This window comes from Rattus rattus, chromosome 8 (genome assembly GCF_011064425.1).
Source record: "Rattus rattus isolate New Zealand chromosome 8, Rrattus_CSIRO_v1, whole genome shotgun sequence".
Classification (NCBI taxonomy): domain Eukaryota; kingdom Metazoa; phylum Chordata; class Mammalia; order Rodentia; family Muridae; genus Rattus; species Rattus rattus.
This window is the reverse complement of record NC_046161.1, coordinates 30,942,209-31,086,387: the sequence shown is the minus strand read 5'-3', so window position 1 is coordinate 31,086,387 and position 144,179 is coordinate 30,942,209. Positions and strand designations below refer to the sequence as shown.

The 144,179-nt window shown below is 45.2% G+C and overlaps 3 protein-coding genes, 1 non-coding gene and 1 pseudogene across 4 annotated transcripts in view; 2 read left to right on the top strand and 3 right to left on the bottom strand.

Moving 5' to 3' along the window:
* Ddx25 (DEAD-box helicase 25) overlaps positions 1 to 5,646 on the top strand; it is a 16,574-nt gene extending 10,928 nt beyond the window's left edge. Inside the window, 4 exon segments of the mRNA XM_032910398.1 lie at positions 284 to 521; positions 1,734 to 1,896; positions 3,998 to 4,186; positions 5,437 to 5,646. Of these exon segments, the coding sequence (XP_032766289.1) occupies positions 284 to 521; positions 1,734 to 1,896; positions 3,998 to 4,186; positions 5,437 to 5,498 (652 nt within the window). The 3' untranslated portion in view covers positions 5,499 to 5,646.
* Positions 5,647 to 15,942: 10,296 nt separating this feature from the next.
* On the bottom strand, positions 15,943 to 17,096 carry LOC116907097 (annotated as a pseudogene).
* A 10,794-nt stretch (positions 17,097 to 27,890) lies between these two features.
* Positions 27,891 to 37,047, top strand: Vsig10l2 (V-set and immunoglobulin domain containing 10 like 2). The gene is made up of 12 exons (XM_032909385.1): positions 27,891 to 27,969; positions 28,994 to 29,344; positions 29,607 to 29,882; positions 31,427 to 31,702; positions 32,208 to 32,456; positions 33,004 to 33,264; positions 34,664 to 34,954; positions 35,282 to 35,578; positions 36,215 to 36,337; positions 36,585 to 36,609; positions 36,762 to 36,814; positions 36,950 to 37,047. The coding sequence occupies exons 1-12, from the start codon at positions 27,891 to 27,893 to the stop codon at positions 37,045 to 37,047; spliced, it is 2,379 nt and encodes a 792-aa protein (XP_032765276.1).
* Positions 37,048 to 38,367: 1,320 nt separating this feature from the next.
* On the bottom strand, positions 38,368 to 124,419 carry Cdon (cell adhesion associated, oncogene regulated). The gene is made up of 20 exons (XM_032909338.1): positions 124,144 to 124,419; positions 93,483 to 93,615; positions 92,756 to 93,028; positions 91,169 to 91,315; positions 89,854 to 89,997; positions 88,557 to 88,844; positions 87,729 to 87,998; positions 82,337 to 82,690; positions 76,525 to 76,814; positions 75,490 to 75,664; positions 73,150 to 73,281; positions 69,388 to 69,591; positions 68,489 to 68,670; positions 67,915 to 68,020; positions 63,447 to 63,569; positions 59,974 to 60,195; positions 57,777 to 58,057; positions 54,948 to 55,027; positions 42,531 to 42,790; positions 38,368 to 41,911 (listed from the first exon to the last, which is right to left on the bottom strand). Exons 2-20 carry the CDS (start codon positions 93,553 to 93,555, stop codon positions 41,748 to 41,750), a joined length of 3,768 nt encoding a protein of 1,255 aa, XP_032765229.1. The 5' UTR covers positions 93,556 to 93,615; positions 124,144 to 124,419; the 3' UTR covers positions 38,368 to 41,747.
* LOC116908381 lies at positions 71,717 to 71,884 on the bottom strand. The gene has a single exon (XR_004388928.1). It is a non-coding gene; the product is annotated as a U1 spliceosomal RNA (small nuclear RNA).
* Positions 124,420 to 144,179: the final 19,760 nt, after the last annotated feature.

Genomic DNA, 144,179 nt, shown 5'->3' with positions numbered 1-144,179 from the left:
TTGCATTCCATTTGGATGTATATCCAGGGTGAGATTGCTGAATCGCACAGTAGGAGGAGATTGACTTGAATGACTCCTGACTTTCCAGAATGTTTGCCTAAGCTTTGCTCTGAGGTTCACATTCAGGGTGGTTGACAGAACGTTTGACACTGTGCATGAACGTGGAGCTGATCGCAGCACACAGCCCTGCGTATCCACAAGTCTGCATAGAGCAGCTAATGGCAGTGGCCGAAGAGTGACTGTCTGGTAGCTGGTGACAGCCATCTTCCTTCCTCTCTTTCAGAGCTTTACCCTCTGAATGCCAGATGCTCCTCTTTTCAGCAACCTTTGAGGACTCTGTGTGGCAGTTTGCTGAACGAATCATTCCTGACCCCAATGTTATCAAGTTGCGAAAAGAGGAACTGACCCTGAACAACATCCGGCAGTATTACGTGTTGTGTGAGAACAGGAAAGACAAATACCAAGCCCTCTGTAATATCTACGGTGGCATCACCATTGGCCAAGCCATCATCTTCTGCCAGGTAAGCCTGCCGCAGACAAGTGGGGGTGTGAGACAGAACCTTAAACTGAAGCTCCTGCTCCTATCAAGGTTTCCTGGATGTTGCTTAATACTGACCTCCCACCATCTTTATTTTATGTGAGTTTGAGGGGTGCTGTTCTTTTTGGTGTCATGTCACATGCTAATATGTTTGGTTTTGTCCCTACGACGTGAACATGCCAAGCCTCATAAGCAGGATCTGGAGACATATTCCTGCACTAGACTGGCATCTGTTGGCATGTGGACAGAACGGAAATCCTTTGTAGCATAAAAACAAGGTCAGCTCTGCTCCCGGATAGCCATGTAAACTAGGAGAGATACTTAGCTTTAGAATTGTCTTCTTTTTTGTCCACTTAACAAAAATGAGGAGGAGGAGGAGAAGCAGGAGGAGGAGGAGGAGCAGGAGGAGGAGGAGGAGGAGGAGGAGCAGGAGGAGGAGGAGGAGGAGGAGAAGGAGGAGGAGGAGGAGGAGGAGGAGGAGGAGGAGGAGGAGGAGGAGCAGGAAGAGGAGCAGGAGGAGGAGGAAGGAGGAGGGGGAGAGCAGGAGCAGGAGGAGGAGGAAGGGAGGGAGGAGAAGGAGGGGGAGGAGGAGCAGGAGGAGGAGCAGGAGGAGAGGAGCAGGAGGAGGAGGGAAGAGGAGGGAGCAGGAGGGAGCAGGAGGAGGAGCAGGAGGAGGAAGAGGGAGGAGCAGGAGAAGGAACAGGAGGAGGAGCAGGAGGAGGAGGAGGAGGAGGAGGAGAGGAGGAGGAGCAGGAGGAGGAGGAGCAGGAGGAGAGGAGGAGGAGGAGGAAGAGGAGGAGGAGGAGAGGAGGAGCAGGAGGAGGAGGAAGAGGAGGAGGGCCAGGAGGAGGACCAGGAAGAGGAGCAGGAGGAGGAGCAGCAGGAGGAGCAGGAGCAGAAGCTGGAGGTTGAGTAGCTGTTTCATTGTGTACATAAAGATGTCAATCAGATGGCTCCTGCGAAGAACTCTTGCAGTGTTTGTTGGCTTGGTTTTGTCATCAGCTGTGGAAGAGAAGGCCAAAGCTTGTCCGGGTGTAAGAGAACATGACTCTGAGAAACACAGTCAGCGAATCCCGTGCAATGATCTGAGACTTCTTGGCAAGCTAAGGAAGGAAGCAAAATCCTTCCACAGCTCTACACCCATGGGCAGAACAGGAGTAGCCAGCTCTGACCACTGCCTGCCTCTCTCACACAGACGCGTCGGAATGCCAAGTGGCTGACAGTGGAGATGATGCAGGATGGCCACCAGGTGTCCCTGCTAAGTGGAGAACTCACGGTGGAGCAGCGGGCTTCCATCATTCAGAGGTTCCGAGATGGCAAAGAGAAGGTTCTCATAACAACCAATGTCTGTGCTCGAGGTATGTCAGAGTTAGGTGCAGCCATGAAACGTATGCACAGTGCCCTTTGGAGTTGACTGCCGTGCAGTCGTGTGACACCGCTGTAATCAGAGCCCTGCCGCCTCCCCCGCCTTGCCTTACCTTTCACACAGTGCACAGCCTGTGTGTCTGACTTCTTCACCTGACATGCTGCTGCCGAATTTCCCCAGCTTTGCTACATGGAACAGTTGTCTTTCCTTGGGATTCCATTGATAGTTCAGTCACTTACCAGTTGGCTGTTGGAGTTGCTACAGCAAGGGGCTAACTCTGAATGCATCTGTAGTGGAAACTCATGTGCAGGTCCTTGTGTCCACACGTTTTCACTTCTCTGGGGTGGATCCCAGCAGTGGGACGGCCTTCTAAGAAACTGCACAGCTCTTGACTGTGTCTCCGCCACTGTGCTCTCCCATAGCAGTCGTCCCACGTCCCTGGCACTCACTAAGCGCATCAGCTCCTTGTTTCGTCCATTCAGATGGACATGTATAGTATGTCCACGTGGTTTGATCTGCAGTTCACTGATAACGTCAACATTGTTAGTGTCTCAGGTATATCTCAGAGTTTCAAGTTCTAAATCTACAGCCATGGGACGGGGAGTGTTAAGAAAGGGGACTGGCTGTTTTCTTCATCCTTCCCATGTCCTTGGTTGGACCCTATACTCAAACCATGTTCTCTAGGTCACTGGGAGTTTAACAAGCAGAACGAAAGGCCTGCTGTATTCACAGCAGGTACAGCCTTTGTCTTCTGGAAGCATAGCCTGCCTGAAAAGGGGTGAAGCACATGGCCCTTGGCTGGACTTCTTGCCTGGGCTCTCCAGACAGACTCAGGGCTGTTTTTTTTATTAACTTGAGTATTTCATATACATTTTAAAGTGTTATGGTTTCCGCAAACATCCCCCCTCCTCCTTATTTATGGCTATTAACTTAGTATATCAGGGCTTCCCCCTTCCACTGGTGCTCTTACTTGGAATTCAACCATGAGTATGACCAGGGTCAGTCCAGAGGTAGGCTTAAAGGTCTGGTTGGTTGGCATTTTTTTCATATAGGGTCTTGAGCCTTCAAGCTCTTCCGAACTGGATTTTTTTAAGTTTGACTTATTTAAATGTGAATGGCCATATAAAGTTTCATGGTTTCCTTTCTGGACAGAACAATCTCAGACCCTGGGGTAAAAGCTGAGAGGAGAGAGGGCAGGATCTTTACGTGGGTAGCCTGTCAGTGGGGATGGGAGGCTCAGAGAGCAAGGAAGTCTCCTAGGCAGCACCAGATGGTATTGAAGGAAGGAAAACAGTCCAGGGGTTTTTGTTTGTTTGTTTGGGATTTGTTGTTTGATTGTTGTTTTGTTATTGTTGTTGTTGTTGTTGCTGTTGTTTGTTTTGGTTTTGGTTTCTGTTGGGGACCAAACCCAGGGCCTTGTGCTTGCTAGGTGGGCACTTGACCACAGATCCAACGTCCCTAGCCAGGAGAACAGTTCAATTGGTAGGAAAGTGACTAGCCCTTGTAACTGAAGAACATGAAGAAGTGAGCCCGGAGGTGGCTTGAGGAACTTGTAACCTAGGTCCTGAGCACAAGTGGCCTGGCCTTAGCTGTGGTGACCATCCCATGAGACATTTAGAGGAGTGGGAGAAGAGATAGTGGGGGAAACATTCTGGAAGTTGTAATGGTGGAGGCAAGAGATTTAAAATATAAATAAAAGACCTGATGAGAACCTAGCCATGGAAGAGAGGAGCCGTACCCTGTAATGGGTGAGAAGACCCTGGACCCATGGCTCAGCCCCGCTGAAGTAGGGAAGAGCTTGGCCTGTAGGCTTGATGAGGGGTCCCCTCTCTCTCCCCTGTCCCCGTTCATTTATACGTATAACGTGCTTTGTACCCATTTAGATTTCTGCAGAATTAGCCTTTATTAACAGTCTTACCAGCATCACAGACACTATAGTGTGTAAGCAAACTGACATATTTTATGTCATAAAACCAGTTTTGATTTCCAGGTTTTTTTTCCCACAAGCAAGAATTCCTTTGGCAAATCCAGTTCTTGGTGGATTTATCCTAAAGAAAATATGACAACACGTCACAGTGTCTTTCCTCCCCTAGGAATCGATGTGAAGCAGGTCACCATCGTTGTGAACTTTGACCTCCCTGTAAACCAGTCAGAAGAGCCAGACTATGAGACCTACCTCCACCGTATAGGGCGGACGGGACGCTTTGGGAAAAAAGGTCTCGCCTTCAACATGATTGAAGTGGATAAGCTGCCCCTGCTCATGAAAATACAAGACCACTTCAGTAAGTAGCAGGCTTGCACATTCCAGGAGGAGCTCAGAGGCTGTGCGGACAGTGAGGGAAACGCTGCTAATTCATAGGCTCAGAGCCATAGCACAGGCCGAGGGATTACATGATTCCTTTCTGCCTGTTAAATAGAAGGTAAGGGTCAAGTAGAATTCACAGAAGCTCATTCTGCAATCTGTAGAATTTTATGCCTGTAGAGTGAATGGTACTACAAAGTAGGATTTATTGTCTCCCAACTTCCTCTCATTTATAGTTCCCCTCCTCTTGTCTAACCCTCTCAGATAGGACAGGCCTGACTTCTGAGCTCTGCAACCCTTTTAAAGCCCCACACCTAAACAAGCAGGCTCAGCTGGCCTTCTGGGGCCCCAAACTGGCAGAATGCACACATGGGAGCCTCAAGGTTTTTACCACCCGATAGCTTGCCTCCTCCCCTGCACGTGCTTTCAAAAGCCAAGTGTAGTGGCACAGGCTTTTAGTGAGAGCACTCAAGAGCAGAGGCAGGAGTCTGTGAGTTCAAGGACAGGCAGAGCTACATAGTAAGACTCTGCATTGAAAGAAAACAAACAAAAAATTCCCCCAAGCCCAAGAGAGCACAGATGTAGGGTAGGAGCATGGCAAAGAGGCATTAGGTACCATCTTCTCAGATGGAACTCTGTTGGAAGCAGTGGAAATGCTCCCCAAGAAGTGGATTCACAGAGCATTTGGAATGGAATTTGTAAAGGTTTACAGGCCTGGGCACCATCTTAACCTACTTGGGGTGGCAGGGTGAGAAGTACCCGTGAAGGCCACTACTGTTATCTGAACCCTGGGAAGTGACTACAGCGAATAGGCCTAGTCCTCACTAGCTTTTTTCTCTGAGCCTGTCTTTTGTACAAGGTGTCTAGATATGTACATGCCGGACCCAGTCCATTTGATGCTGTTTTAGTTTATTAGGGTCAGCTATTTGGTGAGTGTCCCTTACTTATCTTGGGATGTCTATACAAAATTCACAGAAGCCTTTCCCCCCTTATACAAGATTTCTCTGTGTAGCCTAGGCTGTCCTGGAACCCACTCTGTGTAGACCAGAGATGAAACTCACAGAGATCCACCTCTGCCTCCTCAGTGCTGGGATTAGAGACGTGCACCACGGCACCCCGCTTAAGAACATGCATTTTCAAAGGTGCCCCTCTCTTCAGAGCTTACCACTGGCCAGAATGAACGGCCGGGAGCTAGGATGACACTGGTTTCCTTCTCTTTCATCCTTTCAGATAGCAGTATTAAGCAGCTGGACCCAGAAGACATGGATGAGATTGAAAAGATCGAATATTGAAGAGAGAGAGGCCTTTGTTGTTTGTGGGCTGTCCTAGTTGATGTGAGAATGTTTGAGCAGAGTTTGAAGATAATGGTCTGTGTTGAGGCTCTGTCACGTGAAACTGTCACAGATAACAAATAAATGCCATGGCTCTCCTCACCTCGGACTTGGGCCTCTTTGAAACTAAATTGATTTGCAGCATGGGATCCTTTTAAATGAGAGCACAAGAGTCCTTCCAACCTGTTTCTAGGTAACAGTGTTTCTGTTTCGTAGATCATTCCTATTTATAAATCTGGCCACGAGGGGGCAGTAGAATGCCACCAACTTTTAGACTTTAACCAGGCAGGCTAGATAGAAAAGCCATCCATTTCCAAGCCTTACTCACAGACCACCCTCTCTGCATCTCCATTTCCCCATTCCCCAGCTCCCCCACCCCCACCTCCACCCCACCCCCACCCCCACCCCGTGTTCTCAGATGAAAGCATACTTTAAAACATCTAGAGAAAGAGGGAGCATTTTGTCTTTTAATATTCCGGGTAACATCCAGAACTTCTAAATATTTCCCTCTTCTGCTTGTTACTAACTTCAGATTAAAAGAAGATCCATTTTGTCATGTTATCTTATAGTCTTTAAAAATGTGACTTTGTCCTAGATAGTTCCAAAAAGTGAGCAATGAAGGTTTTAAAAGCAGCAGGGCAGGACCTGGGGAGACGGCGCAGCGGTGGTGCGAGAATGAGTGTGCGAGTACATATCCCGAGCACACACGGAAAAGCCAGACCTAGCAGAACAGCACTGCACAGAGCTGGGAGCCAGAGACATAGATCCGGGGAGCTCACAGACCAAGTCAGTGTGTCCGATAGGGCAAGCTCCAGGTCCAGTGAGACACACTGTCCCAGAAAACAAGGTAAAGAGCGGTGACATCAGCCTCTGCCCTCCACGTCCCCACAGCATCTGCACACCTGCAGGCATGGACCACCCACCCGCAGGCATGCACACTCACATACATGCACACCTACATACATGCATGCATCACACAAATCCACCAAAAAATTAAGAGCACAACCAAAGGGAGTCAGAAGTTTGTGTATAAAAATCTTATGGTAGCAAGGCATGCTGAGGTGTGCCTGTAATCCCAGCATTTAGAAAGCCCAGTCAGGCAGACTCACACAAGTTTGAGGCCAGCAGAGTCAACACAGCAAGACCTGTCCCAAAATTTAAAAAAAAAACAAAAAAAAAGCTAGTTTCAAGGAAAATTTTAATCTTCCATGGACATATTTCTATGAGCAAAAATGTTCTTAGTTTTCACATTTGCTACTTAGAAATTAAATCATGAGCCTGAAAACATGAACGGCTAGATTCTCACAAAGCCACTTCACGTGTGCCAGAAACCTACAGGTCCACCGTACCCCAAACTGCCACCGTACCTCCACTGGGTGTCACTGCCACCCTCCTGGGATGGTCCACTCGGACATCGCTGTGCCTGAGTTAATCCCTAAGGTTCAGGCTCCTCATGAACACCTGGTATGTATCGTACAACCTTGTGCTAACCAGCATGGAAAGGGGAATGAGCAAGACAGAAGACACCAGAGCAGAGAGTGTGATGGCAGAGACCCAGTATAAGCCAGCATCAAAAAAGCTAAAGGGGAGGAGCATGTATCTGACGTCACAGCGATGGGTCCCTCAGGCCTCTAGGCCAGCTGTAGATAGACTAGACCAGGCCTCCCACAGAGGCGTGGGACATACTTAGTAATGTCAGTCTCCTACTATGGGTTTCCTGAGGCAATGTTCCAGACCAGCTCATCCTGGGAGTTACTGAGAGAGCCCAGGAAAACCCTACCAGTCCCTTGTCCTGGGTAAACAAAGCCGGATGCCGAGGACAGGAGCCGGAAGTGCTTAGGTAGAGAGCAGAAAGTTGGCAGAGCGATGGGTAGAAAGACCACTGTCTAACTTAAAGACGTGGAGTCAGAGAGCTTCTCAGAGGCAGGTTGCCAAGGGAACCATCATGGTTCGGGAACCCCCGCTCCACTATTTACACTGGATCTGCTTTCCTCTCTATGATTGGAAACTGTCATTCCTGTGAACTCAGTACCTCACGCAAGACGGTACCCACGATAGTAAATCCATGAGCATCACTCTCCTAGTAAGGAAACATTTTTCTTCTTTTGCCGTCTCCTCATTCAGTAGCATTTTTCCTAGTTTGAACCGCAACAGTAAGACATGATAAGCATGAGACACATAATATGGTATTTTTGTCTTAGGATTTGAGAAAGGAGTTGGGCTCTCCATCCTACTCAGCTCAGCCTTGGTGTATCCTGTATAAACCCCACATATACACTATTTCCAGTGTAGATCTCTGAGCAGGTCCCCATAACCACAAGAGCCTTTGGTAAGCTCAGCGGCATCACTTCCCACAGGGTCTGCAAACACTAGACAGTCTTCTGTCTTGCCCTTCGTCCCTCTCCTCCCACCCCTTGTCTCACCACCTAGGAGGCAACAAGGTCACAGCTCTGTTAAACTGCTGTCACGGTTTGGTGAGTCCACAATCCAGAGACTGTTTTTCAGGAGCGGCCCCTTGCTCAGAACAAGTAAACAGTTTTCTCACCACCCCAATGACATGGCCAAGGTCATCTCCCTGAATGCTGGCTGGAGGAAGGAATAAACGGAGAAGCAAGAAATAGCCAGATGGTCTTCAGGCATCTGTAAGCCGGCTTAATCAGCTGTGTGTTCCTTGGCACCAGAGACTGAACCAAACCCAGGAGGTTTATGTTGGCCAGCTCAATACTGTTAGCCTACAGAACTTGGTGATTACGTGTGGCAGGGTTGTGATTTGCCAGAGCATGGTGAGCCTGGGTTCTGCTGCCGAGATGTGAGGTGCAGGATCCAAGGCAGCTGTTAATTGGAGAGGTAAAAGAGCTGCCCATGGTCTGGTAGGGACAGCTCAAGGCACAGTATTATATTTAGGGAAAGTGTTGATCCTCCTCGGTGGAGCTTGGTCACCAGGAAAGCCACTGACAGTCTGCACGTATAAGCATTGATGGGAGGCCTTAGGGGATTGTGGGAGCGGGTTGGGAGTGGGAAAGTGAGCAGTTCCTTACAAGACACAGGAAAGCGCTGGTTGTACCAAACCTGCATTTGGTTCTTGGGCTTCTTAGTTCATGCAGGTACCTAGATTAGAAAGCGAACCCAAGCAGATAGCTCTGCTGCCGGGCTGAAAAGAGAAATTCAAGTGCGGACCTAGGGCCTCTCAGGCTGGGCCTGGTCCTCCTCCTGTCTGGCACCGTTAAACAGTCAGTTATGCACGCTAATCTCAGTGGGCCTCACGGAACTAGCACTGGGTGTCTATTAGTCTTCCAAGGGAGCTGCAGAAGGTTCTGTCCTCTTCAGTCCTGACCACTCCATCCCTCAGCCACTTCCAGGGAATAATCAGGAATAGCTGAGACCTGTGTCATTTTGCTCCACAGCCCATCAAATACAGCCTAGCTATATGCTTTGAGGAACGCTAACTTTTAAAATCCACACTGGGAGAATTATATATCACTCCGTCCCCTCGGCCTATCTGCTGGCTGCTTCTCCTCCTCTCCCCCTGCCCCTTGTGTCCTGGGATAATGTTTTTATACAGATCCTTCCTATTTGCCATGGGTACCTCAGATCAGTTGAGCCATGCTCTGGCCTGTTCATATAGTGTTGCCTGACCCACTATCTCTAGACACTGTTCTGACTTCTGTTGCTTTGCAAACTATTGCTTATAGGTGAGACTGAAGCATTATTCACACTTTTAGCTCATTTTCTACAATGATGTGGGAGGTGCCACGTGCATGCCACAACGCACATGTGGAGTTCAAAGGACAACGTTCAGAGTTGGTTCTCTCCTATCACCATGTCGGCTCTGACACAGAACTCAGGTTAGCAGGCTTGGTGGCAAGTGCCTTTGCTAGTGAGCCATCTCCCTGGGCCATAACCCCACCCCCTCCATGTTTGCAGGAGTGGTGTTGAGAAGGCTCTCGCTGTATGGCACTAGCTGGTCTGGAACGTGCTATTTACAGCAGACTGGCCCCAAACTCACAAACATCCATCCGCCTCTGCCTCCTGAGTAAGATTAAGCCATGGACTCCATTTTTGATGTATAGTTTCTGCTTCAGACAGAATTTAACACACTTCTGGTAAAAAAAAAAAAAAAAACAGGAAGTGCATGTGAAATGTCCTAGAACTTAGTGGGAATAACTGTCTAGCTGCCCCACGGAAGACCCCAGGGCCCAGCTCTAAGATCACAGCCCACATTGACTGGCGTCTCAGCCTTTCTCTTCTGGGGGAGTTGGAAACAAGCAGAAAGCTCTAATCCTAAAAGGAAGATGGGCTCTGGCGAGACTCTAAATGGTAACCCAAGGTCTTTATTGTTCTCCCTGATCAGAATAACTGTTTATTTCAGTCTTGAAATGTTTCTTCAAGGAATAGGGATGCTATCCTCTTTTGAACTTAATCTCCTAAGCTAAACTGAGTAAAGAGCCAATGGTGACTTGTACGGGATTGTAGAATCAGTGCAAATCTGGCATAAGATGATCTCTGAGGCTCGGCCCACTAAAACACCATGTGGCCACGATGCCACAAAGAAGCAATAGACATGAAGAATATATATATACATAATATATATAAGCCCTGGAGGCTTTGTGTAGACTTGCTCACAAATGGCAGGAGAGGGTGGGGATTAGCTTCTAATCCCACTGTCCTCCCTTCCCTTCCCTTCCGGATCCACTGGCTTTTTCCCCGCGTGACTGTGTCTTTACACCTTGCTCCATCGGCTTATGCAGAAGACAGGTTATTTTAGTTTACTATTCCTGTTATAAAAGCAATAAAACAGCAAGTGCTAGTAACAAACACGTCATAGAACACTCTCCTCAGACACAGCACATACTGACTGGATGTACTCTCTTCATCTCCATAGGAACAGAGTTCACCATAGCGCATGTCTGATAGCAAAATAACCAAGCGTGTTTCCCCTGCTGTTCCCAGTCATTGGGCTTATCATTTAATAGTTAGTTGGCTAGATTACCCTGTCCAGTAAATATGCACTAAATCTTTGTTGATGACCATGCGCTATCCAGCTTGCCAACATGATAAGTAATGCTGCACAATATTTCGGATTATTTCTTAGGATTAAAGATGTTGAGTGCCATATCAAAAAGCTATGACTATCAGTAGACTACTTCCTGAGACCCGAACTATGCCACCAGTCTGTCCTCACTCCCATCGCCGTCAGTCTGTCCTTTCTTTGCCATCAGATGATACTTTCACTGCAGGCTGCATGTTCTCTTGTTTGGATTCACATTTTTTTCCCATGCAATCAAGATCAACTCTTTGTATGTGATTCGTCATTTGAAAAACACCTGTAGTACCATTTGTCTTGTAAGACCATAATGTTATCCTCATCAAGTTGTGTGAAATACATGTGTGGGTTTTTTCCAGATGCAATAAAGATATTAACCTTTTTATTGAGAATATATTTTTCCATATACCTACCTTTTCAATTTTAGATTACAGACCCACATAAAATTATATTGCCCAGAGGTTAAGAACATAGACTACTCTTGCAAAAGACATGACTTTATTCTCAGCGCGTACACTAGGTAGCTCATAATTACCTATAATTTAAGTTCCAGGGGTTTTAATGCCTCTGAACCACCTTGGTACTTGAACTCAAGTATACAAATACTCTCTCTCTCTCTCTCTCTCTCTCTCTCTCTCTAAAAATATTTTTTAATTATTTAATCTTGTAATATGCTCATAATCTTTTGGTTTTGGGGTCTATTCTAAAATGTTAACAATACTCTAAAACCATTTTAATGTTATGCTAAGTTACTTTGTTATTTTAATATTACATTTATTTACTTAGCGTTTGTGTGTTCTCATGCCACGGTATGGGTGTGGAGGTCAGAGGATAATCTTCAGAATTCAGTTCTCTCCTTCAACCATATCAGGTCCAGGCACTGAACTAAGATAACCAGCCTGGCAGCCAGCGCCTTGGCTTTACTTCACTCCATCTGAAACACTGCAGTGTGAGGCATATCAAACTGATTCTACGTTTTCCTCTTAAAATACAGTTAACTATGAGGCTGCAGATTTAGCTCAGTGGGAGAGATTCAATATCCTGCAACACACTGGGGCAGGGTGGATTGGGGCAGAGCTCAGTTCTAATACTTCTAACACCTCCTTTAAGAAATCTGTTTTGCATTTTCTCTGGCTATCTCCTTTTTCGTATTGGTTTCTATATCCTAAGCTCAAAAGATTCTGGGGATCTATGAATTTGTTTTTTTTTTTTTCTTGTGCCAGTTTTTTGTTTGGTTGGTTTTGGTTTTGGTTTTAAGACTGATTTATCATGTATGTAGCGTTCTGTCTGCATGTACACCTGCAGCCCAGAAGAGGGCACCAGATCTCATTATAGAGGGTTATGCTTGGAAATAGTCCCTAACAGTAAGCTCTCGGCTTGATGAAGGCCCTTTACCTGCTGTGGCCTGTCTTCCAGGTCCTATGCAGCCCTGCAGTCCTTGACATTTGTGATGCCTCTGAGCCAGCAGCTTCAACCTCTGCTTCTTCCTCAGTCTGCAGACAGCAGAGCCTTGTCTACTGGATTTCTTTCTCTTACCAGTGCTGGGCACCTAACGTGTTCTGCAGACATGAGAAGAGAATGGAAAAAGGGAAAGCAGGTAGCCCCTGTGTACAGAAGAGGTTTGTGTGGGCCAGGACATGTTGCAGCACTGACTTTGGTGTGAAAACAGGGATCTCAGGGATCCTGTTAGCTTCTGGACCACACAATTCCAGGTTTACCCAGGTAAGACTGCAAAAGGAAGAAGGGGCTAACAATGCTGGTCACAGTCATACTTAAAGCCTTTACATGTATTTGGGTATAGACATTCTTGGAAACACAAAACCACTTGGCGCACTGTGGGAATTGTGTGGCCGTGGGTGATTTCCTACACGCTCGTTGCTGTCTACTGCAGAGATTAGAAACTTTGAAGGAAACTCTTCCCAAAGAGGAGAAAACGACAGATCCCATTCGAAGCCTTCATATCACAGCACTCATCAGCCTGGCTCTGAGCTGCTCTGTGCTCTTCAGGGGGATATTCTATCTAAGAAGAGTTTCTAAGTGTTTGTGAACAGCCTGCTTGACTTTTACTATAGTTTGGAAGCCTTAAGACTGTGATCACAGCTGGACATAGTAACATAAACCTTTAATTCCAGCACTCAGGAGGTAGAGGCAGGAGGATAGGGGTTCAAGGTCAAAGTGATCTAACTCAAAATGAGTTTTAGGGGGCTATATAGACCTTCTCTCAAAAAAATAAAGACTGCAATCAGCCCAGAGGTTTACATGTGACAAGCTGTCCTACCAGGACCCAAAAATCCTGAAGACAGAAGAAACAGTTAAATCAACCAGTGATACCTCAACACCTTTCAAGAGCATTATTTTAAAAACCAGAGTGCTGGACCAGTTCATGAAGGGCTATAATCCTAGCTACTCAAGAGCTTGAGGCAGGGGGCACACAAGTTCAACGCCAACCTGGGCAGTTAGACCTTGTCCCAAAGGGAGGGGGGAGGTAAAAAGAAATGAGCTCAGCGGTAGAGCCTACCATGTGTGAGAAGGGCCTAGCTTCAATTTCTAGGAGTGCACACTTGCACACATGTACTTGCACTCAAGCAACACATGTGCACACGCAGGCAGACACACACGCACGCTCGAATGCACACACACACACACACCTTAAGTTGAGCATGGTAGCATACACTTGTAATCCCAATACTCGGGATACCGAGACAGGAAGATGAGTTTGAAGCCAGTCTAGGCTACATGGGGAGACCTTGATAAAAAGAAAGAAGGGGGACCCTCTGAGGAATGAGTTTCGGTGATTGTGCATTAAATGTAAAGACCTGAGTTCGAACCCTAGCACCACAAGAAAAAAAGCCTTTTTCTTACTGGAAAAATTTCTATGAGACTAAAGTGTTGACAACTTGGTCATTCCCAGAACTTGCAGGCACAAGCCTCCTCCTCTCTCCCCACCCCCCTTGCCTTAGTTCTCTGGTACTTCTTTTTCTCCTCACTTTTACGGGGGAGGGAAAACTCTCTTGAGCAAGCAGAAAATTTTATCCAAGCTGTTTGGCAGGAATCTGGGTTCTAGGAAAGATTTATGTCTTGGTCTTTTGGCACTGCTTCCTGTTAGCTCACTTGAAATAACTGAGTAAATGAGTTCACTTTATCCTCTCGAAGTGGAGCCTAGGGCAGCTTGGTACCCAGCTGGGGTCTGTGGGGACTTGAGGCAATGTTCATGTCTCAGTCACTTACTCTGAGCTCAGCCCATTTTATGTCTATCTGAGATCATTAAATCGAGGTGGGCAGGGGACAGAGTCTAGGAATGAATGGTGTGATGGAAACTCCAGCGGGTGTCAAGGGACACCGCCAAAAGCGTGGATAAGGGGCTCAGAAGGCTGTCTACTCTACCCTCTCTCTCCCAGTCACCAGTCTTTGAGACAGGAGCAAGGCTGGTTGCTTTGAGTTTTAGCTTCAGGAGAGCTCTTCCAGAAAGTTCTCCCTAGCTGGGCACCGGGCACACATTTATAGTTAGAACACCTGACATGCAGCCGAGGCAGGGGGCTGCCACAAGTTCCAGGCTATATCTTGCCTTCTCTCCTGCTGACCTGTTACCATCTTAACACTAAACCCCTGAACAAGGTGGGTAGCCCCAGAAGAAAGGACATGAATTCTTCCTAGTTGGACTTTTGGGCCGGAGCAAGGCTATCACTCTCATATGGGTTAGCAAGATGGCTTGGAGGGAAAAGGTGCCTGCCACCCATTCTGGTGATCGGAACTCCTAAGAACTGCAAGGTAGGAGAGAAATGGTTCCTGCAAGCTATCCTCTGACCTTTACTTGCTGGCAATGGCACACATGCACACACAGACCCAATAAATAAATAAATAATAAATAAATAAATACATAAATACATAAATAGATAAATAAATAAATAAATAAATAAAACAAAAAAGGATTTGCCAGGCAGCTCTATTGTCATCTGAAGGAAGCAGGTCCAGAAAAGCACATAGAAGGTGCCTGGGAAATGAGTCAGCAGGGAAGAGTACTGGCTGCTCTTCCACGTGGTGGAAGACCCGGAGTGGGTTCCCATTACCCACGTGGTGGCTCACAACCATCTGTAAGTCTAGTTCCTGGGAGGTCCGATACCCTCCTCTGGCCTCTGAGAGCACAGGTGCACACACGGCTCACAGGTATCCACGCAGACAAGACACCCATGCACATTAAAAGAAAAAAGAAGAGCAAGCTACAGCCCAGGTTCTACACCTGCCCATCCAAGAACACTCCCATAAAACCCTCCAATCTTCCCCCATGCTGGGCCTAGTTCCCCCTCCCAGGATCCTCTCTGAAGACTGTGGAACTGCGACAGCTGTCTGCACCTAGATATCTAACTGACCTTGGGACATGTCTGTAAGGGACCTTAGGGAAAGAAGTGCGCCGTCTTAGAAGAAAATGAATGAGTTCCTGTGAGTTTACAAAGGCAGTTGAGGCAACCAGCGACCTCATGTAGACTGTGGCCTGCTCAGATCTCTCCTGAGTCAGCACCACCCAAACCTCAATAGACCCATGTTTCCTAAACTCAGGCGTCCTTTCTAGTAGTAGACTCCATCACATGTCTGGCCAGGGACCGGCTGTTTTCACCTTGCCCAGTGGGATGGAGTTCAGGGAAGTAAGCAAGAAAATGCTGGTTTCTAGTTGCTGGTTATCCTGGGAAGTCCTTTCCTTCTCGCCCAGGACTGTCTTCCCCAGCATCCCTGAAACTAGCAGACTAACTTGCTAGTTTGCAATCAGGGTAAAACAAAAGACACTTCCTATCTCGTTTGTTTGTTTGTTTGTTTGGTTGGTTGGTTGGTTGTTGCTTGAGATGTGGTCTTACTTCGGTAGCTCTGGCTGTCCCAGTACTCACTATGTAGGCAAGGCTGGGCCTTGAACTCACAGAGATCCGCTGACCTCTGCCTCCGGAGTGCTGGGATTACAGGTGTGCACCGCCATGCCTGGCTTCTACTTCTTTACTCGTCATTTACGCTGTAACCGCTGAGCATTAGAAATGAGCTGAGCATGACTACTACACCATTGGATCTTCTGTTTTCTTTGGGTTGGGGGGGGGGTTGGCTTTTATTTTTGCATGTAAACCATTGTGGGAGTCTTCACGGTGTGCACCCTAGAGATCACACTGGAGTTCTGAGGGCTCCAGACACTAGCTGAAAAGTCAGGTGACAGAAACAATGGTTCAGACCAATCACGTGATTACAAAGCTGGGGGCTCCAGCAGGGCTACAGGTGGTCAGGGATGGACGTCTAAGGTAGCAATGACATGGGAGGGGCAAGCACTGGGTCAGCCTTGAGCCACCTGGATGACATCAGGGACAGAGGACCTGGTGGCTCCAGGGATCCCCAGTCTATGCTTTACTTGACCAGGGAGTTCCTAAAGGACCTGCCAGCAAACTTGGCTTTGCTTCCCAGCTCTTCCTCAATTCTAAGGATCTTGTTCTACTTGGGCAGGCGCTCAGATCAGCAAGGGGCACCAGTCTTGACCTGCCCAGTGCAGAGCCCCACCACCAGGTCGGTCATGAAAGTGTCCTCAGTCTCCCCAGATCAATGGGACACCATGACACCCCAGCCTTTGGACTGGACCAGCTTACACACCTGCAGAGACTCAGTCACAGAGCCTATCTGGTTCACTTTGAGCAGGAGGCAGTTGCAGGACTTCTCTCCTGCAGCCTTGGCAATCCTCTTAGGGTTGGTCACTGAGAGGTCATCCCCCACCACCTGGATGCCTGCAGTAGCTGTGAGCTTCTGCCAAGCATCCCAGTCATCCTGGTCAAAGGGGTCTTCAATGGACACCACTGTGCAGTCCTGGATGAAGGACTTGTACAGGTCAGCCAGCTGCTTGGGTGTGTTGTACCGGCTGGCGTCATCTGGAGACTTGAAGTCCAGGTCATCCTTGCCAGTCCTGTAGAATTCGGAGGCAGCCACATCCATGCCGATGACAACCTGGTCAGTGTGTCCGGCCTTTGCCATTGCAGTCCTGAGCAGCTCCAGTGCTTCTTCCTTCTCCAGAACGTTAGGTGCGAATCCACCCTCATCACCCACATGGGTGGTGTCTTTCCCATACTTCTCCTTGATGACATTCTTCAGGTTGTGGTAAACCTCTGCTCCAATATCCATGGCTTCCAGGAAACAGGATGTCCCCACAGGCAGGATCATGAACTCTTGCATGGCCAGCTTGTTGCCAGCATGCTGTTGATCACATTGAAAGCCGGAACCAGTACGATGACTTCAGGGTTGCGGCCAAGTCAGCAGTGTGACGGTAAAGGGGCACCCGCTTTTCCAAGGCGCCAGCTTTGCAGACAGCCAGGGATGCCCCCAGGATGCATTTGCACCAAATTTAGATTTATTCTCAGTGCTGTCCATCTCACTCATCAGCTGGTCAATCTCCTCTTGCTCCACAACCCTCATTTCTTGCTAACCAGAGCAGGTGCGATAGTGTTATTGATGTGCTCACCAGCCTTTGAGACACCCTTCCTCATGAAGCGGCTTTTCTCATTGTCTCAGAGTTCTAGGGCCCCACAGACGCCAGTGGACGCACCACTACACCACTGGATCTTCCATTTTCATTTTAAATGGCAGTACCTGGAGAGGGACTACCGCACATCAACGGCATGGTATAGAATGTCCTTGAGTAAACTAGAGTGGCCTCTGCTTAGGTTACAGCCGCTTTGAGAGGCAGATGTCACATAGGACCCGTCTGAAGGAATGTATTGTTAGAATACAGTAGCTGCTTCAGGCTCAGGCCACAATACCTCGACAGCAGCCTTTCCCCTTTCACAGATACCAGGACGGACACCCTACCAAAACATCTTTGAATCTCTGGCTAACAGACATCCAGGCACCGGGGTTTCTCAGCTGGGGAAGTGAGTTTACACCAAAGGGAGGCAGTATTGGTGGCACATCTCCCCCTCCTGTTCCCCTGTTCCCACCTTCCCTGCTTCCTGCCTGGGGAATAGAGGGTTTGGCTGCAGACCTCTAATGTGAAGCGACCCCCATTTAGAGAAAGATATAAGAACACACACACACACACACACACACACACACACACACACACACACACACACACCCCTACCACATGGATCCTGATTTTCTCCCTTCTTTCTATTGTCTATCTGTCTCTCTGTGGCATTAATGACTCTTATAATGAACTCTATACTTCCAAGAATGTCCCAGTGTCCCTGTAAGCCCACATCCAGACCTTTATTGCCTAGGTTATTTTCAGTATTTGAGTGGAGTCATGGAAAGAACAAATAGAGAAACGTGTCCTTTCATACACACCCAAAAAGGGGTTCTGGCAGAGCATAAAGCTGAAGCGGTCATGGTTGTGTGGAAATAGAAGATGCTGCTGACATAGGAAATGCCTTTTGAAAGAGGTTAGGAGGCCAGTAATGGGAGATACAGCCAGAGAAGAGAAGCCACCAAACAGTGGCCCTTGAATTGCCTGAACCCCACCATGCCTTTCTCCCCTCAGATTGACAATGCCACCCTTCCTGAACTGGTTGCCTGGCACTCCCTTTGGGTTCTCCTCAGCTCCCCAGACTCCTGCCCCTCTCACCTCCTGGCTCAAAACAACCTCTTCTTTGATTGCCAGCTCCACCCACAGCTTGTCCAGGCATCTGGGCCTGAGGGATGATAAACGGGGCTTCTCATTTCAATAAAGTTTGTGTAGAATATTAGAAACAGCTGTGGGCCTCCACTGGCCCTGTAGAACCTGTGGGGGCCAGTGTAGAGGGAGGGGATTGACGTGCCAGACTATCAGGGCAAGGGTCTGTGTGAAAAGGTGCTTAGCCACCGAAGCAGACAGAGTTAGCAAGCTTTCACACCAACACCAGCTTCTGCCTGAAGCCTCAGGCTGGGGCAAAAGCAGAGAGCACTATGCAGTCAGAGGACACCTTCAAGACTGGTGGGTCTCCACTACCAGCCAGCATTGGCTTATCTTTATTGTCAGCTATCCTACAAATACCACATAGCTGGTTTTCTCACTTAACAAAAAGATCTCTTCAATTTGCGCATATATATATATACATATATATATATACATATATATACATATATATATATATATATGGTCATATGGTAATATAACTCATCGCTAAAATACTTCCCTCTTGCAAAACTGAAATTCTCTCTCAGTTAAACAATTCCCTACTGCCTCTTCTCAAATCCTGGCAAGCACCAGTCTATTTTCCATTTCTGTGATTGTGACTACTCTAGGGACTTCATATCAGTGAAATCATACAGGATTGGCCTTTCTGTGATTTATTGTTTTAATAATTGCATAATAGTATATTATGGGGGAAGATAGCTTAATAAAGTGCTTGCAGCACAAACATGAGAGCCTGAGTTTGATGCCCAGAATCCATGTAAAAAGCTGTACCTTTAATTTCACCTCTGGGGATGCAGACACAGACACAGATCCTTGGAACTCTGAGGCTGGCCAGTCTAGCCTCCTTAGTGAGCCCCACGCCAGTGGGAAGGTTGCTTCAAAAAGTAAGGTAGATGTCACTTGAGGTACTGGTACACATATCTGCATGCACATACATGTGCTATGTAATCATGCATATGCATACACACAAAATGTTACATTATATGGATATATATATCTGCCATTACTACATGAAATATATATACATGAGTACACTCCACATATAATTTCTTGCTTTTTTTCTCCTTATGGCTTAATTCCCAGACTTTATTTAAATTGGCTGAAGAAATTCCTATCTTTAGTGTTTATATGCCCTGATGGGCACCTTTCTCAAAAGGCTGAGGCACTGCCCATAACTACTAAGAGGGTCATTTCTGTTTCGACTTCCCCAGCATCAGGTGCGATCGTTCTGAAGTTTGAGTCTCCTGGTACATGCAAAGCATTATCACATTTTAAAATATGCATCTCATTGACTATTCATGAAGCACCTTTTCATAAATTCATTGGTCATTCAGTTTTCTTGTCTATAAATCATCTATTCATGTCTCTTGCCCCCTTTCTCCTAGGTTATAGTTCTTTCTTATGGATGGGTGGGGACTGCATTGTGTATTACAGATGTGAACCCTTTATTCGTGATATATATTGAAATATTTTCTCTGCTCTATTTATATCTGCTATCTTTCTTTTGCTCTGTAGAGTCCAGATTTTCTATTTTGTTAAGAAAAATCTCGGATTTTAGAGTGTATAGTCTCCTAACATTGTTTTCTCATGGAAATGTTTTAAATGTTACATTTAAATCTTGCATCTCTTTAAAATAAGAGGAAGTAGAAAGCTCAACCACTTTTTAAACTCAGACATAATTAATATATTATAGTTTTATTATAGTTAGTATATTATAGTTTTTTGTTTTGTCCTTTTTTTGTTTTTAAAGATTTATTTATTTATATATAAGTACACTGTAGCTGTCTTCAGACACACCAGAAGAGGACATCGGATCTCTTTACAGATGGTTGTGAGCCACCATGTGGTTGCTGGGATTTGAACTCAGGACCTGTGGAAGAGCAGTCAGTGCTCTTAACCACTGAGCCATCTCTCCAGCCCCAGTATATTATAGTTTAGTCCTCTAATTTTCACATGCCATGGTGCAGGTGTAACACACACACACACACACACACACACACACACACACACACACACTTACCATATATATGGGGTGTGGCCCAGCTGTTAAGTAAGAGCACTTCTTGCTCTTCCATAGAAGCCAAGTTCAGTTCCTAGCACCTATATCAGACAGTTCACAATTGTCTATATGTCCAGTTCCAGGGGAAGCTGACACTTCTAACCTTTGAGAGGCATTCATGTGTGTCACATGTGCATACATGCCTGCACACATGCGCACATACATATACACAAACGATTTAAAACAAACCCAAAAAAACGCTTTGAATAAATAAATGTAAAACCAGCTTAAATTCTTTCCAGCTATGAGAGCCTGAGAATGTCAGTAACCCTTCAAAACAAGCCAGATTCAGGCCATAAAGGTGTGACTGGGGAGGGGAGTGGGGGTACTGTCCATACCTACTAATGTGCTTTTTCCGGAATCAACACCTACTACGGAAAGCATTGTTCTTTCTATTAGCAACAAGGCTAGGAGTCCCAACTTTCCCGCCATTGGCAAATAGTTGGCTCTTGTTTCTCAGCCGGGATCATAGTCTCTACATTCAGCTTTGTAACACTTTGTAACACTTTGTAACTCTGTAACAGGCTTCAGCCGTGTAAACCTATTTCTGCTTTCCCAGCTGCTCCTTTTCGGTCTCAGCCACTAGATGGAGTGTGCATGCTGGAGTGGAAAGGCTAGACAAGCCTAGTGCTCCCAGCAAGCAGCACCCAAATGGTGCCTCCTTCCTCCCAGCAGTGGCAGGTCCATCCTGCAAGGTCAGGTGCATCGTTTGCAGCCTTCCGCATTTGTAACATCATCATCTACCCCACTACCCACAGCCATTTCTATACTCCTGCCCAAGAGACTCCAGAGGCCGCTGCGGGTGCTGGCTACTCAAAGGTCTGGGTACACAAGCCTTCCTTCTCACTCCAGGACCCTGCCACATACTGAGTGGTGTCCCCTCTTCAGAGGTCCCTTTCTTCTCTGCTTTCTCCAGCCCTGAGAGTGGAAGGTGACCTTGCAGGTGTAGGCTTCTCTCATTACCCTCCCCTTGCCTAATTAACCTTGGGCTTTGTCACCAATTCCTTATGTTAAATGTTCTTTTTCAGCTAATGCATGGTTTCTGTCTCCCAACAGGACCCAATTGGCACAAAAAATGAGGGACTGAGGTTTTTCAGGGGCTGGAAGCTGCTTCTCTTGGCTGCCCTGCACACAGCTCTGCTCCCTTCTCCATTCCCAGAATTATTTGGCTGCTAGTTGCCAAGGAGACGGCTGACAATTTCCAGTTGCCAAGCCTCCCCCTGAAGCCTATGGAGACATTCTGGGAACTCCCTACTCCTTCCTGAACCCTGGCCAGAAAACTTAGAACACCGGGCCAGGTTGGGGTGGAGGGCTTTGAAAGGAGGAGAGGGAAGCCAGCCAGTGCTGAAAGATGGGGAGAGAGAGAGACTGGAGGTTTCTGTGGACTCTGGTTTTCTCCACAGATCCCAGGTGCCTGGCCTGCAGTCAAAGGTTGAAGGCTGCTCTTGATGGATGCCCCCTCTGCTTTGCACACAGAGATACCTGTTGGATTTAGTTCAGGTGTAACCTGTGTCTTCTAGACAGGTCTTTTACCAGAAAGTTATGGTCCCCATACTGTAACCTCAGGCCTAAGAGAAGTCCCTGATGGTAGGATTTTCTAGGGAAAATCCAGGGAAGAACTTGGCAACTGAAGGCTGGCGAAGGAAACTTGGACATTTTGTTGGCACTGAGCAGCATTTAACAGCCAGTGAGACCTAATGTCACACAGCCCGTGCTCTGTTTGATAGTGACAAGAGCAGTGCCAATCACAACAGCGGTGACTCTTACTCTACAAACTCACGCGTGCAGAAATACACAGATCTTTATTTCATTAGAATCAGAGTTGGTCCCAGGGGCTTCCTCTCCCTTCCGATGTCCACCAGAATCAAGGAGGTTCATTTGTCCAAAAGTTACATGTTGCTGAGGCAACGTTAATTAGGGGATGGATTTTTAAAATGCAGTAAGGACTCCTTCGCTGGGAGGGTGATTGGTGTCCTTGGTGAAGAGAGCTCATTTGTTTTTTGCCTACCTGCCGCATTCGGACATGGTGTTTTCCCCCTCTAGAACAGAAGCATCAAGGCACAGTCTTAGAAACAGAAAGCAGTCCTAGCCCGTCAGCCTGGCCTTCCGGCAACTTGATCTTTTGTTTGTTTGGGTTTTGTTTGTTTGTTTCAGTATTTGGTTTTCCAGAACAGGATTTCTCTGTGTGTAGCCCTGGATGTTCTTGGAACTCTATAAACCAGGCTGGCCTCAAACTCAGAGCTCTGCCTGCTCTCCCTCCTAAGTGCTGGGATTAAAGTGCGAGCCGCCACCACCCAGCCAGCACCTTAGTCTAAAACAGCCCAGCCCCAGATTACATCTTTAAATTGCCATCTCTGTTCTTCTGTGCTAGCACACTAAGAAACTTGGGAGGCACAACAAAAATGGTGTTTGGGGGAGGTAATTAACCCCACCCCCACCTGCCCCACCTCCAGACTGCTGACAATTTCCTCCCTGCCTGGGGTGGGACCTGTGCGTTAAGGGTAGCATTCACTTCTCAGTCCCTGGGCCATGCCTGCCCTAGGGTTTTCCTCTGCTGGTGCCTCCTGACCTCTGAGGAAGAAAACGTCTCTGCTGTAACCACCCCCACAGGCCTTGCCCCTTAACTCTCCCCACCCCTACACACACCACACACACCTATTCCATAAATCCAGACTGTTAAATAAAAAAATAGGAAAATGTTAGCCTCTGTTCCTAATCCTTGTGGCAATGTAGAACTGGACACACGGCTGAAGCATCGCTGATTTTATCTTTGCATACGATTTTAAGGTACATAAATTATGTTATTATATTTCATCACTGAGTACTTTAACACTGGTTTTAAAAGAGGAGCATGGTGCATATTCCTGAAAGTATTACATCACACAATCAAAATAGCAATAATTTTCTGATATCATCTAATAAATGACTACACAGGAAAAATGAATAAGTGAAGTGTGTGTGTGTGTGTGTTTTACTCAGAATAGAACCTAAAACCTTACATAAGCTAAACATACTCTGTACTACTAAGTTGCCCACCAGCCCAGTAATCACATTTTAACCTTGCCTCTTTTTAACTTATGTGTGCAAAAATATACCTTTGTTTATCTTTAATGCAAGTTTTAGAAAAAGAGAGAAAGGGAAGGCTTTCCATAAATTGACCCAGGAAAGGCCTGGCGTGAAGAGGTCCCTGGAACAGCGAAGCGGTGGAAGGTTATTAATTTCCAGACACTTCTGGCACCACAAACCAGACCTTCTGTCCCACCGCCCCAGCAGGTGCGCTAGCTCCTGTCACGCCCTCGACAACGCTGTTCTTTCCTTTCTCTTTCCCCCCACCCCAGCCAGGGCCTCCTTCATTTCCTCTCTAGTCTCCAAGGTACAGTTTACAAAGTGGTTGATCGGTGACCCCAGCTGGTCCTCTGCCCTCTTTTCCTTCTCTCCATTTTGAGCATAGCGAGGGCGTGCTGACTGTGCACCCTCTGACCCGCATCTTCTCCGGCTCCCCAACTCATCTCCTGCTGGTGTCCCCAAGGGCCCATGTTGGCCTCCAGGAGGTGCACATGGATAAGCTATCAACGTCCAGAAGCATCTGCTTCCTCTGCTCCAGCTGTCCCCAGTCTTCCACACTCTGCCTCTAAAGCCCTGATACTGAAGAGTCAAGTTCCAAAATGGCTACACCAGGCCGGAGAGCTGGGTTAAGGCACACAGCACAAAAGGCTGAGTCTGCAGTTGTCTCTAAGAGGCGGGGAGGTGAGGATAAGACAAGAGGCCGAAGGGCGAGAGTTACCTGACCCAGAGTTTAACAAGCAGCCAGTGTAGCTTTTGCCTGTGGCAGCACAGAGGTGGGAATAGGGAGGCAGTAGTAGGAAACCTGAGTGTCTGTGTCATTCACACTGCTACATGGTCAAGAGACACAAGAAAATGCTTGAAGAACCATGTCCTTTTAGATGTAAGAAGGTCTTCCCAGTCCTCCTCATGAGTTGGTTAAGGGCTCAAGATTTAAGAGTGCAATCATTTCCTAATGGTCAACACACATGACCTAACAGGAACAATAAACACCCTCCCAATGCATATAGCTGGAGGATTTTGAGTATTCCTAGCAGAAGAGAATTAACTCAGAAATTCTGCAGACCCCTGACTGGGCAGAGTGACCCATGGTGCAAGAGCAGACAGAGACAAACTGGAAAATACCCAGGCCTGGAGAGCTATATGGCACACAGAAAACAAAGGTGGAGAGAATTTGAGCATGATTAGAAAATGTGCCTGGCAGACTTCCTCACAGAGTTGTTGAGACACCTACCCCATCCATCTCTTCCTACCTTCAGTCTCCCAGGGAAAAACTAGTTCCCTTGGGTACCACAGCTTATCCATGCAAAGAATCACACGAACAGAGTCTTTATAACAAATCTTGTCCTGAGGGGCTAGCACGTGCCTCAGTGGTGAACACTTACCTCGGATGTGGAAGGCCCTGTGCCATCCCCAGCACAACAGTTTATATTAAAATAAACACACACATTTTATTGGTCCTATTTCCTTGGAGGAAACTGATGAATATCCCTCTTTTCCCAACTTTCTTTCCTAGGGTGTCCCTTATTTTAAAAATAAAGTGTGAACTGAGAAACGCACCTGAATCTTCTGTGATCTTGCTGCCCCTAGATAACAGAGAGGAATTGGGACTAATTTTGCAGGCAGCATAGAGTAACTTCTAGGGCAGGACAAACCCTTCTTACAGGTAGGAGCTTCCTGTAAAAATTTCCTAATTCATACTTTCTCAGTTCTTTTCTTTTTCTTTTTTTTTAAATTCGATTTTTTTATTTACATTTCAAATGTTATCCCCTTTCCTGGTTTCCCATCCATAAACCCTCATCCTATCCCCCAACTCCCCTCTTTTATGAGGGTGTTCCCTGACCTATCCACCCACTCCTTCCCACCTCCCTGCCCTGACATTCCCCTACACTGGGGGATCCAGCCTTGGCAGGACCAAGGGCTTCTCCTCCCATTGATGCCAAACAAGGCCATCCTCCGCTACATATGCAGCTGGAGCCGTGGATCTGTCCATGTGTACTCTTTGGGTAGTGGTTTAGGTCCCTAGGAGCTCTGGTTGGTTGGTATTATTGTTCTTAAGGGGTTGTATACTCCTTCAGCTCTTTCATGCCTTTCTCTAACTCCTCGAATAGGGACTCCATTCTTGGTTCAATGGTTGGCTCCTCTGTATTTGTCATGCTCTGGCAAAGCCTCTCAGGAGACAGCTATATCAGGCTCCTGTTAGCATGTACTTCTTGGCATCAGCAATATTGTCTGGGTTTGGTGTGGGTATGTGGACTGGATCCCCAAATGGGGCAATCTCTGGATGGTCTTTCCTTCAGTCTCTGCTCCAAACTTTGTCTCCATATTTCCTCCTGTGAATATTTTTGTTCCCCCCTTTTAAGAAGGACTGAAGCACTCATTTTTGTCATCCTTCTACTTGAGCTTTATGAGGCTGTGGATTGGATCTTGGGTAATTCTAGCTTTTGGGATACTATCCACTTATCAGTGAGTGCATACCACGTGTGGTCTTTTTTGGTTTTTTTTGTTTGTTTTGTTTTGTTTTTGGGGTGTGTGTGTGTGTGTGTCTGTGTGTGTGTGTGTGTGTGTGTGTGAGAGAGAGAGAGAGAGAGAGAGAGAGAGAGAGAGAGAGAGAGAGATTGGGTTACCTCACTCAGGGTGATATTTTCTAGTCCCATCCATTTGCCTATGAATTTCATGAAGTCATTGTTTTTGATAGCTGAGTAGTACTCCATTGTGTAGATGGACCACATTTTCTGTATCCATTCCTCTGTTGAAGGATATCTGGGTTATTTCCAGCTTCTGGCTATTATAAACAAGACTGCTATGAACATAGTGAAGCATGTGTCCTTGTTATACATTGGAGACTGGCTCAGTTCCACATGAGACAGGCTACCGAATACCTTGAGTGGAAGGCAATACAAGGTCCTCCACTACTCATCCTCAAAGCTCATCTAATTGTTTTTCTTTCTCCATTTTAGTTGCATGTTTGTGTTTATGTTTGCATTTGAGGGAGCACACATAGAGGGGACAATGCCTGTGTATATGGAGGCCCGAGCCTAATGTTAGGAGTAAGCCTCAATCACTCTTCCCACTTATTCAATGAAGAAGAATCCCTGTCAAATTCTGAGCTCATCTCATTAGCCAGCTTGCTCTGGGGATCTCCTGTCTCTGCCTTCTGAGGTTGGAATTATAGGTGGGCCACCCTGCCTATATGACATTTGTGAATCCAAACTCCAGTCCTCAGACTTGCATGGCAAGTGCTTCACCACTAAGCCATCTCTTCACCATCTAAGGAGGTTCTGAACGGTCCAACTTTGAGAAACATGGAGATCAAAACGAATGATCCTTAGGATCCGTCCTCACTACGTAGTCAGAATCTGAGTCTCAAGGACAACCTTCTCTTCTGTTCTCCATCTGAGCTGATGGAATTGGGGGCTCAAGACTCCAAGAGGGCATGGGAGACCTTGGCCATGGGTTGGGGAAGAGGGAGATAGACTCTGTCCTCAGGGCTACTGTCCGAAGGCAAAATGAAAAAAGGTCAAAGAGCATCTCTGAACCCAAGAAGAACCTGCCTAGGTTCTTTTACCTCGACAGCGATCCTGTCAGCAGAACTTGACACCAGGCATCAGATCTCCTGTGTCACTGGAGTCCAGGAATCTCACCCTCCCTTCAACCCTGCCAAAGAGGATGGAAAAATCTGACCCCATGTCAGACTGTCACTCAAAGACCATGAAGGCAACAGGATGTGATAGCAAATATCAAGATGAGGTATAAGAGAACTCTGGAGAAAATGCTGTTCTGCTGCAGCTCCAGATGCCACACTTCATCAGTTAAACCCGGTCAGGAGCACAAATGGTGCACCTACTGTATACTAGGCAAGGCTCACCTGTATATGTGTATGTGTTCCCATGTACAGATAGATGAGGGAATCATATCCAGCATAGAGTACATACCATTTTAAGGCTTTATGAACTACAGCCCTACCCAAGTCAAGACATAGGAAATTACCAAAATCCAAATGTTCACAACACACTAATGTAAATTTTCAGCAATGTTCACAATGTATCATAGCTTAGAGTGTAATTCCATTTATCTATGAAGTTACCAAAGTTCCGAGAAGTTAGAAACTTCTTGAAATCCCATACTCCTTCGCCTATGTTTGACTCCTCCGACTAAGCCTCTGCTCACAAAATGGCGGGAGGGGCACAACTCAGAAGGGATGAAGGTCGTTCATCAGTGTGTTGAACCTTAGTGCCTTCCCTTGGAACCTAATGTTGGGCAGGTGGCAGATCTTTAGGTTGGAGGCCTTATTCACCACCACGTTCTGTGAATATCATTCAGTTGGGTATACCCGTCCTCTCAGCTAGGCCTGTCCCTCCCTAACTCCGCCTTATGGATAGAGTGAATTATCAGGTAAATAATCCATGAGCTATCAGGCAGCGAGGGTAATAGGAGAGCAGGGGTATCAGGATGGCTGAGGTTGGCGACCTGAGTGTGATCCCCATCCTCCAGGATTCCTGTGCCCTGAAGAGAGGGCTTCGGGAGTTAGGCAGGAGCCTCAGATGCCCTGATGGGGCCATGGTGGGTCTGAGCGCCCATCACAGACCCAGCTGCCGGCTGCTCATACTCTTCTGCCTACTGCATCCAGGGGCCTCGGGTGAGTGACACTCAGACCTTCCTCCATCCCGCCTCACATCCCATTATTTCTTCCCTTTCTGCATTCACATAGTCATTTAATGGCATGCAGTCACGCCATCTATCTGCCAACATTTACTTAGCCTCACTAGCTCTAATACTTAATGTGCTGCTCTATTGTTAGTTGATAAATCAATGGAGTTGGGTGGACAGGTAAAAACTTCTCTCTTCCCCCTGGGTCACAGTAGGATTTGAGGAAGCTAGAGTCCCAGTCTGGAATCCTTACAGGGAAACCTCCAGACTCTGTGTAGCTCTCTTGTGTCCCCAGGATCGCCATGGTCATCCACCTAATCAGACTCACTGTAGGATGCTTGTTGAAGACAGTCTTGGTGATGGAGAGAGGAGTTGATGGTTAAGCAATCATGAGGAGATCACTTTGAATCTCAGAGTCCATGTAACAAACTAGGCATCCCTGCAAGCACCTGTTTCTCCTAGAGGGCTCTGAGGGATCCAATATCCTCTTCTGGTTTCTGCATGTGCATCCGAATACACACAAGTACACATATACTCAAACAGACACATGTGTACAGGTCCATACAAACGCATAGATAAATACAATGAATCTTTAAAACAAACAAACAAACAAACAAAAGACAGACTTCTGATCTCTGACCCCTTCTCAAACTTTGGAATTCCAACTCCCTAGTCTGAGGTGGTTTTTGGCAAATGATTGGATGGATGGATGGATGGATGGATGGATGGATGGATGGATGGATGGATGGATGGATGTGGGAGGCAGCAAGCAGGCAAGAGTGGAGAGGGGAGGCTCTGCTCCAGGATGCCCCTCTATGACAATTAAGCTCTCTTCAGTGCATCTAAATAGGGAGCCCCGCAGGCTCCTTCAGGGACTCTCTTGCCCACTAGCCACAGTAGTCCACTGGACTACCTGAGCCTACAGAATGCATAAAAGGCTCCAGGCTATGGGGTGGAATGCACCCTGGAATCTAGAGCAACACAGATATCATGCTTGTCTCTTGTGTTCCCAGACCAACCCTACCCAACCTTGAACACCCCTGGGGAAGAGGCTTCGTCTATCCAAGGAGTGCGGGGCAAATCTGTGGAGCTAGAGTGCAGAACTGGGCCTGCCCCGGTGGCAGTCCTCTGGAGCTTCGCTCCACTGGGTTCCCTGGTTCTCCGGCCTGTGGCAGTCACCAATGGAGGCTCTTCGAAGGTGGAGTCCTGGGCATTAGCTCTGGGGGTCGTGAGTCTGAGGAACAGCACCCTGGTGATAGAGGAGCTCCGAGAGGGTGCCTGTGGCCACTTCCTGTGCCAGACCTTGCTCATGTCAGGTGGCCAGGTCCACACCACCTACTCGTACCTCACGCTAACCGTGCTGGGTGAGGCACCAAGTCTGGTTGTCACCAGCCTTCGGCTAACCTGCTTCCTGTTTTCTATCTCTTTGCATGCATTTCCCATTCTCATTGCATGTGGTGAGCCCCAGATTTAAAGGGTGACTCCTGGAAGTGAGGAAACATAGGATTTGGAGGAAGGGATGTTCCAGATCAAGTGTCCAGACAATCCCATGGGCATCAGGGCAAGAGTCCCTGAACGCTGATTGGTCTATGTGGCAAACCAAAGGCTTCTCTGTCTTCTCATCAGTGCCTGTGTCTAAGCCTCGAGTGCAACTGAATGACCCGTCCCCAGTGGAAGGCGTCTCCGTGGTGGCCACTTGTGCTGTGAGGGAGGGCACAGAGCCATTGGCCTTCTCCTGGCACCATCATACACCCCAAGGCCCTGGAGAGGTCCTGGTGGGTCTTTCCCAACCAAGGCTCCAGCTAGATCCTGTCAACCGGACCCACCTAGGCTGGTACACGTGCAATGTGGGCAATGCAGTCAACGAGCTCAAGAGTGACGGAGCCTTCCTAGATGTCATCTGTGAGTTGGACTTGCCCCCCCCCAAGTTTGCCTCTGCTCCCATGCCTGATCTCCCCATATTTTTTCACAAGAGTCCTCCAGTCTTCCAGAGACTCCAAAAGGTGTGTAGTAGAGGATGTTTTCCTCATCGGGACCCAACATGTCTCTCATATCAAGGTTTTTAACCTTTGAAAGTCATGAATTCCCTTTCCTAGGAAAAGGAGTGTCTACTCGCATTCATGAGCTTACATACCACTTGGGGAGTGGCCTGAAAAGTTGGTCTTTATGTTGAGTATGTAAGGCTCTGACAGAGCAGCAGACCCCTTGGAGGATCAGGAGGAAGGGCCATAATGCAGAGAGGACAGCAAGCTGGTCCACAAGACAAGGCTGAGGGCACCTGTTAGAAATCAGAAGGTCAAGTCTGGAGGAGGAGAAGGCTGCTCCAGTGTCCAGACCGGTGGCCACATGTGTGTCTTTGGTCACTTGAGAATGTGGCCAATTTGAGCTCTATGAATAAGGGCAAAGCACACCCATGATTTTGAAAACTTCCTTGAAATAAGAAAATGCAAAACATCACAATAACTTTTAAATTCAGTAGCTGTTGAAATATTGTTTGGGATCTATTTGGATAACGTAAATACTGAAGTAAAAACCAGTGTGTGGTTTGGTTGAATTTGCTATTTTTACTAAGGTTGACTATCAGCAATTTAAATCCACACAGTGCCCCCCTGCACCTATAGAGCCATGGTGGTCTAGAGAGGTCTGCTTAGTTGCTCTTTTTTTTTTTTTTTCCAGTCTAGGTTGTCCTCATCGCATTGCCCAGGCTGGTCTTGAGTTCCTGATCCTCCTGCCTCTACCTCTTGATATTCAAGAATATGTTAGCCTGCCCAGGGGCCCCAAGGTTTTAAGGAGCAGGAACAGATGGCGCCCCCTTAGTCATAAACTAGGTCCTGGGGGATTACAGACTGAAAACATGGAGCAGTGATGTGAGCAGGAGATCTGGGGAAAGAGGTAGCAGCAGAAAGAAGGCAGGCAGAGACTTCCAAACCCTCTGGGACTTGGAGAGAATGTCAGGAGTGAAGAACCCAATTTTGGAGAACAGGAGAGGACAAGGCAGCTACTCAACGAAGTGAATACTACCACTGGCTGTAGGGTCTATGCCTAGAATATTGGCCTGCCATCGTTTCTTCCTTTCTGGAATCTGGAGTAGCCAACCATTCCTCAGGCAATCCCTCAGTCCCAGACACCTAGAGTAAGCTCCTCATTCGCCCTCTTTCTCCTCTGCCTAGTAGGGCCCCCGCTTCAGCCCAACCTTGCACTCCAAGCTCAGTTCTCACAACATGAGACTCTTGCCTCCAGCAGCCTTGCCCGCTCAATTCTGTACCATGCCTGAGACCCATCCTTCCCAGGCTCTGAGCAACTGGAGGAGACAGCACAGACAGGGCTTACAGACAGCCCGTGTGCACCATGCGCTCCTGGAATGGATGAAGAGAACCAGCAACAATAGCATGAGTGGATGAAAGGGCGAGGATGGAGTGATGTGATGAACCTTCCTTGCCCTCCAGATGGTCCAGACAAGCCTGTGATCACTGTGGAACCGCTGGGATTCTCTGAAGATGGGTTCTGGGCCAGCGAGAAGGAGGAGGTGACGCTGAGCTGCCTGGCTGCATCCAATCCACCTAGTCACTATGTGTGGTTCCGTGACAACTCTCAGATCCACACCGGGGCCACCTACATCATCGCCAGTGCTAGCCGCACCCACACGGGCCTGTACACCTGCCTGGCCCACAACAGACACCTCGATACCCACACCCAGACCACAGTCCAGCTCACCATCTACTGTGAGTGTTGGGTGGGGAGAGCATCCGAATCTGGAGTTTAGCCACACACGAGTCAGGCAGCCTCCAGCCGCCCTTGGGGAACCTAGGGTCAAAGCTGTTGGCTGTGGGGGAGAACTAGGGAAAGGCTAAGGGAGACCATGGGAAGAGGCTAGGAGACGGGAAGATCCTACTCTTCCCCAGTTCTTCCCAAAGTCATTGTCTCCATGTTCTCAAGACCTGGACTGAGGCACAGAGAGGGGTACTGCAATGCCAGAGAGGCCAGCTGCCCGGGGCAAAGATGAAAACCAAGGGCCTTTCATGGGGCCCTTGGAATCCTGCAGGAGCTCTGAACTGCCCTTAACCCTTTGTTCCTGGACCCAAAGGCTTAACATTTCTTTGCCAACCCCACTTGCCTATTCCCTCCTCCTTTGTCACCCCTGTTCTCCACACCCTGACCTGGGTCAGGCCTGCTGGGCACTGGCAAAGAACTCCTCTTCAGCTCCTTCTCACCCGCCTCTCTACCCAGATCCCCCTGAGGGGCAGCCCTCCTGCGCTGTGCTCCCCACCCTCGAGGGTGTGACCCTGCTGTGCGCCTGGCCTGGGGGTTTTCCAAATGCTCAACTCCACTGGGAAGGGCCCCAGGGGATTGGCCCAAGTGCCTCCAGCAATGTCACCTGGAGTTATACAGTCACCGGACTTCCAAATGGTAGCGTCTTCACCTGTATGGGACAGCACCCAACCTTGGCTATACCCATCTTCTGCAGGGTCACTCTCTGTAAGTAGACACAGGTACCACCCAGAATGCTGGTATCCTAGGCTGTGTGGGTACAAATCAGGGGACATCTAGAAGGTCCTGGGGTCTGAAATTAAGCTCTGACTCCCAGACATTTCAGGGAACAAGGAGATGGTGACATTTAGTTCTCAGCTTCCTGCCCATCATGGATTCAGCTCTTTTCAGTTTCTGCCCTGAGCCCTGGCCTGTGACATCCTCACACTCACATTCTGCTTCTGCCTATTATACGTTGATCTGGAAATAGACCTTCAGAGCTCTCTCGGCCAATGTTCTCTTCCAATGTATCTTCTTCTGTATACCCATGCCAAAGACAGAGTTCTAGTGGTTCTGTCTTCAAAGGGTCTATCTATAAGCTAATACTTCTTATAGAGAGCTGCTTAGTGTCTGTCCCCCACCTTTGTGCTGCCCATGGTCAGCCCTGGATAAGGGATGCAGACTGAGAGTGAGTGGAGAAGTAACTTAGGGGAGAGGTGGGCTTGTCAAGCCCTTCCCCTTCCCACGAAGCCACGTTGATCTTATTTCTTTCCAGGGGAACCTTCTGGGAGCCCTACTTGTTGGACCACAGCCACAGTAGGTGACCAGTTTATCATGCTGAGCTGTGAGTGGCCTGGAGGTGAACCTCCGGCAATGCTGAGCTGGCTGGACAGACAGCAGCAGTCACTGAGTAACCTGAGCCCTTCCCAGGCTGTCTACCTCCTGCAGGCTCAGAGCGAACTGGCAGGCAGAGAGTTCACTTGCCAGGGTTCTCACCCACTCAAGGCGCCTGGCTCCCACTGCCAGCTAAGGCTGGGTGAGCAGGACGCTAATCATGGTTCTGGGGTTTGGACAGGGGGAGCTCTTCAGAACTAGGGTTAGGGGCTCTGGTGGGCAGTTCTAGGCTGCAGAAGTGAGTCAAGAGAGACGGATTCACTTTCCAGGAGCTCAAACTATTTACTTGGTGTGTGTGTGTGTGTGTGTGTGTGTGTGTGTGTGTGTGTATGTGTGTACGCACGCACACGTGCTCATGCACGCACGCATGAATCCTTACCACTCTGTAGAAGTCTGAAACCTAGTAGGTGATTTTCCCCTTCCATGTGCATTCTGAGGACTCCATGTGAACCCAGGTTGTCAGGCTTGGTGGCAAGCTCCTCTACACAGAGGCATCTTACCAGCACTCCCCCACACCCCATTTAATCCATAAAATGAGAGAGGTTGGTTGAGGTCAGTGATGTCCAATAAAAATATAATATGAGCTAGATGTAATTTATTTAATTTAATATAGTTAAAATTCTTTCCCATGTAACAATGTTATTTATGAGTTATTTAACATTCTTTTCACCATCTTGAAAATGCAGCCATTTTATGATTGCCATGCATCTCAATGTGTCCTGGCCTTACTTCAAGTGCTCAGTGGTCATATGTGGCTGGTGGCTATGGTCTGTATTGGACATCACTGGGCAGTACTGAGTGGTGTGGGGACACTGGCTGCATGTCTCACTTTCTCGTTTGCAGAAGGGAGGTGCCTGACCATACTCTTGGCTTTCGATGTTTCAAGTAGCAAAGCTCTCTCTACCTGTGTCCCTTGCTTTATCTACAGTTTGATTCCTTCTTCTGTCTTCACCCACCCCCTTTCCAATCTATGAACAACTGAAAAGAAAAGAGTCCAATACAGAAAGGTTTAAGATTTCGGGAGAGCAAACAGGAGTTATCACACGCAACAGATCTCACAAAAGGATTTCCCACTTACTTTCCAAAGTCTTTGAGGCTAGCATACTTTGGGGGCTTTAAGGAGACCCTCAGCCCAAAATAGTTCCTTCCTGATTAATCAGTTTCAGAAATTCCATTGTAAAAAATTCACCTGACAGTCTGGGGCCTGTAGAGGCTGAGTGCCTTCTACGTCCTGCATTGTACCAGCAAGGAGATGGCAGGCCAGTACAGGAAGGAGGCCCCTGCTAGGTGCTGGTAGGGAAGTGAGTAAACACAACCCCTGCCTGAAGTAGGAGAGGCTGGGATGGGGAGGTGGGAGAACATTCAGGAACACTGCAATGACCAGCAGATCCTAGAGAAGACCACATCAGGAGTCTGAACAGGAGGGCTGAGTAGCCTAAGAAGAGCTGCCCTCTCTATTCACTCCCACCACCTTCCCAGCAGCGGTGGCCACCACCTTCTCAACAGCTGTTGACTCAGCCTTACCTTCTCTGTCTTTGCAGAAGTCCCACAGCTGACAGTGACTGAACCCCGAGTGTCAGTGCTGGAGGGAGAAGAGGCCTGGCTGGACTGTGCTCTCCAGCGGGGCACACCACCTGCTCAGCTCCTCTGGCTGGGACCCCAGCAACAGCAGTTGGAAGGGAGTACTTTTGGATTCACGCTACACCCTGAGGGTACCCACCTGCGCCTTCAAGTCCGAGATGCTGACCCAGCACACCACAGGGGCACTTACCAGTGTGTGGCCCGCAATGCCTTGGGCAACAGTAGCCAGAGTGTGCTGCTGGAGATCCTGAGTAAGTGTAAAGGATGTGTGTGCTCCCGTGGCAAGAGATGTAGGTGATCAATGGCTGCAGAGAGCTTCGCAGAAAGCTCTGAAAATTACCCTCTCCAAAATTTGGGCCCCTTCTAGAGCATGGCCCAGGTGAGTATGAATCTGTTGGAATCCAGGCACACAGAAGTCCTCATTCCCTCATTTTATCAATGAGAAAGTGGGGCTTAAAGATGCTCGGGGATACACACACCATCCCGTCTATCTCTCCTCTCTGCAAACTCTCTATCCACAGGGGAAAGCCATGTAACTGTTGCTAGGCAGACTGTCTGTGTCTCCATCTTCCCTCCAGGGTATCCAGCTCCTCCCAACGTCACCATCAGCCGACTGACCTACAGGCGACAGCGGAGAGAGGTGCAGCTGCAGTGGGCCATCTACGGCCCTGGCAACCTGACAGGCTTTCTGGTGCAGCAGAGGGCCAGTGTCCCCAGCTCAGAAGCCGGTGCTTGGGAGGTAGCAGCTAGTGACATTGAGCCGGAGAGCAGGGACCGGCATCTGGGGGGGTTGGACCCAGCGGTCCTTTATGCCTTCCGTATCTTGGCTATGAATCACCACACGGCAGGACATCCTTCAGAGGTGAAGACACCAGGTGCTGGGCTAGCTGCAGGGAAGAACTCACCTCCTCCCACCCCAGCCCCCAGAAAACTGAAACATGCCCCATGCTCCCCTCCACAGGGTACCATGCTCCAGCCCTTTGCCTTGTCCTTTAGCCTATCGTGCACGCGTCCTATCTGTCCTTTCCTACTGCTCTTTCCTGACTCTCCTAGGGCAGCTCAGGAGGCCCCAGGCACAGGAGCAGACCCCTAATCCAGTTTCAACCAGAAGGCACTGGAGAAGGAACGGGATGCTAAGGGTTTATGAGGAACCCATTCTGTGCCTCAGTCCTCCATCTCGGAATAGGAGGGCTCGGTGTCCTGTTGCTCCTTCTATTCCTTATTTTATGGTCTGGTTCCTTCAGCCCCAAGATTGCCAAAATAAGTAGTTTCCTTATGTATCTTCTGCCAGAAGTGGGGATTTGGCTGGGGGTGCAAACCGTCAGCACCAGGCAGCCAGAACACCTCTTACGATGGGAAAGAACTGAACTCCACATTCCCAGGGTCCCCCACCCACAGCAGGCAGCAGAGCCTTTGGGAGGCACAGGGCACCGTCTCTGCCCCCTGTGAGTCACTGTTGCCTACGTTCATTGATGGGGGTAGTTAATACCATCCGTGCTCTCACCTCCTAGTGGACCCTGCCTTCAGTGCCTACCCAGCTGTACTGGGTGCTGCAGGCACAGGAGCGGTGGTGGCATTGGCGACCTCTTTGTTGGTGTTCCAGTATGCTGCCCGGCACCCACACACTTTCCCCTGTGAGTGGGAATCTGAAAGGATGGGCTGTTTGACCCCGTAGGGTGGCCAAGTGTAGACCTACCTACAGGAGAAGCTAGACTCTTCCTTTGCTGTGATGTCATCCTCTGAGGGTCAAGACCCCAGCCAGCTTCAGGCATTGGGGCCATTCCCCTTAGACTCTGTATGGAGCCCACTAGGAAGGGGAGGGCCATTTTCCTGGGGTCCACACTGCACTGGTCAAGTAATGCCCTTTATTTCTTCTCACAGGCCTGAGGCGACTGCTTGTTCCTATGTGAGTGTGCAACTTATCTTCATGGGGTTCAGACTTTTCTTAATTGGGAAGGAAGGCTAGGAAGGTGCAGATGCCTAAAACATCCCTATCCCCCCTCTCTCTCCTTCCTCCCTCCCTCCCTCCCCTAACCTCTCCCACCTCTCCCACCTCAGGGAACACGAGCTGCAACAGAGGGCCTCCAGGGAAAGCACCGAGGCCCCAGCAGGTAGGCACCATCAGTGCCGATGACTACACAAGAGTCCACTGCTGGTTTCCATGCATGTCCCATGCATGTCAAGTGGTCTGAGAGCAGGCCCCACATCCCCACTTGCTCTTCTCTGTCCACTTATGTCCTTTCTAGGCACGGAAACAGCATCTATCACCTCAAGTCCAGACCCTGTACAAGAACCCACTGATGCTCCAGTAAATGTCACCATCACAGTGACTGCAACACCGTAAGGTCAGTAAAGGTGCAAGGCAGGCAGGGTGGAACGACTCCATCAGACTTTGGTCTTAAAACTTAAGGAGGCAATTCTCCCTTCCCCATCCAACACCCAGGTATCAACTACTTCCAATCCGACATCCAGACTCAAGAAGTGGTCCATGGCCCAGTTACAGTGCTCCCCATGACACAAGAAGCACTGGTCCAGCTTGTGGCAGATAGAGGAAAAACACACAACTGGATACAACAGGGAAGGCATCTGCGAGCAATTGAAAACAGCACAGGGAATGCTCTCTGGTACCAGGGAATTGAGAGCTGAGTTCTTTGCAGAAAGAGGGGGGGAGGGCACACTGGGTTGAATAACCCCTGACTCAATTACAGCTGATGTCTAGCAGAGCCATTTCAATTACAACTCCCGAGCTGGTTGCTTATTGGCGAGAAGAATCAGGTGCCTAGGTATGTGCTCCCTCTGCTCGAGTGCAGCTTGGGAACATCGCTGACCGTGCAGCGGTCAGACTCCCGGAATCTGTGCCAGCAGAGGTATTCAGCAACACTCCAGTCACCAGGCCTGGGGGAGTTGGCTGACAGAGAGCAGAGGCTGTTCCAAAATCACACTCTGACAGCTGCCAGTGCGAGTCTGAGATCTGGGCGAGGCACAAGTGAGCGCTTGTTTGGCTGACAGAGGGAGGGGAGTCAGAACTCAGAGCTGCTCTGCAGAGGACTCGGATGAGAAGAAACAGCCGCGGAGGCAAGGGGCTGATCTGCCAGCAGTGCAGAAAGTGGCGCCTGACGGGAGACAGAAAACTGGGAGAAACCTAAGACGCTTCTTTGGTTTCAGCTTTCCTCGCAGCCCTCAGGGCGGGGCCTCAGGGTTAAAAGTGGCTTATTTAAGTATGAGAAATGAAATACAAAATGTCTACACCTTATAGAAAGGATTTTGCTGGTTTTCTGGTCAGGGAAGATAATTGACTTCTACTATTCAGGGGAGTAAAGCGAGTTTCCTTGGGGGTGCTACTACAGACACTATGGGGAGAAGAACCTCCTCTCTCCTTACTTTCCCATCCTTCTATCTCATGCTAAGCTCCTTTTGGGGTCCCTCAGACTCCCTCGTAGACAGCTGCTGTGGTCCTGCTCCCTCCTAATACTGGCAGCCACAACAAGGGAGAGGTGGCTGGGTCCTTGGGTGCTCTAAGGGACTTTGCAGAGCAGGGCAGAGGTTCTGGAAAGTTTCCAAATGGGACAACTCTTACTCACATGCCACTCTGTGCCCAAAAGTGTGTGTGTGTGTGTGTGTGTGTGTGTGTGTGTGTGTATCCCTCTTCACAGGCGACTGTGTGTGAAAGCAGCATTCTCTTTTAATATAAAATCATGTCAACCAAATAAAACCGGTCAAAACTACATCACTTAGAGTATGTACAATTTCACACATAATAGCACAACTTTAAGGAAAATAAAACATTTTTTTTCAATATAGTACAAAACATGCATCTCAGGGTCAATGCGGTCAGAGCGAGCCATACAGGTAAAGGACAGTTCCACACAGTTTCCTGGTAGTGCTGGGGCTGACACAGAGAAGTGACGTCATCAGCCTGGAATAACAACTGTACAAAGAGAACCCAGTAAAAACCGTTCAACAGTGAGATCACCTCAATAGTTTAGAGTGACGCAATTAACCTATACCCTGTATAGCACCTGTCACCAGAGTCGGCTACGTAATTGGTGAACACAACCAGGGAAAGGTGACACGATTTACCAGGCCTAGGGAAGTTTAACGCTAAAGGAAGACTCACCCAATACATGAAGAGGCCCCTACCAGGTTCATGGCCAGTGAGCCAGTTGAAGGTTAAATCTTCACGGGGTTAGGAGAGGGTAGGAGTTGGGTGAGGGTAAGGGGAGGGTGTCAAAGAGAGATTCCTGAAGATGATGTACTTGGTAAGAGCCCCGCCAGTTTGGGATGAGGGTGGACAGAGGGAAGCCCCACCAGCTGCAGTCGGAGCCTCACAGAGAAAGTTCGCAGCAGGGGTGGACAATGCACATGTTCTGGACTGGTTCCATGGAGGGTGAACCATAACACTTCCAGAAAGCAGGTAAATGGGGCATGGGTGATGGGTCAGGTAAACTGGGCTCCAGTGCGGGCTCTAGCTCACTCATGAGCTGAGAACTTCATGCCTACTCTGTCTATTTGCTGTGGGGGTCAGATGAGATAACAGTAATAAACAGGGAACTCAATAAACAATTATCCCTCCACAAGTGCATGCCATTCCACGTAGGAATGACTGGTGACCCCCCCCCACACCCACCCACACACATTTTTCCTATGTCCTCTTGATTCCTGGAGAAGTGACACTTGCTACAACCATTTCTGGTGACTGTGCAGAGCATGAAAGTTCACAGAAACTCACACTAAGGAGAACTCAAACTCCTAAATATAAAGGCAATTATATAGATTTATATTTATATTTTATATATCTCAATATATAAAGCCATTTTTTATAAATAAAATACAATAAAAGGGTTAACACTTAAAACAGCGTTACTAATCATAAATAAAGCAGTCCACAATGAGATTGCCCTAAAGGTAAGGGAATTTCATTATCCTCGTGGGCAAGCCCCACGTCAAACTCAATCTTTAAAAGCAGTTCTGACCCAAGGCTCGTGCCGACCTACCTGTTTCATGAGTCACAGTGAACAACTGATTGCCCACGGACATTTGCTTCCTGCTTTCCTAAACGCCCTGCTCCGAGACGGCTTAGTTCCAACTCAACTGGCAAAGCGCACAGTAGGTCTCTATGCCATCCTTGGCAAGTCAAGATGTAAGGCTACAGCTAAGCACCTCCAAAACTAATTGCAGATGTTTTACACTATGGCCATGAACCCCAGGATCATAGAACTTGCTTCTATAGCACCCCGCTACCCAGCTATGGAATTCTATTTACTGCAATTTTACAGAAGGAACTCTTGCGCAGTGGCTCTGCTGAAACAGCACACACTCCCACTAGCAGTTCTATTTATAAAAGACACAGGCATACGTAAGGGAATACTGACGCATGTATATAGAGTTGATTAGTATGGTACCGTATTCTCTTTCGCTTTGCGGGAAACGAAAACAAAACGTATCCTGGAATTGTTTGATTCTGCATAAAGAGAAATAATATTGGTTCCCTTCCCCCTGCCCCACTAAGGGATACACCATTCAAAAGCAGATCTGTGATCCACTAGGGCTTGGTTCAAGCTGTTGAAATGCATGTAAGCCTTCCAAAGACAGCTGCAATGTTCTTGTCGCTCAGAGAACAGTAACTGACTGCGTGGACCCTGCAGACTGAAGCCAGAGTTACTGCTCATAGTGATGGCGGCCAGAAAGACTGTCAGAAAAATGCCCTCAAACCCTCTCTCACAGCTAAGCCTTCCCTGACATTCTGCTGCAGTTTGGATACTGTCTTCCAAAGCCTGTGTGTTCGAAGTCTGGTTCCCACGGCAGCATGTTTCGGAGGTGGCAGACTCTTGAAGAGGGGGAGTGTGAGGTTGTCAGACCATTGAGGCATGCTCTCAGTGGAGCCTTGAACACTCCGCTCCTCCCCGTCCCCCCCCCCTGCTTTACAGTTTAAGCTTTTTCGCTCTGCCATGCATGCCCACCATGATATGCTTCCTCAACACGGGTCCAAAGCTACAGGTCTGTTCAGCCACAGCTAGAACTTCTAAAACTGGGAGTCAAGACAACCCTGTGTTATAAGACAATCACCTCAGGAATTCTGCTCTAGTGGCAGAAGGCTGAGTCACACATGCTCGCTCAGATCCTCCAGGATACTGTCAACACTGGAAGTGACAAAAATGTCAGCCTTCAGGTAGTGTAAACACCACAAGCAGTATGGGACAGAGGGAAGAGCTTCACTTAGAGGTCCCTTCAGCCCTCCTCTTTCTTGAGGCATGTAATATCCTTCTCTTCAGACTATCAGTTTAAAGGCCTCACTTTTGTATTTATTATATACCTCTGCAAGCAGTGCGAAGAACTCATGGTGGCCATTTTGTAAATTAAGATAATAGGAGCAGTGGACCATGAAGGCATTAATTTTCCTTCTGAATCTGGTTCCCTTTCTATATAATACAATAATCCAAACAGACTTTACATGTTTCTGTGTTCATAACAACACTGGCTAGTTTGATACCTAGAAGATTGATCGCTACTTGTACCCAGGCACAGAGAGAAAATAAGTCAGTATTAGTATTTTTCTGGAAGGTCTCAAAAGTGTGTCAGCTGGGTTGGCTATTATAAACATATGATCACAACTATGGTTGATTTCTAAATGTTCCCAAAAGTCTGACGACATGGGAGAGGTAACAGTTTTTCCATCTAGGAACGACTGGACAAATGTGAAATGGCTTGGGCAATCCTCTCCCCACAACTGAACAGGCCACAAGATGGAAGCCTGCCAACTGACGGCCCCGGGAGACACAGAATGATGCCCTGCTCTCCAGATGATTAAAAACTCTGCATAAAAAAAAATAGGGGGAGGAAGAAATGGAGAAGGGAAAACATAAGGCATAAATAATATAAAAGGGCGCACATTTTAAGATACATTCATGACATTACTACTACCAAAAAATAAATAATGGTTTTCTCTGATTCGAATTAATGTCCTTCACACAGTTTGTCCCCAGGCCTGTGTGGTGCAGTTACTGGCTTGCAGTGGGAACATGAAGAGGCCGGCTCACATTCCTCTCAGGTCTCTTGGGCTTGCTGAAGGACCACTGACAGCCCGTCTAGAGGGGGGCCAGGAGGACACCACGCCGTCTTCTCACTGCAGTCCTCCAAGACAGGTGACAAAATAAGAGGACTCCAACTGAAAACTTTGTCCTCTGCTTCTGAATGACTGCTGCTGTCTCCTGAAAAACAGGGAGATTTGGGTACATTGCGGATTAATAAACGGGCTTCATACAGCTGTTTCTGAAAACAGTATGTTGAATAATAGAGAAACACACAAAAGGGAGTCCTGCTTACGTGTGGTTTGGATCCGAGGAAGAAAGAACACTTTAAAAACCTATGTAAGTCATTTGAAAGTATAATGATTCCCCTACGAGCCCCTAAGAAAGTTTATATTCCTATAGACAATGCAAAGAGACGCAGGGCCCATGCTCATAAAACGCATCATCCCAGCAGGTCTGGTACTAATAAGTCCACACCTGTTTGAATAACTTCCCATGATGCAATGGGATTAGCAACCTGAGCCATCTGCTGCTACTGCAGTCTGAGTGTGTTGGACCTCATGGGATCTGAAAAGCTAAGCAGGGTCAGCTCTGATTAGTATTTAGATGCTGTGCTGATGGGTATAATGACAGAGAAGTTCCAAGAATCTCTTATCCACCTTTATCTTTTCGTCCAGTGCCCAACGTTCCCACCCAGTCTTCTATGTGTTCTGGGAGCCGAGCACAGGTGTGGCTTTCCTGACACAGCTTTCAGCCCACCAGGGACCAGGAACGGAAGGAGGAAAATGGCTCCCTGTACCTCTGTTGAACTCTGCTGTGTCTTCTGTGGAATCAGAATTGATGTCGCTTGTGTTGTCCTGGCGGCATGTACGCTGGGTAGGTGCTGGTGCCACGCTGTCCTTGAGGCACTCCTCAGGTACCTGGCCACCATCAGGAACTGTGGAAACTGGACACACAGGGAACTTCATGACACCGAGGGGCTTCATTTCCAGCCCATCCTGAGGATAAGAGGCTACCACTGGGACCACAGGAAGGGGACTGTTGGTTTTGGTGAAACACCTGCAGATTTAAGCCGAGAAACAGAACTGAGTGTTTAGGGGCATCAATAATTAAAATAAGCTTAAGTTAAACATATTGAATGCTTTGTACTCAGTAACTCTTAAGATTTATGCTTGAAAAATAACTAATTGACTCATTAGGATTGAGAAATACCGAGACCCTGAAAACTGCGGTTGTAGTGGACGATGATAGGAAAATGTTCCGAAGGAAAACCACCCAAGGACAGAACCTTCCACGATGACCCAACTCATGTACTTCCTGTATGCCCCTGTCAGGAAACAACTCCCATGTCATTAACTAGTCCCTAAACACAGCAGGCAGAAGGAGGACTGAGGGAGAAAAACAAAGGAAAGAAGGCTTGGGCACACGGCAGCCACACGGGAGAACAGGCCTTACGACAGTCAGTATCAGGGGGAACCCGTGAGGTCAGGTGGCGCACTGGTTTCCTTTCTCAGTGCTACGACAGAGTCCCAACAACAGCCACGTAACGAAAGAGGGGTCCACTCTAGGTCCAAGTTCACCGGTGTGATGCACCACCGTGTGGATGGTTTGGCGACAGGACTGGAGGTAGCTGGTGACACTGCATCTGCAGTCAAGAAGCTGGTGCTCCATTTCTCCTCTCTATTCAGTCTGGGACTCGGGTCCACACTCACTGCGGGTCTTTCCACTTTCCAGTTAACCTGGCCCAAGAACTCCCTCACAGCCACGTTTACAGCTTTGTCTCCTAGGTGATTCTAGGCCCTGCTACCTGACAGTCAGTATTAACCCCTCACAGTTGCTTTCCCCAACTCAGACTAGACATTTGGAAGCCAGCAGTTTTAAGATTTTTTTTTCCCCCATTGTCAAATTAGTTCCCTGGAATTTACCAGTTCTACTTCATTTCAAATCCATTCTACTTTTATTTCCTGCCTCCAGCTTCATCCTGGGTAATTTCTGTGACCCCGCCTCCTAGGTCTTTGGTTCTTCTGTTGCCTCTTCCAATGGCTGTCGAGCTCACTCTGCACACTTCCCATTCACGTACCACAACTTCTCAGACATGAAGTTTGGATTTGGATTTTCCTCGGCTGAAACGCCCACGTGTTCATTTCCTGAGTGTTTATTTTCCTGTAAGTCCCGAACATATTTATAATATGTATTTAATGCCACTGCGTGCTAACGGTGAGGTTTGGGCCATCTCAGGACCTGCTTTTACTGTCCTGCTGTACTTCCCAGGAAGCACCATATTCTGTTTCCTTAGGTGTACAGTAATTCTTTTTCAAACTCGACTTCTCTTTGAGCTTTCTGTTTGTTTTACTGTCGGTGAACTCAGTCTTCTGACACGTTCCTTCTCAGGCCCCTACCCGGAGACTCAGGCGAAACCCAGAGTGCCTCTGAAGGAGTGGGTTCTAGTTTAGGTTCTGCCTGAAACATGGTTAAACTGTCAATGTTTCATCACTGCCATCTGTTGAAGATCAAGCCGTTCCTCTGTTACTATCACTTTTTTTCTTTTTAATTTCTAAAATTGGGACTAAGAAAAGTTTACAGTTGAGGCTCTGCTAGGCTTTAATGTAAGGCGGGCGGGGAGGGACAGAGGTGAGCAGCTGCGTGGCTGAGATAGGCCGTTAGAGAAACAGAGACCGGAATTCTTTATTTCCATCTTTAACACATGGGAGGGCAGGTTTCTGGGACAAACAAATTAGGAAAGGAGTTGGGTTCTGGTGGCTCAAAGTCATCGGAAAGACCAGCTCTGAGCAAGAAGATAGAGATGAGTCTGAAAGAGAACCAGACAGCTGTTAGTAAATTGAGTCATTAACTTAAATAAATCCAACTTTTCTGTCAAGTAAGAAAGCACACTGACTATACAGTTAATGGAATTCACACATCAGGGATCTAATTTTAACTTTAGATGGTATGGCAAAAATATGAACATGGCCCATGTTTTCTCCATGCAGGTCCAGCTGAAGGAACAGCAGGTACAGACGTGAATACGCTGCAGTTAGAACCAGAGCCTCGGCTTGGGCGCGTCACGCCTCAACAGAATAGGGCGCTACTTCTGGTTTTCTCCCGTGGCTGTTTTATTCAGCTCAGAACTCTTAACAGTGTTCACATGATCAGTGTCTCCTCCCACTTTGCACTTTGTTGTTAGCATCTCCCACTCTCGTACTCAGTGGACCCCAAAGTTCCCCTGTGGACTCGGCACATGCTACCCGCAGGCTCTGAATATGTTAAAACACGGGGTAATGTAAAGGTGAAGTCATTCTAGTTTCAAACTACTATTAGACAGAACTCAACGAGTGTATGGGCCTTCATAGATACGCTCCTATGGAAGACTCCTCCAACTGGCAAGGGCTGTGGTAGGCACTGTGCATAACAAGGTAAAGACAGCAGAGGTCCTGTTCCCAGACTAGCAGAGGTAAAGAAGCAAATAGATGCGACCACATGTCGGGATATGGAAGGAAGTAGAGGAGACCTGGGGCTTGGCAAAGGACTAAGGGTAGGAGGCGCTGGGACTTCATAGCTGAGGACCTGGCATTAGTATTAATTATGAAATTGGGGAATTTAAAAAGCTCAGAAATATCACTGGTCAGGGAAATTAGAATGCTACTGTGACTTATTGAAAGTATTTCTTCTTTTTTTTTCGGAGCTGGGGACCGAACCCACGGCCTTGCGCTTGCTAGGCAAGTGCTCTACCACTGAGCTAAATCTTCAACCCCGAAAGTATTTCTTAAAATTTATATTCCAGGCTCCTGGCTGTTTAGTTTATAACGCAATATCTGTCCTGCTAATAACCGATAAAAGGTTAGAAAATTTTTACTTTTAATCTATTCAAGGTATTGAGAGTTACTAAAGTACTTATGTGGCTAAGGGTGTAGAGACGGTGAACGTGACTGTCAGAAGGTCAGATGCTCCTGAGGCATCTGCTCAGCTGAGAGCTGACGAAACTCTGTGAGCTCAAGAACTGAGAAGCTCAGAACCTGAGCGGAACTTCTGGAAGCATCAGGGCTTGGAGGGCAACACTGGAGTTCAGGGCCTGTGAAGAAGAAACACCCACAGGCTTTTCACTGGGGCCCTCAAAGGGCTACATCCTAAAGGGAAGACTGAAACAGGAATAGGCTGGGCCTTAAAAAGGACATGCACGTGTGGGAGCGTGTGGTGTGTGCTCAGCTGTCTGTGCAGGTGCACATGCATGGCCTTTTGTGCATGCCAAGGCCAGAAGACAACATCTGGTGCCTGCTCTATCACTCTCCACCTTTTCTTTGGAGAGAAGGTTCCTCATTGAATTTGGAGCTGGGCTGGCAGCCTGCAAACCACAGCAGTCCTCTTATCTCTACCTTGCATAGCACTGGGGTCATAGGTACACTTGCAGCTGTGTCCAGCTTTTTACACGGGTGCTAGGGATTTGAACTTGGTCCTCATGCCTGTGGAGAGAACACTGATACTTGTTGATCCATCTCCCAGCCCTTGGATGAGGTTTTTACAAAGCCTAAATTATATCAGTTTGACTCCAGTTAGGCTTCAAGTGATCTGGCCCTCGCCCAGCTGTGTGGCTAAACATACAAGTAAACCCTTTCTGGAAGAAAACATCTTCTAGAGCTTATACTAGTTTACACGAGTTACGCAGAAAACAATTCCTAAAAACAGAAAACAAGTATTAAAACAAGAAGGAGAGAAAGCAAGTTGAGGGTGGAGAGATGGCTCAGCAGTTAAGAGCACTTGTTGCTCTTGCAGGGGACCTGGGGTCAGTTCCCAGCATCCACCTGGTGGCTCACAACCACCCAGAACATCAGTCCAAGGGGATCTGACTCCTCTTCTGACTTCTGGTAGACGGTGACAATAGTGTGTTGGTAAAGGTCTCCAGGTTGAAGAGCATCAAATGAGTAGCATCAGACAGAAGAAAGAAAATATAGACATGAACAAGTAGCAACAGAGGCTGGTCTAGAAATTTAGAGTTGGTACTGCCTGCTGATAAGCATCAATTATAAAGCCTTAGAGGGTTTTAACCATTTTAGAACAAAAACATATTTACAAAGGTCATAAAGGATTCATTTCAGGAAGAAATGGACTTAAACTATTCTACAGCATTTATACTATATGGGAAGTAGGCTGAATTCTTATTTGTTTGTTTGCTTAGTGTTTGTGTGTGTGTGTGTGTGTGTATGTGTGTGTGCACGCGCGCACGCACGCACACACGCACGCACGCACGTGTATATCAGAAGACAGCTTGCTAGAGTTGTTTCCCTCCTTCTACCATGTGGATTCTGGGAACTAATTTGGTTGCCAGGCAGACATCTTTGTCCCCTGAGCCTATCTTGCCAGCCTCTTGTATGAGTTCTAATGTGTATCAGACTCTGGCTAAAGTCATAATGCCCAGTGCCAAACCCTTAAGTGATGTTCAGTAGGACTTTAAAAATGTAAAATAAATAAAAAAATTATTAGCATTAAAAAGCAAGTAAGTTATTAAGGAACAGCATTAGGCTCAATAGTACAAGACTATTCTCACAGCCCATACCTAACATGAGGTAAGACAGGGATATGAAAGCCGGAGGGCCTGGCACACTTTCCTTTTGCTGTTTGCGTCACAATACTAGTTATCCATTCTTGTTCGGTATTGATTTGTGGCTAGATCCTTTTTCTAATATCTGTTGCCTTTAGTGTTAGCTGGCTTAAACGTCGGTCTCTTAGAGGTCAGCAGAAGCACAGGCAGACACCTGACCTTTATGGTGTCACATGTGCTGAGTAAACTTCTTTCTGGGGATCTGAAGGTAACGTAAGGTGCTAGGAGCCTGAGCTTAGAGGAGAAAGAAAAGTTCGTGTAAAAGAATCAAAGTTAAGCTGAGGGGATGATAAAAAGTATACTTGCCAGAATCTGAAAAAAATAAATAAATAAAAGCAAGGCAGGGCCCTCTAAATAGAAACGCTACAAATAAAATGAATTCACACAGCAACTGAATGAATTTCATCACGCTGAAATAACAAAGTGCCGGGAACTCACCAGACAGCAAGAGGCTTCTTCTTTCCTCTTGGTTTCTCTTGTCCTGTGCTCTTCTTTAATTTAAAGCAAGTTGTAGATGGGATTTCTGAGTGAAGTCTGAGGGCTTTTCAACATCACGATTTCTAAAGGACATTGGTCAGCGTGGCCTGAAGTTACATTCACGGGGCAGGATAGGGGGCCGGTGAGACAGAAGAGCAAGGGCCAGCTTCTACAGGGATGGCCGCTGATGTAGGCTAATGTGCCAGGAACACATATTAAAGACGTTCGGAAGTGACAGCTCTTGGCAGGAGGACGTGCAACTTCCTGTAAGAGTTCTTTAGTATCTGCTTTTCAGGTAAGTAGACACTCCTTCGAACTGTTCCTCTCCCACAGCAGGGATCAGAGAAGGGAGGACGGTAATATCATTTACATTTGTAAAGTAGCTATGACCCAGATTTCACCATGATAAGCCATAATGATTTAAAATTTTCTAGTACACTGAATCTTAACTCAGGATCTGCAATTAGCCACTTAGCTAAGCAAATGTAAGTGATTGCACCACCTGCCTGCTAGTATACTTCCAGATGTCGGTGCCAGCGGAAAACCAGCTTGGACTTGGGCTGGGCGTGTGGAGATAAAAGCACATGGTCCACAGAGGGCTACGACCTCTCTTTTGCATACGATCAGGAGCAGCACGAGGGAGCGAGCCTGCTGCTGCTGATGCGCTCGGGCATTTTCTAAGGCAATAACGAGACTGTGACTATGTAAATTAAGACACCAAATGTCCACGGAGTGAGGAAGAACAGAACATTCCGTAAGACACTCAGAATGGCCTTTACAGTTCACACTGACTCAGTAACTTTCACAATCTGGGGCTTCACAACCTTCGAACGCAGTGCCTGCGGGCAGACTGTGGAGTCAGTGTTTCTGCAGGGCTGTCAGCAGCCCGAGGGAAACTCCTCTTCTTCATTCTATAGACACCCAAGTAAACGGAACTCTGAGCGTCCCATCAGATACAAAGTGGGTGATTCTGTAAGAGCTCAGAGGTCTAGGACTTGTCAGTTTACAAGACCTGTCAGTTTATGAGACGGAAGAATGACTGGTGTAGGAATCACAAAAATAACGAAATACTCTGTAAAAAGCAATCTGAACAGCAAGAATGGAATGAAAAAGAGAACTGAACAGAAGTTTAATTTTGCATTTGGGAGACCATGGAGTATTGGTAGTCGATTAAACATAATTTGGGTATTTCTGTAAATTATGCAGACAAATGTTTCCTGAATGAGTATTTCCCTTCTGATTACATGCTTGGATACACTTAAGCAGAATTATAATGGCTATTCTGATCAGATGTGGGGACAAGTTTTACGTAAAGCCCCTTCCCCAACTTTTTTGCAGTACTGGGGATTGAACCCAAGACCTCATGAATGCCAGGTAAATAAATAATCTAAGCCAGCCAGGCCCTCTCTCTTTCTTCATTATCCTTGAAGGCAAGGAGTAAGGATCCATGAGCCACCTGAACATTCAATGTTTATTTTCGCGCACGTGCCCTGAAGACACACCATGCAATAATCTTTGCTGTTTCTTCTGATCACAGCTAGCTCTCTTATTGGCTGCTCTATTTCTTGCTTGTGGGAACAGATAAGTTGCTGTACAACAGAACCCTCACGAGCTTCCTCCATGACCATGACCACTCTCACCGTCTACAGGGTTGGGTTCTGTGATGAGACCATCATCACGATGGGACTTTCCTTTAGAAGTTAGTTTATCAGTTATGTTCACACACAGGGCAGGGTGGCAGTGAGTGCTGGGAGACAAAAACAAAAACAAAAACAACAAAAACAACCAACCAAACAAAAACAAACAAAACAAAAAACAACCAAACAAAAAACAAATGAACAAACAAAAAAACAAACCAGCAAACACACACACACACACACACACACACACACACACACAAACCAAAACCAAACAAACACTGCTGCTATTCAGTTCCCAGCATCAAACCAGATGGCTCACAATTGCCTATAACTCCATCTCCTCAAAGTAGACAGATCACCACAGGTGAGAGAGAAGCTGACCCCTGGACTTTGTGCTTTCTTCCGTTGGCATTATGGATAGTTCTGAAGTTGCTAAGTGGTCAGAAAGAAGAGAAGGACTGGGTTATGAAAAAGCGACTGCGCAGAGGACATGTTTAAGTGTGCTAGACAATTAGCAGCCACCTGGGTCCATCAAGCCCTCTCCAGAGACTCCTATTATAACTTAATATCCTCACCTCATCTCTGCCTCGCATTTTCATCCGAGCACATCTGACATGAGCCGCGGAAGGACACTCCCAGGCAGAGAACATAGGGACATTCAGGATTATCACTCCACACAAACTTGGCAGCCATCTGTGATATCTGATTTCCTAGCACTATCCCCAGTGGCTTTCTTTCTCTTGATTATCAGCCATTCTGCCCGGACTTCTTTTTCTTTCCCCAGATGAACTATAGACATTTTTCCACGCTGATTTTTACTTCCTGCCCATTTCCAGTCTCCCTAGGACCCTTAAAGTTAATCTCTCATTCTTTCCTGATGGGACCTCCATTCACTCATCTGTGAATTTCATCAGTGTCTTCTCTACTCTCTCTTACAAATTATCAAGACTGATGGCAAATAGACCCAATTTAATGTCAATTCCTTCCCATTAAACTAGCCGAGCAGCTAACAAACCACATCTGATTGCATATCCAGAACTGTACTGTTTTGTCTGAATTGAGGAGAAGAGAAAGGCAGAAAGAATTTGATTTATTTGATTACAAGCTGTTTAACTCTTGAAATGTCGAACAGCACAACGTTTTCTCAATTATGTCTTTAGTGGAGGGGATGCTGACCAGCATAGTGGTTTCTCAATTACATTTTCAGTGGAGGGGACTGGCTCCCTGCAGGGCTGCATTCAACAGGCCTCTTTCTACAGGCTGCAAAAATCCTGAGGTTTTATTTTTCAGTTAAGAGAACAGAGGACCGGGGTTGGGGATTTAGCTCAGTGGTAGAGCGCTTGCCTAGTAAGCGCAAGGCCCTGGGTTCAGTCCTCAGCTCCGGGGGACGACACGGGAGACAGAGGACCTGGGTTTCCTCAGCTCCGAGGAGGGGGGCAGGGGGAGGGACAGGGGAGGCCTGGCAGTCATTTACACTCCCCGAGATGTAACAACTCTCCCTAGGCTGCCCTGGGATGTAACAGTTCTCCCTAGACCGCCCTGGGATGTAACAATTCTCCCTAGACTGCCCCTAGACTGCTCTGGGTTGTAACAATTCCTCCTAGACTGTCCTGAGATGTAACAATTCCCCCTAGACTGCTAGAGGTGTCTTTCATCTTGCTTGTTCACATTTTTGTTTTGTTTTGTTTTGTTTTTTGTTGGTGTTGTTGTTATAGCTGTTTGTCTGGGTCTGGCTGTCTCAATGTAGCCCTGGCTGTCCTCGAATTCACTATGCAGACCAGACTGGCTTCAAATTCACAGAGATCCTCCTGCCTCTGTGTCCTGAGTACTGTAATTAGAGGTGTGTGTCACCACATCCTGTCTGCCTCCAATCTTTTCATATCAGTACTCCACTTATGCCAATAGAGTTGATCTCAGTCTCTCCAGTTACTGCTAAAATGGAGGGATGAGAAAACGGATTCATCAAGGGTGAATGACAATTTGATTCCTAACTCTAAGAAACGCATTTGGGTGTTAAACCTGAGAAGGCAGAGAAAAAGGAAGAGCAAGTTACAGGGCGGGTGAGGTGATACAGAGACTCTAAGGAAGCCCTGCCCAGTTCTTGGGTACCTGTGGAATAAAAAAGAAAATTCCAGGGCTAACCTCTGCTCTCAAACAGCACACTGCTGGGCAAGGAGCTTGTTCAACCCTAGTTTTCTGTTTCCTAGTGAGATGGTTGCGCCCGGTGATAGAGACGTACCCTTTCCCCAGCCTCTTCAACAGTATCTTACTTAGTTATAAGATCTCATACCCACAATGCCTCTCACTTCCCTTCTAAACTGTGCCTACAGTGTTCTTGAAGGCATCATTCTAGCTGCTAATGAGCTGCTTAAAGTCTTTCGCTAGCCTGCTGTGGCTCTGGAGGACATGGTTCATTACCGAATGAGCCGCTTAGCTCCACTACATCCTTCCCTCATGAAGGACGTCAGCCGTCAGCGCCCAGGAGCAACGTGTCAAGCGGCAGTGAAGACTATCCTAAGACTGTGAGCTGAGACATACATTTCCTCACTTCACAGGGGGAAGAGGGTGTTACTGATTTAATTCAGGGCTTTGCCCACACCAGGCAAGTAACCCATCACTGAGTTCTGTCCCCAGACTTTTGGGGTTTTAAATTTTTATTTCTAAGATGAAATATCATGACATTGTCCAACCCGGCCTTGAACTCACTCTGTAGTTCAAGCAGGCTTAATTAAACTTACAATCCTCCTGCTGCAGCTTTTTGAGTAGTTGGTATTACAGGTCTGTGCTGCAAGGCCTGTCTCCTTTCTTCCTTTAAAACTGTTCCCCTTAGGTGTTTGTCATAGAAGTGTTAGGCTGACAGACCAGATACCTATTCTCAATCACAACGTCCATAGCATTAGAAATGGGAAGTTAATGATTCTATTTTCTGAAAGACGAAGGTAGCTATTCATGAATACAACTGTGTATCTCTGTGTGTGTATGTGTGTGTATCTGTTTGTCTCTGTGTATATCTGTATGTGTGTGTACATATGTATGTATGTATGTATGTATGTATGTATGTATGTATGTATGCATGTCTCTCTGTGTGTCTGTGTGTGTTCCTTCATACAGGAAGAACATTTAAGCCAGGGAAAAACACAGCTGAAGAGAATTCACCTGTTTCCAGATAGCAGTGAAACAAACTTGAAATGTAGGAAGTTATTAACCTCAAAACCAAAGAAATACAATTACAATTTATAATAAAAACAAGATTCTACACAGATGTGCATAGAAATGGTCAAACTCAAGTTGCCAGAGGCCATTTAAGTTCTCTTAAAGAAACAGGATCTATTTTGGACACTGCGATGGAATCTCATCATAAAGACACTTCATGAACTTTTTTATTGTGCTGTGATCAGTCTTCCAATACTCAGAGCACACCTTCACTGTTCGGATGAGGGTGCTGACTGTGAGGTCCTGTGTAAATTTCCCAAGATTACAGGTATAAGCAGTGACAAAGCACAGGACTCCTTATTCTTAGACCAAATTACAAGACTCTAATTTGTAAGGAGAGTTGAGATCTGTGATGACCCCGAGAACCACAAAGGACAACTCAAGACACAAAACCTCTGCTTGCCACTGTTACATTAACCCACCTGATTACTGCCAAGTATGTGGGCCAGCTTCACCAACTTCCTCCCTGTGCTTTTTGGAAAAAACATCTTTGTTCTGTAACTCAATTTGACCTTAGACCCATGGCAATCTGACCATCTCAGCTTCTCGCATACCTGTTTACTGGCAAGAGCCACCCCATCTAGGTTTACCAATTATTTCACATGTTTCTTAACAAACTGTGACAGTTTGTGACAGCTCTGAACAAAGCTGTAGCTTTGATACATGAACATTTTCATAATGAGTGTCTTAGAGCTGAAACACTCTTAGTACACAAAATAGCCAGACAGCTCTGGATAATATATAAGCCTTTAGTGGTAAGTAAATAACAAAATGTAGCAATGATTCATTGCTCTGTTCTGAGAATTTCTAACACAGTGTGCTTTTTGTTTTCTGAGACAGGTCTCACTGCATAGCCCAGGCCTCTCTCATCCCAGCACGCTCAGCTTGCCTTTAGACTGCATGATTGGCTAGATCTTTCTGACGTCACTAACTCCCAGGACAACACTTAAAATTTACTTCATTTAAAAACTACAGAATGAACCCTTTTGGACAATGCATGATTCAAATGTCAAGCTACTTTCAGCTATTTTATGGGCTAAGTTTTCTAGTTAGAGGATTTCAGCAGTGGGATGTTTTTTTCCCCCACCATTATGGAAAAGAACTAAGTTTTTTTCATGCAACTTCAATAATCCTTTGGAACTGATATAGACAGAAGTATATAAAAGAGCTTAGAGCCCTCACCTCCATACCATGCTGGTCTTGAACCTAGAATTCTCCTGCCTCAGACTCACAAATAGCTGGTATTAAAGACTTACACTACCAGGTACAACTTAAAAAAAGAAAAAAACAAAAAGAAGAAGAAAAAAACCCCAAGATTCTTAACCAAATGTCTGCTATAGGAAACAGTATTAAAACTTTCTGCTATTCAGTGTATCAAAGTTGGTGAATTTTCATTTGTTTGTATTTGAGACAAGGTCTTACTATGTAGCCCAGGCTGGTCTTGAATTTGTAATTCTCCTGATCACAGCTCTCAAAGTTCAGGTTACTGAGATTATAGACATGTGCCACCTTACGTACTTTCTATGTTACTTTTTAAGTTCCATATGCTCAGACATGTATCCATGCCCATGTGTATACACACACACACACAGCCCCCATATACACACAAAATTTTGTTGAAGTTTTTGTTTTGTTTTGTGACAGGGTCTCTCTATGTAGCCTGACTGTCTTGGAACTCACTGGGTAGACCAGGCTAGCCTTAACCTCACAGAGATCACCTGCCTATGTCTGCTAAGTACTGGGACTAAAGGCACACACCACCATGGTCCAAGTAAAAATTCTTAAGTATTTTAAGAATTAAAGAAAAAGAAAGGAAGAAAGGAAGGGAGGGAGGGAGGAAGGAAGGAAGGAAGAAAGACAGACAGACAGACAGACAGACAGACTGCATAATCTAGTAGGAAAATTTCAGCACTATTATGGAAACCTTCCGTAGAGGTAAGAGATGGTTTTGTTGTTTTGTTTTGCATACTATTTAAACATGATCAACTGCATTTATCCTCATCCCAACACACACATGAAAATAAGAAATGTGAAAAGACAAAAACTGAATATACAGAAGAACCCTGCCCTTCAACAATGCTGTTAAGAAACAAAGCCTCTAGTGTGGTCACTACATGTCTGAAGAAACTGAGACACAGAAAGATGACAATTACAGAACAGGGAAAAACAATATTAACAATCTTACACTGCGGGTGGTCGAGCTTTGTGTCAGAGGTAAAGTTTAGGAAATCACCGAGGCAGCAGTGCAGAATGCACCGGTCACAGCACCGTGGCTGGGCTCGTGCCAACATACCTATTGTTGTTCCGGCAATTCCGACAATTAATGCATTCCAGTGGGTCCATCTGAGGGACAGCCGTGTACACTGCTCCACCCTGCTCAGGACAACATTCAAGAAAGAAAGAAGAAGTTGAAGGAAGCAGAGAGCATTTACCAAATAATCACAAATACACGCCGATAACAAGTGGGTGTAGGTGTGTTTCCACACACGGCCTGAGCCATGTAACGTATACTACTTCTTCACAAGTGAACCCACCCCACACAATGTTACACTATTTCCCTTAAGCTGAACCTCTGGACTGGAAAAAGGCAACTAAATGGAGGGAGGTTAGTCACTTCCTTTTAGTATTTCAAATTTATGCCTTGAAACATATTATACCTCATAAGCACCCACGTATGTTTTCTTTTCTAGCAGTCATGGAAAAAGCTTATGTGATGCCCGTTAGGGAGACGGGGTGTAAAGTTTGTTTGAGTGATGTCACAAGACGAACCCATCTTCGCTTTCCTGTAATTATTCGATTGGGTCTATTCACTTGACTGCACTGTTTTAAGACGTCATGTCTTTCCAGATGGAGCAGACTCTCCGCCAGCCATGACTTGGAGGGAATATTAATATTCTGATGTTGCTTTTGGCAGAAAACGCTCAGCAATTAAGGAAAATGCCCAGATTAACACATACCTCATTGTGAAATGTTCACTTGACATACAGAATGGCAAACAGGAAGCTAAAGACTGACTGGCCTTAGATTCTTTCTGAAGCAGAGCTGAGTTTGAGGGGTAGGTGGTATTATCACACTGTACCCCAAACCTCGAGCAGGCCTTCAAGGTTAGGAAAGGTTCGGGCAATTCCTTTTGCTAGAACACTTTCCATTTCGTTTATCTTATAACAACAGCCAGAACCTAAGCAAGGCAAGACCAGAAACTTCGTTCAGTAACCCTGGTCCGCCTAACAACGGGAATGATTAGGAAAACAGAGAAAGACCATCCCTAGACTACATTCAGTACATGTGGGCCGGCCAACTCCGGAAGTTCAGAGAAATGATGTCATTTATGAGAATTGCTGAATTTGTTAAAGTCAAATCAGTGATTTTCATGACGACTGGTAAGATTTTTAACTTCTCTATCTTTTTCCCTTTGAGAAAAGTAAGAAAAGAACGTTTTGAACCAAAGCTGACAACTTCTAAACCTGTCACCTAATGGGGCGGCCAGCATCTAAGTGGCAAGTCAGTCCCGTGGGTAGCATCGCCTTAGGGTCCCTCCTGTTAGAAACAGCATGCGCTGTTCCAAGTCGAACGCTGTGTGCGTCAGCGTCCTTGACTGAGCTGGCTGCGGACTAGGAACAGGAACACAACTGTTTAAGAAGCCCGAAGGTAAGCCAGGAGCTGCTCCCCAAAATAATGAAATTATTATCTCTTGGCAATGACACGCTTTGTAGAATGTACAAAAATCCAGTTACACAAAGCCATAGGTTTGTTTTTCTTTTTTTAGTTTTATGATACAAATGCACCTTAAAAAGTTTTGTTTTGTAAATCTAGTATTTCAATATCTTCACTAAATTAATTAAAGATGGAAAAAAAAAGAAAAAAAAAAAACCCTTAACTTTTCCAGACTGTGGCAAATGGCTTTGCAATCAGAATAACAGTAAAAACTAAAACAAAGATTAACTTGATCGACTGAACAAATTACTTGATTAAAAGGTAAAATGGATGCCCAGCCAGAGAATATAATAAATCAATCTTCCTTGGGTAGTATATTTAAATTATAATATAAGCAGTATTATTTAAATTATGCCAGTCATTCTAGCCCCGTCACAAAGAAACAAAACTGTGATATTTGTCTCATAAAGAAGTTTCAAGGGCTTGTAGCAGAGCTCCTGTGGCTATTAGCATTAGAATGCTAGCTAATATTCTGAAATATGAAAAGCTTCTGAGTTACAGGGTTTAAAAACATTAGTGGAGGATGGGGATTTAGCACAGTGGTAGAGCGCTTGCCTAGAAAGCGCAAGGCCCTGGGTTCAGTCCCCAGCGCCAAAAAAAAACAAAAAACAAAAAAAAAAAAACAAAAAAAACCAAAAAAACAAAAAACCCACAAAAACAAAAACAATAGTGGATAAAACAAGCAGACTCATGATGGACCGTCAGGAGTCATAAGCTGGCAGCCTGTGGAGAACTTTTGCACGGTCTTCATAATCTGGGGTTTGACTCAGTGGTCGAACACTTGCCTACTATGGAAAAAGCCCCAGGTCCCATCTCCAGCACAGAAGAAAAGAGAGTCTGAGTACTGTCCTGGCATCTGGTGATTTCCCCCTGTATTTACAAGGGTTTTTGAAAGATCAGGCAGCTTAGCAGCACCAGGGCCTGTACTATGCACAACAGCAGGTGCCAAACTGGAACGGCCTCTTCAGTGGGGGGCAGCAGCTACCACCTCCTTCCCCAGGGACACCCTGACGTGCGGCAGTCCATCCCTCCATTTGCCAGACGGAACGAGAGCACTGAGTTCTCAGACTCTGCTCCAGGTAAATCAAATGTGAACGAACTATCTGGGCTGGTCTCTGCTCAGCCAGATTTCCGTTTTGTCTCAAGAATAAGTCTCAGTGAGTCCTGGCCCTCATTCCACTTTGCGCTATATAATTTAAAGCTAGAAAAAGCTGACAAACACAGCTATTACTGATGACAGAAAACCGATGAGGGTTACTCTGGATCTGGAGCTGCTAGAGACACACAGCGCGCCCACATGCAGGACGTAGGGGTATCTGTAGTAAAGGAAGTCAGGCATGCTCACTAGTCCTTGTACCCTCCCACACTGGGACCCAGACAAGCAAACATTTATAAGGAGATCTCTTACATTCACTAGATGGTGAGGATGCTCGAACTCCACACACGTCCTGGTTAGGGAGTTGGTGTGTGCAGAATAAAGCCCCCCATTTATGGTTCCGTTCAGGATCCCATTGACTCCGTTGGGGCCTTTGTGGTGGAGGTGAGAGCAGCCATTGCTGAGGCTGCCTTTGCTGAGGAAGCCTCCGTGAACACTCCCATTGATCCGGGCTGTTCCTGAGAGAGTGGTATACTCTACCATCTGCCCATTAATCTCTGACCCCTGGTAGAGATATCCTGGGGGATCATATTCTGTTAAAAAGAACAAACAAATCCAGAAGGGAAAAAGCAAAGTCAGATACTGAAGGAAAAATCTTCCTGCTGAAAACGTTTATCAGTGAAATCACTAAGAAACTACCAGCAAGACTAAAAACATGGCAAACTGTTCTCGCAGAGCTTTTGGTAACGCTGCTGCTGCTTTTTCTTTACAGTGAGGAGTAGCTTGGGATGCTGAGTTAACTCAGACTCTGCTAACAGAAGGAAGTTTACCAGGGAGAAATCACTCCCAAGGGACTAGACCATGCAGGAGCAAATCCCCCAGACAATGCCACAGTTGAATAAGAGTGCCTAAGACTCCTACATACTTCAAGAGCTCAAAACAACTGTCAGAATACCAACATTTGGGCTGGAGAGATGGCTCAGTGGTTAAGAGCACTGGCTGCTCTTCCAGAGGTCCTGAGAGTTCAATTCCCAGCAAGCCCATAGGGGTTCACAGCCATCTGTAATGGGATCTGATGCCCTCTTCTGTCATGCAGGCATACATGCAAAACAGAACACTCGTATACATAAATAAATCTTAGGAAAACGTTTCAAATGAAACCAGCGTGATGCCTGTCCATTTGCTCCCTCCTCAGCTCTTCTGTAGCATCTCTGTCATCTTGCATGCCTAGGGTGTGAGGTACCAAAGGCAGAAAAGGCAATTCTTAAATTCTGATTTCCAGAGGCACATTTGCCGGATACGATAACCCTAAGAATCCTAGCCTCAAAACTATACCGATCTGCTTCCTGGTTCTTGTTAAGTCCTCTCCAACTTCCTCCTTGTCCTGCTCTCTCCTTCTGTGCTAGCTCATCTGTGCTCCTTCAGAGAAGGCCCTCGCCCATTGACTGGCATTGTTTAGCAATGTCCGACAAGCAGGAGACAACGGGTTTCTTCTGGTGGCATAAATGGCTGAATAACCACTCTCATGAGGACTTTTTATTTTGTAAAAATACTATCATCACTGAGGAAAATTACTTCTCATCAGATCAGTCTTGCTCAGATAACTAGAACAAATGCTCTACTATTCAACACACATACAATTTAAAGTAACACAACAGAACCATTTAGAATATGACCCAAACTTTGCAGCCTGACATCTCCATTCCGGTCACACCTCTTTTGGAAGGTGTTGCCTGATCAAAAGGGATGGTTTCATTTTTTTATGAGCTTCTAAACTTAAAAGGAGGGGAGGTGCTGGACAGTGGTCCCTAGAAATACTTGTCACTATTTGCTTCCCTTTGCTTTTCTTTTATTTCCTTATTCTTGGGCCAAACAAGAGAATCTTTTCCTCACCAAAGTCTGATATCCCTGCTTGATTTGGTCACAGTGTTTCAGATAGCTAGGGACAGGAAAGGAAGGCTGTTGGTACTGAAACAGTAACATCGTCACCCTCACAATCACACTTCTTACTTGATGTATTTGGGAGATAGTATGCAACTTCAGAGTTGTTTGGGTATAACAGTTACAGGGGCAGCTCGTGACACGAGATGACGGTAACTTAGAAAAGTCTTTGCTACTTTCCTTCCCATCAAGTCATTTCTCTTTCCTGTTGACTAGACTGTCAGCAGCCTGAAGACATTCCTACAGTGGATTCCAGAGCTGATGCTCAAGCACTCATCCTCTTTGGTGGTCCGACAAAGCCAGCACCAACACAGCTATTTACTTGGAGACCTGCTTGGCTATGGCCTCGGTGTTTATTTCTATTGGGCAATTTAATTTGAGGCTCCACATGCTTTGGCTGGCAGCATGAACAGTTCTAAAGTCACCTCCCCTGAGTGGAGAGAGTATCTAACAGCTTTCCATTCCATGGCACAAATATGTGAGAGTGTTAGGAACCAATATTTATTCTGACAATATTTTTTCTACCCATCTTTAGAAAAATACAAGGAAATACTTATAAATGACTCACTCTGTATGGCGCTCTGTTGGCGACTCTTCCACAGACACAGGGCAATGAAGACCAGAAGAATGAGGACCATAACCCCCAGCACACAGCCCACGATGAGGTACAGCATGTCGCTGCTCCTGGCAGGGCTGGTTGCAGGCCCCACGTTCCCTCCGTTCCCTGAAGAACTGGGAGGAGTGCTCAACTCTTTCATGGGATACTCCGATGCTCCGGGAACTCGTTTCACTGCATGGAATATTTTTTTTTTTTTAAATTATGTTAGCGTGAATACAGAGCTTACGAAATCGACTCTCTGAAGGAGGTCTGGCTAGGAATGCAAGCCAGTCTGTTTAGGCTCTTTACAGAGACGGTCTGACCACCAGTGAGTCAGAGAGAAGGATCCAAATGGGAAATTCGGATCTGCTAGAGTTTTGGTCCACACATTTTTGAGAAATTCTAGGAGCCAAGAAACATACAAATTGGTTTGACCTAAACAGCTGTATGATGACCTGCTGAACTGTACCCGCGGAAACTTCCTGGGTTGAAATAAAATACTTAACTTATGGATGGAAACCCCCAAAACAAACAAAAACCAAAAACTCTTATTCTACATGATATATTTTTCTCTCAATAAGACTTGGGATTAGTGTCTTATTTCCACCACGTAAAGAAGATGGAAAACACATATTAAACAATTAGCTCTTAACTACTATGGCATCTAAACATATTCCAAAAAAACCTGCATGTGTCCTGTAAGCATCTCCAATGAAACGTACTAGAGTCCACGGTCTTCTTAGCTACTTCCTGGGTATTCTGGGAAACTGTGATCCCAAATGCTATTTCACAAGTGTGATACACATCCCATTCTCCTGTCTGCGAGTCACATACATGTTCTTACTGCTCTAAATGTCATAGTAAAGTCCCACTCTGTCACGAGCAGACTATAGTGGCTGACAGCCCATTCTTGGGAGGCAGGATCCCTGGAGATAAAATGAGCTCTACTACTCCATCACTTTCACCCCCATGAACCACACAGCAGAGATCCAGCTTAAGGCTGTAACAGAGTCCTATGCTTGTTTGGCTGTGTCCAAACCCAGGTAGGAGCGTAACCATCATGGTAACGGCATTAGGAAGTGGAGCTGGGGATTAGGTCAGAAGGGCTTTATCCCCACTGACAGAGCAACGTCATTACTGTCAGAGTGGGCTGCTTATATGGAAACAGGTTTGAGTTTGGAGCCTTTTGGTTTGGTCTCATTCCTCTACTCTTCCACCATCCAGCACTTGGAGGCCCTTGCCAGACTGTCAGCACTGTGCTCTGACTTCCCAGCCCCCAGTCAATACATTTCTCTTGGCTGTAAACTGCGGCTGATAATGAGGCACGCTGTTCTGAACGTGGCTGTAAGACTAGAAAACACACTATAACACTGTTTTAGTCCCTTCCTCTGTGCAGTGCTGGCGATGGCACGCACCATTTTCTACATGCTAAGCAGGTGCCTTCTCTCAGAGCTGCAACCCTATACCAGAATTGTTTCCTACTGTGCCTGGCAAGAATTACATATATAATTGTGTGTGTGTGTATCTATGCACACGTGTGCTCAGATGCCCTTAAAAGCCAGGAGACAGTGTTGGATCCTCTGGAGCTGGAGTTACGGCACCCGTGAGTCACCCTACATAGGTGCTGGGAGCCAATTGCTGTGCTCTGCAAGAACAGCCAGCTCTCCGGCCCTGACAGGCTAACCACATGAAATCTAAGACCAGGACCAGGTGAACGGATGTTTAATGTGGATTTAATGGAGACTTTTTTTCAGCAGAAAGACTCATGGTTGAAACTTTATGAGAGTGAAGTAAGCCTGGCTTCACAACTCGGTCTCCAGTATTCCTTTCCTTACTTTCAAATAAAAACAATTGTAGCTGACACTGATGGCTACCCTGAATACTCAACAACTTCCTTCATCCATGTTACCTCAGTCTTCTTTAAAAGATCCCCCTTAAGGACTGGAGATAGAGTATATCACAAAGCCCTGGGTTCGAGCGCCAGCACCATAAACTGAGTATGATGTTACACACCTATAATTTCAGCATTTAGGTAAGAGGATCAGAAGTTCAAGGCCTGGTATAAAATGATGAGGAGGACGATATGATGGAGGAGGGGGAGAAAGGAGGAGGAGGAGAAAAGAAGGAGGAGGAAGAGAAGGAGGAGAAGGAGAAGGAGAAGGAAGAGGGAGGAGGGAGGAGGGAGGAGGAGGAGGGAGGGGGGAGGGGGAGGAGGGAGGAGGGAGAACAACAACAACAACAACAACAACAACAACAACAACAACAACTTAGAAACAGGCACTGCCAGATCTCAGCCTGACTCCAAGACTGCATGTAAAACCAGATCTGCTCACTGTAAGCAGTGTTGTACCCAGGGCCTCGCTGACACCCAGGAGAAGGCAAAGAGGACAGAGAAGACAGAGAGCGTCCTACATGACCTCAGAACTGGCTTCCTACTTCTCACTAAGCATCAGGACAACAGAGACCCGCAGCAGGGACTTCTGGGTTACCGACAGTTGAGAGAAGCCTCAAGGCGACATACGGACTTTCAGTTCTGTTTGATAAACATGCGGATTATCTGTTTCTCCTATTCTCATGTGAGTCTTCTCCTTCTAAAGATCCTTGTACAGTCATGCTGCGTGTGCAGGTAGAGGTTAGGGTGACGATTTAGAATCTGTGACTGCTATCTTAAAGATAACACAGCACATACTTAAATATGTGGCTAGTACAGCTATCTGCCATTCAAGAAACCACTTTAAGCAGATTGCTGTGTTGGTAGCTTGGTCCCCAGGGTGGCCATGGTAAGAGGTGGTGAGACTTTAAGAAGGTGGAGAGCCTAGAGGAGAACTGCTGAGGTTTCAGTTGGTTCTCATGAGGGAGCTGTTATAAAAAGAACAGGTCTGGCCCCTGACTGGCCTTTTTGCCTTTCTGGCTTGCCAGCTCATCAGTCCCTCTTTCCTGCACTCCTATGGTGGTGAAGTCACCTGTCACAGGTCTTCACAGAGCTGAACTGACACCAGTTAGCATCACACCCTTGACGTGGAGAGCTGAGAGCCAGCCGATCCCCCTTGCCTTACAAAGTTCCCAGCCTCGGACTTGAATCATCAGAACTGTAACGCAAGTGTGGTACTTTCCCTTAACCATCAATAGTTTTATTGATATTTCAATTTTCATAGAAAGCAGTTGGCAAATATCTCTACTCTCCTCTTGGAGGATAAGAAAAAAGAAGTGACTTGCATATAGTCACATGGAAAGTAATGGGCTTTTCCCACTAACGTACATGGAGACACTTTTTAGATAAATGCCCTAACCAACACCACGGACTTCTAAATTCATGCACCTAGGAACTCACCAAAAGCAGAAATCCCCACACAGAAGTAGATCAGCAATCCTAAGACGTGATCTAGAGTTTGGAAATCTAGTAACTGGCCAGGGGGGAACACAAGGGCCCAGGCTTCGCCTACCTTTAGTCTCGCAGATCATCACGTTGCTAAACTCACTCTCTCCTCCTTCATTAAAGCACTGCATCTTAATGTCATAGGAGGTCTCTGGCTGCAGGTGACCAATGGTGTGCCACTGCTTTGAACCTAGAGAGGAGACAAGGGACTGGCTGTAGTTACAGAGCCTGGATGACACCGACGTGCTTATCTGGTATTTTCAGAATGAGATTTGCAGAATCCCTTGCCATTTCATACAGCTTATGATATATATATATATATATATATATATATATATATATATATATATACTCCACGTAGGCATTTCTCACTGCATCACGATGAGTAACATTTCTACTAAGTGGCATTTAAAGGAGGTGAGGAGATAAACTCAGTTAAAGGGTATCTGTGTGTTGGTAGCAATATTGGTTTTATTCAAAATTAGTGGCAAAAACATTAGAGGAAAAACATCTCAATCCTCATTTCAGTCCAGCAAGTCTAGTCACTATGCCGGTCCACTAAAAAACCACGGTACAAATGACAGCAAGCAGTACCTGGCCCTGAGAAGGAGGCCAGCTGCAGAAAAGGCTTTCACAGACCTCCCTCCCATTACCGCTGACACATCACAGGCTGACAGTCAAACACCTCAATAAAGAGCTGAGCATTCACAGAAGGCAAGCTTAGCAGTGGGAACCACCCCTCAGCCTCCGCTCCTGAGGCCACGTTTCTTCCGAGTCAGGGTGTTAGACCCATACGAGTGTCTCCACTGTCAGGATTCTGTTATCTGTGGCACACGGCCAAGGTTTCATTTAGAAACACTCCCAAACTGAGCACTCCAGTGTAAATCACCCTCCGTTTTCACTTTCATGGATCTGTGACAAAGTTTCATAAACAGGGACACTTTCGCCAGATTTAATTAACTCTTCAAGTACTCTTAATCCCTTTTAGAAAATGACTCTTCAGACTGTCTCCAATGTTTCCTAGAAATCCAAGCATACCACCAACCGGTTTAAGAATTAATTAAAGGGAAAGAAAAAACAAAAAACCACACCACATGCATAACTCAAATCTGCCTGGCTGACAGGACCAGAATCGCAGGCTCCTTTCTAATTCAACACAGACAAAAACATTTCAGCCCCTTTCCAAGTCACTAGCACAAAAACCCCTCGTTCACACAGAGTTGCATCTCACAGGGGAGAAAATCCGATTGTCTAAGATCGAGTGTCAGTGGTCAGCTGCTTGATTTTTTCTTTCATTTAAGAACTGGTTGAAGCTAGAATGGGCCTATTTCTAAAATACTAAAACATCCCATAAGACTACTTTTACTCTACCTTGTGGGTTTTCCTGGTTCTACACCCCACCTACAAACATCTCCATTAGACCCAAAGGACTAGTTAAGACTTCAGAGAACCAGTAACAGTGGGAGTTAAGCTTCTGAATGGTTTTTAGGAGAAAATGGTTACAATATACACCTTCTTAGATTTATATTTCCTTGCTATGTCCGATGTTTCCAACAGCAAAAACTATAGGTTGGCAAAGAGGAGGAATTTTTATATTTAATAAGTAAGGCAGCTATGCTGGGTCTACAGCCAGCCAGTGGGGGTACACCCTCTGCTAAGCTTCACAATTAGAACTCCAGAGCTTTAGACACCGATTTATCTGGAACTCCACTTAACAAGATAAAAACACTCCACAGAAAAACACTGTCAGGCTGAGAACATTTGTAGTTATCTAAGTGTGGCAAAGAAGATCAGAGAGTGTAAGAAACCTAAGTGTTCTTATTGTAGTCTTTATAATTGACTCATTAGAGGGAGGGGGGACCTAAATTTTGGATCAATCCACACATAAGTATCCAAACCTTTTAAGACAGTTTTAGGTACATACGTTAAAGAAGTATTTTGTTCCTGGTTTTGGAAGAATAAACCCATAGCTTCAACTGCCACAGAAAGAATTTCAAAATGAAAATAATAAGCAAATTACACAGCACAGCGGCTCCCACTTAAACATCTAACTGCTCAGTGTGCTACATTTATAAACAAGCCTGCTGAGAGCCAAGAGAGCCGCCTATCCGTGAGTGTGCTATCCATGACGTGCTGTTAAATGCTCTTCTAGTCCCAGGCTCTCACTCCCATCACAGAGGTTTACAAAAAGTCCAGATTCCTCTCAAGAGCAGAGTTTAAAAACTGTTAACGCACAGGGATTACTAGAAAGTACAGAAGGAAGGCAAGGACGAGGGAGAGACACAGAGCTGTTCGTGTCACCTAACATCTGCTTTGTTTAGAACGATCTTATGCCGAATGTTTAACCTATGTCGAAAGTTTCAAAAATAAAAATCTGATACCCCCATTCTTCTAAATCATCTAAACTAAAACAAAGTCTTGGGCAGAACAAAATGCAGAGGTCATAATTATCTTTCTGTTTTTTCTGACGGCCTTTTGATTGACAAAAAGTATGCAAACTGCAGAGCCACAGGACACTGCACCGAATGGTCACAAAGCAGACACCCAAGGCACGGATGTCTACACCACCAAGTCGACACCGCTGCATCCCGTTGTCTCCTGCTGCTCCCTTGTGTCTCCTTCTCTCCCCTAAAATGGCTGCTGCCTTGACTGCTGAGAGCACAGAAGAAGCTTTGCCACTGACAGTTACAGAAAAGGAGAAAGAACCATCCTTTCATTCAAAAAAGACATGTGCAGCCACCCTACTCAGACTGTAAGGTTTTTATTATGTTACAAAAGTAACTCCACTGAATGTGTCCTAAAAGAAATCCTATGTCCGCTGGGAAGATCACTCAACAGTGAGGAGAACTTGATCATGTTTTAGAGGACCTGGTTGGGCTCCATCACTCGGTAAGTTTCCATCACATGGCAGCTTGCAACTAACGATCCACAACTTCAATGCCAGGGGCTCTGATGCCCTCTTCTGACTTTGTAGGCACCAGGCATACATGTGATACACATGTGGTTAAAGTATTCATAAATACAAAATAAGATCCCCCTAACGCTGTAATATTTGATATGAGACAGCATACTTAAAATTGATTTTTTTAAACAACTACGCATTTAGTGGCAGGAGGTCATATGGCAAATCCTAGGCTGACAAGATTTGCTATACCATGTATTTATGTATGCAGGGATACATACACACACACACACACACACACACACACACGTATGAGATAGAACTCTGGGCCTGGCACATACCACGCACATGTTCTACCACTGAATGATAAACCCAACCAAGACATTCACTATTTCAAAGGATCAGACCTCTGGACTAACAACAGAGCTGGGAAGAAGTTTTCCTCTCGCACCAAGAATCCCATCTAAAATAGTACCAAGAACGGAGCATCAGGTTTATGCTTGCTGGAACCTATTACCCTGTGAGGGAACCTAGACTTTTCTGCAAGAAAATTCTCCTCTACATCATGTCCTTATAACCATCTGTCTCGACTGAAGCAGCTCCCCTCCCACACAGAAGTTTGAACACAGCTCTCCTGTTGCTTCTGCCTATTTCCACCCCACCCACAGACACTCCACTGCCCTTTTGTTGGGCTCCATTCACATGTCCATTGACTCATCCAATACCGAATGCCTCACCATTGAAGGGCTGGGAATTCAGCTGAGGGAACAAGGATCCCACATCTAAAGTGAGTTAATATTTAGTAAGAGAAATATATAATTTCAGATACTCGTAGTCATATATCTAGACTTAGATTAAACGCTGTGAAAGAAGCACAGAGGGTTTAATTTGGGCTAGAACTTTGGGGAAGATCTGGTCTGAGCAACAGGCACACAAAGTCCCAAGAGAGAAGCACGAGAAACCCATGGGAGGCATTAGGGAAGGGGAATGAATGGTGGGCACCAAGAACTATCCTGCATCGAGGACTTAAGGCTGGTGTCAACATCGGCACTGCAGAAAGATACAAAAGGCATGGCTGTGGGTAGACATGTGGGCCAGCAGGTCACAGCAGTTACCAGGCCACAGGCAACACCCGAGATTGTACTGGAAATGCAGCCAAGGAACAGAGTTGACACCCTTCACACCTGGGCTGTTTCTTGTTTCCTCTACACAACGCTCCAACTCCTCGATATCTCTAAAGGTGGATAGTGTGCTTACTATGTGATTGTCCTAGCACAGAGGTCTACAGACTGTTAGAGCAAGACTTTTTTTTTTTAATACAGTAAGAAGTTGCAACTGATGTATACATTCAGGTCACTGGTCATTAAAAAACAAATAAAACAAGGTCAAAATCCTTTTCAGAGAACTACTGACAGTCTCTTGTCCCATACTTTTATAACTGTCTCTGCAACGAGGTCAGGGCATTGTTGCAGGGGAGGAGAGACTAGGAAATTTGGGTTACATGAGTACAAACTTAGTAGCCCATACCAGCTCCTTTCTAACTCGGTCTCAGCCTAGGAAGATGGGTTCCTGATGTTTAGCCCCTCCCTGTAAAAGCATTGGGACAAGGGTCCCAGCTTACCCAGAGACTCACCTTCCACAACATCCCTCTTGTAATCACTGTCATTGTCACTGTCTGTCGGCCGGTAATAGATATAGAATCCTTGAATGGGAGTGTTATTGTTACTTGATGGAATATACTAGAAAACAGAAGCAAAGACTCGTCAGAGGCAAAAATAAAAGCAACATCCTAATTTCCTTATCTATCTAGCAATGTTTCTCTAGCTTGGTTTGGCAATATATGTACTGGCCATTTTTGAACACGATTCAGAGATAGTCAAAGGTACATGAGCAATTAGCTTACTACGGAACTGAAAAAAAAAAACAAAAAAAACCAAAAAACAGTATGCACTTCATTAGCTTAAAAAAATAGATGTACACTGGTTCCAAAAGAATAAAGCATAAAGTGTTAAGTTAACAACATTTGGACGAGAGCAGAACAAACAGTGATGCCATCTTTACCCTGTGTCTGAGCATACGTGCTGCAGACAAACCTCGGTGCCCTCCCACTTCTCTGCAACTGAACGTTCAACAGCTCCGAGCATCACATGGCAAGAACAGTGCACTGCTGACGTGAAATCTCACTAATAAGGTGTTCACTCACGTACCGTCCATTTTAGCATGATCTGAGTATCGCTGACAGCCTCTGTGTATGCGATGTGAGGTCCAGTTATGGGGCGATTGGAAAAGCGATTTGGGAAGCCAGCCACCTGGTAGGGACGGGACGCCGAGCTCCGAAAACTCTCACCGTAATGGTTGATAGCAATGACTCTAAATTTGTATATCGAACCTTGAGGGATGGGGCAAAACCAAAACACACGTAACTTTTAAAAAGAATTGTAACAAGGCTATGATGCATCTAAAGAACAAATTAAAGTCCTAAACCAAGTTTCCATATCACTCAAATGCAACCGATGGGAAGTTTTCAGTTCAGAAAATGTTACTTAGTTCCACCCATATATAAAACTGCTGCCTTGTCCCAACTAAGTCAGACACAGACATCTACATAACTTTCGTATATTCAAGATTCCAAAAGCAAAAGTGGCCATGAGCCCAAACAAAAGTTCAGCTTATTTATTTATACTTTTTTGCTCTCTTACAGATAATATTTTTAATAGACTCAAGAATTGGGATTGGAGAAGCAGTTTAAAATCTAGAAATGAAGAATGGTTAAGGGGTGGGAATGTGGCTCGGCGGTAGAGCCCTTGCTTAGCGTGGACAAGGCCTTGGCTTCAGTTTCCACCACTGAAGTAACGCCAACAAAAATAGTTAAGCAGAGTATGACACCCACAAAGTTACACACAATGAGGGGTGTAAAACTGTATTTGTGATCAGATTCCAGAGCATATGGAAGGCACAGAGGAAAAACAGGCTAGGAAGAAATATAACAAAATATAAACAGAATGTATGGATGGGTATAGTTGGCCTAATTTACTCTCTTCTTTGTATTTTATTTTCAAAACGAGAAACTGTTATTGTATCAATAACAACAACAAAGTATTATTACCTGGCTCTAAACTCCGGACTTCCACAGAGAGTTTGGAAGGAGGGATATCTTCAGCAGCCACTAGCCAGTCACTACTTCTCATCCGCTTATATTCCACCTTGAAGGCAGTGATGGGAGAGCCGCCATTTGCACGGGGAATCCAGGTGACATAGACTGAGGTCTCCGACGCCATCGAGATAGTAGGTCGATCTGGTGCCTCTGGGACTGAAAATTGGGACACTCATTTTTCCAGCACCATGATGTCAGAGACAGGAATAACCTAAAAACACTCTGAGGGGTAAACCCCAAACGCGGTGTTAAAGGTCCCTCATTGATGTTTTTTGTCATCGCTAATAATATTACAGCCTGTCTCCCTGTCCTCTCTAAAAGCTGATGGGAAATAAAACGTACAAGAAAGGAAACACAGGAAACTGGAAGGAAGAAAGGAAAATGATTACAGATATAATTAACTTACGTAGAAGGAAAGTTAATGAATGTGATGGTTTCTGCTTTACTATTTTAGATTTATGGCTAAAGCAGTCTACAAGTAATTATTTGATTTTGGCTATGACTTATAAACAATGCTAACAAATGTTTTCTCATTGGAAACCTTTTCCAAATTAGAGCCAGCAGCCTACTGATTATTACACTGTTACCATTATTATGTCCCTTTAACAGGTGCCTCAAGGTCTCAGGAATTGCTGGTCTGAAACCAAGTCTGTCAGCCCATGCATGGATATAGTGTGCTGAAATCAATACTAACAAGGTAACAAGGGAAGAAGACAGGAACAGTGCCACAGAGAGACCGTGGCACAAACACAGAACATTAATTCAGAGGGCCATGGCTAACAGCTTGCAGGGACAGCTTGCACAATGCTGTCCTACGTGACAGGTTAGAAGGACTAGACCCTGTGACATTGGGAGTAAGGTCACCTGCATTTAAATCAGGGGCCTAACTTCCCTTGCTGAACCAGCAGTCTAGTGGTTGTTATTGACTTCCTTCCTGAATCCTACAAGGATGGCCCCCAAAATAGTTGCACACTCCAGTAAACTGCCATTCTGCCTCCCCATCAGCTTCCTGTGAACCCTGTGGAATCCAGTTCTCAGAAGGCCAGTAGGTTTTTAAATGGACACAGAAGGGCAACCTGGGCCACAATGCCATAGTATTGGTGAAGACACTAAAGAAAGAAGCCTATCTTTATTCTGAGTCCATGTTTCCCAAGCATGGACTTGTTTAATTTCAACATCTCTTTAACCCTCCCTTCTAAGAAAGGTGTAAGAAGGACATCACATTGAACATGGTTCTTGTATGCAGAAAACCAGGGCGTTTTACAAGACAAATGGCTTAAGGGATAAACAGAAGAAGGCATTAGCAGGCAACTGTGAGTGATACTTACTATATTCCTTTCCACTAGAAAGCAATGGAAACAGAATGGGCAGAAAGGTTAATGCAGGTCTTTACAGAAAAATCAAACGACTTTCTCAGGGTGACTGTGCAAGATGCGACCTCACTGAACACCACAGGTCAGAGAGGAAAAGGTCGCTGAGGAGGTGTCCACAGAGGAGAAGACAGACAGTCTCTGCAACAACAGTAGCTACATTTGAAACACTGCGGACTCCGACAGCAGCTCCACCACTGTCACGCTGAAACCTCGGAGCCCGTTTTCTTATCTGGAGGGCAGACATGGTCTCCTCCTCAAGAAGGTGTTATAACCAGAAAGCAAGTAATTTCATATGTATATTTCAGCTTGGAGAACTCCAGACTCATAATATTCACCTACATCCATAATCTTCACTTACAAGCTTTTATCATCCATGCCTCTTGTAAATGCTTCCTTGCTGCCTGCACCCAAGCTTCCTCCTCTCATTCATGCAGATTCTGTTACTCTAACCTCAGCTGTAACCCTCCCCCTTAACTCTGACCTCAGCTGTAACCCCCCCCTTAACTCTGACCTCAGCTGTAACCCTTCCCCCTTAACTCTGACCTCAGCTCTAACCCTCCCCCTTAACTCTGACCTCAGCTGTAACCCTCCCCCTTTACTCTGACCTCAGCTGTAACCCTCCCCCTTTCTCTAACCTCAGCTGTACTTCAACTTCCTTATTCTAACCTTAGCTATACCCACTTCCTTTACTCTAACCTCAGCAGTCCCTTCCCTCTTGTACTCTAACCTCAGCTGTCCTCTCCCTCCTGTAGTCTAACCTCAGCTGTCCTCTCACCTCCTCTTTCGTTCGCTGATGTCATCTTCACGTTTTCTAGGTACATCTTTTGTATTTCTTCCTCTTTAAGTCCCTTTAGGATCTCGGGTTTTTTTTTCTTTTGTTTTGTATTGTATTGTTTTGTTTGTTTTTTGAGGAGGTAACATGAATGCAGTCCCCCACTACCACAAGACTATACAGTCAAGTTTCCAACATTTGGAGAAATCATAGGGGTCAACCCATCCCCAGTGTAATAAAGGAACCTTGCCCTGGGGAAAACCACCTTCATGCTCCTGGGGTATCTCCCTTGCTAGGTCTTCATAGCTCTCAGGAAAAGGCTACATTTTTTTAAAAGTCTTATTTTATGTATTTGTTTGTTTATTTGTTGTGGGTGAGACATATGACACAGCACACATGTGGAGGTGCACTCGCATGAAGGTCAGAGGACAGTGTGTTCTTACACACTGTCTTTTCTCTTCGTTCACCATGTGGGTCCTTGGGCTGTCAGGCAATGAGTGTCCTTACTTGCTGCCTGAGGTTACTCTTTTAAAGAGTTCATAGAAGACATGGGCACCTGCCTGTACCTTATACTATCATCATTGCCACCTGCAACAAGTCACAGCAAACAAGATCTAATCTCTACACTGAGTGCACAGCATCATCTGTCTGTCTGCTGTTTGAGGTATCTTCTTCATCTGGAGGCAGTGTTCTCTTCTGAGGCTTAACTCAAGCTGCCAAGCAGCTGTGTGAACCATTATATGCCCTCCTTTGCATCAAGTGGGTGAGTTGGGTATCTCTCCATTGCCTCTGGAATCCCAGGAGTACAAGCAAAGGCAGAATGGACAAGCTGGCTATCCCAGGTGTGCCTGCATATATTACACACTCTGCTCTATGGGCTTAGTGGGTTCTCATTTTAGGAGTCAATTCCCTGGTGTGTGTTCAGATGTCTGGATCACTCACTATACTTCAAATCTTTGAGATCATGGATTATTTCATCCCCGCTGTGCTGGCAGCTAGTGACTTCTATATGTTGGGTTAGGTAAATAGTAAAGCATTCGCCTTTGAGCTGGCATTCACTTAGTATTGTGTTTAAGTAACTGACGAGCAGATCTGAAGAGAGGATCCTCAGGTAAGGAAAGTTCATGGCACTAAAGAGGGCAACTCATTGTACTAGACTGTTTTGTTTGATATCAATTCATGGTAAACTATAAAAACCTAAGGGGGAAGCATGGAAACTTGTAGATCAAAGAAGCAAATGTTAAATGTTCTCTACGTGTCCTGAGTTAGCATAATTACAAAAAGTGATTTGAAGGCAGGGTATGTAGCTTTGTGGTACAGTGCTAGCGTAGCATGCACATGGCCCTGGGTTTAATTCCCAACATTACACACACACACACACACACACACACACACACACACACACGTGCCCGAACACAATCAACACACATACACCACATATATATAACACATATAAAAAACAGGTAGGCAGCATAGAACACAACCTTAATAACAAATGTCCCTATCCTACCTCCCCAAAGTGAAAAAGAACAGTGACATTTATAAACAAACAAGATGAAGATTCTTTACCTCCACTATGCCTAGAGGAATCCGTAAGCACAACTCCAAAATTGCTGTTGGAAGCCTCTGAAGTTACAGGCCGCTTAGGGATGCCCACAGGTGGAAAGGATGCCTGGGTGTTTTTCGATGATGCCATTTTTTCTGTAAAATATATTTTTAAAAGGCAATAAGCTTATATATGCAAAATAAAACCCAAAATGACTGTGAAACATAGCTAGCTATGAAGATACATGTGTCTGTGTCTAAACACAGTACCTCCCTTATACTTAGCTGGTGTCAGGAACTAGGACAAACGCTGTCTTTCTCTGGTACTGTTAAGAGAGCTCTAGCTTTGTCTTCGTGGTACTACTTTAATTGACACATGTGATGGTTGGATTTGATGTAAGCTTGCCACAAGTTAGAATCACCTGAGAATGGCGCACTGCATGAGAAGCTGAGGACCCACCCTGAGGCCTGGTAGCAGCCCAGATTTACTCAATCAGCTGTCCTGTGACACTGAGTGGATTCATCTTGCTACTGCTGTTCACTCCAGTGCTGCCAGTGTCTGCCACTGACTGAGGGCCAGCAGCTCTCCAGAAACCTTCCAGGTTGTCTATGTCCTTGCCTATATCTGTCTGTGTCTGTGTCTGTGTCTGTCTGTGTCTATGTCTGTGTCTGCATCTGTCTGTGTCTGTCTGTGTCTGTGTGTGTTTGTGTCTGTCTGTGTCTATGTCTGTGTCTGTCTGTGTTTGTGTCTGTCTGTGTTTGTGTCTGTCTGTCTATGTCCTTGCCTATATGTCTGTGTCTGTGTGTGTGTGTCTGTGTCTATGTCTTTGCCTATATCTGTCTATGTCTGTGCCTGTGTCTGTCTGTCTATGTCCTTGCCTATATCTGTCTATGTCTGTATCTGTGTCTGTGTCTATGTCTGTCTACGTCCTTATCTTATACCTGTATTGATTCTCTTCCTCTAGAGAACCTTGACTACTAAAACAACCAGAGCAGGAACCCTGAATGAGGACCTGAGCAGAGGCTCTGGTTAGCTCATTTTCTTTTTGTTGCACATATTCATTCCAAAATAATAATCACAATTAAGGAGTTTCTGTTAAACCTGTTCTGCAGATAAATAATACACTAATTTTAATGTTTTAACGAGCAAAAGTGAAGTTTGTTCTCTGTTGTTTTCTAGTTTTTAAACTGAAACAGCTCTTCAATGGTTATAGGTCACACTATGAACAACTAGGACCTAGTAGTGAAAACTTGACTGAGGACTCATTTCAATGGGAAGTACTCATTTCTGCTGAATAGTGCATAGATGAACGTCATTTCCCAAAGTCACCGAATGCACCCATGTCAGTCTTCAGAGGCCATTTCTTTTCCAGCACTGGCTTCTTCAGGGTTCCCCCTCTTCACCCCTGAAGTATTTTCCCTTATCTGGGCCACTCTGACATAGCCTCTTCTACCTGAACTCCCTTCCCCAGATGCTCATCAGGAACACATCTGTCATGGTACTGCTCACATTGTTCTGTTTCTCCTTATCCTACCCTGTTCCATTACTCCTGACTCCATAACTCCAGCCCAAATGTTCCATCTCCTCTTAGCTCATAAGGCGTCACCAGCAAAGACTTAGCAAGTTCCACAGAGTATTGTGCCACCGAGCCCCACACCCCACACACACACAGACGTCTTCCCACTTTGCTCCATCACACATCACAGCAGCCCCTTTGGTGTTCCTGGTGTGCACACTTGACTTAGCACATCATTCTTTGTGCCTTTGTGTGCCCCAGTCTGTCTGCCAGGAATGAACCCTCCCCTGATATACAGAGACCTTCCACGTCCCCTTCTCTAAACATCTTGCTGCTGACTGATACTGAACACCTCCCTGGCCACCTACTTACAGTAACTCCAACCCAGACACTCCCTAAGTCCACCCCGTAGCGTCTGAGAACTTAAGCGTGTGCTCCTCCCACCTGGACTATGAGCTCCGTGAGGACCGGCTTCATTGACATTCTACACTGCCCAGTGCACGGCAGGGTTTGATAAACCCCAGAACCAAATTGAATTTTGTCTAGAGTTGTTACTTGAGTGTGCCTTTTACCCTCTCATCAGAGTGTACGCTCCACTGCTGGACCTCAACCTGTCTGATTCCCCTTCCTCAGCCATCGGAATGCTGCTCATTGTGAAGTTGCAAAAATATGTATGGGATATTACACTGGTATCAATAATGCAACACCTAAACGCAGCCCCCCGGAAAGGTACTACAGTGTGCACAGATAACAGACTTATGTCTTAGGGTGTCTCCCATCCGACAGGATTCTCGCTAATACGTTGGCATTAAGAAGCCGGTTCACTCTGACGGAAGAAGGCACTCACCTTTGCTGGTCCGGAAGGTAAGCATGGCAGGCTGTCCTTCGCCGACTGCACTTCTGGCCACCATCAGAACTTCATAGAGGCTTGAAGGCTCCAGTTCGGTTAGATGCAGCTCGCTCTCACTCCCGGGGACGCGAACCGTGTGCCAGCTGCCCACCGCACCACTGCCGTCGTCCAGCTGCTCGAGGGAAACCACAATAACGGGAGATGGGTGACAGAAAACATTCCTTCCCAACAGCACAGAGAGTAGCACTTCTCTAACCCCGGAGCAGTCTGCAGACGTGATCTGTCACTGTGAGCGAGAGATGCAATGCCCTTCGTCTTGTGAAACGCATTGATCTCATTAGGGTTATAAGAGGAGCTTTTAAATTTTGCTTTAGTGTAAACCCACAGAAAAAAATCATAGCACCCAAAGAATCGACACATAGAGGCCCAAGCATGACCAAATAAATAGCCAAGCCATTTCAGATTCTAGTACTAGTAAGAGGCCAGCCCACAATGCAACGGTCCCAGATGATGCCAGAGGACCTTGCCCCAACAGGCACTCTTTATTTGATGAGTATTCTACAACCTCAGCAAACAACAGAATTACGGCTTTCAAAGTAGCTTACAGTGTCTGAGGCCCAGTGTGTAAAAACAGGAGGTTTGATAGAAAATGGTAAGTGACGGAAGCCAGAGACAGAGTTCAGTGACAATCGCTAGCCTAGCTTGAAACCTTCCATCCCCAGCACAGGGTGGAAAGTAGGAAAGAAGGGAGAGAGAGATGGAGGGAGGGAGGAAAGGAGGGAGGGAGGGAGGGAGGGAGGGAAGAAAAAATGTTATGGTTACTCTGGATTAGACTTCAACTTGGGAAAAAAATTATTTATACTCCATCCTTAATGGTTTCCTAAGATCTGTCAATCCAGAATGACTAGTGAGGTTACCTCTGACAAACATATTCTGGAACACTCTCGCTTTCTACCATAAATGTACAACAGAATAAGTAAATGTCCCACACCATACTCAGGGTTAAAAAATGAGAACAGAAAAATGAATTACCTTTCGGTACTTCACGAAATAGGCGTTGATGGGCATTCCGCCATCCCTCCCCGCCCTCCACACCAGGTTGTACGTATCTGGCATGTGGGTCTGTGGGGGGCTCAGTATGTTAGGAGCATCGGGGACAGAGGCATTTTTCTCTGCTGGCCATTCCACTCCACCGGGATGCACCTTCACTGGAAACAGGTTCAGCAAGCCGGACTCTGAACCGTCTCGTGGGTCTCGTTCATCGTTCTGAGAAGCTTCGGAGGGTGTGACTGGCTCTGCCTTTGTGTTTGTTTCTAAAGGAACTGCGTAGAGGGAGAGAGGGATAAGGGGACACTGCTTAAAGAAGTTTACTTTCCCAGCATCTTCTACCCAGTGCTGACATTAGGAGCAAACGTGAATCTGAGAACTTAAAACTAGTAACGTTTCACCGTTTTGTACAGAGTGACATCCGATGTCTATTGTCAACCTGACGCTGGTGAACAGACTTATTTTCACTTAGCTCTGCGTTAATATTGAGTTTTTACAGTAACAATTTACCAACCCCATTTAAAAGGACCTGGCGAGTTTAACACAATGGACAGTGCGTGGAACAGAGCGTCACTGAACAAAGAGACTGAAGAAGAACATGGGAGATGGTGTGAGGGCTCAGTGGACAAAGGCACCTGCTGCCACACAGGACAAGCTGCGTTCCATCTCCAGAACCCACGGAGTAGACTGGAACCAACTCCTTTGAGTTGCCCTCTGACCTCCGCATGTACGCCCCTCCCAATGCACACAATAAATAAATGTGGTGGGTTTTTGCTTTTGGCTTGGTTTGGTTTAGTTTGTTTTGTAATGGTCAGCATTGCTCTCGCACGCTCTGGGAAGTTAGTTTGCAAAGTTCCTTCCCAGAATTCCCACGTACACAGTGCCCTCAGGCCCTGCGTGTCAGCCTAAGCCTCAGGAAGTCCTGGTTCTTCCACTTCACACTGCCTCAGGCTTTGGCCACCACACAGGCATGTGCCAGCTGGTCTTGTGTAGAGATTTCCCAAACAGGCATGGAGATGAGGTGCCACTTCTACACACGTCCACAGGAGAGCGAGGCTACTTTGGCTGCATCCCTTGGGATAGCCAAGTTACCAATTCCTAACCCCGAGTAAGCGAGGCAAAAGAAAGAACGGCCCAGCTGCATGTAGCTAACAGAACAGAACAGAACAGAACGGGACGAAACAGCAAAGGGGCCGTGTCACTAATCTTTTGGGCAGTCAGTACTCATCAATATGTATCCAATTTATGATGGGGAATCTTGGCAGGATTAATAATCTCCACGGAAGCATGCCTCTGGGCATGTTCACGAAGCCCTTTCTAGACTGGATTAACTGAAGTAGGGACCTCACACTAATCTATGGGCTGGATCCTGGGCTGAAAGAAAAGGAGAAAGCCAGCTGCGTACCACATTCCCCCTCTCTGCTTTTTGGCTGTAGAAGTGATGTGACCAGATAGAATCCCAGCACGGAGGAAGTAAAACGGGCACAAAATCCCCCTGCTAGCCAAGGAGCTACTCTGCCACGGCAGTTGCTGGGAGAGGAAGACTTGGTTTTAATGATGTGGCCTCTGGTAGGTAAACCACAAACCAGAGCAGACCCCACTCCCGAAACTAGCTGGGCAATGCAAACTGGACTTCATAGGGGAAAAAAAATCTCCAGGTTGGTGGGAAGCGATGGTAAGGAAGAGAGGGTCATTATGGGTACAGTTGGAGAAGGGAGAGTAAATATGTTCAAAATAAATGGTGTGGTGTTCTCAAGGAATTAAAATATCATTTAAAAAATTGTCAGTCTAAAGATCGCTAGCTAAGTCTTAACACCGACTTGCAACATCATTTAGAAGGTAAAAATAATGTATTTTCACTTTAAAAAAAAAAAGGATTCAAATACCCAAAACTACTGAGTACAGGAATTTCTGTACCAAGAACTGTGTAAGATGTTTAATAATCTCATTTAGTTCTCGGGTGGAGCGGAGGACTTCCTCCTGCTTTACAGATGAGGAGACAGGGTTCCAAACCAAGACGAGAGCTGGAGAAGAATGTTATTGTGCAGCTGTGAGAAGAGCGGGGAAGGTGAGCGAGATCTCTGTGCAGACAGACAGACTGCCATTGTAGTAAAACCTAAGGGTTGACAGCTCGGTTTCTCTCCAGTGCTATTAATACTGGCAACAAACGGTCCCTGTTATCCACTCCTTCGAGAAGGAAGGGGAAGGCGTGACACAGAGACACCGCAGAGACTACGACACACAACAGTTACCTCTACGATGAGGTCAGAATGCTGCTTTAAAAAAAAAAAAATAGTGGGTGTGATTTTAGAACCACGACACATTAACAAGAAATCCCACAAGACCCAGACTAACGGTGTAAGGTCAGGTCCCTGTTAGTGTATGAAAGAATGTCCTAGAATCATCCTCCACCAAAGAAAATAAGAAGCCAGTGTGAAACAGTGCAGAAGAAAACTAATTAAGTTCCCTGAGACAACTTGAAAATATTGCTCCTGGACGGGGCGTGTTTACCTAGTGAGTCAGCGAGGAGGAGACACTCGGGTGGATGTTGTGCCTGCTGGTGATGAAAAATGAGCTCTAACCAGAGGGGATTAGCTGTGGCCTGGGTGGTGGGGAAGGGCTCTTGTTTCATTGGTAGCTTCCTGGATCCTCCCGGCAGCTGACCACTGGGAAGTGGTGTCTGGCCACAAAGGCGTGTCCGTACCGCATGCCTCAGTTTATAAAGAAGTGTTAAGAAGGACGCTATTCTACAGCCTGCCTCCCTGAGAGAGCATCACAGCTCCGTTTCTGTTACTCCAGGTGCACTGCGGCCCACCACAACTCTCAAAATGGGGGAAACTGAGTAATCTCTACTGGTGCGAATCAAAAAATTGTATTAGATACTGGTTGAAGATCTTGGCTCTTCATTTTATCATGATAAACTCATTATCAATTAAAAATATTAAGCTGAGAGAGTACGTTTAATATTCCCATGGGCGCCATCGTTTGGCATCAGCATACTACAGCAGCTATGTCTCCCTCGTTTGGAATGGTTGACTGGGAGGAACAGCTCTCTGCTACTGCCCAGCGTCTCTAGAGTACTTCAAAGGTTATCCAGGAAAAGGCCAAAATTCAAAGTGCTGTTTCCACTGAATGTGTATCACTTTCCTACCTCTGTTTTTAAATCGAAAAATTTCAAGAGGAACCATCTTAGATTGGGGACTGTCTTGATTTTCAAAAGTGCTCACGGACAGCATGTCTATCTCAGTTTGCCTTCGAAAGGATTCTGTAACAGGCAGAAGTCTAGGTCTGTATCTTGAAAGCAGTGTTTATTCTTTGTAAGATTCATGCATTTATACATTGTGTTCTGATCACACTGGCCCATCACTACCACCCTCCCATTCTCAGTGTCCCCTCCCCAGTCTCTCTCCCAACTTCACGTTCTACTTTTTTTTTATTTTAAGGAAAGATTTACTAAACTCAACTCACAGTCGGGGCTAGGCTTGACCTTGCAGCAACATTCCTCCTGCCTCAGTCCCCCAACTGCTGATTCCAAGCTTAAAGGTAGACTGCTTTTGAATTAGGAAAAAAATATAGCAATGTTACTGAATTTAGTAAGTCTGAGTACAAACTAATATAATGTGAGATACAACTATACCTGACCAACATATCCCATGTGACCGCTCACAGCCACACTGCGCTGCAGGGGACCTAGGCCAGCCCCCATTAGAGTTTTGAGCAGATACAACTCACTCTATAATGCTATACATCCAGGAGCTCAGAAGCTCAAGGTCTCTGGAAAGAAGGGAGAGGGAGTTGTCACCCACTTTCAGATCTGGCTTACCCTCCCCATAATAAAAAAAGGAACTGACAGTTACTGCTAGAGTTTAATGAGAGTCGGGTTTCTCTGCAAAGAAGCGCACTACTATGTACAATCAGAGCTTTAATAAACTCAACCAGGCCTTAATAATTCTTCTAGAACACAGAAAAAAGGCCATGTGGGTAGGCTGTGGCTGGCAGGGTTTATTGCTCATTAAAATGGCATTTACCCAGACAGGATTCTGGAACAGAGGAGAATGTTAAAGATCTCATCGAAGCAAGTCAGATAATGAAATTTAAGAGTTTTCGATTTCTCATACTTAAAATGAGAACGAAAAAAATAGCTAGTTCTGTCAGTTATAACCATAACATCTACATCTTTTTGTCCTACTGTATATTTGCATACAATAATCAGGCCTGCCAAGTTCTACCCAGGCATCTCCTATAGACCTGCTAGCAGCTATAATACTAAACTGTGCCATTCTTTTTTTGCCCAGTAGAATACATATATACATACATACATACATACATACATACATACATACATACACACACATATATACATATATATAGTGTCATATGTTCATATATTTAAATTTAATAATACTCAACCATCTCTCCTTGAAACTCCTAAAGTTATTAAAGCCAATTAACTACCTCTTCCTGCCACAATGAATAACCACATTGCCAAAATGAATAATGATAATTTGTCAGTAATTAGACAGCAATCATCATAACCTAATATGCTAAATTTACAAAATATTTTCTATTACCAGGCACCATTGTCACAGCCTTCCTGTCCTGGCCTCTTGGACTTGCTATAAATCCTATGAACAGCACTCTAGTGACGTCAGGAGGAAGCAGAGTTCAGCAATTGGCCTCTGGTTGGCACACCAGGCATCACTTCAGCACAGCCTTCAGGCTTCATGTCCACACAGTGTGCCCCATTAACATCCTTCAGACAGCACAGCACATGCGAGAACACAGGTTCCCTAGATTTTGCACACATCGCCTCTGGCCTCTAGCTTTACCCAGAGCTAGAGACGCCTTATTTACCAGAGTAAACAAACGGCGATGTTAACAGCCAACTCTAGCACCAGTGCTTTCCTGCCAAGACCACCCAAGGCTCCTCCTCTGCTTTAAGGACATCTGTGGAGGACAGGACAGGCGAGAACACCCATGAGAGCCTGGACTCTGAGCTAACTAAAGCAGGGCACTCTGGAGCCCCAGAGCCACTATACAGAGAAGAATGTCAACTTTGGGATCCACACTGGCCTGGACCCCACAGGCTCTATGACCAGGGGAGACATCAGAGGACCTGGGAAGAAAAAGTTCACATAAAGCCCTACAAGGAGTATCTAAGGCAGGAACCTCAGTGTCCCCATACTGAAACAGTACTGGATACCCCACACCTCAGCAGGCAAACACAGCAACAATCTACTCAGCTGACTGACAACCAACTGATAACCAGCTTAACAAACCACTCCACCATCCACTGCCCTAACCTTGGGAGCGCTGCTCCACGTGCCACTGACGTGAGGTCAGAACTGAAGTACTTCAAACATCGTATGTACCTGTTGTCATCATCGTGTCCAATCACTGGGATATGAAAGCCATTCCACATCCCGTCAGATAACTGAGATAGCCACATATAGGCATCTGATAGGACCCTCAGTTTACCTTCTCCATACGCGCTAACCCTTCAGACTTTGAATCCTGCGTCTCGTGTTCTCCTCATGTGAAAAAACCCCTCAAAACTCAAAGCCATTAATAACAAAGACGGACTGTATTTTGAGCTCATTCCTAAGAATTAAATGAGAAATGGAGACCAAGGCCCCCCTGGTTCCATACAGCAAAACAACCCCAAACACAGTCCTGCGTTTCATTGCCACAGGGAAAACATGCACGCATTAAAATAACCTTTCAAATCATCTTTTCCCCCTGCTACAAAAGGGCTCTGTTCTACTGAGGGAAAAAAAAACCGCTAAACAGGACTCACCGACTGTGAGGAACGCTTCTGACTGTGTGCTGCCATGTTTGTTCACAGCTTCGCAAGTGTATTTCCCAGCATGCTCCCGAGTCACTGCCTGGATGGACAGAGAGCTCGAGCCCGCTTGGGACATGATGAGGTAGACAGGCTCCGGGTCCAGGTCCCCAGGTCGGAAGAGGTGGGACTTTCGAGATTTGGACCTAAGGACCTGAGATGGATGGCTGGTTATCAATCCATGGCGGCCGTACCAATGAATGACCGGGACAGGCTCTCCTGTGGCATTGCAAGACAAAGTCACGAAGTCTCCGTCCGTCACCTCTACGTTTGCTGGGGCGGTGACTATGACAGGCCTCTGTCCACTGTCTATTAGAAACACAATTCACATCGTCAAAGCTGGTTACACGACGGCGTCTGCCCTGCAGAGTGACTCCACCGCAAAGTGACGGCAAAGACATCCCCTTTCTTGCAACCCACATGGTTGCAAGAAAACTAACTTCCTCAAGTTGTCCTCTGACCTCCACACGTGTACACACACACACACACACACACACACACACACACACACACACACACACACACACACACACACTACATGATTCTGAGAAGCAGAAAAAGCCGCAAGTAAATGTGTAAGGGGAGGATGAAGTTCTGAGGGAATGTTTAGGAATCTGCAAACCCTTCCCAGGTGAGTTAGGCCCAGGGAACTGGCAAAGCCTTGCTCTGCTACCCGTGTGAATGTTGATAATGGATGCAAAAAAAAAAACCCCCCAAAAAACCCAACAACAACAAAACCAACACAAAACAATAGCGGCTTTGACCTCCAGGATGACTATAGCCTGAGTCTGCTCCTGGAAATCCTCCTGAGGCCAGCCAGGTTATTGCATTTTTAGGTGCCCTCCAGTAGAGTGGGCACAGCCCAGCCAATGCGAGCTTTTCCGGTGTTTGCATGTGTGCCTGCCCTTTCTTCATTTGCTCCAGTACCAAGCCATGCAAGATATTCTGTGCCATTGATTTGTGGGAGGGAAGCAGTTTTGGAAAGGGGTTTTTCTGTGTAGCCTGGTTGTCATGGAACTTGCTCTGTGGACCAGGGTGCCCTTGAACTCGGGGATTAAAGGAGTATGCCACCACACTCAGCTTAGAGAGTGTAATTTTTAAAAAGTGGGATTTTACATCTTGCCCTTCTGAAAGGAGTGTATATAAAGAAGCTTACTGAGACTCCAATAGGTATACCATGCCCACTGCACTGCTGTAAATACATTAGGGTGAACGCAAAGGGTAAAGAAACATAAAACTAGATAATAGTCCTTCAGGAAAACAATCGGTTCTGGGGAAATCTCATTAGAGAAAGCAAGAGAGTAGGGGGGAGAGAGAGAGAGAGAGAGAGAGAGAGAGAGAGAGAGAGAGAGAGAGAATGAATATGAATCTGTTTTAAATTCAATTTGACATAGTATTTTTTACGATGGACATGAACACCATTTTGTTTCTAAATCAAAATGGCACCAAGTCTTTCCTCCTGGTTATTTTCTGGAGAGATTTTTAAGTAAGGCCACAGGGGGGAAAAATTGGTCAACACAGAAGACATTTTTTCCAGAATGTCTTTTTTCTTTTTCTCTAGACCTATTTATCACCTCTTATAAAGCCAAGGACACTGGATCTTCAACGATGTCCAAAGTTTTCCCGGTGAATGGGCATAATGGCTCTCCCTAGCTATACTATGTACATCCCTGAGGACTGAGGAAGCAGAACGGTGCTTGGCAGACTTAGGTGCCATTCGTAAATGACTCAGAGATCACACAGGTACCCTGTGGATTTATCTTTATGTACCATGTTGAGGTCGAGATTCAATTTTACTTTCTATTTCACTTTGATGATAATTTCATGTCAAAACTTGAAACAGGTATCCTCCTCCATGGAGTGCACAATGCCAGTTCATTCAGGTCTTTCTGTGTGAAGAGATTGTTGTCACAGTCTGTGGTGTCCAAGAGTCTATTTGTTCCTGAAGTGATATCATGCCTTTGAAATTACTACTGGCTTTTTATGCTTACATCAAGTTCCCCATGCTCTTCGAATACTCCAGTTATTCTGGGGCCTCTGCCTATCTTTATAAACTTTATAATCATTTTTCTCAAGGGTACACACACACACACACACACACACACACACACACATACACACACACCCCCCATATAATCCAGGCTGGGTTATACGGTGTAATAATTACGCAGCAAAGGCGTAATTAGGTCTTCACCTAGCTTCTTGCTAAATATTATAATTTATTATTTTTTATTATATTTATTTATTTATTATTATATTTTATTATATTTATTATTATATTTTAATAATAAAATATATGATAAGGAAAAGCTAGCAAGCACTTTGGATATTGTATAATAGCAATATTGGCTATAAATTAATAACTGTTTAGATTACTTTCCTCTAATTTCTTTGTGTCTTTCTGTACTGGCTGGGTTCTCTCACACGCAGATACTAGGAGTGAATTTTAAAGAGAGTACCTTTTACTTTTTCATGGTAAGAGATGTTTCATCTAAGTCTTGACTAGATACCCTTTATCAAGTTCTACTTCGTTTTTCTGACTATCTAGCATAGATTTGTCTCATTTTTCCTACTTCTAATGAGATAATCATGGTTTTTCTCCATCATACAGTAAACAGGGTGAACCATCCATTTTATGGCAGACTTCTGAAATATCTGCTTCAGCAAGATAGGTATTTTTTATACATTCCTGGCTTGATAGCATGTTATTTATGATTCTTATATCTATCTTCACAAAAATAAGACCTGCCTTTAGCTCACTTTTTGATCCCAACCTTCTTTAATTTTGGACGTGAGATTATACTGAGTAGAGACTTTCCATTTCCCCTTCTCTCTGGGAGAATTGTGTAATATCTGGAAAGGTCTGTTACTCCACAAAACCATCTGGCCTGATGTTTTCTTTGTGGGAAAAACTTAACTCCTAATTCAATTTCTGCCATAGCTGTACTCAGGTTTTTTATTTACTTTAAGTTAGCTTTTCTACGTTCTATTTTCCCTTAGAATTTACCCATGTTATAGTTTGAATCTGGAGTTCCCCACCAAAGCCAAGTTGAAAGCTTGGTCAATGGCTGCCATGCTGCTTGATTGATAATGACATTTTTAACAAGATGGGACCTAACTGAAAAAGAAGTTAGATCTCCGGGGGTGTTGAGGTGAGGGGAGACTGGGAACTTGCCCCCTTTCTGTCTCTCTGCTTCCAAGCCATGACCTAAGTCGGTTTCCTCTAGACTTATTCTAGCCATGTTGCTCTCACTATGGTGCCTGCCATAGACCCAAAGCAACAAGCCCAAGTGACCATGTCTGATGCTATGAGCTAGAATAAAGCTTTCTCCCTTTTCAGTTGACCATCACAAGTATTCAGTGGCAGGAGCTAATCCCACAGCTGTTTACGTTTGTACTGTACTGTCCTATTTGTTACTTTAATACTTTTAATCTTTCCATTGAGACTTACGATTTCATTCCCCCTTAATACTGTCCCTTTGTACCTACCTTTTTCACTTGATTTTGCCCAAGCCTGGTGCACGTTATTAGACTTTCCCAAGAACCAATTTCTATGCTTTTCATCTCGTGTTTGCCTTCCTTTTCTTAGATGTTTTCTGCTCTTGGCTTTGCTTCCCTTGTCTGCTGATTTCTTCCAATCTACTCTAATGTTCATTTACTCAAAAATTTTCAACCTTACTTGTTTTCTTTGGTAAGCACATAAGGCTATAAAAGTCCTAAATTCCATGTTGGCCATCGTCCCACAGGACATGATTGATTGTTTTGGTTAGTCTTATGTCAACTGGACACAAGCTAGAGTCATCTGAAAAGGGGGAACTTCAGTTGAGAAGAATGCCTCCATGCGATCCAGCTGTAAGGTATTTTCTCAGTTAGTGATTGATGGGACAGGTCCAGCCCATTCTGAGTGGTGCCACCCAGATTGTTGGTCCTCAGCTCTGTCAGAGGATCGGCTGAGCAAGCCATGTGAGCAAGCCAGTAAGCAGCACCCTCTGTGGCCTCTGCATCTGCTCCAGCCTCCAGACTCCTGCCCTTGAGTTCCTGCCCTCACTGCTTTGACTGTTAATATGGAACTGGATCAAAATTAACCCTTTCCTCCCCAACGTGACTTTGCTCATGGTGTTTCACTGCAGCAATAGTAACAGTAACTAAGACATTGTTCTTTGGCTAAAGCACAGAGGGGGTAGGGGGGGTGGCGAGCGCAGAAACACACACACACACACACACACACACACACACTGATCCTACTATGTTTTGGTGAGAGCGTGAGGAAACAGGATATACAAAATGCTCATGACAGTATGAACTCGTGATAATTGTGAAGAGAAGTCAATAGTATCTATTAAAATTCCTAATGTATACATAGGCTTATACTACAAGGTCACTTCTAGGAATTTCTTTTAGAGACACTCACATATGAGAAAAATCAAAATGTTCATCATATCTCAAACAGCTGTCAACAACACGCTAGTCAAATTACTGCAGAATAAAATGAGATGGTAAGCAGTCGTTTTTCTTAAAATATAAAAATGTGGTTTGGTGTACCATATGAGAAGAAATTCAAATTATAGGTTAATCGAAAATTATAAAGTAAACACTTCTAGCCCAATTTAATCTTTTAAAGGATAATAAAAATACAAACACACACACACACACACACACACACACACACACACACAAAGAGTATATAATTCTTATAAGAATAGAAGTCTATTCAAGAAACTGATAAAAAACAGTTGGTTCTAAAGAAAATAGTGGATTTTGGATGGTGGTGGAGAGGGGAGAGGGCAAGAGACTGTAGACTTTAATGTACACCTTTAGAAACTATGTAGAAAGTGTTTAAAATGTATTTTGCAACAGTGTATTACTTATGGCCTAGAGGAGCCCAGTCAGTTGCACATGCTATTCCACTGGAGCCTAGACACAGGCTTTTAATTAAAATTTTGTTATGTTTGTGAGTGTTTTCTCTGCATGTCTGTCTATGTACTACTTGTACACCTGGTGCCCATGTAGCACAAAGAAGGAATTGGATCCACTGAGGGTGGAGTTACAGAGGGTTGTGAACTGTCATACAGGTGTCATTGAGCCTTGGTGCTCTCAGACAATGAATGCTATTTACCTTTAAGCCATCTGTCTATCCCCAAACAATTTTTTTCTATGCGCTAGATGAAGTAAGGAGGCTGCATCATGGAAATCCCAGTCTGTCACTATAAAGAACCATGGAAAACAAGCCCAGCTCTTATACAATCATAGGATTATTTTCTTCCAAAAACATGACTTCATTTCTAATTACTGAAAAGGCCTACCCATGAAGTAAAATTTCTTTCGATTACGTGACCTCAAAGCACACCTTGTTCAATTTGAAGTCTTCCAGTAGATTGCATAAATCCAATCCCATTGTCTGCCATGCACTGATACAACCCAGAATCCTCCATGATGACCCCGGTGATCCTCAGAACACTTCCTTCCGTCAGATGCCGTGAGGAGGGGCGGATGGGCTGTGCGTTATGAAACCAGGTGCGGTTGGGGGCTGGGTTCCCGTGAACTTCGCAGGTAAAACGTACGGTGGCCCCCAGGGACACCTTCTGATCGTGCAGCCCTTTAGAAATTGAAGCGTGCTCTGAAAATAAAGCAGGCACGTGTAACTATCGCAGAAGGCACGGAGAAGCATGCCCTGAAAATAACGTGGGCGCATGTGACACACGTAAGGAGCATCGAGTAGTAAAATCTCTGTGTTCCTTACTTACATCCTTCCATCTGCTGGGCTCAAGAAACAGTGAGAGATCTGCCTTTAACTTTCACCAGCAGGATAAATATGTGGCTAGTAGCTTAGAGCCTGCTTTTTCACGTGGGTCAACCCATTATATACTCCAAACCTATGAATACGCACGCATAACGCACGTACGCACACACGCATGCTGCCCGGAGCTCTCCGGGCTTTGCACGTATTGAGGATGAGGCCCCCAAGAACACGTTATGTCAAAAGTTCTAAGCCACCCAGAGATACAGTCTATCCAACATCCCTTTGCAAAAATGAACCCAGTTCTGGCTACTGATGTGGATATTTCTTGATGTCTGTGTCTCATTTTTAGCTCACAAATATCCCCCAAACATCGGTTAGACTAGGCAAATGACCCGATTTCGGATGAGACTCCATTTTGAGCAGGTAAGACCTTACCTAGTACGTTGACCGTGTAAGTGACATGTTTAACATCTCCGGACCTGTTGCCCACCACACAGGAATAGTTCCCGGAATCCGCTGGGTCGATGCTAGCTGTGGCCAGGTGAGAGTACAGCCTTCTCCAGTTGCTTCCTGACAGAGCATCCTGCCCGTCCTTCAGCCAATACACTTGTGAGGCCGGGACCCCACTCACCACACACTCCAAGGTAACAGGGCTGTGCGGAAGGACAGCTAATGCCTGAGAAAGAGCAGGGTGAAGAATGTGAAAACCATCCGAGGAAGGACCTGGGAAAGGAAGGGAACACAAAATGACGTTAGAAATGACTCATGTCCACCCTCTCCCTTGGCTGAACCGTGAAAGCCCCTGGAAACTGCTTCCATTTCTCCCTCATGTGACAAGGCCCTATGCATAGCAAAACCATTTTTCTGTGAGAGCCAAAGTAAAACTATTTTGTAATTTGTTTTGAAAATTTTTCTGGACTGGCATTTTGGAAATGTGGGGGTTGCAAGTCTAAAGCCACCCATTACTACGCCCTTCCTCAGCTCAACAGTGACAATCCTCAGTCAGCCATGGCTTTTGTCACACCGGATAGAAAGCACATTATCTCTCGGTTTCCTACTCCACAGTTAATTAACCACCACTTTGCATACCACTGCTGTGAGACTGTTATATTTTTTAAAATGTTAAGACATGGGGGCTGGGGAGATGGCTCCACAGTTAAGAGCACTTGCTGCTTTTGCAGAGGACCGGGGTTCAGTTCCCAGCACCCATGTGCTGGCTCACAACAACTCATAAATCGAGTGCCGGTTTATCAATCTGATGCACTCCTTGGGCACCAGATACACACACACAGCGCATATACATATACATATATACAAGCAAAACTCTCACACATAAATAAATAAACCTTTAAAAACTATGATAGGACCACTCTATAATGCACTGATGGACAGAGATATGACTCAGTGGTTAAGGCCACTGGCTGCTTTTCCAGGACTCGGATTCTATTCCTAGCATTCACATGAAAGCTTACAACCATCCGACTCTCTACTTCCAGGATATAGGATTGCCTCTTCTGGCCTTTATGGGCACTAGGTGTGCACCCTGTGTATAGACATACATGCAGGCAAATACCCGTGCATAAAAAAATAATAATAAATTTACCATTAAAAGTAAATAAATAAACAAAACCAGGATTGAAAACCGTACTGAGCTTTCCTTTGCCAGTGCTTCGTGAGCCAGCCTTGTGAGGACTCTTCCTTCCCTAGCCGCCAGCGTCCTGCCAATACTTACGACTCACAAGGAGCTTCCGGCCAGCGGGTTCAACTTTCAGTTCACTGGTGACTGGATTATAGGCAGCACACTTGTAGGATCCCTTATCCTTCGAGGATACATTCAAAATCTGAAGATTTCCTGAGGGAAGGATTATGTAGTTCCCTGGGAAAGGTAGAGGGATGTAGTCAGGGCCTGGGGATGAGCGCAGTTGGTAGAACCTTGTCTGGCACAAAGCCCTGGATTCAGCGCCAGCATCCACCACACATCAGACATGGATAGCACATGCCTATGATCCCAGCATTGGGAGGCAGAGGGAGGCGTGTCAGAAGGTCAAAGTTATCCTCGCCTACAGAGCTCCAGGCTCTCCCTTCCTGTAGACCCCCACAACTCAACTGGAACCAACAACAGACACCAACAACAGACACCATTGACATTTACACAGAAGACGAGCAGTAAATTCACAGCCAAGGAAACTTTGTTACAAGCGAGAAAGAAAGCCAAGCCCGACAATCCTCATATAGCAAAACCCCAATTAGAAAACCTGTAGCAACAATGCCAAGCAACCAGAGCTTCCAGGGACTAAGCCACTACCCAAAGACTATACATGGACTGACCCTGGACTCTGACCTCATAGGTAGCAATGAATATCCTAGTAAGAGCACCAGTGGAAGGGGAAGCCCTGGGTCCTGCTAATACTGAACCCCCAGTGAACTAGACTTTTGGGGGAGGCGGCAATGGGGGAGGGTGGGGAGGGGAACACCATAAGGAAGGGGAGGGGGAGGGGATGTTTGCCCGGAAACCGGGAAAGGGAATAACACTCGAAATGTATATAAGAAATATTCAAGTTAATAAAAAAAAAAAAAAAGAAAACCTGTAGCAGATGGTCAGAGTCAGAAAGCCCAAGAACCTTATTGGGACCAAGACACAATGAGCATAGATCCATCTGGGCAACCTACATTCACAAGCTATAGCCACAGTGGTGTTCCGTCACTGCCAGTGGTGACCTGGGCACACGTGGCATGGCCATGCAGAGAGCAGACCCTGCAGCAATACATGTAACGTTCCAGTATGGAGTGTCAGGTGGCAGATAAAGGGGTGCCCAACAAACAAAAATATATACGGCACACACAGGTGGGGTACGCTCTACCAAATAAAGGGGACAGAAAGTGACAGGTCACCCTATTTATGCACACCCCTGTGGGCCATCTTCTCAGAAAAGTGGTGTTTAAATATGGCATTGGGAGGTTAAGGAGCGAGTCCGTGGAGTAACTTGTCGAAGGTAACTCCCTGTCTCAGCTCCCTCCTCTGAGAGCATGCCCCAAACAGGACTCACCTGTGGAATACGTCAGCCACTTTCCCCGGATCTTGTAGCGCACCTCAGCTTTGGGGTTACTCTCAGGTACCCTGCAGCCAATGAAACCCGTGTTTTTCTCTTCTGCAGTAATAACATGCATTGTTGATGAATCGAAATCAGCCAGGGCTGAAATAAACAGGAAAACAAATGAATGCAAGACAATTCAAAGGAAATGGGAAGCTTGCAGGTCTGTAAAATGTAAAATGTAAAATGGCCTTTTGTGCCAGCTGGTCCCAGTCCTGAGCATGGCAGGATCTTTGTTTCCAGCTTTTTGGGTTTGTTTGTTTGTTTGTTTGTTTGTTTGTTTGTTTGTTTGTTTTTGGACAGGTTTCATTATACTACATCATGTAGCTGATACTAGCTTTGAACTTGTGATCCTCCTACATCAGCCTCCCATTGCTAGGATTACAGGTGCATGCCCCCACTGCCAGCAATAATATTGTTTTCATGAGAAAGCCTCTGGAGCAGAGGGGGGCGTTGAGGACTGACAGCTACGTCAGGGCACACAGGTTTTCAAAATCACTGCCTTCAGGGAGCCGTAAGGAAAAGAAACTGCTCCGAAAACACCAAAGAGAACTGGGAAGCATACTGGCGGACTCCCATTCTGTCAGGATAAACCCTTTCCCATCGGAGGGATGTTCATCGAAATTTGCTTTCCCTTCCATGAAACGGCTTGGGGGAATGAACCCAGGACCATGTAAGGCACAGCAGCCCACGGCGCCCGGATCCACCAGCTTGCCGCTGCTCCCTTCCGTTTACACAGCGCACTGTGGACTGAGCAGGCTCTTCATTATCCCCACCGCCCAAGGAAGCCAGCTGCCTGCCTCCAGGAAATCAACGCTCCACTGTGTGTCTTGGAGCTGTGCATGGGTCACAGCTCTACAAAAACATTTACTCTTCTCAGTTATGACAAACTCACTACTCCGGGGGAATCCAGATTTGTTCTGTAAATAGGGGTGCCCTCACAAAGCCGTTTTCCATTACTGGAAGCCATCGCCGTTTTGAGAGGCAGATGGCTCAAGCTTCCTAAGAAAAACCACGCATTCCAGATTTTCCATAAGTTCAATGCTTCGCATTCCTTTCTTTACAGTCGGTTATTCCCCCCCTCCCCCGGCTTCCTTAGCCTGGTTTAAATTATATAAATTACAATCCCCTGGTAATCAAGGGAAATAAAACAATTAGATGTAAAAGAAAGATGGAGGATTGCGTGAGATAAACGAGTGTCAAAGCCAACTGATTTGTCTGTATTGATATTAAGGGCTTTAAAGGATACACAAAGAGACTGCCCGGAATTCACACTAGAAAACTGTCCTATGCTAACTTTAAAAAAAAAAAAATGTCCACACTATGACTTGAGACTAAGCTACTAGGCTGGGCTACAGAGGTTCTGGGATCTTCTCCCAGCTATCAGAAGTCAAAGCAAGCTTAAGATAAGAACTCCTCAGATGCACACATGTCTCGTGTCAGTGCCCAAGTCTTTCCCGCTATCAAAAAAATGCAGCATTGAATAGAAAGCCCATAGATTTCAAGAAAAACGACAGATAACAAGATTCAGACTACACTCACCTGCAGCAGACACTGTGGCAGGGCCACTGACAACAGCCCCAACACTGTTGTTGGCCACACACTGGTAGCAGCCAGAAAGGGAAGGGTTGAGAGACAGAATGGTCAACGTCCCCCGGTGGATCTTTATCTGTTCTGTGTTTCTGTCCAATCGTTTTCCATTATGCAACCATGAGATTCGGGCAGTAACAGGTTTAGCAGAACAATGTAGGACCACGGGTCTGCCAAGCTTCTGGACAGCAGAGAGTGGCTCAGAAATAAAATAAGGTGCCAAGTCTACAATGGAACATTCCAGGGTGTAAAAAAGAGAGAGAAGGAGGAGGGGTGAGAAAGCAGAGAAAAAAAAATGCATTAAATAGATTTCATCTGAATCTATAACCAAGAAAGTCTCTCATTTCTATATGTGGTAGTTCTTAATGCTCTTAAAAAAAATCATAGGGCCATCTTTCTCCCCCACCCCCGCCATTTTTTGAGGCAGGGTTTCTCTGTGTAAGAGCCCTGACTGTCCTGGTCTTGATTGGTGGACCAGGCTGGTCTTGAACTCACAGAGATCCACCTATCTCTGCCTTCCTGAGCGCTGGAATTAAAGGTGTGCCACTATGCCAGGCCCCTATAGTTCTTTGTAAACAAGTAATAAATGCCACACGATGAATTATCTTCACATAAGTATAAGGCAAAAAGATTAAGAAGAGGAAAGGCTTCAGCCCCAACCCCATCGTTCCACTCTTACCTGAGCTCACAGAAGAACACAGAATCACAAGAACATACAGCAGTTTCCATAAGGGTCCGAGGTCTGGATGCATATCGCCCAATTACAGAAGTAGGCTGAGAAGACTTTCCGAGAAAGCTCAGGCCTCAGCTTACTGGGAAACATTCAAAAAAAGAAAAAGAAAAAAGAAAACTTAGACCCTAAGAACCTCTGGCGTCTTTAAACTGATCACCTTATCTTAGGTTCCTTATGATCCCTGTCTTCTCAACCCACATATAGACTAGACACTAAACTAGGCTTAGAAGCTTTATTCCTTGTGGGAACTAGGATGCACCATTACTGCAGAACTACTAAGAGCTGATGGAGACCACACTGAAGTGGTCAAGAATGGAAAAGGGAAAACCACCAAGAGACACTGAGTCCTGGAAAAACGGTTAGGGCACAGTGGGTGACAATGAAATTTGATTTTATTCAGGTCACAATCTAAAAGCAGAACCAAGGGAAACGCAGAAGCCAGGAGATAAAGTGTGAGGTGCAGAGCCATGCCAAGGGTAGCTCTCGGGTTTTGGTGTAAAAGAGTAAAGACTGCCTGTTTACTAAAGCAGAAATACCCAGAGAGCACGACACAAAGTGGAGAAGGGGGAGTAAGAGGTTCTGTGTGCCTGAGAAACATTTCAGATCATCCACTAGGACTTCCTGTTGCTACCATCAGGTCCAAAGTTGCTGAAATGAATCACAGGGAGAAGTCAGAGCTGGAAATGTAGATTTCAGATGCAAGAAAATTGGACACCATCTCAGCCTTTTCTATGGCGAATATGCTTGGAGAACAAGAACCCTGAGAGACTGAACAGAGAAGAAGCAATGGGGATGCAAAGAAAGAAGCAACAAATGGGACAAACCCAGGGTAAAGTTCTATTGGTCAGCGGAGTAAGCTTAGCTGCTATCCAAAGGGCACAATGCAGAAAGTCAATAATGTTGACAAGAGTGGTTCAGCAGAGAGAGGCTAACTTAATGGGAATAGAGGTTATGTAGAGAGCAGGAGACAAAAGAAAGACAGGCACTTCCCCAGTTCTGCCATGCAGCAGGAAAACTGGGAAACTGGCTGCAGACAGATGAATGGCTCTGACAGATGTCACCCGAGGGAAAGGCGCTTTCTCTGATCTGATTTTTAGTTGTTGTTTTTAAGCTAGAGACTGTAGAGTACATTTAGAAAACTTTTAAGAAGTCCATAAATCCCAGGACTGGCAAGGACATGGAGACAAACCATCACATATATGATAGCTGAGATAGGACCAGACAGGAAGTTCTTTTGAAAGACAATTTAAAAATTACATATCAAAGTTGTTCATTCATGAAGCAAATGTTTTTTCTTTTCCAATATTCATTGTATAGTAGACATCATCCTAAGGGCTAGACATGGGACAACTTTTATTGCAAACATAGAAATAAAATAACACAGATGTAAGTTTAAACCTTACCTTCTAGTGGGAGAGAGGACTATGAGAAGATATAGATAAAACGAGTCAGTTTAACAATGTATCCTCTAGGAATGGGGAACTCCCTCTAAACCCTGGACACCCTTCTGCTTTGCTTCTAATTAACATATCTGGTGATGTGTTCATCTGAGCCTCAGACTTGAAAGCTCTCAAGCGCAAGCTGACCCATCTCTGACATCCGTTCCACGTCTTTTCTTGGTGACCCCTTTAAGAAGTGGGAGCAGACGTACTGGCGGAAGGGGTCAGTTGTGTGAAGACTCTTTTGGTTTATTTGAACCATCCTAGTTAAGGCTACGGACAGACATGGCAGTGGTGGAGGCTAAGTAAACACTCACTGACTTGTTAACAGGAGACTCCGAGAAAATGTGGACGTGGAGGATTGTTTCTTCCTCTTGCCAAATCTTTCTTCAACTATTTATTTATTAAAAGGCAGCGACACGGACTTTACAGTGAACTTTAACCCTGGCACATGGCCTAATTTATAGCAGCTCTTAAAAGTTTCACAGTTCATTATTTCTACCTAAATATGATCACATGGAGGCTTCCTTGATGAAGCCTACTGCGCTGCTCCTTTTACACTTTTAGACATGGTTTCACTGTGTAGTGATGGCTAGCCTCTATGTAACCCAGGCTAGCCTCTAACTTGCAATGATCCTCCTACCTCTACTTCCTTGATGCTCAAACTACAGGCTTGATCCATCATGCCTGGTTATGACGTTACTTTTAACATGATCTTAGGTGATTTTGGAAGTTAGAGGGAACCTAGGTCCACAAGAGGCCCTTACTAAACATCTGTGGACTTGACTTCTGTGTGTGCACAGCTCAGGATGGAGGACCATAAGGATAATGTAATCTATGGGACAGGTGACTTGAAGAGAGAAGAAACAGAATCGTACTTCAACCTCACCACTAGACATTACTCATGACACAGGTGAGACCAGTACAAACCAGAGACCCATGAGCAGCACAGGAAAAAAAAAAAAATCACCCAATGCCTTGTCACTTTCCAAAGTATCATCTTTGTCAAAAATAGAATACCCTTAATATTAGCATTACTACTGTTGTTACTGTCTCTGTGCACACACACGCACACACATACACACACACATGCACGCACGCACACACGCGCGTGAGCACAAAGTTTCCCCTGCATTCCTCCTGCCATGTTGCACACAAGTGGCCTTACCATGATGTCATCTCTCTCACCGACAGAGATTTACATTTGCCTTGGCTAGAAAGCTTCCCTCATTCTCTCAACAACACAATCTGTTGTCCCAGCCTCCTCTCACCCTCTCTGCTAACACGAAACGGTGACCAACAGGATGGAAGACCAGAGACACAGCACTCCTTCCTCCACCACACAGCTCTTGAACATGGCTTGCCTAAGCCTCTTTGACCTCTACTGTAACATACACAACATCCAGGGATTTTTCTGTAAAAATTAAGACCAGAATTCAGACTTAAGTCATATCATATGGAACAGAATTCTGATTAAAATCAAACTATTGTTTGTTTAACTTCAGCATTTATCGCATGTAACACTGTTCAAAAACACCCAGTATTAACATAAATGCTGTGTTAGACAAAATGTGTCCATGTCTTTTCTTCACCTAATTGGCAATGAGTATGTTAGTTCTATAAAAAGAAAATTGTTAAGAGAAAGCTTCTATAAATACTCATTTAAAACACCCACACACAACCATTCAGTATAGAATATTTTGGGATATACAAAAAACATACAAGGAAAACAAAAATGAACATCCCAGCAGGCGGTGATAACAGAGCTCGTTCTGATACTCACCCTCCCAGTCCTCCTCATATGTGTGCAAACATAACTGAGATCAGAATGCATAATGGCTTTAAATTCCTTTAATAAGTTCTTATCTAGTGATCTTCCTTCTTACTAAAAACCGTCCATGAGCATCCCCTGTAACACCTGCAGATACTCTCTGGCTTGGTTAGAGTTTCTACTTCTGTCAGGAGACACGTGACCACCGCCACTCTTATTTCAAAACAAGACAAAACAGAAACCATTTAATTGGTGCTGGCTTACAGTTCAGAGATGTAGTCCCTTATCATTATGTGGGGGAGTGCGGTACTGTAGGCAGGCAGACATGGTGCTAGAGAAGGAGCCAAGAGTGCTACATCTGGATCGGCAGGCAGCAGCAGGAGAGATCAGAGAGATGGAGACACTGGGACTGGCTTGAGCTTCTGAGACCTCAAAGCCCGCCTCCAGTGAAGCACTTCCTCCAACAAGGCTACACCTACTCCAAGACCCAGAGGGTTTCCTAATCCTTCAAATAATGCCACTGCCTATAAGTCAAACCACCACATAGTGTGCTGAGTGGATATATTTAATCTAGCTAAATTATCCTTTTTGAATACTTTAATATCCAAATAAAGTTACTTTAATAAAAACTAACTTTAAGTTATACATAAAGTTACTTAAGTCATATTATGCACATACATCTCATGCATAGGAGTGAATATTGTTCATAAAAATTTAGATACTCTTAATTATATGTCCTGAGGTTATATTCTTGGAAGTAGAATTCCCACATCACATATATGGACATTTTAGTTTTGGGGGTTTTGTTTTGTTTTGAAGATCTACTTATTTATTATGTATACAGCATTTTGCCTGCATGGATGTCTGCAGGCCAGAAGAGGGTTCTAGATCTCAATACAGATGGTTGTGAACCACCATGTGGTTGCTTGGATTTGAACTCAGGACCTCTGGAAGAGCAGTCATTGCTCTTAACCACTGAGCCATCTCTCCAGCCCCAAGATTTTTTTTTTTAAATACATATCATCAAGGTGTTTTCCTCAAAAGAAGCCAGTGCCCAGCACCATTCCTAACAACTACCATCTGCACAGTAAGGTAACTGTCTCCTCAGTTTAAGATGCAGATCCATGTACTTTATAAGCCAAATGTGGATATAAACTATAACAGATCAACTCACTGAAGTATACAAGAACATCATCACGTTGTTGATCTTTGGCCTTACATGACAAAAAGATCATGGGTATAAAAATCTGCTTTTACCCTAAACCCATGAAAAGAGAGGGCAAGGAATCACTGTAGTTACTCTGTAGTTTTAATTTACGACATGTATTTCTCTAAAAATAAAATTATATGCAAAGTCTGCTGGCACTCAAAACTTCAAACTACTATTCAAGAATATAATCTCCCTCCCATGCTGCTTTTATTTTTGTCTATCCAGCATATATATAAAATAGAAGTACATGCAACTATTTTCCTAAAGAGGGAGTAAAATAATCTAGGCTCATGCAAATACACACACACATACACACACACACACACACACACACACACACACACACACACACACACACACACACACGTGTGCCTGCTAAGGCTTCTCTAACTCACTGGTCTCAGAAGGAACTGAGTGACCATGAGAACATCTTTCTATCACTTCCGTATGTCCAGAAGTAATCACATCCTTCCACTGCAGTCTGAAGAGATGTTCTGAAGTCTCTGTGCTCCCAGGAAAGGCTCTGGTAGTAAGGATGCTCCCACAGACTTCAGACTACCCAAAGGAAGGGAGGGCAGCTACAAGAAGCAGAACCATCTCTCTACCTCTCTCTCTTTCCTCCACACTGCAGACAGGCTTGGCATCATCGAGCACAGTTCTGCTCCTGGGAGATTTAAGTCTCTCTCCCCTCCACACAGGTGACTGTGTGTGTAACAGCCATGGTTTCTGTGCCCTGCTGGGTTCAGCTGGGTTCTTCTGGCAGCAGGGGGCTAAAGGTATGCCTCATCTCGGCTCAGAAAGGAAATACTTCTCTAAAGTTTGTTTAACTCATTGTTCAGGTTCTGAACTTACTGCTTTTATAACCCCTCTTCAACATGCTGCCAGAATAGTCCTTTGGGGAAAGCCCTTCCTGAGTTTTTAGATTTGATTACTTTGTTTTTGAAGCATCATTTCTGCTTTCCTAAGGCTGATTGGCTCTTTCTGAATTACCCCACTCCCTAGCACACCCCAAGTCCCCCAAGGCTGATCAAGGCTCTTTCTGAATGACCCCCTCCTCCCCTTCTCTTGCCCTAATTATGAACAAAAACTTAGCTTTAGGGTCAGTATGGTTTTTCACGATAGGAAATTCTTTAGGTTGGTTTACATTTTAAAGGAATCTTATTCTTCGTGAAATGTGATCTTAAAGGGAGAACTGATTCCTATTTTCAATCAATTTCAAAATGTAACGTTTAGCAACTGTTGAGACAAAAGAAAAACATTTTTCTGCATGAACTAAAATCTAGAATATGCTGAGGGGGAAACCTTGGATACATGCTGGAAGATTAATCCAGTACAGTTACATTGAATTCAAACACAAGACATTTAAAAAACAAACACGAGGCCACATTTAACTACCTGCATATTCAGCATATACAACTCTGAGTCTCCTGTCAAATTTTCTTCATTCAAAATATTTAAATAATTCGCTTCCTATACAAAGTTTTCAGACTCCTTCTCTTGTAGCAAAGTTCCTGCAATTGACAAGTCAACACACAGGACATCTCTGGGTAGCCTTGGCTATCCTGAAACGTGCTCTTGTAGACCAGGCTGGCTTCAAACGCAGAGATCCGCCTGCCTCTGCCTCCCGAGGACAGGGATTAAAAGCTTGTGCCACAACAACTGGTTCAGACAGCAATTTTTTTTTTGTCACAGTGGCTGTTGAACAGCTTTCCCACTTTGTGGATGGTTTCGTTCTATGCGGTGTGTCTTTTAAGAGGCTAAAGCAAAACCCTTCAAAAAGTCATGTCTTGGCGTTACACCTTTAAAGAAACAACAACCAGTTTATGATTAATCTCGCCACAAGCACCATACTAAAGACCGGATCGCATGCTGACTAGATGGTCCTCTGTAACAGGGGCTTTGTGGATGGTGCCAAGTAGGAAGGTAGTTGAGAGTATTCTGATCTGTCTAGAGCTGTGGTCCCACTACTAAGTGTCATGAAACATACTTCATCTGCTGTCCTTTCTCTCTGCTGGGACTCTACGTGAACTAGGAACACAAGGCAGCTAAAAACCATTACAAACAAACAAACAAAAACCTTTCAAAGAACTTCTTCATCGTCCTTATTGTCTATCACTTCTACAAAGTGGTTTCCAGTGCCTCATTTCAGCTTTTTTGTTTTGTTTTTGCTTTTTTGTTATCTGTGAAAGCTGGCTTTTATTGAGATGGAGCCTAATACAGTGTTTCCACTACGGTCAGTGAAGACCACTTTCAATAAGTGACTGAGTTCGTAAGAAATAAAAAGTTTTCAGGGTGTAAAGCAGTGTGAAGAGAGATGAGCAATGGAATCAACACATAAAGACACTGAAGGGAGCGACAGATGAGCGACAGACTCGCCTGTACAGGGGACACAGGAAGGACAGAAGGCTCATTTCACCTAGACCTGGCATTAGCACTTCTCGGAGGGAGCAGGAGAGATGCTGCAGGTTCAAGGTCAGCCTAGGCTACATAAATAAGGGGACTGGGTCTCTTTGAAGAAAGATAAAATATGTTAGATGAAATCAAAGAAATAAATTAAGGGATGCAGTCAGGAGAACAGTGAACAGGGCATTCTAAGCAGAAAGGATGGACAGTGTATACACAGAATCTACATATGCAGAGTAAGAAAGTATAGGGGCTGGAGCATGGGGTACTGTATTCAGAGAGGGAGAAGGTATACAGGTACACAGAAACTAGAGCATAGTACACACACACACACACATACACATATACACACACATATACCCACACACATACACACACACACCACACACATACACACACACACATATACCCACATACACACACATACACACACACACCACACACACATATACCCACACACATACACACACACACACACATACACACACACATACACACACACATACACACACACACACATACACACACACATATACCCACACACATACACACACATACCCACACACATACACACACAAACACACACATACACACATATACACACACATAAACACACACATATACACACACACATACACACATGCACACACACACATACACACACATACACACACATACACACACACCACATATACCACATACACATATACACACACATACACACATACACACACACCACATATACCACATACACATATACACACACATACACACATACACACACACAACACACAAATATGCACTCTGACACACACACATACACACACATATACACACATACACACACACATAAACACACATACACATATACACACACATATACATACATACACATACACACACACACACGCACTCTCACACTCACACACACACGCGCACACTCACCTCACATCACATCACATCACATCACATCACATCCCATCTCATCACATCAGGTATTTGGCTTTCATCCTGACAGGACTCTTTTCTACAGGAGAAGGCATGCTCAGACCTGCACCTGTGAAATGCCATCCACACTGCAATGTGGAGAACGGCTGAAGACAAGTTAGGAGGCAGGTATGAAAGAGAAAGGAACTCGCACGAGAGAAGTTGCCCGTAACATCTGGACATATTCAAACGATATGAGCGGTAAAATTGACAGGACGAAGTTCACAAGCGATCCGGTCTGGGAGAGAATGCACAGCTCAGCCATCACCGGAATCCATTTGTCTATCCACTTCCTGTTTCCTGGCTGCTTTGACAAGAAAGAAGGCACCAAAGTGGCAGTCTACACCTCTGACTACGAAGTGGCTGTGTAAATGGTCTGCATTTTCTCATACAGGAAACCCATGAGAAACAGCAGGGCCTTTGTGCTGATTGTCCAGAAGGAGCTGCAGGGAATGGGGTGCATGACAGAGATGCAGGGTGGGACATAAGTGGGGATCTTAGACATCTGATTGTACCTATGGAGCAAGGCAGAAATGTGGGGGTCAGCAGCAAACAGAGCTGCTGGCCTGAATAGAGGAGGGTTCGGCAGGCTGAGTCCTGAAAAGGCTCCCTGTCTGAAGAAGCAGCAACTCCTCATTCAAGACTAAAGATCCCGACATAGCTGCTGCTGGAGGAACTTAAAGGGGGAGGCAGAAGCGATTATCCAGGGATGAGACTGAAGAGGCTTGATGGAAAGTCGGTCCTGAACTGTCACTAAATCAGCCTCAAGCCTCCCCACACCTCTCACCTACCTCTGAAAGGTGCTGTGAGTGAGGTAACCAAGCCTGTCCCACATCCCCAGACTGTCACTCCTTCATAACTACTGAAGGCTTTGCTGGATCAGTGTCCTCACTGTGTACATGAGGGCCCTCAAAATGGGACATCAGCTAGCATTCATCTTTCAGTGATCTTCACCAGGGATTGGAGGATGGGCGAGGCAAGGAGAAGCAAAGGAAGTGCCATCGATTTGGTCACAACAAAGACATTAATAGTCCACCATCCTGGTTGGCGTGGGGCTGAGGGAGGAAATAAACTCACGGACTAAAGCATCCCTTACAGCAGTTGTGTCAACAGATAATGATGTACTTATTCTGTGACCTGGAGATGGGAGGAACTGCCAATCCCACAGGAAGGTTCCCAGCCACCAACTCTGGAGTTCTGCTCTCTCGGGGAGCGAAGCGCTCTGTGGAATGCTGACAGTGGCATTTGTGCGCACTGATTCATGACCTCGCCATCATTCAGACCAACCTTCTACTTAAAGGCTGGCACCCGTAGATACTGCAGCTTTCCCCCCAACCTCCGCTGTGTCTCGATGGAGCCAGCCAAACATCCGAACAACCCTGCTGCCCGCAGAAGTGTCTCCTTCCACTGATGACCAGCAAGAGTAGAGGGAAAAAATGGAAGTTACGCAGGAGCCGTGGCACCAAAAAGGCCAAGTGAGCAAAGAAATAATCAACTCCACATGAGCCACTCCAGCACCGACACAATAGAGAGGGCCTAGGCCTAACCCCAGGAAAGGTCACAAGGATCAAGGGTCACAGTGGAAGAAAAAAAAAAAGGCAACAGCTAGAGCAGCCAGCTGCAACAGGCGTCAATGTGGTCCTAATTAGACACCAAAAGAAGCTCGGAGCACAGGCTTAGGCTCTATTCACGTTATCTGTGTGTTTTTTAAAAAGTCCCTCTCCCTCATTCTAACAGATGACTCCTTACTGCTCTTTAGCACAGGAAACCGAGAGCTGTGGAGCCCAGGTAATTCCGGCATCCGTCATGAATTGTACGGGAGAGTTACGAATACTTAACCATCAAAGCTGCCTACAGATGGTGAGATGGTAAAAAGCAACTCGGGAAGGATCAATGGAAAGACGAGATACAGCAAATTTCAAGGAACTACTGTGCGCAACTGCAGAGTCGAACCCTGCCATAAATGCGCCGCTCAGTGGATTTTCAAGTTTATTGTTGGCATTGGCTTCGTGGGAAAAAGTAACAGAATTACGGTAACCGCAAAACAAATGCTCAAAGACGAGTTTTTTTAAGTTTGGTTAAAAAAAAAAAAACCTAGCTAAAACTAGAACAGGCTCGGGTGGTGTTGTAATGTTGCCATCAGACACTTAGCCAGCCTCATTTGATGGGGGACGAGAAGGAAGAACATGGAAAGAGATGACAAAGAATGCTTAGGTAATCTTACTAATACTGTTGTTTAAAAGCCCAGAGCTTTACTTAGACCAAATGACACACCAAGCCGAGAATTGCCTTCGCAGTTACAAGACACGACCCTTACTGAGTTAGGTTTAGATTGTATTTTGACAATGTGGGGAGGGGGGCTTACGGAGAAACTGGCGTCCATAAAGTGTATACTAATGTAGACAGATAAAGCTCTGCTGAGACAGCAAACGAGGGGGAAAGCCAGAATTCTTAGAAAACTTGGGTCAGTGCCCGTGAAGGACAGATCCGTCACGGTAACTTTTCCACCTCTCTACCTGTTGAGTTACATGTTTTCTAGAATCTAATCATACTGATCTCAGTTTCGGGGTTTCTCTTTCCTCTTTAAACTCGGCTATACGAAAGACCTCAAGACCCCTAGATTTCTTTGCTCTGTTTAGTGACGAGAATTAGGTCAGACACAGCTTCATCAAACCTGCCATTCTACCATGGATGAGCAGCTGTGCACTGATAATGGGGCTCTCCAGGCCCATTCAAAAGTTGACACACAAGTCAATCACAGATTACCACCTAGTCAGTACATAAGGGGGCCAATGTGACGGATAAGCCAAAACATACGGAAAAGCACAATGGTCCACACCAAGAAAATCTGCACTTCAGAAAACCTTATACCATCACAGGCAGTTAACAGCAAAATAATGATCAATCTACAATGCCCTGATGAACAAGAAAATAGGAAAACAGGTCAATTAAGTTTACAGTATCTTTGTAAATATACCACTTTACACAGAGCATGAAGTCTTTATCCAACCAGAAAAGCCTGAAAGTTCATCAATGACACAGGACCGCCAGTCTACAAGAACTGAAGCGTGATTTGCTGGAACAACTCTGTTAGACTCAACCTAAACTAACCAGACGCTACTGCATCCTAACATTACATCAGGCACCAACAAACAAGGTAGCCAAAAGAAACACACCTGGATACAGAGACAAGTGTGTGTACACACAGACACAGACACAGACAGAGACAGCGTGGAAGGCAAACATTCCGAGGATGCTACAGGATGCAAGATACTTCTTAAAATTCTCTATTAATTGTCAGCATCAATGTATAAATGAGGTACAAAAACCGTCCTCGTTATTATACCTCTGTTTAATGCCATAAGGCCTCAACTTCAATATCGTGACCCAGTATTTTCACTAGTGGATATTTCAAAATCAACTGATCCAAGAATATAAAGATTTGAACATAGCATGATAAGCTCCAAGTTCCTTGGAGCAGAAACGACAACATGAGAGTAAATGAAATGTTAGAATTGGCATCCACTACTGGTATCTCACAGCAGTGCTGAGTCAGGCTGCCTTACTCTATAGAACATTCCTTCACAGGTCACTATACACAGAAAGTCCGGAGGGTTCTGACACTTCTTGCCATGGTTGACTTTCATGTACAACATGAAGGGGTTTGGTTTTTTTGTTTGTTTGTTTGTTTGTTTTGGGGGTTTTTGGAGTGATTTTTTTAGCTTACAAAGTTTTTTCTTTTCCTTTTCTTTGGGGGTGGGGATAGCAAGAAAGCTGTACATTGGATCGATAATTTAACTCTTCCAATATCTCTTGACGTAAAGCATTACTTTAAAGACAAGTATGAGTGGGGTTGTAATTTGTAGACTAAAAACCACAACCACAAAGAGGGTCAGAGTGAGAGAGATGGTTCTGCCCATAAAGGCAAGCACAAACATGACAACTTAAGTTTGATCAATCCCTGGAACCCAAATAAAGGTCCAAAGAGAGAACAGACTCCATAGAGTTGTTCTCTGACCTCCACTTGCAGATCGTGACATGTGTGGCCCAGTGTGAATATATCATGTGTATACACACACACACACACACACACACACACACACACACACACACACACACTCCATTTAAATGTTTTAAATTCTCTTTCAATAATTTTTACAACAAGAGGTTGTTTCTGTTGTTATAACAAAATAATTGGGCTCTCACAGAGATGAAGGCTAGAAAGGACAAGAGATCGGTGTGGTATCTGGTGGGCTCTTTGTGATGTAGCCTTCCGTGACAAAAGGCAAGAAAAGCAAGGGAGCAACAGAAGCAAGGGTAACTCAGATCTTGGGTGGCAATAGTGCACTCATCGGGGCAGAGCTTTCACACCATCTAACCACCCATTAGAGAGCCCACTGTTCTGTGCTACTCTGGGCACATATTTAAACCACATCAAGTGTCTATAGTCGAAGAACCTCAGAAGTAAAGGATGGCTAAAGAATGGGGCAACATATTGATATAGGTAATAAGGACCCCATTTCCTAAAATGCTACACATCTCAAATTAACACTTTTATGTAATCAGGGGAATTTCAAAGGCTTTTATTATTAAAACAAAATCAAAGGGACAGAGTTTCATTCGTAAATATTTTAAAACAAAATTATTGGTTGATAGACTAAGCTAGTGTGCTAATTATGTGCACACAGGGATTGGGCAAGATGGTTCAGAGGGGAAAGGGTACGTACCTGCCGCCAAGCCTGACAACCTGAATTTAATCCTAGGTCCCACATTCTACATAATGAAAGGAGAGAACAGACCTGAAAGGTCTGTGTCTCTGTGTGTTTCTGTGTGTATGTCTCTGTCTGTCTGTCTCTCTCTCTGTCTCTCTGTCTCTCTGTCTCTCTCTCTGTCTCTCTGTCTCTCTCTCTGTCTCTCTGTCTCTGTCTCTGTCTCTGTCTCTCTCTCTCTCTCTCTCTCTCTCTCTCTCTCTCTCTCTCTCTGTAATTAAATAAATGTAGTAAAACATTTTTAAATAAAAGAACAAAGCATGTCCAAGCAGGGAACAGTACCATGGCTTAGTGAATGAAGGCAGTTGCTACACAGCCAGTCAGGCCACTGAGTTCAAGTCCTGGAACCTGGTAAGGGTGGAAGAAGGTAGCCATCCACGCAGTTGTCCTCAGACCTCCACAGCCACACCACAACACGCACACCCATATGCACACATCACTACCTAAATTTATTTAGTCATTCCCTAACTTAATAGGACAGGAGTTCTCTCTGCAAGGAAAAATTAAAAAAAAAAAAAACCCTCCATAATTTCTCCAGCCTCAGACTTCTATAGCAAACATCTTGTAACTTCTCTACCTACAGGAAAGAGAACAGGGAAGTCTGAAGTGCAGCTCTCACCTGTCACAATGTATCTTGCCTCACCCTTTGCAAAGGTCAAATCTGTGCTGAATAGGAGAAAGGGGAGAGCAAGCCAGAGATAGGACAACCTTAGCCCTAATCTCAAATGCATCACTTCCATGAACAAGACAGGGAGTTTGTGTGCTCATGAAACAAATAATAACTATTTTTTAAGTCTGAGACATGAAGTTCATAGTTTGTTAGAGTTTAAATGAAGGAAAGTCATTATACTCAAAAACAAAAATCTTGTGGACATTTGCCTGGCAAACCCCTGTTCTTGTAAGTGGAACCCACCACTTCACGGTTAAACCATCAGTGAGGCATCCATGGAATTCTGCAAGCCCTGTCAGAAATGTGTGTGTAGGGAGAACAAAGTTCTTCTCGTGACTTAGGAGTTACTTTTAAAAAGAAAATCACTGAGTAAAAGAATAGTGCCCATTTGAAAACTACTCAGGTGGGAGAAAGCTGGCTGGGTTTAATTCATGCATGCCACACGCCTGCATAGAAATACCACCCAGCACCACATTAATATATGCAGCCAATACAACCAATACACGCTCATAAAAGAAAGAAAAACAAATGATAGTAGTTTTCAAAAGGTGGAAGAAGGTAGCCTTAAGGGTGGGGGAGAAAGGTACTCAGGGATCAGGCACTGCAGGAACCAACATCTGAGGCATCGCATCACCCCACATAACCGCCTCCTCTCTCTCTGCTGGCTCCCCTGCCAGCACAAGCAGCTCAGGGGCGAAGCCCAGATGGCAGGTGTGGGTGTTCCAGAACATCAGATATTGTTTTGTTTATCTGAACTACAATCTTGGCTCAAACGACCTAAGGGTGCAAATAAAACATACTGCTAATTAAAATAACCAGCAGCAGTACTAATAAAACATCTGAAAAGCAACTATTTTACAGAGAGAAGCTTTTTAGGGGCTCGCCTCTTAACCTCAGGATACAGAACAACCAGCATGCTGTTAAAACTAGTGGAGGGATCCCAGTTTCTGCTGGGAGGAGAGTAAAGGAGCAACTTAAATCTGGAGGCAGGCAGAACCAAACGTGACACAAAGGCATCACGCTGACTGGACAGGCGTCTGCAGACAAACACACAGCCTGCAGAACTGCAAAGAAGCCACATCCAAACACCAGCAAATGTGCTGATGACTATAGCCGACGCCTGCCACGAGAAAAAGGAGATGCCTGGATGCTGAGATAGTGGCTCAGTCGGTCTCGGGACAGCTGCCTAAAGGAAACGTGGCCATGGGTTCAATCCACAGCCCTGGAGAGGACGCTGAGGGGAGAGGGGAAAGGGGAGAGACATTTAAACCTCCTATGTATGAATGCCAAAATCTGCCAAGCAAGAATATTAATTTTCTTAACTAAGAACTGTTTTTTGTTATGATTGTTTCATTCAAACAAGACCAAATAAAACAAACAGACAGTAAGTGAATGCACAATGCATGTAGCTTCAGAAGCAATCACTTTATGTCTTGGCTATTTGTTTTGTTTCTCATTTTTATTCCAGGTCGATATAAAATTATTGCTAAAAACCAGGCTGGCTTCAAGATCAATGCTAAGAACCAGCTAAAGACGCGTTTTCCATGCCTTAAATCACTATAAATTTAACAGCTCGATGCCACTCTTTATGAAACAGGATGCCCGATATCTCCTACACACACACACGCCTTCACCCTCATGTTGGCACCAACCACTTTCCTCAGAAGAACAGTCTCTACCCCTCATAAAGGACCGGCCATAGCACAAGCCTATCCTTCACCTTCATGCTTATCTTTCCCAGCATCCTCCAGGGGAGGTTCAAAGGCAGGACACTTACCACACCCAACCCTACATTCAACTTAAATAAGCCCCCACTACCCACTCAATCTCCCTACACACTGATCTGAAATTTCCAGTTTCTCAACTTTCCTTTCTCAACAATGTCCTTGACATTTATTTTCACCTGACTTCCCGAGTATAAAAATTGTAGCTGAACAGAAGTCTGGAAGGGGACATACGACCCTCACTTTACCTGACCCACCACACAGCAAGAGGAAGGAAGGACCTAGGCTAGATTATTTGGGGATGAGAGTATGTAAAAAATCCTTATCCCTTCCACTCACCTGTGCATGAAGCGGCTCTAAAAATAGAGCTTTTTAAAAACCATTTTCTAGTGGGTCCATTTAACCCCTCTGTCGGCTCAATGCTAGAGGAATTTATCTGTTTTTCTCACCACTGTAAAGTCCAACTCCGGGAAGAAACTGTCACTAAGTAAGTCTTCAAACACTTGATAAATGAATAAGCACCCAATGTGGGACGTAGTTACTTGACAAACTACCGATTTCCTGTCTCTTAAAAATACTTCTGCGAAGCCAACAGGAAGATAAAAATGGTCGAATGTTGTCAGAGAGCTAGCTACTTAGAGAATGTGGACCTCACCACTCTAATAAGAATCTATATTTTCTTCATTACTTATTTTCATACCAGTGTTCACCTACCTATTTTATATCAATCTTTAAATACCCACAGCCAACATTCTCATTACATATAATTTAAGACAGGTGCCAAGAGGATTGATTAGCAGAGCACAAAATAAGGCACTGAAGAAAACCCAGAGGCCAGAGACTCAACAATGAAGCACCTCAATCACTAAGTCTACAGAACAGGGCCAGGAGGCTCAGAAACAGGCATGGATACATGGAAACCTCAACATTAGGATCGTTCGTAAGGCCTTGTAGCCAAAGACACTCAGTGCACGTATGATTATCTTTCTGTAGATGTTTATGACAGGGATCATCAGTACAGGGTGAAAAGCAGGATTGTAGCACACGCCAACGGCCAGGCTTCCAAGATGAACTAAGCCACAGTCACAAAGCAGCAAGAGCTCTGTGGTGGCACTAGTACCCAAGGGAACAGGAACTCACATAAAATTCCAAACACACTCCTACCGACATGGTGTGACTAGAATATGTGACTGGGTCGATTTATTTACCAACATCTGCTCTTCAGTCTCGAATGGGGCAAATATCTAAGGAAAACCAAGCACGTTTCTGAAACGGTCTTCTACGACCCCAACTTGACTTGAAAGTGAAGACTTGGTTGTTTTTCTGCCGATGCAGGCAGCATCACTTAGTTGATTTATTTACATAAATAAACTTCATCTTCATGAGTGGGCATGAAATTAGAGTTTAAAATACTCTACTTAGATCAGAGCTAAAAGAGAAAAGACTAGACTGTTTTGGTCAGTAGCTCTCGGTGGGTTTTTATGGCGCCTTCCCAGAGGTAACTGTGGGTTACAGATGGAGGGGGTGGGGCTACCACACACATCTTCACAACTTCAGGTTGAGAACGATATTAGGAGATGAAGCGAGAATTTTATTTTTAAAAAAAAAACAAGATGTACATTCCCAAGACCATAAAAGCTAAAATAATCTTGTAAATGCTACCCAACTCCAAAGCCACAAGACGACATCCCTACAAGAACTCTGTAAATGCAATAGAGGCAAGCTTTATCCTCTCTTTTATAGGCCCCAAACGGGTATCTTAAAACCTGTGCATTGGTAGAATGGTGGTACAATGTTTTCTCCAGAGTCCAAACTCAATACCACTGCAAAAATTACAATGCTGCCCTGCAAGTGTGCACGCCTGAATTTCTGTGTGTGGTGGGGGTTGGGGAATGGGAGTGTACCCAGACCCAACGCTCTGCACAGTAAAATGCAGGTAGAACTTCTGGCATATTCTAGTCACACCATGTCAACAGGGATGAGACATGGAACCTATACACCAGTGCAGAGGCCAGTAGCTACACTCCATGGCCCAGATGTGCTATTACAAAGGTCAACCCGGTTTCTTATAATCGGAAAACAAGGAGTTGAAAATGCCTTAAAGACAAACATTTCCAAATGGATTTATTAGGGTTTTTTTTCTTTTCTAAGTTAATCCCATTATGCTAAGGAATATATAATATCAAAGCAAGCCATGTTAAAGATGCCATGCTAGGAAGCAGGACCTCAGGTAAAGAAAGGGCTGGGGATACACAAAGAGCGACACACAAGGCTCCAGGCCAATCTCCAGCCCTAGAAACAGTACACAGCCAAGTTACCTGCAGACCGAAAACTAAGACACTATTGCTCTTAAGACCATTTAACTGTCACCTAACATATGTCACACTTAGGCATGTTAGTATAGATAAAATTATATCAGGCAGTCTATACTTGGCAAATATGAATCAGAATTAGTATTCATCCTTGTTCAGTTTTTTTTTCCTTTTTAAATTAAAAAAACAACAAAAAAAAAAAAAAAACTCACAGACCAGCATCATCAATCACCGGGAGGGTCTGGTTCTGATATTATATGAGCTCTGTCAGCCTTAATCAAATTGCCTGCCAGATCGTAGATAAGTAATGACTTGCTTAGGTTAAGCCAGGCCAGAGTTTTCCTTCTGCAGTATATACATCTCCGGAGTGAAAATAAACAGCCTCACACCTCACTCTGGGAGCTGCACTGGGCAGTGATTACAACTCAGGCTTCTCCACCGAGGAGGAGGGGCAACGCTGAGCCCTAAGGGTCTCTACTTGTCCCTTTCTTCTCAATCATTTTAAACCACCTCACTAAGCAGCTAATGAGTATTTTGAGGATCTACACCAAAATAACACAAATTAGACACGGCGAAATGCTTCGACGCTGACTTCTGTCTTAGCCAGCATTACGAAACAGAAATTGTTAACAACTGTCCAAGGCGACACTGAATCACTCAGAGCACACCAGGCTTGAAACCCCAAACTCGCATAACCAAGAGATGAAAAGCAATATCCCCAGCCCCAATATCACCAGTCACATTTTAGATATAAAGAATACCAGAGGATGATCGGTAAGATCAAAGGCAGAACATAGCTCTCTAGAGACTGTATTTGTTCCACAACCAAAGAATAAAGGGGGGGGGGGAAGGAACTTCCAAAATGTCCCCTTCTCTTTTGCTTTTACTACAACTGGGAAAGCCTTTCGAGTTTCACATTCAGCCAAGATGATATTGTGAAAGAATGTCTGAGCATCCAAGTATTTTCCCTGCTCCAAAGAAAAAGGTTCAAAAGCCAGGATCCAGGCAGGAACACAAAATACAAGACACCGGGGAGTTGATCTTAGCTTGGAAAGCTCACTTCAGTGTTTCCTATTAGGTCCATTGACTTTAGAAGGTAGAAATTGAGGTTTAGAATTATCATAGGTATGAGGAAAACTTAGAATTTAAAATTTTTCATCTACTGAGGTCATACAAACTGACCTAAAAATAAATCTTTAAAAGAAAGGTAGAAATTTCAAATAACACTTTTCCAGAGCGCAACAGGGAGGGCTTAAAAGGCTACCTGACTCCGAGCTGGATCGCAATTCTTGTACCTGACACCAGTGCTCGTGGATGGCCTTCGTGATTTCCTTGCTCACAAAAACGGTATTATCTCATGTTTCTGATAAGCAGAGAGGCAGAAAAGACAGCTGTGAAATGCTGTGTAAAGCAGGGCTCTGTTGAGGTTATTTAAGAAGTGATGATCACCATCAGAAACACAGGGAAGGAGAAATGTATGCTATATAAGAAATAAAAAGGACCACAATACAACAGTTTGGAATTGCTCAAAGGGAGGTTAAGGACAGGGTGTCTGTGACTCCTCCTGGGCCTGTCTGCGTATGCAATGACCAGACTAGGTCAGTACCTCTCCTTCCCAATCTCCTAGAGGCACCATTCTTGGAAGTCTGCAGGGTACCCCAACAGACAAGAGCCGTGCTCTGTGAGAGCAACACTTCACTCCTTTCTCTCCCTATTATTTATTGTCAGATTCCTCAAGTGCACAGGCAGCATTCACTCTAGGGCAATTAAGACACAAAGGACACTAGTAGTTCTCAGTGAATTAGAAAGAACTTTTCTAAGCAAATGGGGAGACCTTGCTTGCCTACTAAATGTCAAAGCGCCCCCCACGCCCGCGCTGAAACCCTCACATTTCAACAGGAAGAGAAAAAAAGGAACCGTATTTGTTACGAGAACTGCTCAGAACAGTTCCTCACTCTGGGTTCCAGAAGAACTATAGAATTTAGCATGTGGGACCTTCCTGTTTTGGGGCCATGCCTCCTGCTAACATCTAGGCTTCCGACTAATGAAGTATGCTCTCCTAGCTCTGCGTGTGTTCGTGAGCACGCATGTGCGCAGCTAACTAAGAAATCAAGAATTTAACTAAATGCCATAGTTTCTGTCTGTGGGGCTAGCCACTTCTTTATCTTTCCCCTAGTAATCTACTATACTGAGAAGAGAAATCTCAAACTGAGTAAAGCACTCAGAGGCTCCTTTAAATAATTTTTATGATCATTTCCAAGGATGGGGGGGAAGAAAGTTCACATTTAGGAAGCCGACTTTGGGAGTTAACTAAAATATTCCTATTAACATTAGTAATATGCGCACGGTCAAATCCCTGAGCTAAAATTTATGTGATGCCACAAAAGCCTGATAGCAAACCTCTGCAAGCTGCATTGTATAATTTAAAACCCCACTGTGGCCGTTGTCATAGCAACAAATGTAAAATTATTCTAAGACCTAACCACTATGACAATGGTTCTTTTCAAAATACATCCTCAAACACAAAAGAAATAACAAATCATGACAATTGTGTTTGCTAGCTTTAATAGGAGAGCATGGCTGACAACCAGGGTTACAATGACTCAAAATTAACTTCAGCTAGCCAGGAAATTCAGAAAAAAAAAAAAAAAAAAAAGAATTTAACTCAAATACATGATGAAATTTATATGAAAGACCTATAGATAATGACAGTCAGAGCAAGATTAATAAAACGTATTTTCAGGGAAAAATCCAACTAAAATACGAAATAATTTAAAATAGGGTAACTAGAGCTTAGAATCGGGACTGGGGAGAAAAATGGATGTTGTGTTTCTGTTATAGAATCAAAAGGGGCTTGTGTTGTCCTTTAAATTGTGCTATTTTTCAATAACTGTAAGCCAATTTAGAAATTAGAGCAAATCCCATCAGAATACAGCTTGAAAGTATGTTCTGGAGATGCACATATGTAGAACCGAGTTAGGAAGACACTTAACCTATCTACGCCATCTCAGCAAAAATGTGTGCTTCTCGGTACAAAACAGTGTGCACCTCCTTCTTCGTGGGCATCTGAGGCTTTAGAAGAGGCTAGAACGTTTCTTTTAAAATGGAATCTTAGAGCTCCCAGGAACCCCACCACTCAGGAGAAGGTGGGGGGACTGCCAAAAGTCAAAGGCCAGCCTGGTTACAACAGAATCCTGTCCCGAAAATAACTGACCAATGGTTCAGCCGGTAGAGGCGTTTGTATACAGGCATGAAGACCTGAGTTCAGTCCTAGATCCCACAAGGTAGAAAGGGAGGCCAGCTGTCCTCTGCCTTAATGCATGCCTGACACAGCTCCTGCAGATCTGCATGCACGCACATGCGCACACGCACACGCACACGCACACACATGCGCACACGCACACGCACACACACACTCATGCCAAACACTGTAGTAATAGCAAAATGGCAATTGCACAGTATCATATAACTATGAAGGAAGTCATGGCCCCAGCACTGAAGTGAGACTTCGGTGGGGTACCACTCCAGTTTTTAAATGTATGAAGAACCTAAACATTTCTTCTTGGGGTTTTCTGGCCCCGAGGTCGACTGGAGCTAATGTTCAGATGGTAGGACACCAACAACTGGAAATTATCTCCATCCCTGTGCCCAGACTTCCCTTCCCCACGCCCTGCCCCATGCGCCGAGTGCTGTCAAGTTGCCAGCTACATGTCGAGCCATGAGGCTTCCGGAACCCCTTTTATGAGTGTGGGTTCCTCTCCCACCCTCCATGTCTCCATCATGACAGGAACATGGGTACTGACTGATAAGTCCTTCTGTTCCAGCTAAAACAGTCTTCCTTCACTCCCTGGTCCTTCCGCCCGTGACTCACCGTGTTGTTATTTTGTTATACACACTCCCTGAGGCCAAAATCAGCAAGAGAAAGCCAAAAGAAATGGGCAGGGGGAAATGTCTTTCCCCCATCGTGGTGCCTTTTCTCTTTATTGGACTGAAAGGGGGCTGCCAAGTTCTGATGTCACTAGAGTAACCTCATGGCCTGATAAAAGTAGTATTTTACCCATTAAACACCCGTTTCCCTTGCCAATTTTACCTCCAGTCAGGCGATGTGTACAATTACTCACTGAACAGATACCAAGTTATTATGAAGCAGAGAATACTAATTACTGCTGCTCTGACACCACGAAAGCCTAGTAAGTGTCAGAAATTGCCCTGGCAAATAGACAGAAGCCAGGATGTAGGTTTTGCTATTCACATACTGAAGGGAACCCCTGCAATAATAACCAGTTAACACACAAGCAAGCAAAACATGACCTCAGCTCCCAGGCACTGATGATGCTACACAGAACGAAGCATGCTTTTAAATACACCAAATTGTTAAACTGTTCAAAATAACTGACCTAAATGGGAGTCCCAACAGTTGTTCCTGACACTCACCTAGATTTTTGTTACTTTCCGAAACTCTCTTCGATCTTCGTGAATGGGAGCTATGGGATCTTTCCATGATTTCACTTGGTTTTTATAAGAACTCTGTGTGGAGATTACTCAAGGATCTAGAGGAAAGAGCCTAGTACCCCTAACTCCTCAACACGGTGTTCCCCATCGCTGAAACAAAACACCTCAGAACACAAGTGAGACTCACTTCTGGTGCATGGTTCAGAGGCTTTGGTCCATGGTGACCAGCTTCACTTCCACAGGCCTGAAGTGAAGCAGAACTCAGCAGTGGATGCCTATGGCACAGGAGTCTGTGATCTCAAAGCAGCTAGGAAGCAGAGGAGAGGTAAAAGTAGAGTCCAAGAACTACATTCTTCAAGGGCATGTCCCAGTGACCTACTTTCCTCCAGCAAAGCCCTGCCTCCTCCTAGCCCTCTCTGTAAGAACCCGTTCTATTAATGAATTAACCAACAGATAAAGTTAGCTTCCTCAGGGTCCAAGCAAAACTTCGAACTACAATTTGCCCAAGAATTCAAATGTACATCGGGGTTTTCAGGGCACAGTCAGTAGGGTGAGAACGGGTAATGGTAGGGGAAAACTCTATTGTCCTTACAGGGCAAGTTTGACAGCACTGCACACAATTACAGGGTGTTAAGATAGTCGCCAAGCTAAGGAAGTTAGCTCAGCTGGCAGGGTGCTTGCCTAGTAGTCATACAAACCCCATAAGCCAAGCATAATAGCACATACCTGCAATTCTACCACTTGGGAGGTGGAGGTAGGGAAATCAGAAGTCTGTGAGTTTGAAGCCAGCCTAGGACACGAGAGACCCTGGCTCAGAAAAGGGAGGGGAAAGAGATCCTGAAGCCTGGCATAGTCATAGACACAAAACTGGGAGCTGGCACGTGGTCAAATGTAGGGTTAAGGAACATCATAGGCAAACGATAGATGGTTTGAAGACAGGAACATGGTGATAGGCTACTAACTGTTTAGGAAAGGGTTGTGAAGTTTATTTCTTTGGGGGTTTTATTGGGGGGAGTCCCCTTATATTTTTATTCCCCCTCCTGATTTTGGGAATGGAGCTGGAGAGATAAGGCATAGCCACAGAGAAAAGAGCATGAGTGAGACCTGCTTCCAGGGACTGGAGAGGAGGGAGGGAGGGTAGCGATGTGCACACAATAAATATAGAACTGTCTTTGGGCTGGAGTTGGCTTAGCAGATCAAAATGGTGGCAGAGCAAACCTGGAGACTAATGTTCCATCCCAGAATTCACAGATACACGAAATCACCATTTTCTTCATCATCATCATCACCACCACCATCATCATCATTAATTAAATTTAAGAGTAAAAACTGAATACACTTTCCTGTTTTATAAAAGAAAAAATAGTACTTCGATGATTCAAGATCACACAGTACTGCCAACTCTTCTAAAGACCAATTAATAACATAAAATGCCATTTTGTAGATAGGAGTTACACGCAGTGAAGAGTAACTGTGTGTGATCCCAGCCAAGCCCAGATAGTTTTGTTGTTGCTACATCACTGGGTCTGACCTCTGGCCTTTTCCCCTTTCTTTCCCTTGAAATTAAAGTTTAGAGAACTTTGGATGCTAGAAAAACAAGAGGAGTATTTGATACTCTTTATGTCTAATTTGTAGGAGCAAATACGTAACAACTAGACTGACCGAAATACAGATATTCTGTATCTGCCAAGTACCATCAGTTTTGATACTGATAACTCCAAACATTAGAAAACTCCATTTTATCTCCATTTTTGTTCATTTGTTTATTTTTTTTTAAAGATTTATTTATTTTATGTGTATGTATACACCGTTGCTGTCTTCAGCCACACCAGAAGAGGGCATCAGATCCCAATACAGATGGTTGTGAGCCACCATGTGGTTGCTGGGATTTGAACTCAGGACCTCTGGAAGAGCAGTCAGTGCTCTTAACCACTGAGCCATCCCTCCAGCTCCTTCATTTTGTTTTTAAAGACTGTATTTCAGTACACTGCTGAGGCTGACTTACAGGTGTACCAGAGACCCCTGTGGTTCCCTATGTTCCCTTACAATATTTTTTTAGATTACTGTAAATTAAATCATTGCAATATTATTTTAAAGCCAGGAAGAATAACTGACATACTAGTTACTAATACTTTAGGAATCTCACTTGAAATGCAAAGAGCAGGTCAAGTAGAAGCAGTCTCAATTTTATGCCAGGGTTAGTTTGGGAAAATGTATTGATTTGGGAACAGGATACATTTCCCCCTTTGCAATCATAGTATGACAAGTATCTGGCCCAGCTATACCATGAAAAGCTATTTCATGGAACCTTGGCACAAAGGCTCTTAGAGGTCACTGATCCAGTCTCTCACCCACAAAAAAAGACGTTTTATACAATTAGAACAGACCAGAAGGACCCACAGCCTTTCAAACAGCATGCTGCACATGGATCTACACCTATAATTGCCCCTACAAGAAAAGACGTAGGCTGGAGAGACAGCTCAGTCAGCTATAGCTGGAGAGACGGCACTTGTAGCTTCTGTAGAGGACCTGCGTGTGTTCCCAGCAGTCACATGGTAGTTCACAGGCACCACTGATAACTATAGTTCAGTAGATCTACAACCTCCTCCAAGGGCACATGCATACATACATGCAAGCAAAACATTTATATTCCAAAAACATAAAATGACTCTAAAACATAACTTTAAATAAATGAGTCACACATGGCCACTACAGCTGTCCCCAGATCTAATGACACCCTGGCCATAATGGGCTCCTTGGGAGTCAGGGGGATCCTTTTCTACCCATGGCTGTCCGTGAAAAATGACCTGTGTCAAGGAGCTATGAATAGAAAGATTTAATAAACTTACTAATGCTGAAAAATACAATGTCTCCTGAGGGGGAAAGATTGGCAAATGTCCAAGCAAACCATCCAGAAAACCCTCAATCAACATTTCTAATAACATAGTACAAACTATTCATCTCAACTACAGTCCCCAACAAATTTTGGAAAACAAAACAAAACAAAAACAAAAAAAAACAGGAGGACAAAACAGAAAAACTTCATACCCATCACTATCACTCTACTTTTTGTTTTACTGCTTGTGAGATAAATTTCACTCCCCATATTAAGGAATTTCAACGCACATAAACAGAGTCTCGATGTACAGTGATTGTTCAGACCGGGTAAAACTGTTCTCCACAACAGAACTGTGTGGCCTTGTTCTTCAACGTCTCCCTGGACCAGAGCTTCTTTGCTCTACTCCCCTCAACTTCTGATAGACTTTCTCTTAAATCAAAGAGCAGTATCTGCACACAAAGCCGTGTATATGTGTGTATAAACAGTCTGCAATTACATTTCCAACTCAACGAGAGGACACTATAGTTGAGCTGGTCGTTATTTCTACCAAATTCTAAGTATTGATCAGTAAACTTCATCCCAAACATGAAAATCATAAGCTATCTCATACACTCCCTTCTCTCTATCTTGAAGCCCTTCCTTTACCTCCAAAAGAGAGAGAGAGAGAGAGAGACATAGACAGAGACAGAAACAAAGACAGAGACAGAGACAGAGACAGAGACAGAGACAGAAAATGTATTATCAGAGGACTTGGTATATGGAACTGGAAACAAACATAACTGAGTTACTTCCAACTCAGTTTTACATCAAAATAAATAAATAAATAAATAAATAAAGGATGCCATGGTTATTTTTTCTAAAATAGCCACTGGGTTCTAATAATATGTGAAGAAATGTTATTCTTTTTTTTTTTCTGCCAATGACCTAACCCCAAGGGCCAATAAAAGAAATTTCAAAACACACAAAGATCGTAACAACTTGAAGCACAGGAATAAGAATTGCACACAATAGCATGGGTAAACCGCACAGGCATAAGGACTCGTTCAGGAATGCCACCACTTTAAGACTCTACTCCACCAAGTTCAAGAACAGGCAAAATGATCCTATGGCAAGACTGATCTGCATAGCTGGAGCCTGCAGCGGGAGAGGAAGGCTGAGGGAGAGCCTTCCTAGGCAAAGAGAATGCAACTGGAGCGCTAGTGATGGAACAGGTGAGTGCTCAAGTTCATTTGGCTACCTGCTGCATTCAGGGGTGTACCCTAGTGTGGAGTTAGCCTAGATTGGAAAAAGCTCCACTCATTGTTTCCAACTGCTTTCTAAGTTTCAAATGGAGATTGAAGAAATATCAACAGACGAAGTTGTAGCGATTACACGGGACACATTGTTACAAACTTACAAGACTTCCTCTTTATTTAGAACTTGAAAGCATTCACTTTTGGACCAAAGAAGCACACAAACAGGCCCAGGAGGAATCAATAAAAATGACAGCAGCTAACATTTATACAAGTTTTACTATCTGCCAAATGTTTTACTCATTTCACTTACTCATTTAATCCCAGGAGGGAAGATATCCTATCCATTTAATCCCCATTTTACAGATAAAGGATCCAAGGCTAGGTCAAGCCCATGGCCTAAGCTCAAATAAACAATAAGAGGAGTAGACTGAAGCAAGTTCCATGTCAACCCCTTAATTCAATTTCTATTACAGTACCATAAAAATAAAAATCATCTACACAGCTTCGTCAAGGAAAGGAGCAAAATGTGTAACCTAGGTTCAATAATGTAACCAGCTTACACACTCTTTTTTTCTCTATTAAAAAGCACATCCTTGGCATTCAAGAATTGAAAGTGCCTACTCAGATTCCAACTCACATGCAGCAGAACAAAATGTTCTATGAGGGTGTTTTGTTTGTCTGTTTTTTAATTATCTCTGGCCATCAAAATATATTATACAGCAACTAAACCGTGAAGGCAAACAGTAACTGACTTCAGGGTTTAATCTACTTCTTAAAAGGCGTGTCGGGGTGTCAGAGGAAAAGGGGTAACATGTTGTATTGTGAGAACCTTCGACAGGAATACATGGGAGTGGGAAGAAAAGAACGGCACTGTCTACATGATTTTAGTTAGCAATAAAATATATCGTGGCAGCCATCAAACACGCCGCTGCATTCTAAATGAGCTGAAAACTGTTCACATTGTGATTCACATTCCCAGAAGATGAGAATCAATTAACGATACCACCCACAAACTACAACCAGTCCTCTGTGGAAAGGGCACACAATAAGTGAACTGGGATAGGACTCAGCAAAAAAGTTGTTTCCAAAGTACACCCAGGGCAGGCAGAAGGAGATACACCAAAGCTTCTCCACAAATCTGCTCCAGAATGGTTTTGGAAATTATATTTTCATTTACTTGGGGCTACTAGAGAGTCGGAAGAGCGATGGCTCAAAATACTAGGACGCCAACAGAATCGTTTTAAATGCCAACAGAAATGAGAGAGAAAATGAATTTAAACTCTATAATAAAAAGACACAGAACAAGAACATATGGAAACAAAGCTATAAACTAAAATATGCCTATTCAAACAAGCACTTCATTTCTGCACAGGCAAATGACTTGTCATAAAAAGCCTGACTTTGCTCTCAAATTTTAAGTTATTACACAATACACACCGGCCCTTACAGGCAAGAGCACACTGTAATACACGTTCACATATTTATCCAAAGAGCATTCAAAAACACTTACCAAGGCTGCAAATAGGCATACGCCTGTACTTAGAAGGAGAGCAGAAAGCAGCACCTCTCTGTACTTACACTAGGGTTCGCTTCAGTGCTAATGCACCACAGCCTTGCCTGTAATAAAGTCCCCAGTGCCGGCTGCCTTTGGGTTGGGCTTTTCTCTTACAAGATAAGCTGTTAAGTCATGCCTTGATTTTAGATCTGCTAACATATGGAGCCGTCTAATGCAGCCTGCTCTCCGCCCCCTCTACTCCCCCTCCCATTCACGACTCAGATCTGCTCCCTCTCCACACATACACATACACACATACAAAAAAGGCACTGCAGGGCAGAAATTCCTCAGGTGCTCGCTAATGGAATTCCCAGGGTCTAGGAGCCGCTTCGGGGATCAAGAGATCTCACAGCCCCTGCTGGGGTAAGGAGCAGCGAGTCTGTTCCATTTAATCAAATACAGCATGAATTTTCAGCTCTATTCACTAGCTTGTCTCCAGGGCTCTCAAAAGGCACCAGGCAGCTAGAATCACACACATGTGGCTCTTTTAGGCAAGTATAATTAGTTTGATTTTAAAAAGCCACATTAATAATATCACCTCAGGACCATTATTCGAGGGACAGATGACAAAGATACTGTATGTTTTAAGCCTGACAATGGAGGGAGAGTGCCCAAACAATGAGAGAAAACTTGAAGGATTTAAAAACAACAACAATAAAAAAAAAAAAAAACAAAAAACCCACAGCTTTTCATTTCAATGTAACCCAGTATTTGAAAGTGACATTAAGTATATTCTTGTGCCCCATCCCTTAATTTTAACAGTAAACAAATACAGCCCTCCCCTCCTATGCACAGGGGAAGCAGGCCACCTACACAACAAAAGTTTATCAAGTGGAATGTTTGGACACAATATGAAAGTGTCAATAAAAACAGTGTAACATTTTCTAATTCAATCTAGGCGAATAAAAAAAACAATCTCTTGAAAAAGGCATCAGTCATAAACAAACAAATAAAATAGCCAGATATTAAAAGCAACTCTATCAAAGAAGTACAGTTAGAGTTCAAATTCTCATTTTAATTAGTTTCTAATAAGTATTAATGTCATTGAGCTAAAGAATGACGATCTGGTAGATAATTGTACTGACCTAGCTATAATTCTACATAGTGGAGATGCTGACCACATGCTGTTAACGATTAACGCACATTGAAACAACAAATTTTCTAACCCATTATTGTCTATATCTTTGACTTCGCAAAGATATTGTTCAAGTCCTGAAATCACTTCCCTAGCATTTTACTTAAGAACAGTCATCAAATTTTATCTACACGTTCACCAAAGAAACAATCCCAAGAGAACAAAAATCCTACTGCCATTGAAAAGAGAGAGAGAGAGAGAGAGAGAGAGAGAGAGAGAGAGAGAGAGAGACTGTCTAGAGAACCACGAGAGTACACACACAAAGTGGGAAAACCAGAGGAAAGCATAAGAACCAAGTATTAAATTTTACCTGACCCTGGTGTAGCACCGCCCTATGACACAAGTTTCTATCCCTGGGCACTGCTCTATATATACCCTGAGGATAGGGGAGGGTCCTATCTGCAAGGGACGTTAAAGCCTTCCACAAAAAGTCAAGCCACCTGCAAAGTCCGCCAGAAGTAAGGGAGATGCAGGAAGCAACCTACACAAGTTAAGATTAGTGTATGTCAGGTCCTCTGGTTCTTTGTGCTTCCTGCTTAAAAGTCCGTGCTGTTTAAGGACTTTGCACAGCAGAGGCTGATGGGAACCTCAGCAGTCAATCAAAGCATCCCTAGTGGGTTACTACACAAACAATAGCACAGCACCTCTAGCAACTGATTTTGCTAGGTGATTAAACCATTCAAAGAAAAGACTTCCCAAACACTATATCCGAGTTTTTGCAAGAAACTTAAACAATGTACGTTTGTGCGTTTTATAGAAATATAAATGTTTCTCCTTTACACACCGCCAAACGCACACCCAAGGCATGTCTTTCCGAATGAAACAGGTTTTCTCCATCCTTCTCATATAACTAAAAGTATGTGGCAGTTTACTTCAACATGTGCATAACAGAGACGGCAGTATTCAGTGCCTGTCTGAGTTGCTAAGAATTCTTTCGAGTTTAACACTAAGTTGAAATTTTCTGAAGGTTTTCTTTCATCGTATCCTAAGTTCAACTATCTGTAGCCCACATTTTTCATCTAAAAATAGACTGGAAAGTTAAGAGTTATTTAAAGGTAACAGAATGTCTAGAATTATATTAAAATTAAGGCACCTCTTCTCCGGCCCCCACCCACCTTCTTGAGTTATGCTAAATGTCCATTGGGAATCCAAGGGGTATAGTATCAGTGAGGAATGGACTCTGAATTAACTCAGCCTCTTTCAGCATTCCTGGCTTTGGCCTTAGACAAAAATCTCACGTTACCTTTTAGTCCAACCTCCTGTTTCCCAAGGTGTCTGATTTAGGACACAAAGGCTGTCTTTCTGTTAATGAGGTCCCCTAAATTCGACAGCCCAACTGGAGGACAGCCTGCCCTTAAAAACACCTGCCACCTTCTGTGGTCCCCTTGAGAAAAGGCAGGCATTCTGCAGAGTTCCTTTCTCCGAGAGCCTTCCACCTGATTTGGTGGCGTTAGGGGAGAACAATAAAGTGAAGGGCAAGGGAGCCTATCTATTCCCCTCGGTGATTTATTACTGAAATTCCTAAAAGTGGAGAGAAAGCAACAAAGGTCCGAAGCTGCAGGCGGAAATAAATAGCGATGTATTTAAAGTATTTAGTAAATGATAATGCGAGCCACAGAAAGCTTTACAGACGAGAAGGAAAAATACACTCCCTGGGGCTGGGAAGTCACTGAGTCTGTGAAGGCAGAGAAAGATACATTGTGCAGGAAATTTCTCTTGCTTCTCCCTACACATAAATCACTGTCTCTCTCCAGCACTCTGCGGGGATTGAGAGGGACGTCGGAGTAGGCTCCCTTGGGAAAAGCGCCGGCGGCCCCTGCTCCCCGCTACGCTGCATCCCACCTGCCCTGGTAGATCTCCGAAGAAGACCTCAGCGTGTCATTGACACCTCACCCCGCCTCCTCCTGCGAGGTGGCTCTGCGCGCCCAAGGAAGCGGCGGTGAGCCGACTGCAGGGCATCCCTCAGCTGCCTTTCCACCCCAGACCCCAGCGCTCTACGGGCAAGCTGGCCTCCGCATCCCCAGGACCTCCCGCTCCCGAGCCGCTCGACTCCCGAGCTCTCGATCCCGGGCCACCCTGGGGGACCCTGCCGAGGGACCCCCGCACCTCTCCGCAGGGCTGGCTAAGCCCCGAGACCTCCTGCACAGCAGCCGGCTCCGAGAGCCACCCCCAGGTCATCCCCCCGCTCTCTGGCGACGGCGGCGGCGGCGACGGCGGCGGCTGCGATCCGAACGGGCCCCTCCATGCACCGGGCAGGGCGGCCGGAGGGCGCGGCGCCTCTCACGCGGGGCGGGGGCGCTGGGGCGGCGCGAGGTCCCCGTCTCGTACCGAGCCGCGCGAGCCGGGCACCCGGGCTCCGGGAGGGGAGCTGGGGGCGGAGTCCCGGGCGCGCCCCGCGGCCGCGCTCCTCCCGCGGAGCGCGCGGACGCCCGGCACCAGAGCCGAGGGAGGAGGGCACCGGCGGAGACGGAGGCGGGCCGCAGAGGCCGGGGCTCCCCGGCCCGCGCCCCGCCGCGGGGTGCGCGCGCAGCCTGCCAGATCAGCGGCGGGCAGGGCTGTACCACTGCACCGAGGGGGGACTCTCGGAGCGCTGGCGCCTACGCGCCACCTGTCTGCCCGCTCCACACGGACACCCCTGCAGGCAAGTGCGGCCGAAGCCTCCAGTTCTGCCGACCCGGTGAGGGCGAGTTGCCTGAGTGAGACACCAAGGTTCCAGTCAGATCTGCACTCACTCTCCCCTCACCTTCGCTCGCCCCGGAGAGGCGGCATTCCTGGCCGGTGCACCCTCTGCACGTTCCCGGGTTCCCGCCTATGCCCCGCCCCGGCCGCCTACCTTTTGAGAAACCACCTTGTGTTGCTCTGGTGTTGATCTAGCGGTTGCGAGTTCCTTTGCCTTTTTACAAATACCTAGCTTTAGTTTCTTAGGGAGCTTCCTTGGATTCCCCAGCTCACCCACTTTGCCTTCATTGGGACAGGTGACAACATTCTAAGATCGGAAAAGGCTATGTTGCCTGGTGCAAGCATCTTGCCTTTTGGCCCCGGAAGTCTTCCCAACTCATCTGCTGGGCATTTCCCCAAGTTATGAGTTCAGTGGACATTAGTTGTTCAAATAGAAAGGGGGGGACAATTGTGAAAAAGCGTGATTATGATAGTCTGTGAGAATTACCTACCACTCTCTGGGCATCTTGGGATTGTAACCTTTAACAATAATTGTTAATAGTAGTAGTTTTTAACCCCACAGCCAATTTAACTTCAAAAGGTTTTAATAATAACGATATTTGGTACTGAGTTTCAAAAGAATAAACTTTTTTGGCTTTGATTGGGGTGCAGGGTCTTTCTGAATACCTTGAAAAGAAAATCGGTATAAGAAAGAAAACCAAAAACAAAAAAGCTTTAAATTTGGCTTACCCTTCTTTTTTTTCCATAGTTTTAAGTTATTTGGGTAAGGTATAGAATAAAATATTTTTATTCAGCAAAAACACCTTCCTATAGAAAAGAGAAAATTTAAAGTTTACACACAAAGTGGTGTGTTCTAAAAAAATTCTCTTCACGTAGACACTAGCTCCACTACAAACGCCCCCAGCTTCTTTGGGGTTCAACTGACTTTGGCCATCTCCCACCCCAAATCCAACCATTCTGTTCCAATATCACTATACCCATTGTTACTCAGAATCAAACCTAAGAGGCAGCCACAAGCTTGTAGATCCAATTCCTCTGCCTGTTCGTAAATTGAACAAGTCATCTCAGACACAGAATAGTTTTCCATTAATGGACCACTTGCTCATTTGTACATGTATACTAACTATTATTAACTATTAACTCCATGCCACCAATAGACACAAGAAGAGTACGTGGAAAAATATTACATATCTCAAGTTTCAGAGAACTCACAATCTTATAAACAAAGAAGTACATGTCTTTCACACAATGAACTGTGGCATTTAAGGGCAGTGTAGCCAACTCTGTCTAGAGTTCAGGAGTGTGACTCTTTCCAGAAAGAAAAAAAAAAAAAAAAAGGATTCCCAGCCAGAAGAAGTGAATCTTGGACTAGCCTTAAAAGAGAGAAGGAACTAGCCAGTTAAAAGTGATAAAGAAAACAAAGATGCGGCAAGGAGCAGAGTGTTAAAGGAGTAAACAAATAATAATAATAATAATAATAATAATAATAATAATAATAATTAATGTACTAATAATACATTTCAGGAAATTCAAGCTCTCTTGTGGCTTAAACTTAAGAAACCAAGCAGGAAACGATGAAGGCAGTGCAGAAAAAAGCACAAGATAGGTCACAAACCATAGGGACTATACCAAGGACACAAGACTTATTTCCAGGCGTTAGGGAATCAATGCAGGGTTTAGAGTGAAGGAGAGATATAATCATGTTGTATTTAAAGCAATCATATAACACTGATACAGGAACAGGTTTGAGGGACTTTGGAAGCTTCCTGCTATGGTATGAGTGTACCCCAAGGCTTCGTGTGTTGTACTTTAATACCTTTTGTGAGGTATTAGGGTGAATGTGTATTATAGCTGGTATTTATAGGTGGGGGCTTTGGGGAATGGATACTAACCTGGTGTCTATGAAAGCTGAGAGAGAAAGGTATAACATACATTTCTGTCCCTGTGCTCCCTGGGAACCCTACCTGATGAAGCCCTTAGAGGTCACACTCCAGAACCATGAGCCAAAAGACCCAGTCTGTGGTTCTTTATTAGTAGTGATAAAAACAAATATGGACTGTTCTGCTAGGCAGCCTGATCACAGAAGACTGAGCCAGGACTAAAATAATTGAAAAAAAAAATAGAGATGAGGATTCCAAAAACACGGTAAAAATTTGATGTAACTTGGACCATCTTGGAGAACTGAAAAACCGAAGGATGACAATGGTCTGCTAGCTTTGGTGGATCATGGCCATACTCTCTAACCCAATGCTAACTGGGAAGAGAGAAAGAGCTGCAAAAATTTATGTTTCAACGAGGGATTGTACTTACCTAGCAGGCACATGTCCCTGGGTTCAATCCCAAATGCCACAGACATGCACACAGAAGAACACATGTGTTATGAAAACAATAACATTTTAACCTTTTGCATTTGGGATAACCTATATGTGTAAGTTACTAGCCTTGCTGTTGTGATAAAAATCCTTAACAAAATACTTAAGAAAAAAAGAACTTATTTTGGGTCAAGATAAAGAGTGATTTTAGTTCATTGTTGCAGAAAAGGCATGGCAGAGTGGCCCTGTTAGCAAATCTGAAATAGCAGGCTTGGGTCAGAACCAGAGGTAGACATAATTTCATCCACCTCTGCCAGCTAGGCCAGTGTCCCAACAGATCCCCCAACCTCTGCAGAACAGTGCTACCAGCCAGGGAATCGGGTGTTCAAACACAAGACTCTGTGGAACACATTTAACATTCAAATCATAGTACTGTGGAGCCCCCACACACAAGCTTCTACGGCATGGCTAAATCCAAACTGGAGAAAATTTGAAAGTGATGAGTACGCATGAGGCAGTTTTCCATTATTATAACAAATGCCTTAAATAATGAACTCTAAAAGGGCGGAGGAGTCTATTTGGTTCACAGCATGGTTGCAATGAGAAGGGCCCCATATGTCTGAATACCTGGTTCTCAATTGGTGGAACTACTCAGGAAAGATTAGGACTTATTGGAAGAGGTGTGTCAACGGGGCTTTGAGATTACAAAAAGTATGTTTCCCTCTGCCCACTGTTTGTGGATCAAGTTGGGAGCTCTCAACTATTCCTGCTGCCTTTGGTCCACCATCGTTGTCTCTAAACTTCTGAAACTAAAAATTCTATTTCTTTAAGTTGCCTCTGCCATGGTGTTTTTGTTGCAATAGAAAAGTAACAATGACAGTTTACGACCAATGATTGACTGTCATCATTGCTATCGACTGTGCCAAGACAGCAACACTTGATGGGCCAAGAAGCAAAACTGGAAATGGAAGACACTGGGGTTCCAGAATTCTCTTTTCAGTTTGCTCCAGTTACCAAAAACTTGTCACTGGGTCCTATCTCTTCTTACAGGTGCTACTACCATTCTTTGAGGGGCATTCTATGTCCAATCTATAGCAAGTATAGAATGGTATAAATGGTATAAATTATAAATGGTATAAATAGTGTTTATAGCACAAAAGTTTAAGAGGCCACTCAGGAGTAACATGGAGTTCTAGAAAGTTCTGGCCAGTGTTAGGTCTTTAAACCTCCACTAACTAAAGCCCCCTAATGAATTTAAAGTAAAGGTTGTTTAATGAACTCAAGCTGTGGGAATAATGTTTGAGGAAGGTGTCAAAGAACAATCATTAGGATAAATAAGAGTTGAAATATGAAATCCGAAAATCCCATGAAATCCAAAAGTAGGTCACAAGATGGCTACCGATACTGGAGCCGTGGTTGCCAGTGAGGATTATGAATTCAGAGTGATAGTCTACATGTGTGTGTAGATTTTCTCCATCAAAGTTTAACTACTCAGGAAGAGAAAAACAGAGCAGTCCAAATTTAAAGTTGTCCTGAGGGGTGTGTAGGAAGAGAACGCGGCAGAGGAAGGGCAAGAAAATAATTAGATCATCAATCATAGAATCCAGACTGTGAGCTGGAAGAGGTTAAGGAAGAATGTAAGACAGGAAGAAAATGGCAGATTAAAGACATGGATGTTTCTTTCAGGTTAAAAAAAAAAAGAGCAGTTATTACAGGACTGTGGGGGGACTGGGACAAAAGGTCTTTGTTATGATCAGAGTTTACATTTCAGAAGCAGAGGCTTGCCAAGTAGTAGGGTACATCAGTGGTACTGTCGAACTCTGTCTTAGTGTTAAGGTTGTCCAAATGGTACAGTCAGGGGCCACTGGGATCAAGCGGTGGGAGAATACTAAGAAGACCAAGAAGAATGTAAGACACATACTTTGAGCCAAGTACCATGGTGATGAGGAATTAGGTGGGAAGATATTCAGATGCTAAGATTGTGCATCCAGGGAATTCTAGGCGGACCTGTGTGCTTTGATGAGACCAGTTAAACCCAGTTCCCCAAAGATGACGTCAGAGACCGACTACAATCAGATTTTAATTCTACCTCGTTTGTTTGTTTTCTGGGGCTTTGGGGTTTTGTGTGCTCATTTGTGTTCTGTTTTCTTTTGAGACAGGGTCTTACTCTGTTCCCAAGGTGGACTTGAACTTGTGACCCTCCTGTGTCAGCCTCTCAAGTGCTGAGATTAAAGGTGTGCAATACCAACCTCTATCTACTCTACCTCACTAGACTTTGGTAAAACCTTTGCTAAAGAGTCTTGAATCCTAAGAGTATGATTTCATTGCTTGCCAAGTAGGGATAACAATGATACCAAGAGTTAATGGGAAATTGAAATGACGCACAAAAAAAAGCATTTAATAGGACACTTGGCTGATAAAGGCTAGACATACTAGTGACTGTAGGGGGTGGTTCTGATGCGTTGATTGGAATCTGTGTGTGAATTCTGAAGGTCCTGATTCCCAACTAGTTCTTGATCTATCAATTAAGATGCCAGCAGCCAATGACTGAAGAGGTGAGACTCCCAGGTTTCCACAGGCAGGCTAGGAGATGCAGGAGGAGGAAAAAGAGTTGGTCGTTCTTAAGAGGGAGATAGAGCCACCAGCCATATGAGATCTCAGGTGGAGTGGCCATTGGCTGCTTCACAGATTGGGCCTGAGATAGCAGGTCAGAGCTTAGAGGCATAACTAAGCTAGGGCAGATTTAGTAGTGTTGAGCAAGGAGTAAAGAGAAGGGCACGTTAGCCAAGGGAGGCTTAGAAGAGCCCAGCTGCTGAGCTATAGATTGGTCAAAAATGAGCTAATGTGTGTGTGTCCGTCTTTATCCTCAGATCCAAGGTAGCTCGATCTGCCTGGAGCTTAAAGTGGGGTTGTAGAAACTACTCACTACAGTGATGACTTCAAACGCTAGATATAATTGCTATGGTGCTTAGATACATCGGTAGGTGGCAAGTATTAGCTTAAATATTAGCTCCATATAAGATTGGAAAAACAAGCATGGAAATGTGAGATCCCTTAACTAGGTCACGGAGCTAGTGAGTGTCAGAGCTGGTATGCAGACCTAGGACATCAGGGTCAAGAGGCTGGTCTCCTACCATGGAGTAATGGCTCGCCACAGTAAGAATGCCTTTTCTATCAGCTCAGATAAATTGTTTTATTAAACATTTTATTGACTATGAAAAATGTCCTTAGCCCTTAGGGATGTGCAAATCCAACTGCACTGAAATTCCATCTCATCCCAGTAAGAATGGTGATCATCAAGAAAACAAATGAACACAAATGCCGGGGAGAAGGTGGGGGATGGGAAGGGTGGGAGGGAAGGACCTTACACATGCTGGTAGCCATTCAACTGATAGGGAAGTATTGGTTAGGGATTGGTTCTAATGTGTTGTCTTAATTCATGGCTGCGCTTCCAGACGCTGAGGGTCCCTGCCCCCAGCTGGCTTTGACTGCTGATAAAGAATTGTCATACAGCCAATGGCTGGGCAGGGAGATGGAGGCAGGACTTTTAGGTTGTGAGGGCAAGGAACAAAGGGGGAAGAAGAACAGACCGAATTGCCATGATGGAGGAGCAGAGAGATCAGACTTAAGGTCCTACTGACATCTAAGAATCAGGGTAAGTGGCCACAAGGGCCACTCCCCTCACTGGGTCTGGGACAGCAAAGATAACACATAGATTTAGAAAATGTTAACTAAGGATTACTAGAGGGGAGTGTGTGCAAGCCACAGGCAGGTTCAGAAAGTACCCAACCATTGAGCTAGTAGGCATATTAAAATCTCTCTCTCTCTCTCTCTCTCTCTCTCTCTCTCTCTCTCTCTCTCTCTCTCTCTGTTTAGCACTACAAGTATGTGTGAAGGTTCCTCAAAAGAGTACAAGCAGAACTACCACACGGTCCAGCTATACCAACCACTATTGGCTATATCACCAATCTAACCGCACAGCAGAGAAAACAGCACACCAATGAACGCAGCTCCATTCACAATAGCTATATACCAAGCGTGAATAAACAGTGCCCCCCCTTTACACACACACACACACACACACACACACACACACACACACACACACACACACACGGGTAGACTTTATTCAGCCATAAAAAGAAACGACACTATCTCCCTTCCTCCAGGCATGGGTTTCAGGGAAATGAATTGAAATGGAGGTGATTGTATTAAGCAAAACAAACAAAACTCAGAAACACAAATATTACAGATTTTCATCTCTCTTTTTTTCTTTTATTTTGGCTTCTAGTGGGGAAGAGATGGCATGAAAGTAGAAGGGATTACTAGAGAAGGGACCAGAAAGAGAGGTAATAGGGGTGATTTTATATATATAATAATATATAATATATATATTATAGGCATGTAAAACATGTCAGATGAAAGCCATCATTCCCTACAGTTAATGTACACAGATGAAAGGATCTAGCAATTTCATTTCAGAGATCTACACACATGAGCACATGCACGCAGGCATGCATCCAACAGGGTTAAAATGAGTATGATGGACTGGTAGTTATACTCCAGGCTCATTTCCACATAATAGTTAAGACGTGGAAGTAACAATGTCCATCAATTGAAAGATGGGCGAATGTGCACAACAGAGTACAACACAGTACTTTACATTACTTTTTTAATTTGTAGACCTTTGGTGTTGTCTTAGTTTTGAGAGAGGATCTCACTGTGTGGCACTGGCTGGATCACTAAGCAGATCAGGCTGAGCTGGAGTGCACAGAAATTCACCTATCTCTTCCTCCCGAGGGCTGATCTTAAAGGTATACAACACCACTTCTGGCATAATAGACTTTCGGAAAGAAAGGATTATTCCTGTCATTCACACAGATATGGGCAGAACTAACTGGAAGAAACCAGGTACAGACAAACAGATAAGTGAAATCTAAATAAAAGATAGTCCTAGAGAACCAGGCAAAAGAAATGCCTGATTATCATCTTAATGAAAGAAAGAGGTGGTTTTGCCTCACAGTCTTGGGGGTTTCAGTGAAGCATGACACTTGGCCCTGTTGTTTGGGGCCAGTGGTGACACAGTTGCATCATGGTGTGGAAGAGTTTTCCTTGTGGTGGCTGGAAGGCAAAGAGAAAGACAGGAAGAAAAGGGCAGGAGTTCCAATGCCACTTTTAAGGGCACTCCCCAGTGACCTGACTCCTGTCCACTAGGCCCACCTCCTAAGGCTCCAACACCTCTCAGTAGTGCTATCTAACTGGTGATCAAGCTCCGATCTGTGAATGAGCCCTTGGGCATCCAAGATCCAAACTAAGGCAGCCTGTCTTTCAAGACTGAAATGAAGTAAACATACCCGGTTCCTAGCATAGCCAGGTCTCAAGCAAATGACTTCAGTGGAGGAGGAATGCCTCCAAGAAGGAAAGAGAACTTAATTAACTTCAACCAAGGAGGGAGGGCAGTGGGGAACTTTTCAAAGAGGGAGGACTGGTGGAGTCCAAGGAGTACAGGTGGATGGAGGTGAAGGCTCAGGACCCTGAGTGGCCCTGTGGTTGGAGCAAAAGGTCACAGAGAAGAGGTTATAAAACAAGTTAGCAAGACAGAGTGGAGTTTTGAATTGTGGGTAAGCGCTCAGGAGTATTCTTGGAGTCCTAATCATAACTAACCTTTACATTTGTACTGCATCTTATAGCTTGTGAAACCTTGGCTATGTGTTCCCCCTTATCTAGTAGGAATACAAATTTTACTCTCTGAAATTTGATACCAATTCAGATTAATGTCATGAGCCTTTGGAATATTCTTGAGCTATAAATGATGGGTGTGTGTGTGTGTGTGTGTGTGTGTGTGTGTGTGTGTGTGGCAACTCTCAGAAGGTGCCCCATTTAGTGACAGCAAGTGTGGTCAGAGGTGATCATTACCAATTGATCCAGTCTGCTAACGGTATCCTATCTAAACAGCAGTTCTTCGTGTTTGGCTCTTGGCCATGACTTTGGATTTTACCTGATCTTATTTATATAAAGGGGGGAAAAAAGCATTAATCAATTTAAAGCTGAAAAGGGGGAAGGGAAAATAACCATAAGCCAATTGGTTTATGGCCTTTCTTTTTCACTCTTTGCTCAAAGTACCAGAGTTCAGAACAACAGCAAAACCCCACAGCAAGTTGGACCCAGAGGGCTAAACAATAACAGAAGTCACTTGTCTCCAATTTGGACAGTTTCCAAAATGTATTCAACAAAGTGTCTACTAAATATGCAGGAAGTTCTGATTATTTATGATGTAACTTAATATTGACATGTTATTAAATGACCTGACCCCTCCCACCCCCAGCCATTGGAATTCCGTGACTAATGACTGCAGAATCTTAACTGCAGGATAACCCTCCTAAGAAGGCCAGAGCAGCAATCAACTTCTTCTGCAATCATCGTCTTCTTCTCCTCTTCTTCCTCCTCCTATTCCTCCTTCTTCTTTTCAAAAGAATTTCCAATAGGTTGGCTTGTATACTTGCTGTCCTGTATATTTCCTGAACTTCAGCAGGATTTCACGGAGAGGGGGATTTCTATGCCCTTTTTTTATGCTGAACAGGCTAAGCTCCGGAGACTCACTGCCTAAACCGATTACACACAGCTCACCTAACGCTGTTATGGGTTTGTAATGCTAGATTAATTTACCCATACGCCAGGTTGGAGAAAATGACTTTCCACATCTCCTTTGCACCAGCAAAGAATGTGCTGATCGTTTTACAGGAAGGAGAAAGACAGGTCCCTAACCAAGCCCGGGGCTGAACAGACACGGATGCCACCTTCCATGTCACTCAGAGTGTTCAGAAAAGGAGCCCCTGTCTGAAATATGAAAGAAAGCAAAGGGCCTGAAAGAGAATGGCAAGGAATTGGGCATATTTGTAAAAGATAGGCAGCTAACGAATGAGTTACTTGAGGCTGGATGGTCTCATAGAAAAAGCATCGAGCTGAGAATCGGGAAACCTGTCTGGTATAATTTATTCCCAACCCCCTCATTATCCTCCTGTCTGCTGTGTGGACTTGGGCCAAACCCTTAGTCTCTGTGGTAGAATTTCCCCTTCTTCCCTCCCAAAAGGAAAATGAGCTACAGTATATCAACGTCTCTAAGGGTCTGGCATTGTCAGAGAAAATTCCAACAGCCACAATGGCCCCAGTGTAGACCGAACCAACAGGATTTTGCTTTTCGACATGATGTCTTAGCTGTGCTTAGAGAATTTGATTGTAAGGCACTCGGGATATCCACCACCTAAGGAAGTTCTGACCATACTAGCCCTGGGAGGAGAAGAGATCATCTGATGGGCCCACCGTTTACTGCATTGCACAAGCAAGTTACTTGTCATAAAATACAGTAGGCCACCAGTGTGTTTTGAGGGCTAGAGGTATACAAGGATGTAACAGACACTCGGTAAAACTAGGGCGTTTTTTATTATCGATTAAGTACTTTTAAATGGATTGCTTTATTACTGATTGCATCTGAGCAACATGCTTCAGAAGTGTCATTGCATTCAGTTCTCAGGACAGTTATAGATGCCCAGTGCTGCTCCACAGAGGAGCGCAACAAAGCACAAAGCAGGTAAAGGGATATGTGTCCAGGATGCAATTTAGTTTTAATGGCATCCTTTGCTTCTGAACTAATATTCACACCCACTAAGAAACTGTGGTTCTCCAGACCAAGTAGTTACCAGTCAGAGCGATTGTTTACAGAGTTTACCGCCATCCTCACTTGTGGTTTAAAAAGTCATTGTCTCTATTAATAATGTGGATGTTTGCTCTATTTGGCAATATCAATCCAAGGAGGACATAGCTTAGCAGCTATGGAGGCTGGATAAACATGACGCGTGGTAAGCACTATTTAGGTGCTTAAAACCAAAAGGAACGTACACGTACATACAAAGATAAAGTCGTCTCATGGATTTCCACCACTCGTTTTGTTTTCACCTTACTTAACCAAGTATTTCTTCTGGGGAGAATAATGTCAGTACAAATAATACCAGTACCAAGAACACTCAAAAGGAAATAGATCTCCCAAGCCAGGGGCTTTGTCCTGCCACTGCACCATTCCCTCCAGCTAGCCCATCGCTTACCAATGGTTTTTGTTTCCTCCTCTCTGACCAGGTCCCTGAGAAGCTTGCTTGCCCGCTACCTACTTCCCAGGGACTATCAGCCCAGTCATGGAGTTTCTTCCTGGAGAAATGCAAGTGTTGCATCGTTGCTAACTCCACACTTCCTCGGAACAGCACAGCTTTCCTGGAGGGTGAGGAGAGCACACTAGGCTCACGGGGTAGTGAGGGAATGCTTCAGGATCGTGAGACTCTCTCATCAGGGGCAGAGGTGGGGCAGACCCAAGAAGCTAGCGAACCTTCAGACTCAGTGTCTTCTTCTGTGTGGTCTGAATGCTAGTGTCCCCCAGAATTCATATTGGTACCTAATGCCAATGTCGTAGTACTGAGTTGGAGCCTAGAAGAAGTTGTGAGTTGAGAAGTTGTACTGTCTCGTGAATGAATGAATGAATGAATGGGATTAGTACTCTTACTTAAAAACAAACAAAAACAAAAGAAGTTCAAGTGAACTCTCTTTTTCCTAACAGAAAAGTTCAAGAGAATTCTCTTTCTCCTCCCACCGTGTGAGGAAGAAGGAAATGTGTCATCTTTTACTGTTCGTGTGTGTTGAGAGGTGATCTTACTCTACGTGCTCCAAACTAGCCTCAGACTCCTGGTCCTCCTCTCTCAACCTCGTGAGTACTATGATCACAGGTGTGCACCAGCACACCACACGCGTCCCATGTACTTTGCTACAGAAACCCAAATGAATTAACATTTTACAGTGGTTTGGGATACGTCCTTTCTGTTCACATTCATGCGAGAGGAAGGGAAGTAAGACTATATGAGCATACACACGTAAGTACATTACAGTACATATATGTGCACACGTGAACTCTAGACACCCGAATGAGGGAAGTTTACAAGAGGTGGCAGGGATTAAGAATAGCCTTCTATTGCCTCTTCCTTCCAGTCCACTCCTTGTGATGGGTGTCATTCCTTGTCCCCTTGCATCAGTCAGGACCTCCTTTCTTTAACGAGGGAGTGTCACAGAGCCAGATTTCTCAATATTTCTCCAGGAGAGACCTGGGAATTGTCTATAGGATATTCAACCTGTTTTCTGACTGAAAAGTCTTACATAAAAGAACTGAAGTTAACGAAACTGCTAATAGCTTTGCAACTTGAACTCCTAGCGTCTGAAGAGCTAAATGTTCGCTGTAGGGGTAAATTCTACACATTGTAGATCCTTGGATGGGAGCTTCTGAGCACCTTGCAGAACCTCTTTTCTGTGCTGCCTACATTTAAAAGACACGATACTTCCACAGCTTGCCCTAAAGCTTGCCTAAGGGACAGTAGTGCTTTGGGGACAGAAGTGAGCAACCCTGCCTGTGTGAAAGGCCCCAGGGTGGGAGGGGTGGGAGAAGACCCAGAGAAGGGCCTGTCAATGCCCTCCTCATTCCTTTTCAGACTCCCACCTGGCTCCCGCTCGCTTGTCTGTCCCACTCCTCTGTGGTATTCATTTCATGGATTTGTCAGGAGCTAAATACATTCCAATTCATTCCTCCAGCAGCCAAGCTTCCCTTGGCCCCTCACAAAGGACTTCCACCTTGATTAAAGGGCTGTGCCTGAGGAGAATGTGCTTAACATTCTTCCCAGAAGGCAATGGGGCCCTAACTTCAGAAGGAAGGAATGGAGGTGATGGAGTAATGAGCTAAGCCCCAAAGAAGCTAAACTCACACAAAAGGTTGGGACATGGGACTTTGTTCCAGAGTGAGATTATTTTAATTGTTTACCCACCATCAGGAGCTGGGACTTAGAGGACGGCCTCTTGCCTCTGTGAGTGAGGAGAGCTCAGGGAAGACTGGCTGCACTCCGGAAGGCCTTTTCTCTTCTCCCTCATATGCTAGTGTCCGCCTCTCCAGACATTCTACCTGGATAGTCCTTTTGAGACACAGAAGTCTGGTTTCATCATCTTTTAACACAGGTGTTTCAGAGCCTCTTACGTATGTCCACCTCATCTGAATTCCTGTCTGTGGACAGATGTTGCCAGAAGGGTACCTATTCCTGGTTTTTCTGGCAACATTAACAGCCGCTGTCTGAGATTTGGCTCATGTTTTCCTCCAGGGTCTGGACAGGTACAAGCTTCTACTCTAAGGCTTTCTGCAAAATGGCTTAGACAGTTGTCAACAAGCTGAGTCCTTACCCCAAAGAAGGCAACATTCCGACTTAATTTTTCTGTTCTCTTCTTCCTTTAAAGGCCAGAAATCACCATAGTTCTTAATCCTGGTCAAATTGCTACAATCTTAAGTAGAAAAAATGATACTTGGAGCTGGCGAGGTGGTCCAATCGTGAAGAGCAGCTGCTCCCCCAGAAGCAACTGTGTTCTTTTCCTGACACACACATGACAGCCCACAAGCACCTGTAACTCCAGTCCCAGGAGAGCTGATGCTCTCTTCTGTTCTCCACAGGCACCGGGCACACATGTGGTACACCAACAACATCCATGTAGGCAAAACAGCCACACAAATTTAAAAATCACTCATGAAGAGAAAAATTGTTACTATCATTTATTAAATACCTATTGTGTTCCAGATGTTGTGAGGTAAAATGTAGTTTTTTCAGAGCCCCTTTGTTCACCTCGTATTTTCCTATTGTTCCAAGAAGATTCAGCATATATTGCCCCGCCCCCACCCCACTTCTTTCAGCAGCCAAATACTCAGACAAGTGTTTACCAAATTTCTCTTTGTTCATCACTAGCTCGACACTTATCGAAGGCTAAAAGACCATCTCTTGTGACACACCTACTCTCTTGGGTGAGATAAATGCATACCTAGCTAGATGTGCTGGTTTACTCTTGTAATCCCAGCATTCAGAATGTGAAGGAAGAAAAATTGCCGGTTCAAGGCCAGTCTGGGCTCTATAATGAGTTCCAAGCCTGCGGAAAATACATACCAAAACCTTGTCTCAAACAAACAAACGGGAGAACTTTCGGAGTCTCTACTAAGTATCAGGCATGGAGACGTTTTTCATAAACATTTATTTTGTACTTTTGAGAAATCTGAGAATGAGGCAACTTGTCATTCTTCCATTTGAAGTGAAAAGGGCCATGTTCAGAGAGGTTGACTGAATTGTCTAAAGTGACATAGGTATGGTGGGGAGCTCGGCTCAAACCCAGTTAAGTTCAAGCATCCACATACGTGGAGCCACCGTGCTGTTCAGGAATTGTGTTGTAAAACAACGAAGAGCCCAGCATAGATAAACCTTATCAGAGTCCCACTGAAATGAATGTCATGGGAAGATTCTCTAATGAAGTCATCATGGGAGTGACAGAGGGGTGGTAATGCATGATTGACAGACTGTGGTAAGAAGGGAAGGGACAAGCCAAATAGGCAAACTCAAGGGCAAAAGGAGACAATGGTTTTAAAGGCAATACAAGGGCTGTCACCTAAATAGTCTTGAAACAGCCTTGCCTCAGTAATTGATAGGATGAATGACAGCGTCTGATGGATGTCTTTGCAGAGTGTGTTTTGTTGTTGTTATTGTTGTTGTTGTGGTGGTGGTGGTGCAAGGCTTCAGTTGCCTTTGTACAAGATTATAGTTTAGGAAGAATCTTTGTTGTTGTTATTATTAATTATTAATGGCAGGACACAGCTACAAAGTGCCTGAAGAAGTCTGAGAACAACTTGAAAAAGTCACTTCTTTCTCTCTACCATATAGGTCTGGGGATTGAACCCAGAAGGTCAAACTTTGCGACAAGAGCCTTTACCCACTGAGCCATCTCTCTGCCTGCCCCTGGATGTTTTTGATAGCTCTTATTATCAACATGAAGAGCCCCCTCTACACCCCCCTTCACGATTTCCTGGCTTTGTTTTGACTAGAGTTTGGTATAAGTGACTCCATTTTGGTCATAATAAATTTCATGACACTCACTGTCTACGGCGTAGACTGAGGTTTTTATGGGTTTAACGAGCAAGACCTCATTCTTGGGGAAAGAAGTACAGAAAGGGCAGGCTTGGACTGTGGAAAAGCGACTTGAAGACATCGTTTGCAGGTAGGATGGGATGGAAAACCTGAGAAGGGAAGCTGAGAAGCAGAGTGGGCATCTTGCCTATGGTGAGAAAAATGAAACCAGGTTAAATTTGCCCTCTGCGAAATGTCAATGACAATTGTTAATTGTCTCCAATCTGAAAGTCTCAAATGATTCAAAATCCTGAACATTTTGATTGTCGTTGTGAGGCTATGAGTGTGTAATTTCACCTTAAGCTCCAGTGATGGGCCACAACCATAGCACAGGCACACTGAAAGTTGTATAACATTGCCTTCAAGCTGTATGCACAACCTACCAACTTCATATTCAGACTTGGGTGCCATCGACAAGCTACCTCATGATGTCTATGCAAATGCCCAAATCCAAAACATGTCAGGTAAGGGATTCTCACCCCGTACATGCCCCACAGTTGTCGTGAGTTGTAGACCGTTGCCTCGCACCTAGCGATTTCAAGTCGTTTCTAGGCTGGTGTTGGCTGCTGTCTTACTATTATTGTTCTTGGATGACTTGCTTCGTTTCAGGACCCATTACAGTTGGGGAGAAAGGAGCCTGGCTTATATTATAGTGTCTTAGGTTAGTGACTGAAATACACTGAAAATCTTTGTTCCTGCCAAAGCACCTCCATGCTCTCATTTCAACCCCACTTATAAATTCTGCAATGGAAAAACCGGAGCTAGCCCTTAGGGAACTCACTCTAAGGGCCTGAGACTTGAGCCACTCTCTCTAAACCCTCTGGCGGAAGGCCTTTGGGCCACTCAGCCCCACCTGGAGGTGGAAGGCAATTAAATGGATGATCTCACCGAGTCCCTTTTGACCGAGGCAGAGGGCTGTCTGTGGTCCTGTAAACAGACTTCTATGCGTTGCAAACCATGGGCGTTTTTGTGGATTGTTCTTTGTTCAGAAGAAACCAGAACAGTTTTGAGAAAGTCTGCAGAATGTTAGAGCTGTCACTTGTAAAGTAACGTAACTCCCGTTGCCCCACCGATCAGCAAAGCAAGTAAGGTATATGTCTCCATGAGTCAGGGTTTATTTAATATTCACGAGCCTGGCAGGTTTTTGACTGATGAAAATGCTCTGCAAACAGGGCCAGATCCTGGTTTTTTCCCCCATGCTCCTTCCCCCTTGCCAAATGCAGAGTGAGAGGTCCACAAAGGCGGCACTAAGCCTGACAGTGCTAAGTTGACAGGATGCTATCTCCTTCTCCATGTAATGCAAAACATTTATTTTGCAGCAACCGACCCCCAATGAACACAAAACTGAAAGCCGCCAAGAATTCTGGGAGCAGGAGGCTTGGCTTCGCCCTAGGTTTGTTGACTTTGCATTTGCCACCTCTCCATCTGAGCTGGAGTTCCTCCTTGAGGTACACACAGTGTGGTGCCGCTGAGAAGGAAGACCTAGGAAACTCCAGAGGCAGTGAGGAAGCCCAGCCGACAGGAAACAAAGGAGATCAGACTTGGTGGTGGCTTCCTTCCCTGCCTTTGTCCTCTAGTGGTCTGTAGAGAGACCTAAGGGCCCAGGGATGAATGTCCTCCAAAACAGACCCAACACGGGGACTAGCTGACCAGGAAAAAGATTCAGGGAGCACTGTAGCTGAGAGCCCAGGTCTGATACTGCACAACAACAACACATCAAATCTATGAACCCTGGCAAAGTCCCTGTTTTCTAGCTCTACTAATTTTAGAAAACAATTTTCATTGTGCCTCAATCTTATTTTTTCGTTCATTTGTTTAAGCAAGGTTGCTCTATGTAGCTAGCCCTGGGTGTCCTTGAACTCACTCTGTAGACCAGGCTGGCCTTGAACTCAGAGGTCTGTCTACCTCTTGCTCAGAGTGCTGGGGTCAATTCTTTAATTTCAAAATGGGACTAATGACAGTACCCACCTCTTGGGCTATTATGAGGGTGAGAATCCAAGCTCAATGTAAGTGTTAGCTATTTGGCCACTTCTGGGTTTTGTTTGTTTGGTAGTTGGTTGGTTTGTTTGTTTTGTTTTTTTCCTGTCTGTGCACAGGTATTGCTTCGGATTGTTCTTTGCTCAGAAAAGTCCAGAACAGTTTTAAGAAAGTCTGCAGAATGTTAAAAGGTCACAGGCCAAGAGACATGCACACCACGACTGGGCATTCCCGCTAAGTGTGTTTATGTGTTGTCTGCGTGTGGGTACGTAAATGTGAGTCCAAACTCCTGCATTGGCCAGAGGCATTGGATCCCTGCCAACCAGAGTTACAGGTGGATGTCTGTTACCTGACACTGGTGCCGAGAATTGAACTCGGGTCCTCTGCAAGAAGAGTGTGTGCACTTAACTGCTGGGCCATCTCTCCAGCCTTCTAGCTTGTCTCTGTTCTGCTTCTGGTGTGGGCTCCCAGCACCTCCTGTGGCCCTGTCTATTCAGCCATTGCAATCTAAATGTTCCTTTTTGAGCAAAGACAATTAGAACTCCACTGTAATAAGCCTGCTAGAAAAGGTGCCGTCTCTCTATGTGTCAAGTATTTATCGATCGCTTGTGTACGCAGTGGGGGTGCATGTGCTCTGGTTCATGCGTGGAGGGCAGAGGGGCAAAGACAACTTTGTGGTCATCCAGTCTCCTTTTCTCCTGTGTTCCAATGATCAAACTCAGGCCACCAGTCTTGGTTACAAGTGACTCTATCCACATTCCCCGCATCTTGATGGCCCTTTGAAGTCCAACTCAGATTTAGTCAGCAGTATTTAGGTAGAAGAATCAGGCAGCTCAGCGCTACTGTCACTCTCCAACAGAGTATTTGTTGTGGAGATGGCCTCCACTCACCAGGTATGAGCAGGACCCGGTCCTCCGGTTGTGACAAACGTCCTCTAAACATTACTCTTGACATAGGTTGTCAACCTCAGCAAATTATCTGCCTGCCCCCCTCTTAGGTAAAAATGTCACCCCGGGTTCAGAGCCCTCTTTTAACTGTCTACTGTGTTGGTGCCCACTCACCCACACCATAGCAGTGTGGAGCAGTTACGAGCAGCCCGTTCTAAAGATGAGGAGACTGAGTCATGGAGAGGGGCAACAGCTTGCAGTCCCTCGGGTGAATGACTGATTTCGGTGCCTTCTTCAGGACCTATTATGCCAGGGTCTCATCTTACGGTATGGTGTATGTCTATGCACCTCTAAGCCACCTTTCCCACCTCATTTTGACCCTCCCATTCTGACCGCTGGTGATCGGGGCGTTGGTTATATGAAGGACTGAGTTCGACATGTTCCTCCAAATCCACCTCACACAGCTTTGGGAGCTGTCTCTTGAGGAGAAGGCAGAGTGGAGAGAAGGGAGAAGGCAAGGGATGTGGGGATCCCTGCCTCCCCGATCTCCACAGCCAAACCTGGAGAGACAAAAGGCAGCATGGTGCAGGGACATTATTTCCCCTGCTCTATCACCCAGCTCAATGGGGCATTCTGGATCCCTGCCTTCCAAAGCTCAGCGGCCTTATTAACAGACCTCAGCTGTGGCCCAAAGCCCTTACCTCACCCGAGAGGGCTCTATTTGCATGATAATGCCCTCTTTGGGAGAATTATTGCTTAATTAAAGAACAGCAATCACTTTAATTAGCATGTCTCCTTGCTCCCTGGTACTTTGCATGGATTCAAATGAGCTCCTCATTAGCCATTGGCACTTGTACAAATCTGGGGCCTCTGGCTGGGAAGGGAGGCTCCCAGGGTAGAGGCCTCAGCCAGGACCTCAGTCGTGGGGAGGCACAGCATGGCCAAGAACACAACCCAGGCTTTGTGAGGAGAGCGGCAGACAGGGCCCCAGCCAGTGCCCTTCGGGGCCCAGGAACCCTACATGCTGGGAAGGCCAGGCCCTGGAGGGTGGCACTGGCTGAAATTAGACGAGGGCTTCTCGTGCCTCTGCCTGCACATGTGTGCTGAATCTGCTTCAATCTCATCTCAGACTCTTTGAATTCGGGGAGTTTTTCTGTTCCACCCAGTAGTGTAGGACCAGCATACACACACACACACACACACACACACACACACACACACACACACACACACACACACCCCAACTTCCTGATCTACAAAGGTATAGAAGAATGACTGTGCATAGGCCTGGGTGGATGTGCTGAACTGCGGAGCCACTCACCCAGCTGTTGTTAAGAAAATATAGGTTGTTGTGGAAGCCGCTGGACAGCACTGTCTGTGTGCAGGCTGTGATGTCCACCCGATTATACTTTGGCTATTTCTCTTGGTGCTTCTGTCCACTCACTGCACCAGGCCCTCCTCCAAGAAGAATCTTGTCTCTTCCATCCACCTGGATGCTACTGTACTTAACCCTTGATGTTCAGTCTCCTTCCTGTATTAAAATAGGCGCACGTGCACGCATGCACACACACACACACACACACACACACACACACAGCTCTATCTGTGATCCTTCTATCACTTAAGATAAAAGCACACATTTAAAGCAGTAAGTTAGGATGGACCTGAAACTGACATTCAGGTCTGCCTTATAACGTCCCTTTTTCATTTTCAAGAATTGCTTCATGGCTCTCTGGCCCCTGAGAGAGAAAAACACAGCCTCCCACTTACGTCAGTATCTTTTTCTACCGCGGCCTATATCTTTTTCTACTGCAGTCCTAGCAATCACCGGGCTATCTTCCTTGTCTCCTTGCTCCCAGACCGCAGGGGGCTGAGACTCTCCTATCTATAAAGTCCTCGCTTTGGTCTGAATAAGGAACAGAAGGTAGCTGGGAACTTGAGAAAGAGGGATGGAGAGAAAGAAGGGAGTAATTGAGATTGGGGAGAATGGGACTCTCATCATCCTGCAGAGAGAGTAACAACAAATCAGGTAAATCCACTTCCTGGCAGGAAGCTGAGCCTGAAACCAGATGAAGCCCCAGCAGTTCAAAGGCAGAGTGACACCCAAACAAGAGAGCAGCTCTTAATCCCCCACGGAAAGATGAGAGCAGCGCTCTCAGCTCCTGAGCGAGACCACTGGGCTTTGTTTAACCAGGATTGAAAACACAGCCCTATTGAGAGCTGGGACTTTGAGGCACGGACCCTGAGGGGCAATTGCCAAGCTGAAGGCAGTG

Excerpts from the sequence above, each read along its gene's own strand:
- Vsig10l2 (XM_032909385.1), top strand. The coding sequence starts at position 27,891 with ATGGTGGGTCTGAGCGCCCATCACAGACCCAGCTGCCGGCTGCTCATA. Across the intron at positions 31,703-32,207 it reads AGTCCAGCTCACCATCTACT|ATCCCCCTGAGGGGCAGCCC; the intron begins GTGAGTGTTGGG and ends CTCTCTACCCAG. Across the intron at positions 34,955-35,281 it reads TGTGCTGCTGGAGATCCTGA|GGTATCCAGCTCCTCCCAAC; the intron begins GTAAGTGTAAAG and ends TCTTCCCTCCAG.
- Cdon (XM_032909338.1), bottom strand. The coding sequence starts at position 93,555 with ATGCATCCAGACCTCGGACCCTTATGGAAACTGCTGTATGTTCTTGTG. Across the intron at positions 91,316-92,755 it reads TGCCACAGTGTCTGCTGCAG|CCCTGGCTGATTTCGATTCA; the intron begins GTGAGTGTAGTC and ends TGTTTATTTCAG. Across the intron at positions 58,058-59,973 it reads CCAACAGAGCGCCATACAGA|AATATGATCCCCCAGGATAT; the intron begins GTGAGTCATTTA and ends TCTTTTTAACAG.